Below are 142,727 nucleotides of genomic sequence, written 5' to 3'. Positions count from 1 at the left end.
TACTGTACGTACTTTGCATGATGGTGGCCCAGGGGGCGAAGCCCCCGGAAGCTCTTGGACTTGGGGTTTTGGTGTATTTAAAAGAGTAAAACCGGCACAATAAAAATTGTTTTGATGATATGTATATCAAAGACGTATTGGTTAGTTATATACCAAAATATGGCATTTTTAATATTAGTCATATCATAATTTGAAAATTTTAGGGGGGGCGTGCGCCCCCCACGCCCCCCCCCCTTAAATCCGCCAGTGGTTACATTATATCCACCGAGATTGGTTACATTATATCCACCGAGATTGGTTACATTATATCCACCGAGATTGCTCATACAGTAGCTGTGCATTATTTTTTCAACAGTTCAGTAAAATAAAGTAAATCAAGGTTGTCGCCTTTCTGGAGTTTTTGAAGTTTTCAGTGAAGAATAAGCATGATGGGGGGGGGGGGGGGGGGGGGATGCGGTGCAGGTCTTGGAGTAAAACCCCCTCAGAGTAAGCTACAATCTTCTTTGGAAATGGGTTTCAATATTAGGTAGGTTTTAGTGCAGTAAGTCATTTGTCCCTCGAGTGTATTCGTTAATAAACAAAATCATTCAGCGCATTGATTAGAAAAATATTTTGAAGTTATTTTGTCTCAAAAATATATTTTAAAATAACATTCTCTTGGGGAATCTGATGTTTAATACAGTAATGTGAAATAGTAGTTAATAATTATGATAAAGCATATTTAGCGTTTATTTCTTTTTTTTTTTTAAATGCGTGTAATAAAAAAAAAATCATTCAAGAGTTATCGCTCCTCTATAATTAGCCACGTGATCTTCTTGACTACCCCGGAAGTCGCGTCTGCCATAGCGACCATCAACAACCATATTATCGGGTTAGCAGTGAGGTATACTTCTCTAGTCTTTTAGTGGAGTTTCTCGTCACATGTAAGTGTGACAGTAGTGGCGAACTTTAAAAAATTGGAATAAACATAAAATCATGGCAACAGCGACATTAATGAGCAGGGAGATCCCTCCGGAGAGACCACAAGTGCAAATCGCCGAAACATCAGGAGGATCTCGTAATGCTGATATGGAAATAACATACACTGGTAACACAGGAAACGACATGGGAATCTCAACAATGGGGTTCAGGGCTGCGAAATACAACCCTCCAGAGTGGCATGAAAGCAATTATGCTAAGTATTACCAATCATTTGTCGACAGAGATAGTGCTGAGAGAATTCGCCACGAGTCCAAAAGAACAGCTAATGAAACAGAAGCCACTACAAACAAAACGCAAGCAGAGGTGACCAAGAAACTTGGCGAGAGAATTCAAGACATTAACTTTTGGAAATTTGAACTAGAAAGAGAAATTCAAGATGTAATCGCTGAAACAGATCTGCTCCTGGCACAGAAGAAAAGGTTAGAAAATGGACTCCGTGCAACAGAAATTCCCCTTCACATAGCTACAGATAACTTGAATTGCAGACAGAGAAGACAAGGTGTGGATTTGGTGCAGGATGATGTTGAACTTGGATTACTGAAGGTATTCTTTTTTCATTGATATCTATACAATGAAGAAATGAAATATATACTTTTTAAAAACTGCATAATGAAGATTAGCCTACCATATGATATGATCATATGTAGTAAATTGTGCCTAATAATGAATAGTTCACACATTTAAATCAAGTTTGAACAGATTTGTTCCTAACAAAGTTATAATATATCAGTACAAGGTTATGAATAATAGATAAGAATGAGAATGGCTATCTATAGGCCAAGTGGGCAGATATGGCTGTTTCATTGCATATAGTGCAAGTTGAGGTATTTTTGTACAATAACTAAAATACTAAATTATCATTTATAAATTCAATTGCAGGAAGTTGAAATAATCAACAATGTTCAAGACTTGCTCAAGAAAACAATTGAACAGTCCGATAAACAAATTAAGTAAGTATTCAATTCAAGGCATTAATAAAGTTCTCTTTTAAGGGTAATTTCAAATAAAAAAAATCTTCATTGTGTTTTATTTTCATTCAGATTAAATAGAGAAGCTAAACAGAACCTTGAAATGGACTGGAGTGATAAGAAGGAGGCCTTAGAGATTGACACCAAATCTGGAGCACTTAGAAACGAACACACAGACAAACAATTCTACTCAGGAGCAGCCAAGTTTGAGGAGATGTAAGAAAGCTTGTTTGAAAAAAAAAATGAGAATACTCTTTATATTGATTGGTCTCAATCAAATTTTCTTATCTTATTTTATCTAATGAATTTGTTGAACTTTACAGCCAATCTACACCTGAGTCCTGGGCCCAGTTTACACATGACAACATTGTCCGGGGAGAACATGAGAGAATGGCGTCCATTCAGCTGAGACAGTTGATTGATAATATCCTTGCCGATACATCTCGAGACATGAGGGAGCAGTGTGACACAGTGGATGTCTGCTTCCAGAAACGCTTGGAGGAAATGGAAGATTCTAAAGCTAAAATGGAGGAAAATCTCAGAAAGGTTTCAGAAATTTACAGTTATACAGCAAATCACACCCTTTTTAAAGCTTTAATTATCCACTCATTATTTTCTATCATTCAAACAGCTCCAAGCATTTTTTACGGTATGTGAAAGGGATGTTTATTTTAATACTCTTATTTTCTTTTGTGAAGATCTGTGATGAGATTGCCCAGATGGAGAACAACATTGATATGTTGAGGAAAGCTATCCGCGACAAGGAGAACCCAATGAAGGTGTCCCAGACCCGCCTCAACAACCGCACCAACAGACCCGGTGTGGAGCTCTGCAGAGACCCCGTGCAATACAAGTAAGCCTATTCTCTATGCTCACTTTTAGTTACATGTATATCAGCAGGGAATTTAAATCTATGGTTCTCTTAATCAAAAGATCTTAATACACTGAATTTGTTGTTAAAAATATTTCTCTTCCCCAAATAGTTTCATATAACATTTTAAAAATGCAAAATTATATCATTACCTTAGAAAGATATGAAAAATAATTGTTGTTTTTAACATTTTAGACTTGTGGGTGAAGTGAATGAAATTGCACAGTCCATTGATGCTCTAGCAGAACAACTAAACAATGCCGAGAACTCCAGAAAAGACCTTCAGGACAACAGAATGGCTCTAGAGAAGGAGATTGCCTGCAAGAAGAACAGTATATTTATTGATAGGGACAAGTGTGTCAGCGTCCGCACACGATACCCAACTTCACTCAAACTGCAGGGCTACCAGTAACCCTCCAGCTGCCCCCCTATAGACTCTAAATTACACTGCTTCTGTCTGTCTAGATCTTTTTGGATCAAAGCTTGCACTGCACCTTCATCAATGTAATGTTGTGAAACATTTTTATTCTTGAAACTTGCTGACATAATATCTTGAAAATCATGCCTCATCAAATGTGTTTGCAAAACCAACTAGATATATTTCAATTATACTTTACAAAGGGGTTAAATTTTTGCTTGGATTGTTTCCTTGCCCTTTGTTCATTAAATTATAAGTGTGATATTATTGGGAATAAACAGTATTTTGTAAATAAAAGTATATGTTGAGAGTACAAATTATGTGTATATTTTCTTTTTTGGAAGTTTGATGTCACAATTAATCCTAAGTAGAGAGCTCAAGTAATGTTTCACAGGCATAATCCCCGTCTATATCAAAAACATAACATCTTTGGAAAGTTGAAGCCACAAAAATTACCATTCGTAAAAATGTCTTTCTATTTTAGGAAAAGTTCATAAAGGTACATGTATAAAACTTGAGACTTCTCAAGCTTGCATATTTCATTAAGTGCATTAACAATTACTGGTACTAGTTTTAAAAAATGTGCTTGCTCAAAGTCCCAAGTTCAAGATCCTTTATTTACTTAAAAGGCCATTTAAAGCCCACAATATGATATCAACAAACTTTAATCTGCATCACCCAAGGTTTTTCATATTAATGTGGTTTAACTGAACCCGGGCTCTGGAGCAATAAAACTTAGACAAGCTCACTTTTGATCTAAGTCTCACTTTTAAATTTGCAATAGGAATACATACCAGTATATATAGAGGAAAAGTTAGACCGAGATCAACAGTGAGTTGGTCTGAGTTTTATGGCCCCGGAGCCTGGTCTTCCTTGAGAAGATTTTAAAACATTTTTCAAGTAAATTTCCAATAAATCTACACTTTTTCAGGAAGCTCTTACATAAGTTTTATATATTTTAGGGATGTCAACGAATATTCGAGTACTCGACTATCGTTCGATCTTATCGACTATCAACCAAAATTTCTTTAGTTGGTTATTCATTAAAAATGTGTTTCATCAAAGTAATTTTGAATTCAATGCAATAAACTTATATTTGCCCATTTTATTTATTTACAGATCAATATTTTCATATGTAAAATTAACGGTATGGTATAACTGTTCAAGGAAATTATTTGTACGTCGATGTATGTCGGGCAAACATGTCTTCAAAATCTACAGTTTTGGTATAGCTTAAAAAAAGGTAAACAGTGTTATCAAGGTTATGTGAAACAGAACTTGTATTCTGCAGTGTAACATCGAACATGATGTATCATATGCCGAATCAGTCAAACATATACAAAGTCTTTAAGTAAAACTTTCCAAAAGTAAAGTTCTCCACAAAAATGACAAAAAAGCACATTGGGAAAGAAAATCAAACATGTTTATTAATTATTAATAATTGTCTGCCTCTTACTGTTTTAAATGGGGAGGGCATTTGTTTAGTTTTATAGATTCAAACTAAGATCTGACGTGATAAAACTATTCAGAAAGAATATTAATTAAACGGCTATCAAAAAATTGTAAATACATGTAAATTGGGGTTAGTTATGAGAGTAATTAAACCATGTATTAATTTCATAGAATCATTGATTGTTTGCACAAAATTTCATTAAGATTTATCCCAAGCTCTCACTCTCTCTTTGATTTTATAAGAGACACGCTTTAATTGTTTACAAGTCAAAGATCATTGACGGACACATAGAAATTGGCTTCAATTATGGGATACATGTACTACTGTTATGTAAAGAAAGGACAAATATGAGCATTTGATATCCTGCATTTAGATAAAATGTGCAGCTAATATATTAATTTTGAAATTAAATACATTGGATACATATTGATGAACAGCTAGTTTCTATAACTGCACTACGTACATGTTTACAATTCAGATATTCGTTGTATAATGGTGATAGCGTAGGTTAAACTTAAATTATTCTTAAATATTGTAAACTAGTCTGTAAAAGACAAACAATGAAAATGATATGAAAAAATAATTAAAATTAAACGAATATTCGACTATCGTTCGACTAAAGCATCCGACTATTCGACTAAGCTGTCCGAGTAAAATTGACATCCCTAATATATTTTTATATATTTTAGCCCAGTGGTTCCCTTGGAGGCTAACATAATCAATGTTGCCCTCAACCCCAGTCAATATTTGTATATTGCATTCATAAACTTCACTCAAGGTCACTGATACCCTATTAAAACCGTTAACTTAAAATGTCTGGAGTTTATGATTGATAAGAAAATGAGGCTTAAGGCTTTATCAAAAGTACCAGTAAGTATTTGAAAGAATAAATAAAAGAAAATACAAAATACATGTAAATAATTTATAAATATTTACTGTATAAAAATAATATTTTTAAACATGTCTATAAAGTATAAAGGGATAACAAGTTAAGCTTTAATTTATCTTTAGTCAATCCGAGGACTGTACTGAGCCTTCCATGGTGTCCTTAACAACTACAGGGTAGGTTTTAGAGTCTGTTGTAAAACAAAAGGACCTCAGCAACTGCATATAATCACTGCAAACAAAAAAATAGAAAATACAGAACCAGTAATACATCAATAAAGAGAGAGAAGGGAATATGATAATCAATGGTGCCATTACCCTGGAGAGAGATCAGCAGTCTCCATTAGATCTGTGATATTAGATACGAGGATCCTCTGGAGTTTATTGACAAGTTGTTTATACTGAAGCTGAAACACCAGATGGAGATAGCACTCTAACTGTCTGTCAGAGTGGTACTGTACATGGTGATTCAGTATAGGTAGGGTGTACTTATCTGTAAATGATATACAATACAGTTTATATAGGAATTTTTCTCTTCCATCTTATTTTTGCTCTCCAAGCCAAAGGACAAATTTAAAACAAAATCAAAGTAGACAAATTATTTAATTCTTTAACACGATTGATAAAAGCCAATAATGTTACCTATACAGTCAGACCACACCATGGCTGACCTGCTGCCTGGGGGTGAGGGGCCTCTGTGGGGGTCAGGTTTGAGGAGATTCAGGTGACCGAGATCTGAAGAGAAAGTACAATTAAACATTGTAAGCCATTTATCTGTGTCTGCTTCTATTGTAGGAGCTGTCTAACAGATCTAAAATTGCTTGCAATCACAGGGTGATCATCTTACTGAGAACAAAAATTCAAGACTTGGTGAGGATTATAATTAATCTTTACTCTGTTAAATAAAGGTATGCCAAGAGTGTAAAGCAAGGTATGCTTATTCCTTTGGATAATGAAAATGCTAATGTTAATATCTACCTCCACATCTCCCTCCATTTTGTTTTTCACAGATTACTTATGATCAGAGAACATATCTTTTTATTTTTAATTCAAGGTAATGTCTGTAAGCTCAAGGTTAGAAAGTTTTGAATAGGACCTTCTTAAAAATTGCTACTGGGGGTATATCTTTTTGAACTTAATCACACTATCTCTGGTCTAAATTTAAAATGAGCCTAAAGATACTGAGTGAAAGATTAACACCCGATGTTGCAGTGACTTCAGCTGCAATCATAATTTCCATTAATATCTCCTACCTGTATTTTGTATGGACACTTCCTCCTGAAGTTGATAAAATCTGGTCAGAACTAATTCCAGCATCTTCTTTGTTCTTAGCACTTCAAATGCATGAGTTTCATCTGAGGTAGATACCAATATATTATTCATGTAATTAAAGCATAAAATGCACAAGAAGGGGGAGGGGTATTTTTCGTTGTTTTCGAGGTATGAAGAGACCCACGAATTCATGTCCACCACGAAATGTAAAATGTTACATACATAAGTACTCATTAATTCTTGATCCATGAAAACAAATCCCCACAAACCAAGAGATTTTCCTGAAACCACGAAAATTTGACCCCACAAAAATACATGTATGTGATTTTACAGTATTGAGAACCTCTTTTTAGAGTCAAATATCTTGAATCTCATTACTGAAAATTGACATCAATGCAACCAAAAGAAGAAAAAGGTGACAGACAAGACCAGAATTCTAACCAGGAGACCATTATCCACTAGTAAGGTGCTCTACCAACTGAGCTATAGTGTTGACTCAGGACCCATGGCATTGCAAGGATGCTTCCAGACAAGATCATGGCACCAAAGAATTTAGACCTTGGCACTTGAATCCCTAGTCAGGAGCTCTATTAAGCTACAGTCGTTTGGCCAGTTCTGGATTTTGGCCAGTTCCGAATAATTAGTAATTTAAAGACTGATAATTAATAAATTCAACGGTGTAAAAATAAATTGATTTCTATGGTAAGAAGGCTTATTAATGAGTGTTTGAATTATGTGAAGTTTTGATTTTTTGCCCTCAGTTTGGTTTCGTTATCGTACTTGAAACAGTCGACATACTTTTACAATGCAACAAATCTGAATCACCGCGACGCGTAAGTCTGCAGAAAAACCTCTGTAGATGCATAAATTTTTCATATAAAACAACGTTCTAGGTATCAAAAGTAAGTTTGATATGTACTCTAACATATACTAAAAACTTGTCAAAAATAAATGTTTAGAATACTGGAAGATATCGAAATATTTTCGTGCTCTTATTTTACCAGTTCCGAATACCCATTTTAAACACTATTATTAATTCACTCTTCGATGTTTTCTTCATTGTAAACGTGACTTATTCTACCCCCGCTTGAAAAACAGGAAGAAACGGTATATAGTAATGGGATGTTATTCCATCCATCCGTCTGTACGTCCGTCCGTCCGTCTAGCTGTACGTCCGTCCGTCTGATATGCTCTGGGGTATCCATTTCTTATCCGCAACCCCTCTTCTACCACTGAATGAAGGTTAATGAGGCTTCACAGAATTTAATGAGTCTTTCACAGAATCTTTGTTTAACAGTGCCAAAGTGCACCTATTTTATTTTTGGATCTGGTACATAATTTGGGCTCCCTGAGAAAAACATAGATACTGCCATTCTTTGTAATATTGAAAAGTATATCCATCTCTTGTCCGCAATTCCTCCTATACCACTGAATAAAATTTAATGATACTTTCACATATTCTTTATTGCATTGTGACAATTTGACCTATTATTTTACTTTTTGATCTGACATTTATTTCGGGTCTCCCAGAATAAAACATGGACTTTGTCTTAAATACTAGTAATCATAAAGGAGGCGTGGGGTATCATAAAATGAGCTCAATGCACAGAGTACCTCTAGTTTCTCTTCAACCTTTGGAAATACAAATAATTTGTTGGTAAGCAATTAATTTAACTTTTCTTAGGCATGCCAATGGATAACGTCTGGGACGTATATCTTTTAATTTAGGGTTGAATTGAATAAGAATCTCTAGGGTATCCGGAACCCGTCGGCTTATTCGTAACTGGTAAAATGGACACCTATGGTAACTTGCGAAATAAATTTTTTTGAGGGAAGGCTGAACTTTTATGAAACAATATTTAATTCCACAAGTCATCGAACTACCTTGACAAAACACTTAGATTTTGAAATAATTCCTAGTATATTTGTGGCACCGTCGAATCGGTTTCTTATTCGGAACTGGCTAAATAACTGTACCCAGCCAATGGCTAATGTACACAGGGAAATTTTTGCCCCAGCTATATTTTAGTCCCTTTCGCTCTAACTTCGGTTGGGTGAATTTAAAAGGCGCAAATTCAAAGAATACAGTATAAGTTCTTAAACAAAACTGTGACTGGGCAAATTTAAAACAGGGCAAAATTGTTTGCAAGTGTGAAAAGGTGAAAATAACCCTGTATAGTGTATACAGTATTAAACTTGCTTATCTGCCACTTTGATATTGTTGCATCCTTCAATGGGATTTGTTGGAAAAAATAAAGGAATTACATGTATTATGTTGCCCTACTGTTGTTTACAGTTTTTAGACCTACCGTCAGATAATTCTGTCATCAGACCTACCATTAGATAATTCTGTTGTCAGACCTACCATCAGATAGTTCTGTTGTCAGACCTACCATCAGATAATTCTGTTGTCAGACCTACCATTAGATATTTCTGTTGTCAGACCTACCATTAGATAATTCTGTTGTCAGACCTACCATTAGATAATTCTGTTGTCAGACCTACTATCAGATAATTCTGTTGTCAGACCTTCCATTAGATATTTCTGTTGTCAGACCTACCATTAGATAATTCTGCTGTCAGACCTACCATCAGATAATTCTGTTGTCAGACCTACCATTAGATAATTCTGTTGTCAGACCTACCATCAGATATTTCTGTTGTCTGAACTACCATTAGATAATTCTGTTGTCAGACCTACCATTAGATATTTCAGTTGTCAGACCCACCGTCAGATAATTCTGTCGTCAGATCTACCATTAGATATTTTTGTTGTCAGACCTACCATAGGATAATTCTGCTGTCAGGCCTGCCATTAGATAATTCAGTTGTCAGACCTACCATTAGATATTTCTGTTGTCAGACCTACCATTAGACATTTCTGTTGTCAGACCTACCATTAGACATTTCTGTTGTCAGACCTACCATCAGATTATTCTGTTGTCAAACTTACCATCAGATCTTTCTGTTGTCAGACCTACCATTAGATATTTCTGTTGTCAGAACTACCATCAGATAATTCTGTTGTCAGACCTACTATCAGATAATTCTGCTGTCAGACCTGCCATCAAATAATTCTGTTGTCAGACCTACCATCACATAATATTGTTATCAGACCTACCATCAGATAATTCTGTTGTCAGACCTACCATCAGATACTTCTGTTGTCAGCCCCTCCAGTGTCTCCCTAAGAGCCTCATACTCCCGCTCCACTCTCTCCACAGACAGAGTCACCTCATAACCAGGATCTAACTCAAACTGCAAGAAATGAGTATTTCCTATGATATGTTCACAAACCCACAATTTTCAAACGCAATATACAGTCAAACCTATCTCAAAATCAGTGGGACCAAGAAAAACATAGAGATATCCAAAGGTTTGAGATATTGGAGGGTTAAACATTCATAGAAAAGGTGCTAAGGGACTTCACTTTGATATATCCATGGTATTTGAGATATTGATATTTGAGATGCCAAAGTTCAGCTTTGAAGAGCTTTGTAACAAGAGTTAGTAATATTTCCTCTATGAGTGAAATCCCTTTTCCAATCTTTCTAATTTTTCTTGAAGCAAGGATTTATTTACACTTGTATACTTACCATTTGTTCTACTGAGTCAATAAAATCCTGCCTAGACTTCCTGGAATCCACCTTCTCAGTCATTCTTCTGACGGACAATTTCTGTCTGAGTTTGTGATTCACAGAGACTAACTTCCTCAGTTTCACTGGAATCTCAATATTACTTCTAAAAATTAACAAAGCATTTGTTAATGCATGCCATGCTCTCCATGTGATTGATTTCTGGTAATTTATTCATTTTTCACTTGTAACAAGGATGACATTTGTTTCTACTTACCCATTTTTTAACAAGAGAAATCTGTTCACTGTTTCAGGTTCTTTTTTATCTGTGTCTGTTGTCTGAGCCGAATCATTAACAACAGGTACTCTTTGTTCCTCTCCATGTACAAATGTTGACTCAGTATGACTAGAGTGACTAGATGAAGACTTGTTGTGACGTATAGGGTGTTTGTTGTGAGTGGGAGGTGACTCTGCTTTCTCTGTTTGTTCTTGGGATGTGTCCTCTGCTAATTTATCTCCCATCACAGAACAATTTTCATCCTGGTGATTCTTCAGTTCAGTTTTTGCCGTCTTCTGGTTTTGTGCACCGTGCCTCTCATTGACTGACTTTAGCTGGCCAGCAACAGGCCCTCTCTTTAAGGCCATTGTCCCACCTTTTGGGACAAACTTTTTACTTCTTGTCCCCCTGATCATGGCTTCCTGGTTTGAAGACTTTTTTGGAAATGAAAGACTTGGATTTGTTTGAAAAGGTGCCTTCACATGATTTTTATTAGATAACACAGGCCTTTTAATTCCTCCAGGTTTTCTGGTATCTGCAGTTTGTGTAAGTCCTTTCGTAGTTAATACTTTATGTGTCTTGATTTTATCATCATCTTTTTTCAAGGAATTTATCCTTTCATTAGATGAATCATCCTTAGTTTTATCCCTTTCATCTGCTGTTAATTCTATTTGAGATGATGCAGACAGTTTCCTGGAGTAACTTTTTGGGCAATCTTCAGCCTGTTAATATTTCATAAAAGGTTACATCATGTTTTTGTTGTCATCTAAAAACATCTGTTTTTAATGTAATATGTATTACATAGTAAGAGATGCCTTAATTCTTTCAAACTTTTCTCTGATCCTGGATACTCAGAAAACAGATTAAGTGCAAAGTTATGAACAAGGATGCCTCACTTAAGTTATGAAATTCATGGCTCTTGGGCCAGATGTTCTGTTGTTTGGTAAGGATTCTATTTGTTATATGTTGAAAAAGATTTCTTTTAAAAATTGTCTCTTCTCTTATGGAATTGGAATAAACACCAAGAACAAGGTTATAATAATCAATGGTGTTTCCTCTGAAATTGTGAATTTCATGGCCCCTGGGTCAGGGATTTTTTTATTAGGGATTCTGGTGTAAGGGTAGGGGTTCTCTTGATTGTATAGATTGTATGAGTCTTTTCACTGAATACCAGACCAGTCTACTTTGTTTATTTTACCGTATAAGTAGAAATTTTAGCAAGGATTTAATTTTGGCATTATTAGTGAGGGTAATGAGATCGCTAAAATTGAATATCACTAATTATTATATAGTCTATTTATAGTCCCTATATAATCTATACAAACGCAAACAGTTCATAACACTACATATTCACCGGATTTTAGGCCGTATTCACCGGAGGGTCAATGCGGGTGCAACGGCATTGTGACGTCACAATCAAAACATCGAAGAACGTTGTAAACAATGGTTGCAACGGCCACAGCGAGCTACGTATCTGAGCAGGAAAACAATTATTCAAACCTATTTCAGGATTATTTTTTAACATCTGGACGTCTTACACATAGCGAAACTCGGAAAGGAAAACACGGAGGTTACAAACAGTAATCTGGAGATTTTTTTTATTTTCAACAATGGAAGATCGCAAATGAAAATGGTGTCGTCATACAGCCTTCAATGACTTATCTATTCAAATCCCGACTATATAATAAAACAATTATGGACTCTTTTGGTGTTGAATATGGTTTGTTATTTACCAGAAAAATATCCATATTGAATATTTTATTGGTGAATAACAAACCATATTCAACACCAAAAGAGTCCATAATTGTATAATATTAATTGTGATATACTTTTAATAGCTTCTTTAGTGAGCATTTTAAAATCGCTAAAATTACATGTCGCTAAAAATAAAATACCAGTTTTTAAGGAAAAATCGCTAAATTTGCGTCTTGCTAAAATTTCCACTTTTATGGTATATTTCTTTCGTTCATTGTTGTATTGTATTATATTTGAGCCGTTCCAAGCAAAAACCCCCCTTATGTAATCTGACAGAATTTTACGTCGCAATAGAAAAAGCGACGTCATTGTTTCGCAACAAAAACTGCGATCAAAATATATCGCGCACTGACTGCGTTCTAACTAAATTCTTTGTTGTATGTCTCAGAATTGTCTCCGTTGTGTTTTCTGCGTATTTTTTTTTCCGTGACTACCGTATTGTCTTTTTCATAACATAATTATCTGAATCTGACTGTTGTCCAACTACATATACATTACACATTAAAAGGACCTAAAAGTGTTCTGACTAAATACATAAAATTTGTAAACACTTCGACAATTATTCTGTTCAATGTACAATATAAGTTTTCAGTTAAACTAAATAAAACATACAACTGTTGTTTAAAATTCAGATTTACAACGACTCTTTCTTATTCAACAACGACATGAAGTATTTACATGTAATGATGATATTGAGTGTAAAAATATTTTTTAAAAATGAGAAATTTAATTTTAATTGGAGGGAATGATTATGATGGAAGAGTAGTTTGAGATGTTTTTTAATCCGTAGTCCTGGCGAAAATCGATTGGACTAAATCACATGTCAAGAAAACTGCACAAACCAATGCCATACGCGTATCTAGATTCGGAGAAATTTTTTTTTTCATTTATTGTTGACCCAGAACCTCTTGGAAGAAAAGTGACACTGGTTCAGCTAACAAAGCTACATTAATTGAATATACGAATATCCGACATTCTCCTTTTTTTTGTTATGTGTTGAAAAGATCTATGACTAGTTAACACTAATGTAACACCCCCCCCCCCCCCCCCCCCCCCGAAAAAACATATAAGAATATATCTAATAAGGCATATAAAGAAATAAATACATGTGTATTAAAATAAATATTTTGGAAGTTCTGAAAAGTACCGTATTTGACGTGCACACGTACATTATTTATATAATTGCTTGTCAAGTTATTCTACCCCCCCCCCCCCAACCCCCTATTGTTAACAGTTTTAAATGTTAAAATCTAAATTCAGAAAAAAAAGCAGAGAGGGGGGCCCCATGCAAACCCCCGGATTTGTTTTTATGTGCATGATTGAAATCACAATATTTGTTCACCTGAGTGTAAATTGAGTGCAAATAAAATACATTTCCAAAATATTTTGATAAGTTTGGATTCTCCCGATCTACTTTTCGTCTAACGTAGCAAGAAATAAATGTTCATACTGTTCACCAAGAAGACCACAAACAGGTGAACATAACCTGATTTTTTCCGCATTGCTAGATCTTGGCAAATCTGAGAGCTAGGAGTAACTATCATATTATAAATACTTTTGATGAACGATTTGAAAAACTTTCTGACATGTTTTGTTTTGTCGAAAATATTATCGATAATATCTTGTATAAAAAAGGTTTCTCTTTTATACTTAACAGTGAATCTTAAGGTGATGACCCTATCTCAATGTTTAAATTTAAATAGCGGTAGATTGATTGTTTGTATGTTGTTAAACGTCCCTCTTGAGAATTTTTTCACTCATTTGGAGACGCCACCACTTGCCGGTGGAGAGCTACAAATTTCGTGCTATTCACGGTACTCAGGGCCTTTGAGCAGTGAGGGATCTTTTTCGTGCCAGCATTTACTGCGACACGGGACCGCAGTTTATACGGTCTCATCCGAAGGACCGGTCTCCATGTAAATTTCATTTAGAAGACTAACACAAAAATAACCTACTCAACTCTTCCCCCAATTTCAGAACACGTGGAATCCTTGTAAGTTGGTAAGGATGGTCACATGTTCGAATATTTGATAATGAAGTGAGAGAGAATGGCCAGCATTCCTCCCCCTTCTGTACACAATGGAACTTCTTTGTATGTACTTGTATGTACATGTATTTGGGGTAGACTGGGGTAGAACATGTTTTACTAATCTATGAGAACTTTATTCGAGAGACAGTCCAATGAGCAGATTTCGCACGTAAACTAAAACACGTTCTTCTTTCGTGATATTTTTATGTTTTTTTTCTATGAAGACAAGCAAATTCAAGGAATTGTGGTCCCCCGCTTTCGGTGTCTTTGTGGGTGAGATGTCATTTTTTATGACATATTGTGCGCAATATGAACATCCTATCATATGTCATTTATTTAGATATCATCACTGAACTCCAAGGTCAAGGTCAAGGGGTAAAAGTTTTTGGGTATTCAATGAAAGGTCTTCTCACAAGGATTACGTATGTAAAGTTTGAAAGCCCTAGCCCTTACCATTCAAAAGTTATGGCCAAGGTTAAAGTTTTTTTATACACTGTAAGTACGAAATATTTCCAAGGTCAAAAGGTCAAGGTTGTTGGTATCCAATGAAAGATCTTTTCACAAAGAATGTATATATGAAACATGGAAGTCATAGTATCTACCATTCAAAAGTTATGGCCCGAGAAAAAGTTTGGAATTTTTGTGTAAAAAGGGGTCAAACTCCAAGGTCAAGGTCAATATGTCAAAATTGGTGGTACTCAAAGAAAGGTCTTGCCACAAAGAATACATATGTGAAAAATGAAAGTCCTAGCATTGGCAGTTCAAAAGTTGTGACCAAGGTCAAAGTTCTTGAAAAAAAGTCTTACTCAAAGGTCAAGGTCAAAGGGTCAAAGTTCATGGTATCTAATGAAAGGTCTTCTTACAAGGAAAACATATGTGCAGTATGAAAGCCCTAGCCCTTACCGTTCAAAAGTTATGGTCAAGGTTAAAGTTTTTTTTAAGTACGGAAATCTCCATGGTCAAGGTCAAAAGGTCAAAGTTGTTGGTATCCAATGAAAGGTCTTGTCACAAACAATATATGTGTGATATATGGAAGTCCTAGTTTCTACCATTCAAAAGTTATGGCCAATGTAAAAGTTTTGAATTTTTGTGTAAAAGTGGGTCAAACTCCAAGGTCAAGGCCAAAAGGTCAAATTTGGTGGTACCCAAAGAAAGGTCTTGTCACAAGGAATACACTTGTGAAATATGAGCTCAGCTAAATCAAAAGTTATGGGCAAGGTTAAAGTTTTTGTGACGGACTGACAGACAGACTGACGGACAGACGAATGAGATTTAATGTCCCCTCGCTTTCGCTTTCGCGAAAGCGGGGGACAAAAATACACAGTGACTAATCACTTACACGTTTTTCTTTGTCTGTGAAGTATTTTTACGCTTTTGACTAAAACTGGTACATTTTAAAAGAACCATCATTATATATAAGTGTTGGCCTCCGAAACTTGCCTCATACACACGTAACAACCTGTTTTTTTAAACTGTGACATGTATGTTTTTTTTAAATTCAGATCGGATCGCATACTATACTTAAATATTGAGAAAGCATAAGTCTAACTTTCACTTTCATATGCGTAAAGCAAAAGAGGGAAGACTCTCATAATTTTGTTGTAAGTAATAGATGGGACTGTATGTTTGACAATCTCCTATATATTAATTACATGTGATTGTAAGTAGAAAATATACAATTTTTTTTCAAAAGCTGAATCATATGCCCATTTTCTAAGTTTTTCGGGTCACGTTTTTTTTAACCATTTCATAATTTGAAATCTGAAAAGTACACTTTAACTTTTCATAAATTACAGATTTATCATGTATATATGTAGTCTAAATTGCCTTTAAACTAGTACTTATATATTTATTCTTTTATCCCCCCCCTTCCGTCTAATATTTTTTTAACAAATGACGACATAATTATGCCAAAAAAATGCTTAGGTATTGAGCATTTTGAAAAAGGATAAATGGTACTCATCATTTACATTGATATACCATATTTTACAAAATCTTGTTGTTGTATTCATACATAAAAGCGCAAGCCCCAGCCCCTGAATTTTGTCTCTTGGTCAGTGTTTCAAAGGCAAAGTTTGGACAAGTAAAATCAATTATCCAAAATAAATTAATGGAAACAAAAATATTTTTTTTGTAGCTGGTTTCAAAAGATTTGTGCTGAACTTAGCAGTAAAATGGAAAGTGATTTTTTCTTTATAAAAGACCTATCAATTAGTTGTTTTCTCTAAATCAGCAAATTATAGGACTATAGTTGAACTCCACTGACATACTTTTAATTTTAATTTCAGAAAAGATAGCTGCAGTACTGTAGCTCTCCGAAAAAAATATATTGACAGACCGGAGAGCTACATTGCCACCCAATTAAAAAAACTGTATTTGAATTAATTCTTTCACATTCTTATTTAAACTGAAAAAAAGATAAATTTGAAAACAAAAAATCCTTAGTTTTATATCTAATTAGGTACTCTCGTAACTTACATCTGCACGAAGCTTGTTAGACCGAATTATCTTGCAAACAAAAATGGCAGTATATATACATGTACTAGTAGACGAAATTTTCGATGATCTCAATTTCAGGGCCAGGAGGGCTATTAAGAACAATTATAAGAAAAGTTTTGCTGTGGAAACAAAGAATATGTTAGGATCACACGCTTAGTAACATTTTGATGTGACAGTTTGAAAAACATAGAGAAATAAAGCGAGAAACAGCGCACTTTTTTGCGCAATAAATATACAGTTTTTTCAATGAGTGGCACTGTAGCTCTCCGGTCTCTTATAATATTTTTTTTCGAAGAGCTACAGATCTGCAGCTACAGATGAATGATCTGAACTTTTTCATAGAAAGAAAAAAAATGTTTACAACATAATAAGCACATATATTAGTCAGAACGGCAATACAATACCAAGTCATTGCGTATAAGTAATGAGTGTTTTCATAACGTCGCTACGAGAGAAAATTTATAAAATATGACGTCAGCTGTATGAATGATGCATACTTTGAATACCTGTAAATCCGTAACGGGACGAGATACACCTGTAATATTTACAGGTTATATTCACATAAGGTTCTGCATCATTTTACAAGAAAAAAGTCATTTTCGAAAATTTTTGACATAAGGGGGGTTTTTGCTTGGAACGGCTCATTTAATATATTCTCAGTTACATTGAATATGACTGTTAAGTCCTCCCATTTAAATTTAACCATGCTACTTGTTTAACATAAATTACTGTGTAGTTTGTCATAATAACCTGCCTTTTTCTGTAAATTTCTTGCTTTTTCAGCCTTTACAAGTATCTTTTCCATGGCATTAATTGCTTCTCTTTCATCCTGTGTTAAGGTTTCTGAAATAAGATAATTTATAAATCTAATACAAATGCAATAAATCTTAGCCGAGAAAGTGTAAAGCCCAAGTTCATCCGTTTTTTAAAAACATTTTTTTGGTCATAATGCCCTTACATGTTCACATTCAATGTATCCACTTCTCTTTATCTCAGATTTGAAATATTACCTGGTATTCATGATGCATAGGAAGTTTTGTTTCCCAAATCAATGTCACAATATGATTTGGAAAAAAATTATGTTTTAATTTTATTGTGGAGAAAAGTTCTTTCAAACCTTTAAGATATTCTCCAGGTTCCTCCTTGTTAAGCTGTATCTTATCTATCTTCTTGTCATCAGATGAATCTTTACTCTTGCTAGGCCTGGAAAATGAACTAGGATACTGTAGCACTAGTTTTCTTCTTAACATAACAAGAATGTTGAAAATAAATTGCCAGAAATAAAATAAATTACCATGGCTTGAAGAGTAATTGCAGCTGAGAACAATCAAACTCAGCTGCTTTTATCTTCCTCTCAACATCCCTATATAATTCACTCAGATATTGAAATGCACTGAAAAAAATAGAAATTGTGCATATTAGAAACATACTTCCTGTGAAAAGGATATTCAGTAGCATTTTATAATGTTCCAATATCATAGTGTAACCTCACAGGCAGTTTTTTCTGTAATAATTTTTCTTAGCCCAAAGTAAAATAATGACACAAGGTATCCGACTCTGAATTACACAGAGTACCCCCTCCCCAGAATTGCACTCTTGTACAATTTCAAGGGAAATCAATGGCAAACTTTTTAGAGACCGTTTTTCTATGACATATATTCTGCCTCGGAGTTATTCCCCTTAGCTGCCATCTTGTAGGGCAAAGTAGTGAATTTTCCTCTTTGAGCATCCAATTTTAAACATGAACGCAAGAAATATATGGAGGGAAATATTTACAATCTTAACATTATGAATTAATAGAGGCTTTAACAAATGTATATTAATAAGAAAAATAGTGTATATCATTCGACAACAATAAGCACAGTAAAGCAAAGAGCTGATTTGTTCTCACTGCGCCTTTGTTCCATGACGATTGAATGCTACGATTAAAATTTCCAAACATTCTACTTAAAATTTCTTTTCCAAAACACATTATTTTCGGTGTTAAAACTAGCCAACAGAACCCTAGCTGGAACAAGTTTAAAATCTTCATCCAGTTCTTGTTCAACTAAAACGCTTCTAAACTGCATTAAAATCCAAAAGAGCGAGAGCGTTGTCAACACACCTCCGATCGCGGCGGCCATACTCAAATACTTGAATACTTGTGATACACAGCCAAGTGTTGGTCAGATGATTAGATTCATCCAGGAAGTAGATCATCTGTCTGTAGTTTGGGTCCCAAGTTCGTCTTCTGATCTGGTATTGACAATATTGTTCTTACTTTAGATGATGTCATGACCATAAATTGGGAGTAATAACAGTTGAGTAATGACTTGGGGTTTCTAGATCAGTGCTGTGAAATAAGTACATGTATATGAATTAAGTAGTGAAAGACAAAGAAATGATGCTCAGAAAAGTTTATGAGTTGATTATTGTTGGATATATTGGGGAACGAGTTTACTGTTACATGTATTAAAGTTTGAGGTTTCGTTAAGCTGAGGTCATGTCTCACATTTCTTGGGCCTCGGTACGTTGAATTCATTACTGGTCCAATGCATGCCGTTCTCTTTTCCCATTATGTTCTTCGACTTTTAGTGCTCTGGCTAGACAACCCTTCGTCTCATTATGAAATGTATATCTTATTTCAGATTTATTAAACCCTTAAATTGCATTATTTAAATGAAACATAATTAGGTAGGAGGAAGGCTTTTTGTTTTTAAAAAGAACTGAGTTCTTGGTTATGATTTTCTGACACTGATGTACAATTTTAGAATTTAACTGATTTATCATTAAACAATAATACTGATGTAGCTAATTTCTCTTCACGGCTCCACCCTCACTAACAGTCACACGGTCTAACATATGATTCTTTATAGCAAGCGCAGCAAGCTCAATAAACTAACGTGTAAGAACAGAGGAAATTCGGAATATGAAATCTGTGTACATACGTCAGACAATTTTTTGTGTGAAACATTCCCAGAATTCATTTACTATCCAATGCCCTTTGAGCGAAAAAAAAAATAAATAAGAACCTAAAGCATAAAAGGCTTTTTTGTACAAATCTTTCAAAGAAACAGAAATTACTCTGCAATGTTTTTCGACCAAAATTGCACTAGGTCTATAGTATCAACCAGACGCTAGGCTGTTCATTCTCTATCCAGAGTTGTCGTTCTCGGTATGCTCCCACATACACCTCTGTCAAAGCTCGTTGTACAAGATTCTTGTACAAATTTTAAATGGTGGAAATTTGAAGTTTAAATAGTAATTTATTATTGTAATTGTCATTGAAGATGATTATTCATCATTTATTTAAAATCTTTAATCCCTCAAAACGACTTATTTTCAAAGTTTTAAGGAACTATTTTGAGGAGTAAAAATTAAAATCTTAATTAAAAAATACTTTTAAGGTGTAATAAATTAAAATATTAAATAATTTTTTCTGATAAGAAATATGATTAAAAACAATTATTAATAGCGAGCGCAGCGAGCGTCAATAGACTAATGTGTAAGAACAGAGGAAATTCGGATTGGAATCTGTACATACGTCAGGCAAATTTTTCTGTGAAACATTGCCAGAATTCCTTTACTACCCAATGTCCTTTGCGCGAATAAATAAAAAAATAAATAATAACGTAAAGCATAAAAGGCTTTCAGTTTGCAGAAATATTTCAAAGAAACTAAAAATAACTCTGCATTGTGCTTTTCGACCGAAATTGCACTAGGTCTATAGTTTCAAACAGATGCTCGACTGTCTCCGTAAGCTCAGACAAGCTCTGTGACGTCGTGTGACGTCACAACTAGTCGAAATGTCTCGTGCGGCTTGATGTTTGAACAATGTTTGAAGCTGATCAATTTTTCAAGTGTTTTTGATGGTACTGCGCTCGCACCAACGATCATACCATAAAACATTTACAACTTTTAATCTTTTACAATTTTTTCTAAGAATGTTGTAAAACAAGCGTTGACAGAGGTGTATGTGGGAGCGTAGCGGGAAAGACGACTCTGGGTAAAGAATGGTTCAGCTGTCTCCATAAGCTCCGACGTGCTCCATGACGTCGTGTGACGTCACAGCTAGTCGAGATGTTCCGTGCGGCTTCGTGTTTGATGTGGCTGATCAATTTTTTCAAGTGTTTTTGATGGTACAACTGCGCTCGCCCCATCGATCACACCGTAAAACATATTGGTTTCCATTTGAAAACTGAAATAAAACAAAATTTAAATTAGTTTGGCCAAAATAATTACCTTTCTGTTGTTGATAAACAATGTAAATCTATGGAAGTCGCCATTTTGAATGGAAATTGTTGAGTTAGCTCGTGCAACTATATTTCAAACACATTTTTTTTAATGCTATGTAGAATAATTGATGGCAAGATTCTCACTTGCTAAAATTTCCAATCAAGTAACAGTAGTTTAAGTTTTGTAAATAATTTACTTCTTTGAAATATGCATACTACCAAAAATATCCAAAGGCAATTTTGGAAAATCATGGAACAAGTTAATTTTATAATTTTAGAATTATCATCCGGGACATTCGCAAGAGGCGAGATATGGCCGCAGAAAACACTCCTCGGAAACTTGCTGATTTGCGAGTTGTGGATTTGCGCCAAGAATTAGAGAGGAGGGGATTGGATAAAACGGGAGTAAAAGCTGTCTTGACTGAAAGGCTGCAGAAGGTGTGGATTTGTGTTTCTCTTGCACGATAGCTTTTCTTGGAAACCTCATGCTGATCCGCCATATTGAATTTCCTGAAATTCCATGAAATAGTTTATTTATGTATTTAAGAAAGCATAAGCTTTATAACCTAGTATAGTTATATTTAATTACGAGTAAATTAAAAGAGCGTATTAATGTAATGTAAAATCATGCAGTGAACGATTTTTTTTTTGCCTCAGGGAATCTATTCATAGGTAGATTATAAAATTTTGTATCTTACTGATGGGTAACCCGAATTACCGAAATGCCCCTGATTTACCGAAATGCCCCTGGAAATTACCGAAATGCCCCCTAAAACTATCGAAATGCCCCTTGAATTATATTCTAATAGTCATTTTATGATAATTTATGAAAAATTTTATTAACAGAACTGTGTATTTTGAACACAAATGTAAAAAAAATGCGTTTAATTCGCTCAAATATTATGACCTCTAAGAGCGATAATTCTTGCAACATTGTCTTAGCGGGAAGCTATGTTACTGTCCGTTATTTTAAGATTTAATGATCCTTCTTCTTTTCTCTCTCTCTCTCTTTCTCTCTCTCTTCCACTCTCCTTCATTTTGTTATTACGTTTCCAGTGCTTTTGAAAAGTCGGACTCATTCTCTAAAATAGCAATCTCGGCAATTTTTTTTAATGGATAACGGTACACATTGGGATACTAAACCCCATGTTGTTCAGAGTTGTAAAATTTATATGAAATGCTTAAAATGCTATGAAATGCTTATAGCATAATAAACTTAAAAGTTTAAATTAATTAATTTAAATTATTCGGCATGTAAATCGACATCATCAAGAAAATAATTCTGCTAATATGAATACAAAATACTACTAGAGTTATCTCTCTTAGATATTAGATAAACGAACCTTTTTAAAAAAAAACACACACATTTGTAAATATTTTCCTTTAATTCAAATTTTTAAAATATATATAATACACTCACTACCTTTCATAAAAAACCAAAGTATTTAAGTTTTAAAGGGGCATTTCGGTAGTTTCAAGGGGCATTTCGGTAATTTCCAGGGGCATTTCGGTAATTCAGGGGCATTTCGGTAATTCGAGGTACCGTCTTACTGATGTATAAAAAGAAGTAAAGATATGCAGGCTCGGCAATGTTTACATGGCTTATTATGTGAAAATAGCACTGCACTTATCAATTTATGAAGCAGATGCTTCGGAACGTTGATTACTTCTTGTAAAATCCCTCTCATCTTGCAAAGAAAACATTGTTAAACACTTTTTGAATAATTTTGTTAATGTGCCCTGAACTAAGTGCAAATACTTTAAGCCTAAAGCCCTATTAGAAAATGACAAAATTCTGGCCGTTCAGACACTTCAAAATTCTAGAGGCATTACAAAAAATTTAAGTAATAAATTTATTCCAGAACTCTAGAATTGTCGTTTAATTCCCAATTCCATGGGCCTTGGGCCAATTCCCAAAATGGAGAATCTGGGAGGGATGATTTTTTATTTACAATCTTCATTGTCATTTAAATGGCCTAAATGAAGCATCACTTGAAGTGGATCACTTTGTTCCATTCATCTTTTTGCACATGTCAGCACTCAAGTATTATTTTTTCTTCTTGTGTAAATTTACTCTCTTTTTGCCACTTTCTTTTAATAAAAACTTTAAAATTTTAGGCTTTGGAAGAAGAGGGAGAGAATCCTGAGGAGTACAACTTTGAATCAACAAGCACACCTAAAAAAGGGCCCACTAATAAAGTTAATGACAGTAAGTTAACAAGCACACCTAAAAAAGGACACACTAACAAAGTTAACGACAGAAAGTTTGTTCAATTTTTGAATGCGGAAGAACTTCAGAAGTTAAACTGATCACAGTTTACAAAATACAAACATGGTGATTGGTCATTTCTGCAGCTAAACAATTTTCTGACGAAAAAAAAAGTGTGTCTTTATGATATGTAATTTGCAAATCTGTATTAAGAATGGAAACAAGGACTCTCTTGATTTACTAATTCATGGTAATAATAGTTATTAAAAAAGATAACAAGTTTAATGTTTATACCCCTTAGTGGCATTACAGTATTTTTAAGACCCAAATCAAGTTTTTACAATAATCAGATCAAAACCCATTTATTTCTAGCCAAATCAAATAGAAATTTCTCTGTTTTATTGTAGTCCAAAAAGAAATTTATGGCATTTGAGTTTTCATCATATGCTTTATTTTGCAGAGTCTGAGGAAAAAGATGATGTGAAAGAAAAGGTATGCCCATTTAAGTCTGCTGTCTTGATGAAATCTGTCAATGGAATGTTTTCATGCAGTAATACTAAATTAACTAAACACAGAAATATGTTATTTCAACACATATGTTCTGTCATAACTACAGAGTGTATTGTTAATTGACCTCAAGTCATCATCATGTAGCACCATTTGAATAAGTGTTGAGAACCCTCCCCCTCAGTACTCCTACTGTTGTCTTTTTATAGGAAGGGGAAGATGAAGAGTTGGATGATTCTTTGCTGACAGCCGAGGATGAAAAACAGGAGAATGGGGAAGATACGCCCATGGATGATAGCAAATTATTAGAGGTAAAAACTTTTTTCAATAGGCTAGGATTTTTAAAGTTATTGCACACTTCAGTCTTGTAGGATTAAAAAAAAATCATTGTTACATATCTATATAACAATTTACTTCTAAAGGATGCACCAGACACAACAGAAAAAATGGAAACTGATGGAAATCCCCCCACTGAAAAAGCTGAAGCTAAGCAGGTAATAGATTTGAGTATAAAAATTCTTAAACAGTCACTTAAATTTGTTTAAAATAAAAGAAACAAAGGACTAATTGATTGTTTATTGTTTAATAATGAAAGAAACAAAGGAAGAAAATCTTGATGGAACAGCCATGTTGAACACCATTAAATGTTGGATGCTATTGTTAGGGCTGAAACATTTGAAAGCAAATTATCTTGTTATTGTTAAGAAACATTATAAAATGCATCTATTACAAATAGCAAATGTGGAATAAAAGGTTCCCTCTATTTCCACTGTCAGGATCACTGATTTTATTTGACATAAAAATAAATGCTTTGATTTGTTGTAGGAACCTGTGGAACTTGATCAAACAATTGTGGAGGCCAAGCAGACAGCAATTTCTGTGACTGTTACAGTTAAAAATGAGGAGACATCTATTACAAATAGTAAAGGTAACATTACAGGTATAGTTTTATATTTATTTGCACAAATAACCAGCTGTAAAAATAGCTATTTTTTATGCTAAGAACTTAAAGGTTGTTTGTCACATGTTAAGTGTGAGCTGGGTCAACGTAAAGCAGATTTAAGCCATGAGATACGAAATGGAAGTTCATTTACCACTGAAGACTTTATAATCAATTAGAAGTGATAGAATGGATTTGCTGCTTAAAACCACAGGCCAGAGCTAGAGTCCCAAAGTGCTCATGGAAGGATTCTGAGACACATTTTAAGAAGAACTTGTCAGTTTGTGGAATTTGGCAGCTTTATAATCAACTTGCCAGAATACTCAGAATATTGACTTGAACTCTTAATGTTTGCCAAGAAGAGGACAACTTTTCTGAGAAGAACTTGTAACATGGAATATAACATTTACCTACATACATGTATATTAAGAAGATAAAGAAGATTCTGAAGATGAATTACCTGAACAGACCATTCTGTGAAGATTAGTGAAGAATTAAATGCACTGAAACAACTTCAAGTGAAAACAGAGAAAAATGAAATGGACAGAAGAATTGAGATACATTTGGACAGATCTGATGATGTCTCCAGTTCTTATTGCTGTTAAAATTCAGTACTGCAGTATTTCAACACAGTATTTCAAAGGAGAGGACCTTGTGTAGAAGTTCATTAAAATGTATTAAGTTTAAGATATGTTTGTAGCGATTAATCAATGGTCTTTATCCCTTGCCCACAAATCACATATTCCATTCTTTAACAGGACATTTAAATATGTTCCATTGTGATAAGTCATAAATTTTAATGAATTAAATTTCTGTAGCATCTGCTCAGTCTACACCGAAAGTTGAGGTGGAGGTTGTTAAGGAACCCCCAGTGGTAACTCCAAAGTCCACAGAAGTGACCAATGAATCTGCGAGCAGTGAAGCAACACCATCTGACAAAGAAGTCAAGCCAGAAACCTCAAATCAGACGGAGTCAAAAGATTCAACTCCAGTCACCTCCAGTGCTCCAGAGACTACCCTGGAGGAGAAAAAAACTGCTCCAGACACAACAAGTAAATCCAGCACAGAGGATCCCGAGCCACTGGATGTTCACGTAGATGACACACAAAACGACCTAGATTCCGATATTCTCGAAACTAAAGCATCAAAATCTGTAACAAAAGACAAACCAGCTCCAAGTAATGAGGCAATGGACACATCAGGGGGTGAAGGGGCACCTACGAGTTCTACCGTTGCAAGTTCCGAGGGTAAAATCGACAGTTCAGGTGCGGAAAATGCCAATGCTCCTAAAACTACAGAAGCAGATTCTACACTCTCCTCCACAACCACTACCGCAGGTCCTGGTGAAAAGACAGAAGACGCCAAGTCCAAAAGGTCGGTCGGGTTTGTATGGTACATTGTATATTGCTTTCCTTTACCTTGAAGGGAGATGGCATGTCTCATCAGGTTAGAGACGAACCTTTTCTGTTCCTACATCGTAGAATGATGGCTAGGATAGAAATAACAAGCTCATTTCCTATCTATAGTTCCCATATTGGCATCTTTAAAGAAAAAAAAGAAAACTTTTTTTTTACATCTATGATTAAATCATTTTACCTCTCTTTGTGTCATCTTCTACTGCACCCCTGATTTAAATATTAAATCCCAGAACACAGCCCAGATTCCCAGGCAGATCCCAGTAAGGATGAGATTGGCAGGTGGAGAAGGCTTTACCCACAGAAGTAATCGAAGAGTTGGATAGATATATAACTTCCATCATATTTCTAATCTTTGTTGTTTTGTTTCAGATCAGTTTAATTTTGGGCTTTGAATCTATCTATAACATTTACTTTTAACATTTTCAGCACTGACACCAAGGAGCAGAAAAAAGATGATAAAGGTAATCATTCTTTCACTTTTCTCCTCTTTCCAGAAGAAGATCAATTTGGATTGAGAAAGTCGATTTTTTATGATTTACATGTACAGAATATTTTTGTCATTAATTTGCAGGAAAAAGCACTTCAGGTCGGAATCTTTGGGTTAGTGGACTGTCTTCTTCAACTCGTGCTACTGATCTGAAATCCTTGTTCAGCAAATACGGAAAGGTTTGTGTTTTAAGGTTCATAAATCCTCTGCTCACTGATATAAAATTTTTCTTTAACTTTTATGATTTTGCAAAGTAAATGTATATGCTGAATAAAATACAAACATTTATAGCATGGCTTGCGGGGCAAAATTTGACAAAAAAAACACTTCAACTTGACAAATTTTTAAGGGAATGATAGACATTTGTGTCATTAAGAGTTATCCTCTTATCAGAGTATCAATGTACCTTAAAGCTTTATAAATAAAACTTCTTTTTAAGCGATGTTGAGATTAAATATGTTAATATTTCTTATTTTTACCTTCATTTGTGTAATTTTGAAGGAAAATCCAAGTTCTAATTGTTGGGTGAAGTATTTTTTTGTGAGTAGTATATTTCTATATGACAGGTGGTGGGAGCTAAGGTTGTGACCAATGCTCGGAGTCCGGGGTCTAGATGTTACGGATTTGTTACCATGTCCACTGCAGATGAGGCGTCTAAATGTATCCAACACCTGCATCGCACAGAACTTCATGGAAAAATGATCTCTGTGGAGAGGGTAAATCCAACTTGACTTTTAAAATGATACTGAATAACAACTAAGAAAATAGGTGGTATTGATTGATTCAAAATGATTGACTTGTGATATTTACATACACTTTACAGGCTAAAAATGAGCCTGGGGGACAGGCAAAAGGATTGGTCAGTACCCCTAGTAGCAGCCCTGCAGGGCGTGGAGCAAAAGCTGATGACAAAAAGGCCCCTCCAGCTAAACGAGACGACAGAAGTAAGAAATGTCTTCATTTATTATACACTGTGTAGCTGTTCTTATCTATATCTTCAGTTATGTAGTGTAGAATAATTTACTTGTTATTTGTAAAATTTTGTAATTTGAATATTTGTTTTGCACAGGCAAAAGAGATGAGAAGAAACCAGTGGAGAAAAAAGAGGACAAGAAAGATGCGAAGAAAGATGAAAAAACGCCCACAAAGAAAGATGATAAAAAGGACAGCAACAAGAAAGATTCCCACTCTGCCAGGAAAACCACACCCAAAAAGGCTGATGGTAGAGTAAACAGATTTATACCTGAAATTATAAAGATGCAAGGACATGTAAAATATGAACACTGCCTAAAAGAGTAAACCAGATCCGTAATTGATATTAAATTTTTCATTCAATTATCAGAAAAGCCCAGGACTGTAGTGATGGATAAAGAAAAAGGGGAACCTGTGGTTGTCATTAAGGAGGAGGAAGGAAAAGAGGCCAAGGAAGGGGCAGCCCCAGACAGGGCCAAATCAACCACCTCCACTCACTCCAAGAGTGACCACAAGAAGGATGAAAAGAAAGATCTATTGTCGTTTGATAAGATAAAGGTAAGCACATAATGAGGGAGTGTTGTACATTTGTTACTGGGACTCATTTTGTTTCAAATTGGTAAACTTTATCCGTGTGTTTTTCTAGGAGGAAAGAGAAAGGGAGAGACTACGTCAAAGAGAACGCAGAATTAGGGAGGAAGAGAGAAAGAGACGCTGGGAGATAGAGCAGGAGAAGAAACGACAGAGAGACGTCCACATGAAGCAGAGGGCAGAAGCAATAAGACTGGCAAGGGAGAGGGAAAAGCTCAGGTAAAATGTGTTTCTTTGGAAAATGAAATGTAAAATGTAAAATAAATGATATGCTCTATTTATTTAATGATATTGTCATAAACATACATTAAATGCACTGCATAAATATCGAAGTAATTTTGAGGAATTCGTGAATGCAGCATTTTTAAAATCATTATGCCATTCATGCAATTGAAAATGAATGTGTCTAAGGACAAAAATGTTTATAAATTTCTTTTTATTTAGACGAGACAGGGACCAGCTAGAGAAAGAGAAACTGGAGCTTCAGAGGCTTGAGAAACTGAGACTGGAACAGTTAGAAAGAGACAGACTGGAGAGAGAGCGAGAGGACAAGAGGAGGCTAGAACAGCTCAGGTAGGCTTCTTAAAGGGGCTGGGGGGGGATGTGGCCATTTTCAGCTACAGTTAATTCTCGATAAACCGCCACCTTTTGTAATTTAGAAATCATGGCGGTTTAACGAATTTGGCGATGAATTGAATTTTCCATCTTTTAGGAAATAAGACGTAGAGTTATCGTTCATAGAAATGCCATTTAGCGTATCTATTTTTATTATTACATTTACATGTATATATAAACATATTTCTAAATTTGAAAATACTTCAAGTAATTTTTTTATGTACAATTTCGCTAAAACAAAATATTCAGATATGAAATTAAGACAATTAAGTACATGCATATGTGTATGCATGTAAATCTGCACGTCTGATATTGAAAAAAAAAATGCTGGATCGATCGTCGTGATATATTGCCTATAGTACTGTACTTAAAATAAGTTCTTGAATAAATTCATTGTTTATGGAATCATTGTTAATGAAACGTTCACAATTTCTGACTTACAATTATTTTAAGCAAACTTTGCATTGTTTTTAAAAGCAGAGATCATCAAAATAATAGCGTTATCGGCGTACGTAAACTAGTACTTTACAACGACCGCTTTCCTGGCGAAGCCTTGACTAAATGATTTTATTAAACAGAAAACAAAATTATTCTAACAGTTCATTTTAAAATCATTGTTTACTTAATTGCTTGTACCTTGACTGGCTTTGCATGTTTTACAACAGGGATAGCGTCAACCAATTAGCCGCGCTTCACTGACCACACGCACCTGTGGCGGTATTATCGAGATAATTGACACTTAAAAATGGACGTTTGTTGTGAAAACATGGTGGCGGATGGCGGTATGCGAATTTGGCGTTATAAAGAGAATTTTATATAGCAGGAAAAACGTTCTTGGGAAATCATGGCGGTATTGCGAAAATGGCGATGAATCGAATGGCGATAATTCGAGAATTGACTGTATTTTGACCTCCTTTAGAAGAAGAGCTCCATATAAAGATATACAAAAATGATAAAATTTTAAAACTAAAATGTATAAAAATTTTCTATGCAAAATAATTGTTGACAGTTTAAGATATCATATTTAAAAAATTGAATAAAATTTGTTGACCCCCAGCCTCCTTAATACTGAGAAGAGATTTATACTGCAGCGGAGCTTTATATGTTTTAACAGATGCTTTTCAATCTATGTGTAGATAAACATCTTAAAAATGAGGAACATTATCTTCAAAAGTACCTCTGTATTATTGTGAATGTGTTTACAGACTGGAGGCAGAGCAAATGAGAAGAATGGCTATGAAGAGACCTTACGAGTCTCGAGGAGGTCGGGAAGAGTTTTGGTCAGAGGCCAAGAGACCCGCGGTCTCTGATGCACGATTTGCCTCCAACTCCACATTCTCCTCTGATAGGTAAAAATTCCATTGAGTCCCAAGCATGTATAGTTATCAGATACATGCATGATGCTTTAAAAAGAACTGATTTGAATTATAGTTGAATGTCATAATTGTGAGTTTTAAAGCTGAAGAGTCATACACATGTGTGTATTTTGATTACCTAACTCCATGTTGTTAATTGCATGCCTTTTTTGTGGTGATGGTGATTTGTCTCCCCTACTTATCAGATTATATGATGATAGCAGAGACAATAGAATGTCTGATAGAGGTGAAACCACTACCTTTGACAGGAAAGTGGAGCGCTATGACAGACGAGAGGATAGGGTGACGGATGTCCGGGATAACCGCAGCGATCGATCGTTTGGTGAACGGAGAGAACGGGACAACTTTAACAGAGACAGTCGCCAGGATAGAAGGAGCTCCGAGAGATTTGAACGGTACGTTTTATAGCTACATTTTCAGCGCACTTTAACTGAAAACTTCATTAATAGATAGTAGAGATTCAGATCATAAGAGAACACAGTGGTATCAATGTTTGGGATAAAAATCTCCTCCAGAACAGAAAGGCCTTATTAGTCATAAGAATATATAGCATCCTCAGGTTGCTAAGATTGTTCACAAACTATGACCACTGGGGAAGAAGTTGGGTCACCACGATGGAAAATCAAAGTTTTGCATATGTGTAAATGCATAGGAAAAAAATCTCAAGAATAAAGGCATGATTAATCATATACATACTGAAGCATCCTCAGCTAATATATATTATAAATGTGTTCAAATCATGACTTGGGGGATAGGATATGACCAATGTGTGATCATGTGTTTAACTAAAGTGAGTATTGAATGTGATTTTAAAATTTCACTTCATCAGGGAAAGAGACCGAAGCAATGTTCGAGGGGATAGAAGAGAGAGTTTTCAGCGAGAGAGATCAGACAGAAGAGATGACAGAGACACTGACAGACGAGGGGCCAGAACTCCTCCTAGAGATAGCAGATCAGAGTGGAAGTCAGAAAGAGGTAAAGAAAACAAAAAGAATACTCGTGAGGTTCATTGAGATATTTTCAAATCCTGTAAACTGAAGGAATGCCAAATGAAACTAATGCTTATGAATTGCATTCCTTTTTAGAGAGACAAGGGGGGAGTGACACCAGGATGGTGGTCCGTGGTTTGAGTTCTAGTCGGGACAGCTGGCAGGGTGGGAGCAGCAGCTCTGGGATACAGGACGACAGGAGCCGATCTCGGGTGGGGATCACCCATAACCCAGGACCAGGTTTGCTTGGTAACACTTTCTATTGATGCATTTCGGTGAGAATGAAAATGAAATACTTTCAAGTCAGGCTAAAACACATGTATAGCAGAGGTTTAAATCAGTAGTTTTTCAGCTAAAGAAAAATAAGAGAATGAGATTACATGCAGTTGTTAATAATTTTTAGGTAGTGCACCAGGTACACAGAGGAGTTGGGGGAGCAGCTCAGACAGGAGTAAGGTTGAGAGCAGCTGGTCTGCCTCCAGGCAGCAGATGGACAGCAGGAGCTCGGGATCCCAGCAGCAGGACCGCTGGACCGGGGGAAGCCTGGGTCTACAGGCCGATGCCAGACAGCAGACCTTTGGCACGCAGATGGCTGGAGGGATACTGGCTGCAGGAGTACCTAACATGTTACTGACCTCTGTACCGCAGGCCGCAGGAATGGTCCTGACCAATCCATCCCTTACAAGAGGACAAGCAGAACCCAGATTTGATGCCTATAAGAGCATGCAGACTCAGTTCAGGAGATACTAAGGATTTTATTTGTTGGACTTTCTGTGCATGTGGATTTTAAGATCTTATGTGCATGATAACTTGATAAAATTCTTTTATAGTTGTTCTTTTAATTCATTGTACATTGATCATGTAGAGTAAAAATTATTTTCATTAATATCATTCATTCATCAATTTCCCCCTTTCATAATGATGATTTGAATAAAGAAAGCATTTGACTACATTTTTTTGTACATGTCATGATCTGCCTGGTACCAAGAGAGAGACAGAGATTTCTTAGTAATGGGTTGATGATTAATAAAATCACGTGCTATTGTTTTGCATGTATTTACACATTTTGATTCCAAATTATTCATTGCAAAATCTTGCAGAAGATCTCAGAAATACAGGTACTGTACTTGTTTTTAAACAAAATGTCACTGAAGATTATTAAAATGATGTCAAAAATGGAAAGTTTTCATTGGAATTATTCCTTATCCTTGAATATTGATTCACTAGTGGAAGTGTGTTTGATCTGTTTAGTTTGAAATTTGGGTGAACATCTGAGATAAGTGCCATGTTGTTTAAACATGAATGTGAAAATGAAATCTCAATTATATTAAAGTTTTCTTCAGTATTTCATCTAACATTAAAAGTATACTTTGGCCAGATGATTAATTTTAGTACAATTTGCAGCTCAAAGTATATTTTTATCATTTAGGTTGGATATGCTCAGTATGCTGAAAGCTCAACTTTAGATTTAGTTTCTACTGTTACTTTGTGTACATTCATGTTCAAATGATTTGAACTTACATATTTTGGTTTCCAAAATTAAAAAAAAAACCTTAAAAATATAATTTTATGACATAACTTTCCTGGATTGTGATTTCAAGAAATATAAAGTCCCTTATATCATTTTAACATATCACAACACATTCTTTAAATGCCACACTGCCCTCAGGACTTGTGTAGCGTAGTGGTTAGCCCAGCCCATTGAAATTTGTACATGCCCTACTCAAAATTCATTCATATAGAAGATATGATTGTGCAACAAAAAAATAAGATTAAGCGTTTTAAATTGACCATGGCCTGCCTATCTGCCATTTTCATACGCGTTTTTGTTCACAACTTTTGACTCGCATGCTGGTCATTTGTTGGCCGGTATAGCTGAACTGAATTTCAGAAATAGGATCATGACAGCAGTCCACTGCACGTGGCATCAATAAACCTATCGTAATTTAGCAAAAAACTTTGAGAAAACAAATAGGTTTAATTTAACACTTTAATGATAACGATTGACAATCATTCAATTTTAGTACAATTTCGTAAGACGAAATATATTTTACATAGCAAGTTTACGCGAATAATGGGGTACGACAGAAGAAATGGAACGTAAACATTGTGAATCGAAAGAAAATTCACACATGCCCTTCGGGCATGTAATTTGAGAATTTTCACATGCTCACTGGCAAATTTACCAGGTCCCAGGCATGGGGCTCCCAAGTTATTTCGAAGACTGTTTTAAGGCTTCTAAGAAATGTCTGAGTCATGAAAGTTGTCTCCTTGATGATGGAAGTTAGAAGTCTAGGTCAGGGATATGACTACAAATGTAAAAAAAAAAAAAAAAGAAAGAAAATTCTCGAGAAAAGGAGAGGAGGGATGCATTTAAATCAATCCAAATTCATCTAATGGGCTTTGGGACTGGGGTCATAGTTAGGGGACAATTAATAAAGTACATGCTTTCATATACAGACATGCTACTCCTGGGAAATGTATTTTTATTCTGTTCATTTGTGGTATAAGTTTCAACTTAAAGAATCTGAATACATGTATCGTATCACAATTTATTTGTTGGTTTTTTTTATTGGGGGGGATAAATTTTGTGAATGGTAAAGCTTAGATTTTAAAATCCGAATAAAACTGGTACGAGTTAATTAAAAAAGTCATCCGATCCTCGAATTCAAAATGGCGGAGATTGATGGGAAAATGTTTTACTTGACTTGTTAGCTGCATTGCATAGAGCAGGCATCAAATTTGTTTATGCATTGACTGTTTAATACCTAGAATTTTAAACTGTTATCAAGGTATCAACCATTTTGTTTTCTGGGAGGGAAATTACGCTGTTTTTTAAAACCACTCGCCATCTTGCCTGGTAAGTAGTCTAATAGACGACAGTTTCACAAGTAGAAATAGAAGTTGTAAACAATAACCGACAATGTTCATTGGTTATTACTTAAATTACTGATATAGATTATTCAGATTGATTGATTTTTCGGGTAATCATATGTAACTTTAATTTAGCAGGAAAAATGGACAAAGCAGAAGACCTCCTACTTCTTGATGTGATTGAGGTGATGTTCTTACTCTACTTTTGATTTAATAATTGTAAAAGACGATTTAGTACAAGAATACTTTTAAATGGATATATCATTACTTGGAAAACAACAAGATCAATGTTTGTTAATCTCAGCGAGATGTCGTAGGGACTAAATATTTTGGTCTGGTGTCCATGGACATCTCAGCCTAGTGTCACACAAACTGATTGGGTTTCTTGCCCCTCTTTGTCCGCTTGTTTCAATCATTATGGGCTGAAATGAAATATCTGCCAGCTTCAACTTTTTTCCGTTGGACATCCTTTTAAGCAGTCTATCCCAAAAGCACCGGTCTGTCGGACAAAACAGGTGAAAATCTTATTGGTCCGATATAGTGACTACCGGTAGTAAAATCGGTCCGTTTGTCCGAGGTTTGTTTTGGTCGGGTTTTAAGTTATATAGTTCCTATTTCATCATATAGACGCTTTAACTAATAACAAAACACATTATTAAAAACGTTTCGTTGACTGTGATTGTTTTAAAACCTACTTCCGCCACAATGTCTCTTAAATATTTCGATGGGACACTGCCAGGAAAGAAAAAGAAACATTTCAGTTAATCTTTTAATGTGTTATCTGTTTATTGATTTATATGCTATGAAGTAACATCGTCATGATCAATATATGATAAAAGTTTTGGACCGGTGAAAATTCGTTTGGTCCTGTGAAATTGTGTTAACTGTCTGTCCGAATGTCCTGTGGCGATTTTTCTTTTTCGCGAAGACTGTTTAAGTTTCTATCACTATAAAACTTTTGTTTCTCAACTTTAACATATGTAAAAGGTTTAAATTCAACAAATTATAAAGTAACTGTTGTTGATTTTTCATAGAAATATCCCATTTGTTTAAACCTCTGATGCTAAAGAATTCCAGCTATAGTTTGCTCTGAATATTTCGTTCTACTAATATTTACTAAATAGAAATGAACCATAGTATTGTTTTGCAGTTGGATCTGTTAACAGATGGTTAATTGTGAAGTGCTTTGTTATTGCAATCAGTATGGCTCTTTATAATAAGCTTGAAGGGATTTTAAAGTATGTGTGTACATTGTCAGATGGATGATGAGGAGAGTTATCGTGATTTAATCGGAGTAGAAGACGGGATGGAGAGCGATCTGATAGAGACGGAGGACGGGACAGAGAGCGAGATGGTAGAGGAAGATAGTGACGGTAGGAGATTACTTGATGATAATGGCAGGATAAAATTAAAATTTACAGCAGAATAACTGTTTATAAAGAAAGAAAGGGTAAGATGGAAATCATAGAGCTTGTACCATAGGCAAGTTTACAGCATAGTAGGAATGAAGAGTCATAAATAATTGTTTTAGAAAAGAATGAAATTTTCTTCCTTCATTTCATTTTATACTTTGATTTTTTTGGGAAAAAAGTGAGTACATTTGAAATTAAACATCAAATTCTTCTGTGAGTTCTCATCTCTAGCCAAAAGGTAAAACAAACCAATTTTGTTCAAGAAATTTTACTCTTCTTATTTTGTTACTAAAAAGGTATATCTTTTGTTAAATGATAATAAATAATAGCATAAAAGATATACACATGAAGAATTTATGAAGATTGAGTGATCAGCTCTAGAAAACTAAAATGGACTGAACAAGAAAACACAATCATTGGACTTCCTGTGAGAAGATATAGTCTGAATTTTTCATGTGAAGACAAACAAGCCTGTGTAGTTGGATTGCTAGTTTTCGGGTAACCAGAGGAAAGCACTAAACAATGGAATGATTGGACGGTATTTTTATGACCATTTGTAAAGAAGTAAGAAATTTACCATATAATGATGGAAACAGAGAAAGAAACTGAACGTCAAATATGTCAAAGCTGTAAATCCCATTTGAACTTTATCACCCTGAGAGGCCTGATGATGTAATTTGACAATAAAAGAAGGGAGGAAAACCAGCAACATAGGGAACTCAATTTCTTCAGAAGAATACTAGGACCTATACATAGAGAAAATACAAACAATTCATGTCTCACTGCTGATAGAGGAATATTTCAGGTGTGATGTACCCACGGAAAACCACTGCCAAAACTGAATTATTGTGATCATTCGACATTGAATTATTAATTTTTGAAGATGGATTTTTCATAAAATAATTTCAAGGACAAGGACCTGTAAGATTTACAGTAAATTACAGAATAAAATGGATTGTATGACTTTGTTTCACGTTTTTCCATGAAGAAGGGTCCAGAAAGATGACTGAGCCATTAATATCAGTTAAAGTGTTTTAAAATTTGACAGTTTAAATGCTACCGAAAGAAGATAGGAGAAGTATTGAGTGTAATCCTTCTGAAGAACATTACAATAACACACATCAGACCTAAATACCAGTTTGCATGCAGTATTAATGATTTGTCAATTTGAGAAAGAAAATGTGGAAAGTGGTAAAAAAGATGAAGATGCCATAATAGGCAGACCAGTCCTCAAGCTTGAAATATTCAGTTGCGAACACAGACATCATGACATAATCATTTAACAAGGATTCTATGGAGGAAGTAAAAATACTCCCAGAAGAGAAAAGACGAGGGAGATTCACAGAATACATTATGATATAGGAACATTGATTACTCCAAGTATTGAATATATATACATTTGTGCATTTCTACTGTCCAATGATGATTTCAGCCTGGAACTTGAAAGATTTGATAAAAAAGAACTATTTTTTCAGTCTCCAATTTAGCATTCAATTATTCAACCTGAAATGACAAGTATCCATAGAATGAAGAAAAAAAACTTTCCAGAGGAAAACATGAAACCCAAGAATTGATCTGTTTAATTCAATTTGGAGCAATAAATTATCAATTCTAAACTTTTGTATATGTTTCTTACAGCTATTCTTTCTTCACATATCTGCCTTCTGCCTGTCCTTCTACTTAATTTTCTTCAGTACATAGTTTTATTGGCTTAAGCTCATGGAATGTCAATTTATTGGGTGAAATAAGTCAAATATTACATTAATGCATACTTCTGTTTTGGACAACAGTGACCCAGGAATCACGAGATGACATCAGTGAATCTTTGGATGTGTATGTGGATGATACGCAGAACGACCTAGATGCAGATATCAAGGACAGCAAGAAAACTGTTAGTAGTAGCAGTGATAGCAATAAGTCCAGCCACAAAGATGAGAAGTCCAAGCAGAAGTCCAGCGGTTCCAGTGGGCAAAAGTCCAGCAGCTCTAGTGCGCAAAAGTCCAGCAGTACAAGCAAGGACAAATCTGGAAGCTTCAGTAGACAAAATTCTGATGGACAAAAATCCAGGGAGAGAATAAGCAGCACCAACAGAATAAAATCCGAAATCACTAGTATTCACAAAGCTAGCAGCAGCAGACGAAAATGTGGAAGTGATGACCAAAAGGCTGAAGGTAGCAGTAAGCAGAGATCCAGAGTACTTGGGCAGAAAATAAATGGTAGCAAAATACAGAAGTCCAGTGGTAGTGGGCAGAAACCAAGCAGTAGTGGGCAGAAGTCAAGTAGTAGTAGGCAGAAGTCAAGCAGTAGTGAGCAGAAGTCAAACAGTAGTGGGCAGAAGTCAAGCAGTAGTGACAGTAGACAGAAATCTAGCAGTGGTAGCAGTATGCAAAAGTCTGGAAGTAGTAACAAATCAGGAACTGGCAGTACACAGAAAGGTAGCAGTAGTGGACAGGCATCTAGCAGTGTAAGCAGCAGGCAGAAATCTAGCAGTGGGCAGAAGTCTAGCAGTGGGCAGAAGTCTAACAGTGGGCAGAAATCTAACAGTGGGCAGAAGACTAGCAGTGGGCAGAAGTCTAACAGTGGGCAGAAGCAAAGTAGCAGTCATCAAAAGGAGGAGAAAGACGGGAAGACAGACAACCAAGTTTCCAGTAAAAGGTTGGGTTTGTCAAGATCAGTTTAGATTTCTCATTTTACTTAAACTTAATTGAAGTGTTCCAATAATTCAAAACGATGATCATGTTAAGAAAAATTTGCTATGTAGAATATAGGATTGTAGGTAAAGTTTACATTGTAATCTATATTCATTGTACATTTGTATTTAATCGACAAATGCAGAAAAATGGGAAGTCACATTTCAGTAGTGTTTGGTGAAGTGACATAAGAAAAATATTAATTTATTTAAAGCGTAAAGATGTGACATCTCTTTATTGAACCCTTTGTCTTTGATAATCGGAGTAGGTGTGAACTCTGGGCTAAGTATATACGGAATGTAAGATATATACTTGTAATAAATAATCACCATCTTGAAGAAAGAGCCTGACATTGGATAGACAACAAAGGTCAAAGTGAAAATTGTGTACAAGAAATCTTCAATAGCCTTTTAGTTTGCAATGACAAGTTACAAACTTTGGAGTGCCTTCAGATGACGTTGTTCAGTTCATTCTACACTTCACTCCAACAAGTTCTAGACTAGTAATATTCTCTGCAAGCACCGGTTGAACATCTACCTTAAAGCCGGATTGATTGGTGTAAAGAAACAGAAAATAGATATAAAGAAAAAGAGAAGTATACTGAAAAAATTGATGGACTTAACCAAAAAAAAAAAAAGGATGGACTGATTTGCAAGACATCAGATGTAAGAAATTTGGGCTTTTTCTAGAAAAAGGTTTTGGGTATTTAAAGAAATGTCCTGTATAGAAGGGGAAAGTGTGCTTTGTAGTTGGTAATTTGCTGTATGAGAAAAAGAGAAATCAACTAAACAAGAAGCAAAAATTCAAGAAATGCAGGCTTGTTGACGTATAGAAGGAAGATTGTCAAGACTATAAATGGCAGAAAAGGTTTTTACAGGGTGATGACTCGCATAAGGTAAAGGCAGGATTACTGGGCAGATTTGCCATTTCCTTATTCCAGTTAAATTCAAGTCAGAGTCAGATAATGATTCATGATAATGATTCATTTACAAGAAAATGCAGGTTTACTGGGTAATGATATCCTCTGCAGGAAAAAGCAGGATTACTGGGTAGAATTGTAACTTCCTTCTAGTTCAATTCAAAGGATGGAGTGAGATATTAGAAATTACATTACATCATACCTAAGGTTCTTTGCTTTCAGTCATCCAGAGTGTACTTATTTCAGCTTTTTAAGTTTGTTGTAGCAATGGGACAGAAAGACTTTCTAAGTCATGGGGGCTTCATTCATTTTCCCCATGGATAGAATACCAGTCAATTGTATGTAATTTCAAGCATTAGTAGTCACCATTTTAAGCTGGTTGGACTGAGACAATGCAGAGAAAGTAAGTTGAGCACAGACGCAAAACAACCTCATCACTTCCTAGAAAGGATTTGAAGCATTTTTCATTAGTTGCCAAACATCTATGACCACTGAATCATTGATGCCACATCTGTAGGAATTGCTACAAATGGAAAAATAGATGGAATGAAAAATCAGTCAAGTGCTGTATCTGGACTTTGATTCAATTTCAGGTCAGTTTAGTCTTATGATGTGTAGAAAACCCAGACAGCCATAAACAGCAAGGTACTTTAGTTGTAAACAGATTATTTAGATAATGATTATCATCCATTTACAATCATTATAATACAGAACCTAGCTTCACTCTTTACCAGAGAAGTTGATTATAGCCTGTAATGTGGAGATTACCTTCTTTGTCTATGCAGAAGGGACCAGTATTATTCACCTGCTTAAATTATGAAGTGTATGTCTTATAGCTTTGATGTAGAGATGATTATTTTTTCATCAGTGTATGGTATGAAGCAGTTCTTATCATCAACAATCCCAGAAAAATCATCCTTATTCACCAAACCTATTGTGTGGAGGTTATCCTTAATTAGTACCAAATGATGTAGAAAGGATCCTTATTCACCAACCTATGACAAAGAGATGATCCTCTTCAACCAAACAATGATGTGGAAGTAATCTTAAGTGACCAGGTTATAATGTAGACATGATTCTTCTCAGCCAGTTTATGATTTGGAAGAAATCTTTATCAACAAGACCATAATGTAGAGGTGATCTTTACTCAAAAAAAAAATTGTTTGATATAGAAATGATCCTTACTAGTCTTTTGTGTAGAGTTGATTGTAATCACCAGCCTGTAATGTAGGGATGATCCTAAATCACCGAGATGATTTGAAAGCAATCCTTCTCAACCAGCCTATAAGGAAGTGATCTTTATTAATATTCCATAATAAAGAGATGATCCTAACTCACAAACCTATCTTGTAGAGGTGATCCTCATAAACCAACCCCTATTGTAAAGGTGATCCTTATCATTCAGCCACTGATGTAGAAGTGATCCTTAGTCAACCACTTATGATGTAGAGATGACACTTATCATGACGTGTAAGTGATTCTTAATCAACAAGCTGTAATGTAGGATGATCCTTATCAACCAGTCTTTGATGTTGAGATGATCCTTAATCAACAACGTATAATATAGACTGAAGTGATCCTTATCAACCAGTCATTGATGATCAGAGGATCCTTAATTAAAAACCAATGATAAGAGATGATCCTCATTAACCAAATTATGGTGTAGAAGTGATTCTTAGTAACAATATATGATGTAGAGGTGATCCTTAATTAACAACCTATGATGTAGGATAATTCTTATCAACCAATCCATTGATATGAAAATGATCCTTATTAACCAGCTTTTGATGTGGAAGTGATCCTTAACAACTTATGATGTAGGATGATCCTTATCAACCAGCCTATGATGTTTAGATAATCCTGATCAACCAGCTTATGATGTTTAAATAATCCTTATCAACCAGCCTATGATGTTTAGATAATCCTGATCAACCAGCTTATGATGTTTAAATAATCCTTATCAACCAGCCTATGATGTTTAGATAATCCTGATCAACTAGCCTATGATATTTAAATAATCCTTATCAACCAGCCTATGATGTGGAGATGATCCTTAGCAACCAACCTATGTTGTGGAGATGAATCTTATCGGCCAGCCTATGCTGTGGAGATGATCCTGATCAACCAGCCTATGATGTTTAGATAATCCTGATCAACCAGCCTATGATGTTTAGATAATCTTGATCAACCAGCCTATGATATTTAGATAATCCTTATCAACCAGCCTATAATGTGGAGATGATCCTTCACCACTGCATGTCATGCAAATGATCCTTATCAATAAGCCTGTGAGGAACAGCTAAACCTATGATATAGGAGTTGTTTATTTTCATTATTCTCTATTATGAAAGTGATCCTCATTCACCAGCCTATGCCTGCAATGATACAAATTCACCATCTCAAGACATAGAGATAATTATTACCCTTCATTATGTTAATGCGAGATAATATTTTTTGGCCAATGTTTGCTTTTCCCACTTCTATCATTTTATGTAGAGGAGATCCAGTCCAACACAAACATTGTACCTTGGCTACTGATTTATTTAAATTTTATAATCTTTAATCTGTGTAGAGAAAACTTGATAAGTGTAATGAACATGTGGGAAATGGTGCAGTTTCAGATGAATTTGAAAAGGCATATCTCAACACAAAATTGCAAAGAAGTATGGCTAAGAATGAAAACATTTTCATAATAATGTATATTTAGCTGCTGTTAAAAAGGAAGATGGGAAAATCTCTGCATTGATATTTTAAGTTAACCATAGCTGCATTGGAGGAGGATACTCAAAGCTTTGAAATCATATGCTAAGAGATTATTGAGGGAATCCCTTGTAGGAGTATTTGTGACTTGCTGCTTCTGAAGTGATCTGAACTTATCACAGTTTCAAAAGGAGGATACAATAAGATGTTTGCTTGGTTGTTGATTGTACTTGTTATGTCTTTTTCAGTTTCCTGAGGCTATAAAATGTTAAGGGAATTTTTCTTTATTCCAGTAGATTTGCCAAGAATAATTGATTTTAATAAGTTCCCTAATGTGGTCAGTAAACGTCTTACACAAAGAATTTACTGAGATGGAAAGGATTAGGCCATTTAGCTAGCGTTTGGTAAAATTTGACACATTTGGATGATAAATCCTATATGTAGAGATGTAATACACAAAAGTATTCAAGCCGTCACGCCTATTTATTGTGGATTGATGTAGGTGACACTCTGCAGAGTCAGGCAGTGATTGAACAGGCCAGGCTTCTAATTACCTTCAGAAGTTAACCTTAAAGCTGATGAAAAAAATAGATTCTTTACAAAATCTGAAATGAAAGGAGAATGACTTTAGGTGAAAGATCCCTTTGGAAGCTCGCAACATATGGAAGAAACATGTAGCAAGATCTGTTTGTCAATAAACCACATTGTGCTGCAGGTGATGAAAATTTGATTCAGATTATAACTTGCCCTCTTGAAGTTGAGATATATTCCAACTGATCAATTAGATACTTATTTTATTGAATCTATCTTAAAGCAGGATATTAAATGAGTAATACCGGTATGTTTGTAGCCAGTTAAATAATCTGTTGTTACCCATATTTTTCAGTTCCACATCGAAGGATTCAAAAAAGGCTGTTCCGGGTAATGATTTTATTTTTATATTAGAAAATTTTTAAAATAGTTTATAATGAGCAGAAATTTTATCCTTTTAAAAAAAGATATCCTTAGATATTGACTCCACCCAGATAATTTATTATATTTTTCCTATAGCTCCTTCATGTAATCTATGGGTCAGTGGAATTGCTTCATCTACGAGGGCCAATGATCTAAAAGCGCTGTTCAGCAAACATGTTAAGGTAATGTTGTTTTCTTAAATTTTTAGATTAAAGACCTTTTTTTAAATCTTTATCTAAACGATAAGAGTTTTAAATATCTGTGATAGTAATACTAGTATGAGTATCCATTGCAGAAAGAAATCTGAAAATTTTTATCTGAGAAAGGTGGTAAAATGAAGATATTTTTATAGTCTGTTTTATTTTATATAATTATATAATGTCTAACAGAAAAATAAATATTTGTTTCAAGTAAGCAGACCTGGTATAAGAATAGCCTTAGGCCTACTATTTTTTTTTTTAATTTCAAAAAAAAAAATTAACAAATATTTCTGAAGCTAGAGAAAATATAAATCGATTTATAGTTCCCCCCTAAATCTGAATAATTTTTTATAAGATAAATTTATAATTATAAAATGCCTTGATAAAAAAACTTTTTATTATGGAACTATTTGGATACATTTGCTAAGAAAAAGTGGTTACTACAACACGGAACTGATTTATTGTGTTGCATTTCTTTGTGTGTGTTTTAAAAACTTAAACTTAATAATGTCTTATGTACAGATACTTCAAAAAATGTTGGTGAAGTTTTATTTTTCTAGTATCCAAAATGGACATGGGGGCTATCTCATCATACCCTATTATAAAGAGACCAGAATTTTTTAACAATATGGATAACATGAAGGACGTTGTTTAAAAGCTTCGTTATAAATTAGGTTGTGGCAGCTAAAATAATGACCAATGCCAAAAGTCCAGACAGCAGCTGTTTTGGTTACATTATTCTATCATCTATTGGGGACGCCAAGACCTGTATCCAGAGTCTGCACAAGACAGAACTGAATGGCAGCACGATCAGTGTAACGTTTGATAAGGTAGGAAAACAGTCTATACAATAGACAATTTAACAAATTATGACGTTCTGAAATATATTGTATCATATATACATGTATTAGCTCAGTTTCTATCATTTTCTGTACTCTTTCACATAAAACTTATGCTAAATGTGTTGTTATAACCACATATCCACATACTGTATATGAAACTTCCAAGAATGTTAAGGAATCACTGTTAGTTTGTTTGGTATGCCAGGGCATCAACAATAGTTTGAATCATGGGAATATTTGCTTCGCCTGTTATGCATAAGTTAACCCATGTTTCCAACTATTGTTGATGTCCCTGACATACCAAACAAACTGTTTACCGGTAGACAGTGATTCCTTATATTTACCAGTACATTTTATTGTGAAATAAAACTGAAATTTAGATAATCCCCGCCCACTGATGTCAAACATGAAGACAGATGCACAATATCTATATGCATATTAGGCCTCCTTAGGCCCTGACCTTTCACTTGACAAAATTTACATTCCAGTTGAATTATCAAGAAACCAGTTCACCCCACTCTTAAAGAGCTATCACAGAGAAAACAAATAGAGGTGGAAATATTGACAAATATTTGCAAAATTTGACACTGAGCAGCTACCGGTAGTTGAGCAGTTCAAGGAGTTTTATATTTAGCATCTTAGGGGTTTTTTCTTAGCCCTCTGATCTTAAACACATCATGTATGAATAAAGTTTAAGTATTAACTTAATTTTACTTCAGCCAAAGCCAGAATCAGCCCCAGCTGATAAAAGTGTAGAATCCAAGTCACCAAGCAAGAAAGAACCTGCTGACAAATGTAAGAGTTTCTACAGCTTTGTTAAGGGGGGTTTATACACAGAATTATTATTTACAGTGTGCATACCATATTGATAAAAACTCAGTATGTTGATTAGATATAAACATATTTTAATAAGGAAGAAATATTTTTTAGCCAAAGAAACTTCTGGTAAGTCTGTACCAAAGCCAACCAGCAGTAAGACTAAACTAAGCAAACCAGGTTCTGTAGCAAAGTCAAAGGTCAGTGATGTCAAAGGTCAGACCAAGCCAGCTAAGAAGGGCAGCAGTGAAGTAGACAAAAAGTCAAGTGAGACTGAGAAATCCAAAACAACAAACAAATCGAAGGACACCAAGAGTAAAGCATCGGAGGGGAAAAAGATGATTTCCACAGGTTTGTACAATGAATTAGCATTGTGCACATGTTTAAATAGAAAGATTTAATAATTAGATTAACAAAATTTCCTTTCTTATAAAACAGTGACCATAAAGATGTAAGCTAAGTGGTAAATTGTTTTTGTAGAGAAAAAATCAACTGGAGAAAAGAAAAATGATGTTAAACGTTCTAACATCATCTCTCTTAAAAGCAAAGGTAATGAAAAGAAATACAAGTCCTTAAAGGACAAAAGTCTGACCAATGATAAAGGCGAGAAGCCTCGGCGAATTATCCACCTGAACAGACCGGAGACGAACAGACGTGGGTGGCAGTCGGGCTGGATGAGGAATCACAGAATCGGCTACTTTAAATCCCGCAATGTCATGTCCTACTCCTCCGATCAGGTATATAGCTCTGAACTTTAAAAATATCGCTATATGGTTCATCAAAATTTAAACAGCAAAGGAAAATTGTATTTAATTAATTATTTCTATTGTAGCAACGCAGAATGTCACCTTTCCGTACCCATAATGTGGTGGACAAAAGTCGACGTCTGAAAGATCTTCACATCAAACAAAGAGAGGAGGCTTACAAATTAGAGCAAGAGCGGGAGCAGATCAGGTAAGATAACTCTTCAAATCGGTAATAAAGATCAGATACCCTCTAACAAGTAACAAGAAGGGAGCAGATCAGGTGAGATAACTCTTAAAATCAGTAACAAGGGTCACATAACAAAAGAGGGAGGGTATCAGATACCCCTCCTGTAATGTGAGGAGACTGTTTGAGTGAATGATTTTACTTTTTAAGTGAAGTGATTTAGTGTTGCTAGTGTTGAAGTTATATTATTGGGCCGATATCATGTTACAGACGAGCGACAGAGGAGATGGAGTGGAGGAAGCAGCAGGAACAGATTCGTCTGGAGCAGCTGGATCTGGAGCGACGCGAGCGAGAGTGGGAGGAACAGAGGCTGTTGGAACAGATCAGGTGAGAACAGGGGCTGCTGGAACAGATCAGGTGACAATGCTCTATTTGGAACAGGCTTTAAAGACCCCCTTTTTTTTAACCGTATGGTTACCTGAGGAGGGGGAGTGGTCGAAGTAACAATGGTGTTATTTACTTGGAGACCCCCATGTGATTACTCTCCGATTGGAACACGCTTTTAGGGGAAAGATCTGTATTCAATTGCACATGTATTGATTTTAAAATCACTAATTAAGATAAACTTGCAATACTGCTAATCAATAATTTCAGTATTATTTTTTGCAATACTTGATTTTGTGTACTCAGTGATAGTAAAGAATTTCATTTTATAATCATTTACAAGTTATTAATTTTTGCATATACCCTGTCCTACAAATTACCAAAGCACTTTTTCCTGATAAAATGTGATTAACAGTACACTGATGTGTTTTTAAAAGTGAGAGTTGTGTGAGTGTTACACTCTGTTACAGACTAGAGGAAGAGGAAAGACTGAGGTTTGAGGAAGAACAGAGGATTGCAGAGTTTGAGGAGGAACAGCGACGTCTGGCCGAGGAAGAAATCAGGATCAGGGAGGCCGAGAGGATGCAGTTTATGGAACCAGTGTAAGTTAAAGGCTTCTTAGATCTTAAACTCAATCATTGCCTTTGTTTATATTCTAGGCAGTCTGACACCCTGTCTATTCTAACATAAAAATTTACTCCAAATGCATGTCAAATTACGAAAGTTTCACTGGACAGTAGAACAGGCTGATAATGAAGTGTCAGGGACAGACAATATTGTTTCATTATAAGTGTAATTTGTTATATCCATCAATTGTACAGTATATTTTAAAGTCAAGGGGAATGAAATCACTTTGCTATAAGTGTCAATTCATTACAAGTGTGTTCATTATAAGTGTGTTTGACTGTTTTATCGAAATTACTAGGTATAATTTTAAAGAATTATTAAAAAAAAACAAAACATGATTTCTCTTTACTTTAAAGATTCAATGATCAAGACAGATTTGTGGAGAATAGATGGTCACCTCATGGTGGGGACAGATTCAGGGGCCCAGGGGATTCCCCTGATGACAGATCTAGAGGTCACCATGGAGATGACCTGAGGGGTTACAGGTCACACCATGATGAGAGAAGGCATCGAGACAGAAGAAGTGCTGAAAAGTATGAGGCAAAGAGGAAAGAAGAAAGGGAACGAGAAAAACAAAGGTGAAGATAAAGATATCATACTTGTATATTTTTATGTTTTCCATCCACGATAGGATCTAAATCTGTATTTATGGGAAAATGAGAATTATGTCTAAATGTACTGAATATTCTACTCATATGTAACTCTTCAGTATTCAATATCAATGAATCTGAGATGATTTTTATCTACTTTAAACAGGAAAGAAAAAGAGCGTCATGAAAGAGAACGAAGGGAGAGAGAGAAAAGAGAGAAAGAACGACAAGAACAGCTGGAAAGAGAAAGACAGGAGAGAGAACAGCGGGAGCGAGAACGTCGGGAACAGGAAGAGCGGGAGAGGGAGAGACTAGAGCAAGAGAGACGGGAGAGGGAGCGTCTGGAGCAGGAAAGACGAGAGAGGGAGAGACTAGAACAGGAAATGAAGGAACGAGAACGACGCGACAGAGAGAGGCTAGAGAAAGAACGACAGGAACGACTGAGACTGGAGAAGGAAAAGGAGGCCCAGGAGAAAGAGAAACTAGAGCTCGCAGAACGCGTCAAACAGCTGGAGAGAGAGAACGAAGAAATACGACATAAAGAAAACAAGATCAAGGAAGAACTGAGGTGAGTTACATATTGGTTTAAAAAGCTATGAAATTAACTCTCTCATACCACCAGTATGTTCAAACATTTTACAGGATTTCATTCTGCAGATTTTGGTGTAGATCAATAGAGTTGATAATCAGTAAATTTTTTTGATTTTTCGTGTTATTTTGTCAGACTTGAAAAGGAGGAACATGAGAGGATAAAGAGGGATTCATTAAAAAGATCTTATGAGCCTCGAGGTCACCGTGATGATTATCCAGCCCCCGTGAAGCGACAGCCTGATAATAGATACAGCTCCCAGTAAGTAACACAGGCGCGGCTATTAGTGTCCACAGCTAAATAATTATGTTGTCTTGTTTGTCTTGTAATCTGTCACAATTTTATTTAACACCATAATGAGTCTGTTTTCAAAGATAAATTTTATGTTTGCTATAATTTTGGGTCTGGGAGTTAGCAGTCAGTTGGTAAAGATTTTTCAAAGTTTGTGAATTCTTTAGTGTTGCATGATGAAATAGCATTATTTGCCATGTTATGACTTAGCTTACAATTTTTGGGTTAATAACATAAAACTATGAAAAAATGTGTCAATGCTTTCCAATTTTTTAGTGTGGGTAAAACTTACAACAACTACCAGGCTCCTGACCCCCAGAGACGAAGCTATGAGCACTCGGAGGACCACCGAGAGGTTTATCTGGAGCGCAGGGATGTCCCCTACAACAAAGACCAGGGGGACTATGATGAAAGGGAGAGGTACAATAAGTTTGTAGGAGAAAGGACCGTCACAGTGTACCGTAAATTTGACGATCAATACGACCACGGCAGAAATACTGACACTGCAGCGGCTGATGGATATGACCACACTAAACGTAACTATAATAGAGGCTCTACGGGAGGATATGACCGCACTAAAAATGACTACAACAGAAATAGTGGTACAGCAGCTTCTGGTGGGTACGACCGTACTAAGAATGACTATAACAGGGACTATGATAGACAGTACAATCTCCCTAATAACACTGATCGTAACAGAGACGCCAGAGCATCACAGTCCTCTAAAAGCCATGCCAGCTACGATCGACCAAGGAGTGACAGCAGAAATGAGGCTAGAGGTTCAAGTTATGGAAAAGGTCATGGGTCAAGTGGCAGTCACAGCTATGGAAAAGGGTTTGATTCTAGTGGCAGTCAGGGTTATGGGAAAGGTTATGATTCTGACCACAGTCACAACAGGAATAAAAGTGATGTGAAAAAGGAGTATAGTGATTACAAATCCTCAAATAAAAGACAAACATATAAAGCTCATGAGGACTCTGACAAAAACAAGGGCAGCACTGACAGAAAAACTGTTCCTAAAGGTCGGTCTACTGATGACTTGTGGAGGAATGCTGGGTACGGAAAGACAGAAGACCGAGATGGCAACAGTTATGGTGGATCATCGAGCAACAAAGGGGCAGCAGATAACTACCCAGGCAGCAATACACAGTCAACATGGTCCCAGAGGGGACGCAACTCCTCAACAGCACCAAACCCCAGAACAGGTAAAAGTCCATGTGTTGTAAAGAACAATTTTCAATGTATGTCAAGATTTTTCTAGGCCAGAAAATAATGATAAAATTTTGTACATTGAAATTTTTCTTTTCGTACATGTAGGTGGTGATTATCAACACAATCAAAATGCACCTGCCATAAAAACTGAGAAAGGCCCATCAGTGTGGGGGAGTGGAGCGGGCTACACAGGACAGAGCAGTTCACTGCCACAGACCAGAATGACTGCATCATTTGGCAGCAATGACCGGATGAACTCGGGTAATATCCAGGACTTGCCAGTACAACAACAGACGGTGATGTTCCAGGATAGCCGGCTGGGCAATCCTCCATCGAGTGTACCTTACCCAATGATGACGATACCCCACAGGAATTCTGGACCCAACATGATGCCACCCCCTAATGCTGCCATTATCCCCCAACCCCAGCCCTCACTGGGCATCATCCGCCCCCAGGATCAGAGCGTTCAGCCTGGATTTGTTAACGTGACTTATAAGTATTACACACCAGGCAGGCCATACTAAATAATGGTGTATTAAGGATACTGTGTTTTAGCAGATGTTGTGATTGTTTTGTCTTAATTTCTTGATTTTACGTTTTATGAAAAGAATGGAGTGATGGACAAGAATTTCTACTTAAAACTCCTGATACCTACGTATATATCATGATAAAATTAACAGCTAATTATAAAGAAGATTTAGCTGAACACAAATAAAAATCTAAAATTTAAGAATGTGTGTTTCTAAAATTTAAGAATGTGTGTTTCTAAGAAACAAGTGTGTGTACATTATTTATTTCCTGAAACTATTCGGCAACAATGCTGCAAAGAAACAAGTGCTACATGCATGTACATGTATTTATTTCCTAATCAGTATATTTATCACAATGGCAACAATGCATTGTCAAGAAATAAATATAATAGTTAAAGGTTTGACTTGAGAATATAGTCTGTATATAGGGCCGATAGAAAATGTAACTTCTTATTAATATGGCCACAGCTTTTCCCCAGGACACTGAATTAAATTGAATTTGCACTACCTGGAGATGCTTGTATGAAAATGGCTATTCATGATCCTGTTGTTCTATAGAAGGAAGAATTTAAAGTTTCTTATGCCTCCCTCTGAAAAATAGGGGCACTCGTCTGTTGACAAAGTTTTCCTCCCACTGCTTGACAGACATCAAACTTTAATTATGTCAGAAGGAGTAGAAGACTCCATTTTATTTCAAGGTCAATGAACAGAAGTGCTTTAGATATAGGAACATGTTGTACACTCAAAAACTTGAGCATCAAACTTGCTACACTTGTCCCCACTGAAAGGTAGATTATCCTTATTGATTTTCAATGTCACTCTAGCTGTCTAAGGATGTGAGAATATCGTATGCTCTTGTCTCATTTTAATGTATCTTGAAAGGAAAAAGAAGGAAAAAACAAGAGACTGGTAGTGTACATTTATTTTTGTTCAAATCGTAATAGGAAGGGATTAAAACTGATCTTTAAACTTGACATGTATAGAAATGATTTAATACACGAGTCTGCAGGCATGTATGCTGATGCAGAACTAGAAACTCCCATGTAATTCAGGTGAGTATTAAACCCATGGTCCTCTTTGGGATTTTTGTTTTTGATTGTATTACATAATTATAGTTGTAAAAATGATTTGTTATAATTGATTTAACCTCACATTCTACACTGAACAATGATTCTTGTATGTTCTGTCTTTGCCATCATAATTGGGACTGCACCAACAAATATTTGTATTAGTAAAAATTTAGTATTAGTAAAAATTTAGTATGTACATTTTATTTTAAAAATTACTTTTTAATACATGCACATACTATATTTACTTCCATCTACTCAATTTTTTGAATTTTTGATCGGGTTCGACATTCAATATTGAACACATATGATGATCACGTGACGAAAATATGGCTGTCAAAATAGATTTGACACAAAGTGAAAACTTTATGCTGTATCTTAAATCAATTTTAAAAGAATGTATATGAACATAAGACAATGGGAACTGTGGTTGATAGAGTCATTGACATTTTCCACCACCATAAAAGATTTTCTTCGATTCAGAAGTTATGTATTTTAGCGATAGTGATAGGAGGTGTGTCTCTTCAAACGGGTCTTTGGACGTGGTTGTTTACTTACATTATAACTTTATCCTCAACAGTTCTGATTTGTCAATATTTGGTAACCACGGATGCCAATTTCACATTTATAGAAGACTTGCTTATACTTCTGAAGTCTCACGAAAACGACTCATGGTTCACCAGCTTGGAGGAATTTGTTAGAGGAGAAAAACCCAGTGAGAAAACACTGCAGGACCAAAGTGACGGCCAAAGAAAAGTTGAAAATTCATCATGGGAGGATGAAATTCATTTATTGGCAACTCTTATATCGCAGGATTTCATTAGACCTTGGTACTTAACAGTGAGTAACAAACATGATCTATTGGAGGAGAAAGAAGAGGTTATCTTCAAAGCTTTCAAACATCTTTGTCTGAAGTTTACTAAATGTGATATCCATGAACTATGTAGAGAGTTATTACTTTGTTACAAAGAACACTTACGAAACTTTCAACAGGCAAAGTCTGTGTACAACACTCAACCAAGAAAAAGGAGTATTTCTAGTCTTAATTCTCCCTCTGCCAAGACAGTTTCATCTGTTGAAGAAGCATATGAAACGAAGTTTACTTATCACAGTGCAGTATGGGGAACAGAGAATGAAATTTCTTATTTAAAATCAATAATTGATTTACTTTTATCAGAGTTTTTGGTAAGACAATTGCAAGATAGCAGAACTCCTCAAGTGTTACTAGTAGAAATCTTAACATATAATGTTGCAAAACCTGCCTTTGATCTCCTGTCTAAGCCTGACTTTTTACATGAATGCATTGTTCGTATTTTATCTGACGAGGCTTTAATAGAAGTACCTCCAGATATCAACACAAGTCGTAGTAGCGATCTTGTGCTTTTTAAAGACGTTAGGGAGGAATCTGAAGAGGAAGATGAATTCAAGGACCCCCAACCTAGTTTTTCATCTAGCACAAGTATGTTTGAAGAATCTAGTCAAAAATCAGAACTCACAAGGCAGCAGGAGACCAGCGGGCTTCTACAGAATCCACAGTCTACAGTGAGTGTAGAGGCACAGGTAGCAAAAGAGGAGGAATCAGATATAAACACAAACCAAAGCATTCCTATCTCCCTACTGGGACCAGCTTTTTGTCGCGATACAGGTACTTGTCATTTACAGCAAAACTCAGTTATAACGAAGTCACTGGGACCTATGAAATCATTTCGCTATATTTGTAATTCATTATAACCGTCTAAGAAATTCATTAAATTTATATAGCTGGGACACAGTCACTTGTTTCGGGAATAAATTTTAACCCATAGTATAATAATAACACGTGTTATTATTATACTATGAGTCAAAAATTTACTACAGAAACAAGTGCCTGTGAGCTGGAAACCCAAGATGACTTCGCTTTATCCATAAATTTGCAATATCAGTGTTCATACTAAACGAGTTTTGCTGTATCCATTTCAATTATAACCTGGAAGATATTACATGTAAGACTGTTAAAAAATGTTTAAAAATCACAGAAATTAAACGCCTTGCATGTACATTCAAGTGTGGAGTTCATTTTATGATTGGTCACCCAAGTTAAAATTGTAAGCCATTTTACAATGAGGAACAAAAACATATGTCACTGCTTTTGCATATAACCAGTATGATTTCAAATGTTTCATGTGAACTTCATATTATAGCTGAAATTTCAGGTTAAAGGTTTTCAAGCACTCCTCTATTTAAAAAAAGGCAATGCTAATGATGTCCATTGAATGAAATTTCAATCTTTCAAACTTTTACAGAGGTCAGTCAAGAAAGCTCTGAAAATGACGAAGGCAGGGAAGCTTCTCAGGAGGGAAAAAAGTTTTATCTGGGGAGTTTTGATGACATTTCTACGTCAGGTGAAGATTCAACAAGGATATTTTTAAACCTACGAATAGTGGATACAGAAACAGCCTCAGAAAACAGGGGAGCTAATCAGTATACACTGTACACAATCCAGGTATGTGTGTGAAAACTTCAATTTACTCTTAAGTGTTTGCATAAAAATGCTGCATAGAAGACCTATGAACTTACTTTCTTTGTCAGTAATCAGTTAAATTTTTTAAAAATTCAGTATGATGCAATATATCTCGAAGGCGGACACACTGAAGTGCGAACAAACAGGGTCAAAAGAAGGTTTCGAGAATTTATCAACCTCCAGAACAGATTGGAAGATAATTCTACATATAAAAGAAATCTGAAAGGTATGTTCATCTGGTAAAGGAGGCATACATGTTCTTTTGTTTTTTCCCAAACCACAAAAGAAAGAGGGCGTACAAGGTGTGGATAATCCCCCGCTCTGAGACGATATGTTTCTCAATTTTCAAAATTCATGGAAAAGTTATATTTTTCTAAAATCATGTTCTCAGTAATGACTCTTCTTCAAAACATTTTATTATTTTGTTTTACTGAACGACTTATCATTTGACAATCTTTTTTTTCAAAAGTTGACAGTTAAGCATGTACATGTATAGTGGAAAATGGGTTTACTAGTGCCATAAAAAATTACTTATGAACATGAATGGGACAAGTCTCCATTTTTCGTTAATGCTTAAATGATAGAAATGTAAATATGAAATCTATTTCATTTGTCCAAAAAATGGAATCTGAACCCATTCTATTTGAAAATGGAACTTTTCTGGAAAAAATGTACGCTCCAACAAACCCGATCTTTTGAATCACACTGACAGACATCGATAACACATATATACTTCGTAGCGTAGTGGTCAACATGGTTGGTCTTGCGCCGAATCCTGCACTATGGAGAGAGTTCGAATCATACATGAAGCTTTTTCTTTTCACGTATCTTAAAAACATGAGTAAAAAAATAAATTATTGATAAAATATTAAAACAATGAAATACAGGATTAAATGTGTAAAAGATGATTTGAACTACCGTATATAATTTTGAAAAATATAGCTTTCAAATGTCTTTTTCTCAGAGCGGGCAATTGACATCGCCTTGTCCTATTGAAAATGTACGTCTTGTGAAGTCACAGTCCAGTAGGGCATCTTTTCAAATGAATTAATGCATGATTTATTTGAAACATTTTATCTAGATGTGAAAGGGTTAACAAAGTGGCTTTCATTGCCGTTTGGTAATATGGATAAAAACAACATTGAAAAACGCAAGAAAACGTTGGAAAATTTCATAAAGGTAAGGAACAGAATTATGCATCTTGATGCTTGATGTGTTTATTATTGCTATATGGAAATACTCTTCGCAGTTTTGCAATAAAAGTTGATCTTGATTTTATTATTAGCTCAATTTTGTACATTGTATGCATGCATGTATAATCTAAATTATATAGACATGTTGTATATAACTTTCAATATTTCATAATGAGAATTAGTTCAGGAAATAATTGTCCAGATACATTTTTGTTTTTATTTGATTAAATTTGGCTAAATTCTGAGGATGTGGCATTGAAGATTATTTTTATCCACAGTGATACTATGTAAACTTTTCATAGAATTCTATTAAATCTCTTATAAAGTTGAACTTCGGTATCTCAGACACTGATATCTCGAATACCATGGATATGTGGAAGTAATGTGTAAGTCCCCACAAATTATTCTTTAATTATTTCACCCTTGATATCTCAAATCCTAGGATATCTCGAAGTTTTTTCTTGGTCCCATAGAGTTCAAGATACTGCTAAGATGCTTAATGTCAACAAATATGCTTTGTAGGCTCTACTGGAGAAAGATCTTATCTGTAACAGCCCAGAAATGAAAGAATTTTTAGCATATGATGGTAACGCCCACATAGCATTTGTCAGGAAAGCACCAGATAGTGTTCAGCCATTGACAATGGTATATATGTTCCTGACATTTAAGAGGTCAAAGCATATGTAAATAAAATATCAAATTAACCAGATTTTCATTATAAATTACAGATGTTATTGCTAGAGGAATTTCATGAACTTATCCCTTCTGATTTACTTTACTTTAAACATATTTTATTGAGTATAATTCAATCAGGATTGGGCAACAGGCAATGCCTATGTAAACTCCTCTCTGATTTCAGATGGTGAGGACATTTTCTAGTGTTTTTGACAAGATTGGGGATAAGGTGGGAGAAATCTCCACCAACGTGACTGACTTACTGCCAGGTTTACCGCGGAGGAGCCAAGTCAGAGATCCTCAGAGCCTCGAGGAGGATGAGGATCAAATCCTGCTGGAGTTTGGAACCATTAAAGGGGATGTAAGTACTCACTCTGATACTGAGTTGGGAACCAATAAAGGGGATGTAAGTACTCACTCTGATACTGAGTTGGGAACCATTAAAGGGGATGTAAGTACTCACTCTGATACTGAGTTGGGAACCATTAAAGGGGATGTAAGTATTCTCTCTGATGAACCATTAAAGGGGATGTAAGTACTCACTCTGATACTGAGTTTGGAACCATTTAAGGGGAAGTAAGTACTCACTCTGATACTGAGTTGGGAACCATGAAAGGGGATGTAAGTACTCAGTCTGATACTGAGTTGGAAACCATTAAAGGGGATGTAAGTGCTCACTCTGATACTGAGTTGGGAACCATTAAAGGGGATGTAAGTGCTCACTCTGATACTGAGTTGGGAACCATTAAAGGGGAAGTAAGTACTAAATCTGATACTGAGTTGGGAACCATTAAAGGGGATGTAAGTACTCAGTCTGATACTGAGTTGGGAAGCATTAAAGGGGATGTAAGTGCTCACTCTGATACTGAGTTGGGAACCATTAAAGGGGAAGTAAGTACTAAATCTGATACTGAGTTGGGAACCATTAAAGGGGAAGTAAGTACTAAATCTGATACTGAGTTGGGAACCATTAAAGGGGATGTAAGTGCTCACTCTGATACTGAGTTGGGAACCATTAAAGGGGAAGTAAGTACTAAATCTGATACTGAGTTGGGAACCATTAAAGGGGATGTAAGTACTCAGTCTGATACTGAGTTGGGAACCATTAAAGGGGATGTAAGTACTCAGTCTGATACTGAGTTGGGAACCATTAAAGGGGATGTAAGTACTAAATCTGATACTGAGTTGGGAACCATTAAAGGGGATGTAAGTACTCAGTCTGATACTGAGTTGGGAACCATTAAAGGGGATGTGAGTACTGTATAGGGGGAAAATAACTCGCGGTGTTAATATTCGCTATATTCACGGTGTTAATAAGTCCGTGAATTCAAGAAACCGTGAATAAAATTTCAATAATCTACATGTTTTATTTGGAAAATTGAAAATAGACTAGTCTACGATAGGTTGACTACGACAGGTTGATATACATGTACATGCAGTACATGGTCGTTTCAGTAATTACGAGTAGTATTCGTCATTCAATTATTTAAATTATCACGCTTTACTTTAATTCAAATCGGCAGATAATAACTCGTGTTTGTTCAAAAGCTGTTTTAATAGCCAACGCTACATGTTTCATCAATCAACACACGTGGACCATGCGTTTTAATTACCCGTGCGTAACTAATTCTACCACGTGTATTTGTTACCTGCATTATCATGCATTTCAGTTTTTATCAACATTTTGGTTTTAAAAATCATTCAAATAAATATCGAACTTATTGAAGATGTGGAAGATATTATTTCGGCAAACTTAATAAACACAATTACTTCCGTCCAGTGGTTTTTCGCCGCATTGTATTGAAGATCTTGGGTGCACATGCACTCATCGTAATAGCATATAGGAAATTCATTTGACGTTTAGCGTGTAGGACTTTTAATAATTGCGCTTGCTTTAATTAATTATTAATTAAATCTATCAATTTTATATAAACCGACCCTGTTGTTCGTGAAATAAAAACAACGCTGAAGAATGTCGTTTACATGTAGCTATTCCGCGAATTCAAGAAACCGCGATCGTTTCAGATGAGAGAAAAACGTTAAAATTACAACTCGTGAAATTAATCCCCTATACAGTACTCACTCTGATACTGAGTTGGAAACCATTAAAGGGGATGTAAGTACTCAGTCTGATACTGAGTTGGGAACCATTAAAGGGGATGTAAGTACTCACTCTGATACTGAGTTGGGAACCATTAAGGGGGATGTAAGTACTCACTCTGATACTGAGTTGGAAACCATTAAAGGGGATGTAAGTACTCAGTCTGATACTGAGTTGGGAACCATTAAAGGGGATGTAAGTGCTCACTCTGATCAACCATTAAAGGGGATGTAAGTACTAAATCTGATACTGAGTTGGGAACTATTAAAGGGGATGTAAGTACTCACTCTGATACTGAGTTGGGAACCATTAAAAGGAATGTAAGTAATCAGAGTTGGGAACATTAAAGGGGAAGTAAGTACTCACTTTGATACTGAGTTGGGAACCATTAAAGGGGAAGTAAGTACTCACTCTGATACTGAGTTGGGAACCATTAAAGGGGATGTAAGTACTCACTCTGATAATGAGTTGGGAACCATTAAAAGGGGATGTAAGTGCTCACTCTGATGAACCATTAAAGGGGATGTAATTACTCACTCTGAAGAACCATTAAAGGGGAAGTAAGTACTAAATCTGATACTGAGTTGGGAACCATTAAAGGGGATGTAAGTACTCAGTCTGATACTGAGTTGGGAACCATTAAAGGGGATGTAAGTATTCACTTTGATACTGAGTTGGGAACCATTAAAGGGGATGTAAGTGCTCACTCTGATGAACCATTAAAATGGATGTAAGTACTTAATCTGATACTGGGTTGGGAACTATTAAAGGGGATGTAAGTACTCACTCTGATACTGAGTTGGGAACCATTAAAAGGGGATGTAAGTACTCACTCTGATACTGAGTTGGGAACCATTAAAGGGGATGTAAGTACTCACTCTGATACTGAGTTGGGAACCATTAAGGGGGATGTAAGTACTCACTCTGATGAACCATTAAAGGGGATGTAAGTGCTCACTCTTATAAACCATTAAAGGGGATGTAATTACTCACTCTGATGAACCATTAAAGGGGATGTAAGTACTCACTCTGATACTGAGTTGGGAACCATTAAAAGGGGATGTAAGTACTCACTCTGATACTGAGTTGGGAACCATTAAAGGGGATGTAAGTACTCACTCTGATACTGAGTTGGGAACCATTAAAGGGGATGTAAGTACTCACTCTGATGAACCATTAAAGGGGATGTAAGTGCTCACTCTTATAAACCATTAAAGGGGATGTAATTACTCACTCTGATGAACCATTAAAGGGGATGTAAGTACTCACTCTGATACTGTGTTGGGAACCATTAAAGGGGATGTAAGTACTCACTCTGATGAACCATTAAAGGGGATGTAAGTGCTCACTCTGATCAACCATTAAAGGGGATGTAAGTACTCAATCTGATACTAAGAACCATTAAAGGGGATGTAAGTATTCACTTTGATACTGAGTTGGGAACCATTAAAGGGGATGTAAGTGCTCACTCTGATGAACCATTAAAGGGGATGTAAGTACTAAATCTGATACTGGGTTGGGAACTATTAAAGGGGATGTAAGTACTCACTCTGATACTGAGTTGGGAACCATTAAAAGGGGATGTAAGTACTCACTCTGATACTGAGTTGGGAACCATTAAAGGGGATGTAAGTACTCACTCTGATACTGAGTTGGGAACCATTAAAGGGGATGTAAGTACTCACTCTGATGAACCATTAAAGGGGATGTAAGTGCTCACTCTTATAAACCATTAAAGGGGATGTAATTACTCACTCTGATGAACCATTAAAGGGGATGTAAGTACTCACTCTGATACTGAGTTGGGAACCATTAAAAGGGGATGTAAGTACTCACTCTGATACTGAGTTGGGAACCATTAAAGGGGATGTAAGTACTCACTCTGATACTGAGTTGGGAACCATTAAAGGGGATGTAAGTACTCACTCTGATGAACCATTAAAGGGGATGTAAGTGCTCACTCTTATAAACCATTAAAGGGGATGTAATTACTCACTCTGATGAACCATTAAAGGGGATGTAAGTACTCACTCTGATACTGAGTTGGGAACCATTAAAGGGGATGTAAGTACTCACTCTGATGAACCATTAAAGGGGATGTAAGTGCTCACTCTGATCAACCATTAAAGGGGATGTAAGTACTCAATCTGATACTAAGAACCATTAAAGGGGAAGTAAGTGCTCACTCTGATACTGAGAGAGATGTATACTCGCTTAATTGATTATATTGCTAAATAAAACTTCCAGAACTTTTCGTTCATACTGAAAAGGTAAATTGGTAAATCATGCCTTGCTGAAGTTTTATCTTTAAACTGCAGTAGGGGTATTAAATTGAATTTTTTTATTTCAATTTTTAAATATAATTTTTAACATCTTAAGTTACTGAAAAATAATAGGTGTATATTGGAAAAAATACATACATGTATACTATTCTATCTGTTATCTATTCATTTGATTGTATTACTTTTCTAGTTTGTTAAGATACAAACTAGATCATAATGAATGCATACATGTACATGGAGGCACAGAGTAAATTTTGTTTTGTTTATTTCAGGTGCTTGTGTTGGAGAACCAGTTATCTAGTCATGTAAGTACAGTTTGTGGGGGTGAGGCAGAAAGTTCAGATTCTGATGAGAAAGGCAAAAGTGAGCCCCAGAAATCAGAAGGTATATTATATATGTCCTTTTTTCGATATAGATCTATTATTTTTTCAGTAATTTAAGATTATCAAGTTAACATGGAAGGCTCCTTCATAATAAATAGGTCCATTGATATTCTTGTATGTAAGTCTGTCAGTGTTATTTAGGTGAGATAAATGAGGTCCATGATGCAGGGTTGGCAGAAGTTGTGTTTGACATAGTAGTACAAGCTTTACAGGGCCGAAACAGCTGGGTGTGTCGAGAAAGAGTCATCTCTCTTGCCAAGCACATGCTCGGAACAGCAGTTAGCAGGTAAACCCTTCTTTATCTCAGAAAAAAAATTTTGAGGATCAAATTATAAAAGCAATATATCACCATATCATTTATTTTAAAAAATACAATAATAGTAGAAGTGTTACAAGGTCAATATCATTAATGGAGAGTATGCAAAGTAATTTTCTTATGCTTTGAAATTTTGCAGGTGGCTCAAATGGCAGATAAGTGACCTTACAACTCCTCAGAGATGTGCATTTTATCTACATCTGTTTAGGGAATCGATTTGGCCAAATGGAAAGTATGATTCATCCAACCGTGAAGTCAAATCAGAAAGGCAGAGATCTGCAACCAAAGAGCAAGCCCGGAGAGTTTTGGCAGAATTTTTTCCAGGTATGACAAATTCTCTATCTAGACTGCAGAAGACAAACTCCTGAAACTCTGCTTAGGAAAAAAAATGAAGTGAATTGAATATTCAGTAAATTATATTGAATATTTTTTGTAAATATATTCTGAAAATTAAAATTTACACTGGATTCTGTAGCTGTAGCCTGTTCACACTATAAAGTAGAAGTGTAGCTAGAAGTCAACTTTTTCATAATGTGGTCAGTATATGTTGAGAATTTCCATTTCAATTTGTAGATGTTCTGGTTCAGCTCCTTGAGAAGGAAGACTATGACTGTGGGATAGAGGAAATCATGGATTCCATTCAGTACGAAAAACTTAACAAGTAAGACAATCTAGTATATTTTGTACCTTACTCGGTCTCCATGTATTTGAATTACTGGGTATTTAAGGAAGAACAGAGCAGTTAAAAATTATCTATGATCTTGACATGTTTCAGGAATTTCATTTACACTTTCCTGGATCTTGTTTTGGAGAAGTTGTTTAACGATATTCAACAGAAGAATGTACAGAAAGAGTCTTAGTGAGTGGAACAAACCCCTAGTGCAGGGAAACTATGCGAACAATCCCAATAAATGAAGGAGACTCTGGAAATAAACCCATTGTGGGAAAGCTATGGGAACGATCCATTGGAACAGACACAAAGCATAATAATGCTAGTACCATCACTCACATTTTAATATTGCCTATCCTGATCGTTATTTTTGTGACTGTATAATGTTGTTGTAACAGTAAGCTCCCTTGTTTTTTAATCTGAGATAACAATGTACTTAATCACCTGTCTGTGTTCTAAAACCGGTTTAAGTACTATTATTCGTTAGAAACATTCCTGTTTATAAAATGTGGTCCAAGCATATGTAAATCATATTTGGTATGGTTGTACTTTATAAAATATATTATTTTTAATACTAATCTGTATTTGATTGTTTTGTATATGTGAAAAATGACAAATGCAGTCAGTATGCAAAGCCAAGTTATATTCAAATGAGACCAACTCTGTAGAAGTAGTATTTTGAAATTCTCATGGGAATTTGTATTTTAACTAGTGTTGGCAAATCGGACGATTTTTAGTAACCGGTTACTCGCTTCATCTTCCGATCGAGTACCCAGTTACTCGGATGATTTTTGATAAAAGTATCAATATCTATTATTTATCTTATTCTATACTTATCGGTAGTAGTAATGCACAAATATACTGAATAGGGACATTATATTTACAATACACACATACGATATCGTCAAAGATTTACGATTTTAAAATAAAGAAAATTAATATTGAACTCGACACACAAAGACAAATAAATACGTCATCGTCATCGAAATATGTCGCAATCAAGGAGAATATTATTTACATACTCTATAATTAATAGTTAATATGTGGAGTGTCCAGTTAATCGTTGGTTTCCGAATAATTTAAGCTTAGGTGATTTAACAGATTTTGAATCAGCTGTTCTTTTGTTACAACTCCAAGCTTATTATGTCTGCGGCGGCATCTCGTTGAATTATCAAATGAGGTAATTGTAACTCAGGCCTTCAAAATATGTATACCCCAAGCAATCAAAGCTATCAATTATATAAACTGTGAAAACTAAACAAAACAATTTGATTCACTACAACCATGCACTAGATCAAGTCTAACAGGTTTGTTCCCGTTTTGCACACATTTGAATTACAGGTAATTAAAATATCTGTGAAAAACAGGAATTTGACCAGGTGAGATTGCTATAGTCTATACCATACTAAGCTTAGTAAGTATGTGAAAGGTGAACTTGTAGTGAAAAAATAAGAGAATAAATACAAAGTTAATGTATTTGATTATCTGGTGATCTTATTATAACATCTTCCTCATGTTCTTGGCTTGTGCATTATTTTCAAATTAATTTTTATTCACTATTTTCTTTATTACATGTTATATCTTTAATTCATTAGAATTTTATCAAGATTGAAAAGTACGTATTCTTTCTTTAAGACATTGGACTTAATAATAAATAATATTAAACAAATATTAAGTATTTATTCAATCAAATATTTTTCAAAAAATATATATAGAATTTTAATAAAATGCTCATTAAAATTGTATTAAACCTCTTAAGAATACATTAATCTAAATCAGGTATTCACAGGTAAATCCAGGTAAATCCAAACCAGAAATCAGACTATAATTGCTATCAAAACACACTTCACACCTGTTGTTCTATACTAATTACCAAATGTGTGCAAAACGGGAACACACCGTCTAACGGTACCTATTATAAAATTAATGTGTAAGTTAGTATACATTTATAAATTATAAAACATTCATTTTCTATGCCTTTACTATGTAGAATTTATTTTATCCGAGTAACCGAATAGCAGTTTTACTAACCGATACTCGCAACGTTCGACGGTTAACCGGTTAACCGGGTACTCGTTGCCAACACTAATTTTAACCTATTTTTAGTAACCATGACAACATCATTCATGAAGTCAAAAATACACAGTTCTAGTTATTATCTTGTTCGAGTTTACGTTTGTGCTGAGTTATATTGAAAGAGACCAAAAATGTAGGAGTAGTAGCATTTTGAAAGTATTTTACAAAATTCTATTTTTAGTTACCATGGCTTATTCTATGAAAGCCCATTGAGCTCATTTTTGAAGGATAAAAAATAAAATTTTCATGCTGTAACGCGACACTTTTGTGATTAAATGCGTAACTTTTGCTTTACAACTCGAAATTTTCGTGAATAAACGCGCAACTTTCGCAAGATAACTCGAAACCTTTGTTGAATAACCGAGACTTTTGCATAAGTTCCAATTTTCATACAATTTTATGATCTAATATACTTACAATTACAAATTCCCCCTTCTAAATCTTTTTTCTGTCACATTTTATGTTTCTCAATGCTGTTCACAAACAATTCAAAGTCTATTGACTTTTCCAAAAGTGAAAAAGATCATCCTTTGTCATGCCATATTTTTTTTTTACACTTTCTGTAGAATAAGACAATAGACAATATTTTATTTCCAATTAAGGGCCCCCAGAGAGGCATGAAAGGTACATAAGAAATCATTGGCGTCGGAAGCAAATTGAAGGGGGGGGGGCGAAGTGTAAGAATTTTTTTTTAGACCTTCAAAAATACCTGACAAGCCAAAAAAGGGAGGAATATGTCCATTGCCCAAACACGAAAATCCTTGCCCAAGCCCCCCCCCCCCTTGCCCTCCCCGGTTCCGACGCCTATGGAAATAAAATTGAAAACTCAGAAAATTCATTGAAATTGACAAAGTGAAGTAAAGTTGACAATGTTGTGTCCCATAGACTTAATGTAAAATTTGGTTGACAAATGTTCATTTGTCTCCAAAAGACTCACTGTAGAAATACAACATCGTACTTTGAGGTTGCACCATGTGGTCATACCATTGCTTATACGAAACATTGACGCACAAAATCTCAAAAAATCAGTCGTAAGAAGTGAAACAAGAAAATCTTTAAAGGAAAATTTATTTGATTAATTATTAAGGGATTTAAAATAAAATGCAAAAATCTGAAGACTTATCTATCCTATTCTCGCGTCATTTCTTCTGAGAAAGTTATTCATAAATTCATTGAAGTTCGAATTCCCGTCTGCCTTCATGTTTCGTATCTGTCGTTCAAGATCAAAGGTCTCTAAGTAACATTACTTTATATAACTTCGCAATATAACGCGAAAGTTTTGCGTTTATTCACGAAAGTTACGCGTTTTAACGCGAAAGTTACACGTTTATTCGCGAAAGTTTCGCGTTATATCGCGAATTTTTTTTTTTTTAACTCACGAAAATGAGCTGAATGCATGGGCTTTTGTAGTGTTGAATATACCCTAGGCCGTGGAAAATTGAGTCGGGTCGTGGAATTTTGATCATGAAACCGGTTCTAAATTCAACAGTATATAAACGCATACAAAATGTATTAAATTGATATTCACATCTGATTTATTCAATTAACACATAATTCAGTTTGATTCTATAGAATAACGTTTATATTAATATCAGTTACTTCCATTCATAAGCTGACTCGATATAGCTAGTATTAGTATCCCAATGAACTTGAAATAAAAGACTACACAGAGCTTGCCACCAATGTATCACAGGGACGTAGCAACCGAGGGGCTCAGGGGGGGCCTGCCCCCCCCCCCCCACTTTTTTTGCCAACAATACTTTTACTATTGAAAATGTTCATTGAAAGGCTACTTGGCCCCCCCCTCACTTTATATTAAAGTAAAGTAATATGAAGGAAATATAGTATTGTAAGCTTAAAAAATGGCTATTGAAAGGAACTGGTAGTGAGAAAAGTTTGTCCCCCCCCCCCGAAGGGGTTTTGGACTTTGAGCGATTTTTTTTCTCTTTTTCTTTTGTTTTTTTGCTTGACAACTTTTACAGGTAAGTAAAAAAAATTTCTGTGGCTGGCCCCCCACTTTCAAAATCGATGCTACGTGCCTGTATCATACATGTATTTGGAATTTTTACTGACTATATACTATAATTAAGGGCTCCTCTGCACTAACAACTAAATTGTGTGTAAAACGAGACTATTTCATCCTCTTCGTTTCCTTCGTCTATTGTTCTAAGTTATGTCCCGCGGTAGCTGCAGATCTGTAGCGTTATGGTTTTATATATTTGTCTTTGACCATAACGCTACAGATCCTGTAATGCAAAAAAGGTGCAATTTACGGCGCAATATTTTTTGTGCGCTTTTGGGGAGAATTTCTCCACTTTCAAGCATTGGTCAATCAATTACCTTTCACTCCCTAATTCTAGACACATTCTGTAGCCAATAAGTATATTTTATACACCTCCCACAGGCACGTAGCATCGTTTTTGAAAGTGGGGGGGCCAACCTTCGTTGACAAGCAAAAAAAAAAAAAGAAAAAAAAAAGGAAAAATTAAAATTTGCCCAAACTCCAAAATCCTATTTCGTGGGGGGGGGAGGGGGGGGGGAGGGTAGTGGCCAATTTTTTCAAGACCGATATCTTTATACAAACTTTTTGGGGTAAATTTCCCAATCCTGTGCTCAAATGTGGGGGGGCCACTCGTAAAAATTTTCTATAGTAAAGGTAATGTCTACAAGTGATAAACTCGCTTGATTAAAATTATTTGTTAGATTGCTGAAAATTCACTTCTAGCGACTTTATTGCCTGTAGAGACAACTACAAATGGTTGAAAGGTGGATAAAATATAAATATTGGCTACAGAATGTGTCTAGAATTAGGGAGTGAAAGGTAGTTGATTGACCAATGCTTGAAAGTAGAGAAATTCTCCCCAAAAGCGCGCAAAAAATATTGCGCCGTAAATTGCACCTTTTTTGCATTACAGGATCCGTAGCGTTATGGTCAAAGACAAATATATAAATCCATAACGCTACAGATCTGTTATGGTCAAAGACAAATGTATAAAACCATAACGCTACAGATCTGCAGCTAGTCCCGTGGCTATCGCCTGTACATGTATATGATGTTTACATTTCCCAGTTTATTTGAGGGCATGCTCCATGTACGACCAATTTTAAGCCGAGGTAGGTTACTTGCAGCAACCTTGTTTAAGGTCAGCATCATAAATTCTATGGTTGCAATGTTAAAACACAATTTGATCAAAGAAATGGGGGTATATAGTTTTTGTTCTGTCCGTCCGTCTGTCTGTGTGTCCGCAAAAACTTAAACCATACCCATAACTTTTGAGTGGATTATGGCTTTCATATTTCACAGGTGCATTCCTTGTGACAAGACTTTCCTTAGGGTAACACCAGATTTGACCTCCTAACCTTGGAGTTTGAACCAATTTTGTTAGGTCACCTGAGTAAACTCAGGTGACCTATTGCTATCCGTTTTTGTCCGTCGTCGTTCGTCGTGCGTTAACATTTAAACATTTTCAGCTTCTTCTCTGAAACCACTGAACCAATTTCAACCAATTTTGGCATATAGCATCTGTGGGTGAAAAAATTGTGAATTTCATTGTCCCTGCCCCCCTGGGGCCTAGGGTCTGGGGCCAAAACCACTAAAATTAGTGCAATCTTTAAAATCTTCTTCTTTACTCTTGGACATCAAGCAGTCAAACTGTTGGTAGGATTGTAATCAGAATTGAGTCTTCTACCAAAATTGTGAAATTCATGGCCCCAGGGTCAGGGATTCTGGTGTTAGGGTGGGGCTCTGTTGATTATATAGTGAAAATGCATTATTTCTTTGAAAATCTTCTTCTCTACTCCTAGGTATCAAATAAACTAAGTGCATAGTTATGATGAGCAAGAGTGCCTCTACCAAATTTACGAACTTTATGACCCCAGGGTCAGGGGTTTTGGTGTTAGGGCGGGGCTCTGTTGATTATAGTGAAAATACATTAAATCTTTGAAAATCTTCTTCTCTGCTTTTTTCTGTTTTAAATAAACCAACTAAGTAAAATGTTATCATGAGCAAGAGTGCCTCTTCCAAAATTTTGAATTTAATGGCTCCAGGGTCAGGGGTCAGGGTGGGGCTCTATTGATTATATAGTGAAAATACATTATTTCTTTGAAAATCTTCTTATCTGCTCCTAGGTATTAAATAAGCTAACTAAGTACATAGTTAGGATGAACAAGAATGCTTCTACCAAAATTGTGAATTTTATGGCGCAATGGTCAGGGGTTGTTACGGAGTGGCTCTATAATGATTATATAGTGAAAATACATTACATCTATAAAAATCTTTTTCTCTTCTCCTGGGTAATAAACAGATGTACTACCTATATTGTTATGATGTGCAAGGGCTCTTCTTCCAGAATTGTAAATTTCAAGGCCCCTGGGTCAGAGATACCGAAGGGGGGGGGCTCTACTTATATACTGAAAATGAACTGTTTGAAATCTGCTCCTTATTAATAATCAAACATTATTGATAAGCAAATGTGCCTTTTCAAAAATTATGCAATGTGTATACCTAGGGCCAGAGGTTCATGTGTGGTAGGGGCACTTATGATTATCGCTGAATATTATTGATTGCTTGAAATGCATTTTTTGTTCCCCTGCCCTGCTTATGGGTATTAAGTAAACAAACTAAACAATTGCTAAGTGTATAGTTATGATTAGCAATGATGCCTCTTTTAGAATTGTGAATGCCATAGCATCTAGCTTGAAACATGAACCAAATTCAATGTTTCATGATGCTCAGGTGACCTATAAGGCCCGTGGGCCTCTTGTATTAAAAAAAGATAAAACTTTAACCATGTTAACATTGCTCATAACTTTTGAACAGATGGTGCTAGGGCTACCAGACCTTTAAACGGTATAAATATTTTTTACCTTAGAGTCTGACTCAATTTCTAGAAAAAAAAATTTAAACTTTGGTCATAATTTTTGAACAGTATCTTTCGAATCGTTAGTACCAGGGCTTTCATTTTTCTCATATATAATTCTTGTGACAATTCCTTCAGTCTTCCGTTGGATACCAACGATTTTGACCTGAGAAACCTCAACCCTCGCTATAGGCTGCCATACGGTTGGCATCAGTATTTCACAACACATCTTGTTTTTAAAATTATGTCGTTTTCGACTGATACATTTTTTTATGTAATTTTAAATAAAATTATAAAATTTTTCGCAGTTTTTCCGAGTCAGGTGAAAAGTGGCACTATATATATATATATATATATATATATATATATATATATATATATATATATATATATATATATATATATATATATATATATATATATATATATATATATATATATATATATATATATATACGAGTCAATGTATTACCTGGAAGCAGAAAATGCCCCCCCCCCCCCCAAAAAGACCCCAGATGTGTTTGTGAAACACTGATGCCCCCGTAAGGCAACATAGCAAAGACTAAACTTTTCTTAAATGCAAATTTAATTGGCACCAAAAGTAGGATATTATAACTGGAAACACAATTCAAATATGAAAGTAGGCCAAGGTTAAAGTTTTTTCATAGGTACGGAAATCTTTAAGGTCAAGGTCATTGGTATCCAGTGAAAGGTCTTGCCACAAAAAATACATACGTTTAGTATGGAAGCGCTAGTCTTAACCGTTCAGAAGTTATGGCCAAGGTTACAAATGTTAAAAATTAGGTCAAACTCCAAGGTCAAAGGTCTTGCAATCAAATGAAAGGTCTTGTCACAAGGATTAAATATGTAAAGTATGAAAGCACTAGTCCTAAGGTTAAAGATTTTTAAATGTAGGTCAAACTTCAAGGGGCGTCTCCATATGAGTGAAAAATTCTCCAGAGGGACGTTAAACGATATACAATCAATCAAACTCCAAGGTCAAAGTCCTTGTTATCCAATGAAGCGTCTTTTCACAATGATGACATATGTGAAGTTTGAAATAAAGCCCTATTCCTAACCGTTCAAAAGTTATTGCCAAGGTTTTTTCACATGTATGGCGATCGTCAAGGTTAAAAGGTCAAGGTTTTTGGTATCCAATGAAAGGTCTTTCAACAGAGAATACAGATATGGCCAAAGTAAAAGTTTGAAATTCTTGCGTAAAAGTGGGTCAAACTCTAAGGTCAAGGTTAAATTTGGTGGTACCGAAAGAAAGGACTTGTCATAAGAATTACACATGAGAAATAAGAAAGTCATAGCTCCACTAAATCAAAAGTTATGGTCAAAGTTAAAGTTTTTGCGGACAAACAGACAGATAGACAGACAAACGGACGGACACGATAACAAGAGGCCCATGGGCCACATCGCTCACCTGAGAAGCTTTGACCATTCTGTTCTTTACCAGATTTCCCCCTTGTAATACATTATGTATACCCACCCTACCCCACTGATCATAATTAAGACATTTTGAAATCAACTACCCCAGGATCCTTCCATGCGCAAATAAGTTTCAGCTTTTCTGGCCCAGTGGTTCTTGAGAAGAAGATTTTCAAAGATTTTTCCTATATATTTTTATGTAAAACTTTGATCCCCCCATTGTGGCTCCACCCTTCCCCTGGGGGTCATGATATGAACAATTTAAAATCTACATTACCCAAGAATGCTTCCACCTAAGTTTCAACTTTTCTGGCCCGATGGTTCTTGAGAAGAAGATTTTCAAAGATTTTTCCAATATATTTCTATGTAAAACTTTGATTACCAATTGTGGCCCCACCCTTCTCCCGGGGGTCATGATTTCATTTAGAATCTACACTATACCAGGATGCTTCCACCTAAGTTTCAGCTTTTCTGGCCCAGTGGTTCTTGAGAAGAAGATTTTCAAAGATTTTTCCTATATATTTCTATGTAAAACTTTGATTCCCCATTGTGGCCTCGCTCTTTCCCCGGGGGTCATGATTTGAACAATTAAGAATCTACACTACCCAAGAATGCTTCCACATAAGTTTCAACTTTTCTGGCCCAGTGGTTCTTGAGAAGATTTTCAAAGATTTTTCCTATATATTTCTATGTAAAACTTTGATTCCCCATTGTGGCCCCACCCTTCCCCCGGGGGTCATGATTTGAACAATTTAGAATCTACACTATCCCAGGATGCTTCCACATAAGTTTCAGCGTTTCTGGCCCAGTAGTTCTTGAGAAGAAGATTTTCAAAGATTTTTCCTATATATTTCTATGTAAAACTTTGATTCCCCATTGTGGCCCCGCCCTTCCCCCGGGGGTCATGATTTGAACAATTTAATATCCACACTACCCTAGGATGCTTCCACATAAGTTTCAGCTTTTCTGGCCCAGTAGTTCTTGAGAAGAAGATTTTCAAAGATTTTTACTATATATTTCTATGTAAAACTTTGATTTCCCATTGTGGCCCCGCCCTTCCCCCGGGGGTCAATTTAATATCTACACTACCCTAGGATGCTTTCACCTAAGTTTCAGCATTTCTGGCCCAGTAGTTCTTGAGAAGAAGATTTTCGAAGATTTTTCCTATATATTTCTATGTAAAACTTTGATTTCCCATTGTGGCCCCGCCCTTCCCCCGGGGGTCATGATTTGAACAATTTAATATCTACACTACCCTAGGATGCTTTCACCAAAGTTTCAGCGTTTCTGGCCCAGTAGTTCTTGAGAAGAAGATTTTCAAAGATTTTTCCTATATATTTCTATGTAAAACTTTGATTTCCCATTGTGGCCCCGCCCTTCCCGCGGGGGTCATGATTTGAACAATTTAATATCTACACTACCCTAGAATGCTTTCACCTAAGTTTCAGCGTTTCTGGCCCAGTAGTTCTTGAGAAGAAGATTTTCAAAGATTTTTCCTATATATTTCTATGTAAAACTTTGATTTCCCATTGTGGCCCCGCCCTTCCCCCGGGGGTCATGATTTGTATAATTTAATATCTACACTACCCTAGGATGCTTTGACATAAGTTTCAGCTTTTCTGGCCTAGTGGTTCTTGAGAAGAAGATTTTTTAATGACCCCACCTTATTTTTGTCTTTTCTTGATTATCTCCCCTTGCGAGGGGATATGTCCCTTCATTTTAACAATTTCAATTCCCCTTCACTCAAGGATGCTTTGTACCAAGTTTGGTCAAAATTGGCCCAGTGGTTCTTGAGAAGAAGTCGAAAATGTGAAAAGTTTACAGACGGACAGACAGACAGACGGACGGACGACGGACAAAATGTGATCAGAAAAGCTCACTTGAGCCTTCGGCTCAGGTGAGCGAAAAACTGCATACCCCCGAAACTTCGTTTACGGGGGCATAAAAATCGGGTTTAAAGAAATGGAAGGTGTGATCGAGTGTGTCTATTTATGAGTCCACGGACTCAACATTTGTTTCATATTGGATGTACAATACTGACTATAGACAAACACGATCACCTGTCACACAGTATTTACATCTTCTACTTATTCCATTCTCAAGAACATGCTCTGGGTACGGTCAATTTTTAAAACGTGAGAAACTTCAGAGAGATTAAAAAGATTTCATCTAAGCATGTCGTAAATTCTATCAGTATGGTTGGTACAATAAATTTCGTATTTTGGCAGACTTGTTTAATTCATACCAAATACAATTGTTAGACCTTTAATTGATTTTCTCTTACTTTGAACTTTCACTAAGTGGGGATAACAATTTCGGTCTGTCTGTCCGTCTGTCTATTTTTGTCCACGCAATATCTCGAGAAACTTTGGAGTGGGGATTTAAGGGGCGGGGGGGGGGGGGCAATTTAGAAAGGCATGCGGGGTCATACATGTATAGAGTAAAAAATGTAGCATTCATTTTTTGCAAAGCCTAAAGCTTCTTGAGATTTCGCCCGGAAATGAAAGTTTTACACACACAGAGTGTATCAATTCAAGATCTTGACCTTTGTACCACAGGCACTTGTTTCGGTAATAAATTTCTAACTCATAGTATAATAATAATATACGGGCAAAGAGCAAAATTAAAAAATGAGTGAGTTAAAAAATTCAATTCCAGATTTAGAATATTGAATTGAATAATTAAAATTTGATTACATGTCATTTTTCATAAAAACAGTACGACATTTTTTCGATGTAATTTTAGATACAGATTTTTAGCCAATCAAAATCTTCGTGCGGGATTAGCACATACCGTTTCATGGTTTTGTTCGACTTTCCACTCGTAGGGAAGAGTTTTTGACGCTGTTTACGGAGTTTTAAAATGAAAATAAAGACATGCATGTCATATATGGTTGTATAGATAAATTATCGTAGACGACAATGGTAATAAAAAGTTTGCCATGCAGTGCACTTCATCTGAAAGTGTAAATGAGTGCGTTTCTGAAGAGGGGGTACTGAGTGTAATTCGGAGTTAGATACCTTGTGTTATGGGTTAAAAAAAGAACTTATTCCATTTTCAAAAAATTTTGGAAGAGAACACTATCTTCACATTGTCAATAACTGTGATCAGAGGAAAAATATAACTAAACTTCGCATTTCTGCACATCAATTAAATATTGAAAAGGGAAGATATGCAGGACTTCCCCCTGAATCTAGAAAGTGTTCCAGGGGCGGATCCAGCAATTTTTGAAAGGGGGGGTTCCAGGGTTGTGTCCTTCTAACACCCCCTCCCCTTACACACTCTCAAGCAAAGATTCACACACACATGTATGGAAAAATATAAGATTTTGGAAAATAATATCTTTGTTCTACGTCTTTTTTTCTTTGAATTAAAAGGTACCCCCAGTCCGTATAAAAAAATTAACACATTTAAAAAAACTACTGAAGCCTTAATATTGAATGGATTTACAACATTTCCGAAGAGTAGAATGAACCTTCTTAAAGAATTTGAAAATCCTTTTTGGGTTGGGTATAAAACAATGAATTAAATTTTAGTTCCTTCATAAGATTTAATTTAAAAAAAAAAGGCACCTTCTTGTACATGTATATAGCCAACACAGCCAAATTAAGATCGCGGGAATCTAATATCAAATTTAACCTCGCATGTTACATATCATATATAAGATATATAAAATTAATTAAGTAGAATATTTTCTACCATTCACTCATAAAAAGTAATAGTGAAGGTGAATGGAAATCTAAATGTGTGAGAATCTATCAATTCAATACATATCTAAGTTAGACGTACAAATATTTATTCTCGGGAAACGCTTTTAACCCCCTTCTTTCTCTCTCTTTCTCCACTTGGCAAAAAATAAAGGGGGGGTTCCAACCCCCGGAACCCCCCCTCTGGATCCGCCAATGTGTTCTCAATGTAATATACAGGAAGTTGAAGATGAACAACATTTTTTGCTCATTTGTCCAAAATACAGCAATGAAAGGTTACAATTAATGGAAACAATATCAAAAATCAACCCAAACTTCTCTTCTTTGACACCTGTTGAAAAACTTATATGGATATTTAAGGTGGTATATTTACGGTGGTATATTTAGGACACGCAATTTTTTTTTTTAAATATACCAGAAAAAAACGAGATATTATCTTGTGAAAACGAGATATTATCTTGTGAAAACGAGATATTATCTTGTGAAAACGACTTATTATATTATGTCGTTTTCACAAGATATTATATTGTTTTCACAAGATAATATCACGTTTTCACAAGATAATAAGTCGTTTTCACAAGATAATATCTCGTTTTCACAAGATAATATCTCGTTTTCACAAGATAATATCTCATTTTCACAAGATAATTTCTCGTTTTTACAAGATAATATCTCGATTTCACAAGATAATAAGTCGTTTTCACAAGATAATTAAGTCGTTTTCACAAGATAATTTTTTTCTGTTATTCAAAAAAAAAATAATTGCGTGTCCTAAATATACCACCGTATTTATATAACTGTTAAAAAAAGAATGTTTAAATTGTGCAATTGTGTATGTTGAAATGCCCCTCGGGGCCCTTGATTGGTAAATAAAATATCTTGTATCTTGTATAACCGAAACAAGTGCCTATGCTTAAATTTGCACCTCAAAATTCCCTAGGCCATAGAAAGTTTTGTATAACATCTCACTGCAACAGATATCGCGCGGAAACGAAAGTGTTAAAACAGACAGGATTCTTTTACCTTGACCTTTGACTTCATTATCAATAGGGTCCCCGTTAGGCCAAAAGGAATTTTAAATTTCATAATTGCAAATGCTGAGAGGATCGCATAGAAAAGAAAGTGTTACAGACAGACAGAAATACGACTAGACAGCAAGGCCGTAACTACCACTGAGGCAAGTGAGGCAAATGCCTCACTAAATTTTTAGAGTTTTTTGAAAAGTAAGAGTTTTACATTGTATTTATGTGTGTCTTCGTGCTAAATTAATATTTTCAACTTTTATTTCCATTTCTTTAAATCGTCCATCTCACCAGGTACCTCATTTTCATTTAGAACGCATGTAAAATTTAATTCAAACTGTTTATTTAGTAAATTGTTTGATTATTCAACACCCCTTCTAAGAATTTCTCATTCATATTGAAACACTTGCCGATGGAGGGCTGCAAGTTTTAAATCTGTACTGGGCTTTCAGGATCACTGAGGATGACTGAACAGCGAGAGGTCTTGTTAGGATTCGGTTTTTACGGTCTCATCCGAAGGACCTGTCTCTACCTCCCGCAGTGGGATTCGAACCCGTGATGTAAGGATCAATTCCTTAGTCTGCGACTTTAGAGCATACGCTCTAACCACTGCGTCATGCGGGTGAAAATTCAAAACGTTAAAACTTTTTAAGATTAAATCTTTTATTTTCTAAAACCCAGGTTTCGGGACCTCCCTAGCCTTGGAAACCTCAATCACTGGTCATGAGGTACTATCCTTGCCCCGTCTGACACTAGGAATGCCCAGCACCCTTGCCTCACTAAAAATTTGAGCCTAGTTACGGCCTTGGACAGACAGACCCAAATTAAAATCTCCCACTGTCGGTGAAAGCGGGAAAAAATTATGTTTGGAAAAAAGTGGGTATACCAAGTATACCTGTACTTGGATCTGTTAGATAAAAAAAATACTACAGCTATTGAATCTATTTCTAATACCATGAGGGAATATTAATTGTTCTGGCAACTCCGACGATAGTTTTGAAAATGGGATCTTTTATGCCCAAGTAATCAAAGATTGGAGGGGTTATAGCTTTTGCTCCGCCCATCTGTTTGTCTACAAAAACTTTAACCTTGACCATATATTTGAGTGGGTTGGGTAATGGCTTTGATATTTCAGAGGTGTATCCTTTCTTCGGGTACCACTGATTTGACCTTGAAGTTTAACTCACATTTACCAAAAATTTCCGAACTTTAACCTTGATCATAACTATTTAATAGTTGGTGCAAGGGCTTTCACACTTCTTGCACATGTGTATTCAACGAGACACGACCTTTCAATGGGTTTAAAAATACGTGGCCTTGGAGTCTCAGTGACCCACTTTAAACGAGGCCCATGGGCCACATCGCTCATCTGATTAAATGTCGTCATGATGTTTCATCAGATATTAAGATCTACGCTGCCCCCAGCTAAAAACTGTAACATCGAACACAACTTTTGAGCTGTTAGAACTATGACTTTCAAAGGTGTATTCTTTGTGACAAGAACTTTCTTTAGATAACAACAATTTTTTACCTTGGAGTTTTGTATTTAACAAACTTAAACCTTCGCCATCAGCTGCCATCCGTGTTTCACAATCACAAACACGTTTTTTAGTTAATTTTTCAAACGTACAGATTGCATTATACCAATGCTATTAAACTTTTCCCGATTCAGCCCTGAACCACTGCATATACAAGATAGATTTTTGTGCTCCCGGAATTGAAGACTCGGGGATATAGCTTTTGACATAAATAATATCCATCTGTCTGAATGGACACAAATTGTTTACCTTACGATTGGCTGCCCCAGCTACTGCTTTTCATATTTCATGCATGTATTCCTTTAAACCTTTCAATTGGGTATCAAAATATCTTACCTCTTTACCTTTGAATTTGACCTACTACTTTACCACTGTACAGTTGGTTCTACAGCTTTCATACATCACATTTGCATTCATTGTAACATTAGACTTTTCTTGAGACGTATTTTTTCACGTTTGACCTTGACCTAAGAGTTCAACCAAAAGTTTGGCAATTACTTTGTATACGTATGTATATAGCACAAGGGTTTTCATATTACACAGCAGTATTCCTAAAATACTTACACAACAGGTTCTTTTAGATATCAGAATTTGAACTCTTCACTTTGACCAACTTTGTCCTTCAGTTTGAACTTTTGGACAGTTTGTGCAACCGCTTTTACTTTTCATGTGCATTTCTTGTGACTAGACTATCCCCTGGGTACCATCTTTTTTTTTTTTTTACCCTGACTAACTTTTGAAAGGTTGGTGCTCCTTTTTTCAGAGAGATTTACAAAGGGGCGAGGGGGTCAGTGTTTCATGAACACATCTTGTTTTTATCATGATATATACACAAATGATATGTACAATACAAATCAATTGCACATATTTTTTTACTGGTATATCATTTATCATAAAATCATTACATATGTACACTGCTTCAAGGTATATTGCACATTTGATTTATGAATATAGTTTTGGATTCTTGTGATTTTTGGAAATTGGTCATTTCTGTATAAAATAAGCAAAAATGGCACTTCTCACAATGTGATTTTTAAAATTACCAGTAGATTGACACTGAAGTAGTTTCAGTTATCTGTCACACCAATAATCTTCCCATTCTTCTCATGAAAATCTATTCTTTTCAAATGATTGCAATATTAACTTTGCATTGTTTTTTCCCCCCATTCATTTAAAGAAATATATGTATATTTCTTAGTTAACTCATCTGCTTTTCAATGACATACATCTGCCACTGCTGCTGCTTATTCAAATTATACAGAATTTTAAGATGCTCATTCGAAGAGCTGTCATTCTGAAGTTTAGTTTCCAGCCACTTTACAAATTAAACATGCATATTGTGACAAAACACAGCAGTCTGAAAGTAATGAGCAAATTATGTCAATAATTTTATTGAAGGGTTTGCTAAATTATTAGATTTTCAAGAACTAAATAAGGAAAAAAAGAATTGGAGAAATCTTGCCCCCTTTTTTAACGGGCAAAGAAATTACATCAGTAGACTAGACTATAAAAATTTGTTCAAATTAAAATTTTAAAGCTAGAATGTTGTTTACATTTAAACAAATAAAATTTATAAACTTCGGAATCCCCTTATTTTTTTAATAGCTCCCCCACCCACTGAACCCCTCTGCATTCAGGAACAGCATATGGTGGGTCTGTCTCCCACTGCATTACTGCACAACCAGACCGCTACAGCACAATACTGCAACTGCACAGCACTACTGCAATACTGCTACTGCACAGCACAAGCAGTGACCTGCATACCAGCAGCTTACTTACTCCTACAGCACATGTGAAATAGAAGAAATAACATGTTAAAACCTTTACATCATACCTCAATATCCAAACTCACATCAATATTAAAACCATCAAAATAGACATTTATTTACATGACATGAAATGGAAAAGTTAAAATAGTAAATGATCCATAAAACATTTCATAGTCCAATGTTCAACACTAAATATAAATGATACCATTTTGCCACTTAATGAAATGATGAGTACATGTCTGATAAGTTTAGTGCAAATGATTTTGTGGCATGTATTAACCTTTTTTGCACAGGAGTTTGTCTAGAAAGAGAAACTGCACAAGTCTCAGTCGAGATGTAAAGTTTTCATGTTTTATAAGGTTGGTCCTCAGTCTTCCTCCCGCTGGCCTTCGTCGTTTCTGTCCGGAGAGCGGGATCCCGACTTGCTTCTTGATCGACTCCTGCTCGGGCTCTTGCTGTTACTCCTGCTCCTGGATCTTGATCTGCTGTATGATCTGCTTCTGGAACGTCTGTTCCTGCGCCTGGATCGGGAACTGGATCTCCGTCTGGATCTAGAACGAGATCTAGATCTTGACCTGTAAAACAAAGCAAGTAACATCAGTATGACTATGATCAGAAATGTTTATAGGGGGGGGGGGGGGGTATGCAACGAAATAGGACCATCTTGACCATCTAAGTTCTATCTTTCCCCGAATAGTATTTTTTCAAGATGAATCCAACATAATCGGCATACACAAATTCAAACATAAATTATGGTTGGTTAGTAGGAGAATGGTATCTCGACTCTCGTACCTGTATCTTGATCTGTAGCCACTACTGCGCCTTGGTGGTCCACGCCTGTACGGTTCACTTGGACGTCCATACCTCGCCATTTGTACCCTCAATTCCCGGCCGTCCATGATTGCGCCATCCATAGAGTCCAGTGCATCCTCGGCATCCCTTTTGTCATAGAACCTGACAAAGGCAAATCCCCTGCTCTCTCTTGTAAATCGGTCCCGCGGAATGTAAACATCACCTACATCTCCATACTTGTCAAATGCCCGTCGCAAGTCCTCTGGTGTTGTTCTGTATGTTAAATTGTCAACCTTCAATGAGGTCATGCCATCAATCTCTGGTGGGCCTCTTCCGTAGCTCATTTTTGAAACGATTTGTTAACGTAAAATGGCGACGTTCTTTCTCTCGGCGTGCTTGTGAACTACGCATGCGTGTTTAAATCTGTGTCAATATAATGCTTGAAAGAATTTTAGCTCACCTTCCAAGTTCACACAAGCACCTGCTAAGGACGCTCAGGTCCGAAAATTTTCCCGATTATGGAATTAAAAGCCGAGTAATGTTGCGATCGAAAAACCTAGAAATATCTTTGATGTAGAATAGTCAAGTTAGCGAAAATAGATTGTATGTTCGTTCACCCTAAAAAGTGTTCGCCCAAGACGCCATTCGCCCAAATTATTTCACATTGATATTTCAAAATTGAAATAAACATTTCATTTATTTTCAATCTTTTTATTAATTTTGGAGAAATAAGCATTAAAATTTTATTCAACATATGCAGTGATCGAATATGGAATAAAATAAATATTTTTACACCGGGATGGTATATATATTAATCGGTATGTCCTTTGTCCGTCTAGCTGTACATCCGTCCGTCCGTCCGTCTGTCATATATTTGACTAGAATATGCATTTCCTGAAGCATCGTCCCTTGGTGTCTTTCGTAGACTGGCAACCATTAACAGACCTTCATCTTATAATATATTTACAATATTTGCTCACCACCATGGTAAAATTGGTTTAATCTTTTTATTATGTACATTTTCTCTATTTTATGTGATATTATGCTTGTATCTGTGTTATGCCCCCAGTGGGACCTTGATTGGAAATAAATTCTATATAGGTTACGCTTTGGGGTACCAATCTCTTATCTGCAACTCTCATACCACTGTATGAAATTTGATGAAACTTTCTGTATTCACAGAATCTCTATTACATATTGCCATTGTCCATCTCCTATTTTACTTCTTGATCCGACACATATTTTGGGTTTATCACAGCAAAACATAGACACTGCCACTTTATACATATGGGAGGCGGGGGAATCATTTAGTGAGCTCATTGCTCACAGTACTTCTAGTTAGATTCAGATTCAGTATATATCCAAAAAGATTTGTCAAACAATTTTTTTCCTTATTTTAAATAATTTTTCCAATTACATTTTCGATGTAAAATTAGATCCCCAAACATGACCCCAACCTAACCTCAGGGGACATCCTGGGGCCGGGTGGGTGGGGTGGGGTAGACAGCGTTGACTATATAAATTGTTCGAATCATGTTTCCTGAGGGTAGGATATGGGATCAAATCAGAGAGTTTTGTTTTGAAATATATAAGAAACACCTACTCTTAAAAATTACTGGATCAGAAAGGAAAAGAAAATCGATGAAAGTTTCCTGAGCTATATATATAGTGCAGAGTGGGGTGAGACCACAGCAGAGAATCAGGGGGTTTCCTAGGGTGCAACATCAGTAGAGATTTTTTGTTAAAAATCCTCACTATCTCAAGAACAGCAATATCTGATTTAAACATTGCTTTGTACGGCGACCATCAGAACTTCGGAGCGTAATAAAGATCTGGTTTTAATTTATCAGATTGTCAAGAACAGCAATATGCGAATATATCACATACATGTATTTAAAATGAAGCATCCTCTAGTTGTGTAGATTCATTTTTAAATCATTGATCTTGTTTAGGGGGCAGGACCATAAAATACGATCAAAAAATTTAAAAGAAAAAATGGGGGGGGGTGATGCAGAACTTATTAAGTGACTCTGGTGAGCTTTGTGGCTCATGGGCCTCTGCTCTCTTTGCTTGTCACAAAGCCCTTAAATATTTTTCTGCACTCTAAATTTCTTTTTAAATCTACCCATATGATGCGATCTTAAGAAAACTGGTCGATTTGAAATATTCACAAGCACGTGATTCGGGACTTGTTGGCTCTTTATTTTATTATTTCCCGATCATGTGACATCGATGTAAACAAAAATGGCGGACGTTCGGCTGTACAATATTATTGTTTTAGGTGTTGCGTTTATGCTGTTATTTACCGCCTTCCAAACAGCTTCTATGGCAGAGGTAACTAAAATATTTTTTTTCTTGAGTTTCGTTTTTTATGTCACTTAATCGAGGTTTACTCTGCAATTGAAACACATTGAAAAGTCTCCGGAGGGTGTTCTGGTAGTCTCCTCATCACAGGGATTGAGGTTTCAAGAGAAAACTTTACTTTTCAACAATGACAATGTTGTCATGGGATGAAAAACTATGGCCACTAACAAAATGTTTTTTTTTCAATCGCGTTAAACTAGTGTCAGCATGACATAAAGTATATATCACAAATTTACACCCAGACCTACTATTTTCAACTTTTGAAATAAATTGCTGACCAGTATACCGTAAATCTGGAAATTTTTGCTGTAGATAAATTTTTAGCAAATTTGCGAGTTCATTGCATTCGCAAAAAATATTTTTTTTAAAAATAAATCACCAATAAGAAAATGTAAACAAAACAGTGGTCATTCGCAAAATTTTGAAACGTAAAAATTAATCAACGGCATTTTGACTCGAATTCGCAAAATAAAATCGACGTAAAAATTTCCAGATTTACGGTATATGGACAGAGTCAAGATGCATCAGTGTCTTAAGTAAAAGTTTTAAGAGCAAGTCCATTCCCAAGTAACTACTAGCCCTACCTGGATCAAACTAATGCATGGATAATGCATTTCGGGGTGGACATTACCAGACTTGCTTTGGAACAGGTTGCTGGATCTGACCTACATATTCCAGTTGAGTGACCATACAGGTTTAACTTTTTGGAGCAGTTCCATTCCCAAGTAACTATAAGCCCTAACTGGACTAAACTTGCATGGATGATGCATCTAGTAGGGATGGAGTACACTACCATACTTGCTTCGGATGCTGGATCTGACCTACATTTTCCAGATAAGTGACCAGATTAAAGTTTTTGGAGCAGGTCTTTTCCCAAGTAACTATAAGCCCTACCTGGATCAAACTTGCATGGGTAATGCACCTGGGGATGCATGGACACTACCAGACTTGCTTCAGATGATGAATCTGACCTACATTTTCATATGCGTAACCAGTGTAGTGTTTTTGAAGTAGCTCTTTAGTTTAATGGCCTGTTATGATTTAACTTGCATAGATAATACATTTAAGGATGGACAATAGAGACTTGCTTTGGATGCTGGATCTGACCTACATTTTCCAAATGAGTGACCAGGTAAAAGGTATATTGGTACAGGTCAATCCCCATTGAACTTTACGACCTTGTTAAAGAGAACTTGCATGAATATTGTTGTCAGGATGAATACTTACTATTAATTAAGAAAATATGATGTTAGATGTGCATTACTTAAACTGATAACATTTGTTGAGATGAGCTTCATACTCTTTGATTACTTATGTTTTAATCTTTGCCTCTGAGTCATGACATTTCTGTGCTCACATGCAATTTAAATCAGTCATAGAGGGCCCCTGGAAACCTTTCATATGAATTTTCATTTCCTGAGGTTTGTGTACATTCTATATTATTAAGTATACTAAACCGATAGCATTGGAACTAAATGTAAAAGTGTTGGCTTTTTTAAAGTTACAATTTTTACGTTTTTCTGTTATTATGATCATATTCTTTTTAAAGCAAAGTGTGCTGGCAAGTGAAAAGAAAAATACAAATGGAACTTTTACAGGAGATGGTTACACAAGGTCAGTGTTTAAGACTTTAAGTGACACATTATGTCATTGTTTCTATGATGGTGGAGAATTTTTTCTGAAGATCAACTCTCTTTTCCTCTGTTTTGCAGTTTGAGCATTATCTATGTAGTTTTCTCGGCAGCGAATTGGATTGCTCCGCCTATTGTAGCAGTTCTGGGTCCTAAGTTTACTATGTTTGTTGGCAGTATCCTCTATTTGTAAGTTTATTTGGAATTTATTCATTTACTATGCATTTTTCATGAAATAATATCTATTTTTGTAAATATTTTCCGTGTATTCAAAAACATTTTTTTAATAACAAACAAAGGGAATAATTTATGCTAAAAAGACACATGCAAAATAATTTGATAGATATTTCCTTATATTCTTATTCTGGAAACATTAGGAGTAAAATATAATTATGTATTATTTAAAATCTCTTTTTGACTTAATAGCAAAATGTGTACTGTTCAATTTGCACATGAATATGATATTACAAGAGTTACCCCCCATTTCCTCAAAAATAAATACATGTAGTCTACATGAAAATTATAAGCAGGAAATTTGAGTTATCTGTATTGATACGATTCTGGTAATCAGAAAGAAAAATCCAAGGCAAGAAATTCCTGTATTACTTTTCCTGACTTTGATTTTCTATTTGCAGCCTGTTTATCCTGTCGTTTCTGAAGCCCATGGTTTGGGCTTTGTATCTAGGATCAGTGCTTGTTGGTATAGGAGCTGCCAGTAAGTGAAAAATCCAGATGTACCGAATTTAACTCAAACTTTAACACTTTCTTAACATAAAAAGTTGAAAATAAGAATTTTTATGCCTCTGATTTGGAAAACATATTAATTCTGCATTGCATGAATATCATTTGAAAACGATGAAAATACAAAGATGTACTATTTTAAAATGTTTTGTGTTATAGTGATGGTTTGTAATTTCAGTTTTGTGGACAGCTCAAGGGAACTTTTTGACAATTAACTCTGACTCAGACACAGTGTCACGAAACAGCGGGATATTCTGGGCTCTCTTACAGTGCAGGTAATGGATAGGAAAAAATGATCTTTCAAAGAACATGGGTGAATAAGCCTGGAAAATTGCCTATGGTTTGATAAATTTCAATTATAACAAAATGTTATAAAATATCTACCCAGTACTTGATCTTAAAACACCAATGTTGTTTTCTCTTTCTACAGCTTGTTGTTTGGGAACATGTACAGTTATTTTGTACTGAAGGGCAGTACAAACATCACAGACTCAGAGAGGACCAAGCTTTTCATTGGTCTATCAGGGGCTGCTCTGCTGGGGGTCCTCTGTTTCCTTATTTTGAGGAAACCCATTTCCACAGATACTGAAAACCTAGTCAATTTGTCACCAAGGTAGGAACAATATCCCCAAATACCTGTAGTCAGGATCAATTGTAAAATTCTATGTTTACATTTGTCTCTTATACATACATGAATAGACCCTTTCAGATATTGGTCTTTATGGTTAATAGTGGTAAAAAAAATGGCAATGTCAGGCAATTATCTTTTTATCATGTGATAAAAACCTTAAAGGTTGTTTTATGTTGTATTGCAGTGACAGAGAAAAAAGAGAGAGTCCTCTACAGACAATAAGTAAATTTGATTTCTTAATTTTACAGAAATCCACATGTACCTTAAAGATCTGTATAAGTTATCTGCATAGAAGATTTACATACTACCTCTTTGCAATTTCATAGAAACTTTATATTTTTGTTATAATAATGTGTTTTTTTGTTGACATAAGTAAAATATACATGTACTACAGTTATATAAGCCCAATATGATATTAATTTCAGAAAGAGCTTTTCACTTACTTAGGACAAAGGAAATACTGCTGTTAAGTGTGGCCATTGCATACACAGGTACAATATACTATCATTTTTACAGTTACCATAACACATGTGAACTTTTCGCATTTTCAACCTTGGAAACACTGAGAAAATATCGGAAACTATCTGAGTAAAAATACAAAATCTGAAATTCTGGCCAGATAGTCATTACATTCCAACATTTTGACAGGCATTGAACTGACTTTCTTCAGTGGCGTGTTTGGAACCTGTGTATCTAACTGTGATTATATTCTGGCATTTTGGCAGGCATTGAATTGACTTTCTTCAGTGGGGTATATGGAACCTGTATATCTAACACCCAGCAATTTGGTCAGGATGCCAAGGGCCTCATAGGAATCTCTGGCATGTTCATAGGAGTAGGAGAAATACTCGGTAATATCTGATTAATAAACAGAACTAACTTTTTTTGTCACTTGAGTCACTATTGTGACCTGTTGCTGTCTGTTTTCACCAGCTGTTATCCATCATGTGATGGTCACTATTGAATATTTTTCAGCTTCTTTTCTAGAACAGTTCAACTCTTTGATGGTGGAGGTTGAAAAAATTTATTACCGGAGGACAAAGTATTATTGATACATCAAGATGTCTTATCACTGTAATTTTTTTGAAGAAAATATAAAACAAAATAAGTTTTGGTGAAATACCTTACTGAATATTCATTGAACTAGTCATTGAATAGAAGACAAGAGGAGCTAGTCCTATGACATTGCAGTTTGCTTTCTGCTAAGTCAACACTTCTAATTGAACTCAACCATTTCTTTCTTTTGGAAGCCCAGAAAATTATCTTTAAACATTCTAAATAAATCAGCCTACTATCTGAAGTGCAACACTCTACAATAAACTTTACTTTTGTGATCACATTTCCAATGCACTTTCTTACCTGAAGTTATAATAACTAGAATTTTTTTCTGTATTTTTCTAATCAGGTGGTGCAGCATTTGGATTAATGGGGAAGAGAACTAATAAATATGGCAGGGACCCGATTGTGTTGTTAGGTTTTCTGTCACACATGGCAGCTTTTTACCTCATCTTCATGAATCTTCCGAATGGTTCACCTAAGAATTCTGATGATTTATCAACATACATGACACCAAAGTAAGTTAAAGTTTAGGCAGCATTTTTCTAGCCTTGTCCACCCATCTATTTTATTATCATTAAATATTTACTGTACTACATAGGTACATGTATATACTCTTTGATTCTTGAAAAAATCATGTATGTTTTACAAATTATTTGAAATCAGTAATAAAGTGTTACATTTGAAGTACAAATGAATGGTTTTTGGACTGTACAAGTATCCTTTTGTTATATTATTTTTACAATAACACATGATAATTTCTGTTTTAGTCGATATGTAGCAATATTCTGTTCCTTTCTGCTTGGATTTGGTGATAGCAGTTTCAATACTCAGGTGAATATATAGTGCTGTTATGAATTCTAAATTTATGTGAATTTTCCATTGACCGTCTTTTGAATGCATTTTAGACATAATGTGCCAAATTTCCACCGTGGCTGCATATTTAATTTTTGATGTTATCAGTATGACTGGGTTATTATTTTATGAAGCTTTGTTTCTTTCCTCCACAGCTTTACTCAATCCTAGGATTCATGTTTCCAGAGGACAGTTCCCCAGCTTTTGCCTTATTTAAATTTGTGCAGGTAAGTTCTTATTGAAATTTTATTAGTACATTTTCATGGGCTGGCTGTACAAATGACTAAAACTTACCCTTAAGCTAAGTTTGACAATGTGGTCAATCTCAATTTAAAATGATAATTACTCTGCTGAAGATATTAGTTTAAATGAAATTGTTCGAGATTTCCATTTGTAAAATTTATTTTGGTGGTAAATTAGTATTGGTAACTCAGGTTATGAAACCTTGATAATTCAATTTCTTGAGGATGCTCTAAATTCTGCATACAACAGTAGGGCACATGCATTTGTTTACAGTATCTAGATATCATGCCTTTCTTCTTCAGTCTATAGCAGCGGCGGGGGCCTTTTACTACAGTGAGGTGCTATTACTCCACTACCAGCTGCTCATCCTGGCTCTGCTAGGTGTGTTGGGGACGCTGTCTTTCTGCGTGGTGGAATGGGGAGTCAGCAGGGCCTTCAGGATGGGTTATCAGACCATCTAAAACAGGTACTCATCTAAATACAGGTACTCATCTTAAAACAGGTACTCATCTTAAAATAGGTACTCTAGCCAGAAGCCTTTGGGTATCAAACATTATTTTTACACAATGAGACATGGTGACATTTAATATGTGACTTTGATACAAGCAAATATTCACTGTTAGCCTGTTAGTGGTACTGTAGCTAACAGTTTGTGTGTGTGTGTGTTCTTATATTATGAGACTAATAACAAATACTTCATACTCATACTGATTGATAACATCATAATGGAGAGATCAATAAATAGTTACAGAAGTTGTGGTTATATTTTTAGATGAGGTTTACCTGCGGAGAAGATTACCTGTGATATTATGTGGTCACATGACATGGTAACTTTAACCTGTGTCTCACAGTTCAGCTGAAAGAAACTGGTGCAATATACTAGATTACGCTACGGATGTGTTTATTTTTGTTTCTTAAATTTTGTATGAATGGTAGATTGTGAATGCCAAAATGTTGTTTTGACAGCTTCAGACTATTTATAATTGTTTGAAAATATTTCATTTTATGATTGAGAATTTTCTCTGAGAGAAATGAGGTTGTACTTATTTAGTGGCATCACTTGATTACAAAACATTTATGTTTGAATCATGGACATTAATAATTTTATAAGGGAAGTTAATTTGCATTTAAGAATTTTACATTACTATGCAGCTTTTAACATTTTTGATAAATATTTTGTTATCCATGTTAAATTCATGACAAATAAATAAATATTTTTGATTATCAAAATATAATTATGTTCTTTCATTTCATTATCCAGAGCCCAAGACTAACTTTATACCTCTTCAGCTTAATTTCACAAATGGTGAAAAATCAATGAGAATTGAGGATCTCAACTTATTACAAAGAGCTAGGTTCACTTTATGCATAAAAAGGCCCAGTAGATATACAATTTCATTGACTTAAACTTTAAGTTCCAATTTAAACATCAAGGTATAAAGTAGAGATTTGTTGCTTTCATTTTCTAATATTTACACTCAATTTAATTTTCTTTATGAAATTCATTAGAAATTCACAACGTTCAAATCTCTATAACACAGGCGAGACCTTGTCACCACGCATTTGAATACACAGTAGGGACTATATGCATTTTCAATACTTTATGAACACCAAAATGTACATTGTTTGACACAATTTAATAAAAAAATTAACCCCGTAAAATATAACAAATGTGCATTTAAAATCAATTTGTCACTTTTATTCCTCGCAATGTTCAATTGCGTTATTTAACTTTATGACATCACAAATGTCACAAAAAGCTCTTACGTCTATAAAGCACACCGGTTTTGAAGGGCGCTAAATTCACATTAAAGATTTTTGAAATAAACAATTATGAAGAGGAAAAATTAAAGAATGTAAATATAAGTATTGAATTCATATTTTGGGATGTCTTCGGTCCTATAACACACCTGGCTGTGCCGACAAATTATCATAACGCGCTAACATGCGGTATTCAATTTGTAGGCACTGCCAGGTGTGTTATAGGACTGAAGACATCCCAAAATATGAATTCAATACTTAATTTTAAAAATTCTCCTTTAATAGAGCCAAGGACTTGGAAAACAGGCTTTATGGAATTGCAATATTCTTGAATTTTAAAGAAAACAGGTCAGTATTTTCAGAAAGGAAATGATATGAGCGCACCCTCTCATCTAAAAAAATAAAACGGGTTTTGTAATCCTTAGAAATGGTTCTATCATTTAATACCGGTAGTTGCATATTTTATTTCAGAAGTTTTGCTTTATATAAAAAATCAAAAGGTATCTTAAGAAATTGGCTGTTTTTTAGCTCCACTGGTCAGAGAAGAGCTTATGCGATAGTAAGGTGTCTGTCGTCCATCCGTCTGTCTGTCTATAAACAATTTTTCAAAATGCTACTCCTCTTACAGTTTTCGTCTGATTTCAATATAACTTGGCACACAAGTAGACTACACTAAGATACATAATTTAATACATTGGTTTTTGATTTTGATGAATGGTGTTGCCATGGTTACTAAAAATTGAAATTTCTGTGAAATTCCTTTAAAATGCTACTCCTCCTACAGTTTTAGTCTGATTTCAGTATAACATGGCACACAAGTATACTGCGCTAAGATGCATAATTTTATTTATTGCCGCCTGTTGCAAAGTTTCAAATCCAAGTGCTACTTTTCATTTGTTATATGTACAGACCAGTAGAGCCATAGTCTCATCAGAGACTTCTGGTTGTAGAATTTTTCAGAATATGTGGATGACACATTTCATGAAGTCATAATGCATTGAGTATTCAGAAAATTACATAATTTTTATAGATCCACAATTACAAAAGGTCCAAATGATATTTAATGCCTTTTCAATTAAAACAGTAAAAACAGGGTTTTTTTTACAGAAATTCACAGGGCCAAAAAGGCCCTCAATGAACCTTGGTCTTTGATTTTTTTTAAAACCAAAATATTCAAAAATAAGACAGGCCAACACTACCTGAGATATTAATGTTATGTGGCCTTATGTACTGACTTTTGATTACCATGTAAGTATTGAACTTGTGTATTGTATTGTATTTCCCCGATCTTGACAAGGAGCACAAGGCAGATATGACCAGTCAGCAGGGGATGCTTATTCCTCAGAGGCACCTGATCCTAACTCTGATGTCTTTAGAGTTCCATGTTTACTGTGCTCCTGATTTGTATTGTTTAAATGGCCTTTTGCTCATGATTACTGTTTGAAGTTTGCATGCTTCACTACAATGTAAAGTTACTATGAACAAAGAAAAACAAGACAGATCAATTGATATTTTATTATCACATACACTTACAACAGGACAACATGGCACAATTAACAGTCAACAGATATGTTTAAGCTGTACAACTACTTTGTCAATAACTTAGAGTCGAAAAGCTTCAAGAAATGTTGTCCATGTGTCAATAATAACTAAGATCCTACCATAACCACAAATAATATATTGTTCTAACATGTCAGTAAGTAGTTTATGCATAAATTACAAGTTCTGGTCAGCTAAACATGCCTTCAAATTAAATCTAACATACATGTAAGAATGTAAGTAATTTTATTGTATGCCAGACCTGGCTCATACTGATGGTAAATAAAATACCAACTCTGCAGTTACTACCAAACACCAGAAAAGAGACAATTTTGCAAATATGTAAAACACTAAGTAAAAAAAAATCCCCAAATATAATGCCTAAAACATATCAATATATCTAAATGTATAACAATTACAAAAATAAATTCCTATGGGGGTGTAGCATGCATGAAGAGAGAGAGAGAAAATTGTATATCTCATTTAACCATTTTATGACGATGAGTAATATCTGTTTTATGATAAAGGTGATTTACCTAATAAAACACAAAAATATTCGAAGGAAAAGGCTTCAAGATTTAGGAAAATGTTTTTTATTTAGTTGGTCCCATAGACATTTGGAAAAATCATTAACATTTTTACAATCATGTGACTAAAACAATGCAAGAATAAGTATGTAGTTGTAAATACATATCATACGTAAACTAAAATTTGAAGAATTTCCCTGTACACACCGTTTCTGTGAAAGGAAATTCTTGTATTTTTTTTTTTTACCGTTTCTTTAAAATGATTTAAATCCTTAACATTTTATTTTAAGATAGAGAATTGAAACAGCTCCAAAACTGCACAACCTTAATATTTTTCAAGAAAATGTATTTCTTGTAATAATGCCATAAAATTAATATAATACTTACACAAAGGTTTCTGAACTAATGCTAAAAAAAATTAAAAATTTAATACTGATAGTGAATTCAACTGATTTTCTTTTATTCCATTCACACGTCCTTGTAATTCGAAGCAAATCTGTTATGGACTTGAATGAATATTAAAGAAAGCATGGACAGTCCCCCGCTCTGAGACAAAATGTTTCTCAATTTTCAAAATTCACAGAAAAGCTAAATTTTTCTAAAATCATGTTCTCAGCAATGTCAACTTCAAAACATTTTATCATTTTATTTTACAGAACGACTTATTATTTGATAATCTTTATTTCAAAGTTAACAGTTAAGCATATTTAGTGGAAAATGTGAAATCTATTTCATTCGTCCAAAAAATGGAATCTGAACCCATTCTACATGAAAATCGAATATTTCTGAAAAAATGTACGCTTCACCAAACCCGTTCATTTAAATCACACTGACAGACATCGATAATGCATATACTTCGTAGCGTAGTGGTTAAAGCGGTCGGTCTTGGACCAAACCCTGCGCTATGGAGAGAGTTCGAATCATAGGTGAAGCTTTTTCTTTTTTGTTTTCACATATCTTAAAACATTTGTAAAAAATAAATTATTAATAAAATATTAAAACAATGAAATGTTTAAATGTGTAAAAGATGATATAAGCAATATAATTTAGAAAAATATAACTTTTAGAATTGAGAAATGTCTTTTCTCAGATCGGGGGATTGTCCTCGCCTTGTACGCCTCCATTCTTAGCTAAGCCCCTAAAGTTTATGAAATTGTGATTTTTGCAAAATATTATAAAACTGAAAAAAAAAAAACATAAGCAAGTACATATTATAAACTAAAGATAGCAAACATTTTACAAGTGAAGGTGTCCAAGACAATTGGAATGACAATTCCTCCTTGAACAATGTTAGTGCTCTTATAACTAATGAACAACCCCCCTCAGTATTACATGGAGGTCAATTATCTCACTCAGGTGATGAACACATTTCAAACTGACATGATTATAAACCACAAAGAGATTAGTTCATGTGATCTGTCACAGCAAGTCTGTGTGAATATATTGTAATGCACTCTATAAGTTGAATGATTAGGTATGGTCAATTACTTTGGATATATAAACGAAAACTTACAAGTATTGGGACATCTACAGCATTAAATAAGTTTAACTGGAGAATTTACAAATGTACAAGAAGCCATTTTATGTCACTGTATCCAACCACCATAGAGAGCTCCAACCTCAAGGGAGAAAAATTGTCATTCAATCCACTCAAAGCACTTATTCTGAACTATGAACTTTCATGTATCAAAGATTGATGCCATATGATTATTGCACTCAATGTGAAATGGAACTATCCAGTTTTGCATCTGTCAGGAAAAGTGAAAACCTTCATCCACAGGGACATGTGCACTGACAAAAATGAGACATACCCTTTTATGGAGAGGCAGATGTATAGAACAAAGGAAAATTGGCCCCATTTTTTTTTTAAACTAAATTTAAGTTAGATTATAAATTTAAATTGTTTTTGAGAGTACTGTCCTTCACTTTTAATTCAGAATAATAGAATTGTTTGCCATTAAATAAATTTAAACTTCAGTTTTTTTCTGTAACTACAAGAATATAAATGTAAAAACTTGACCAATCAAGTCATAAGTCAATGATTTCAGTTTTTCACAGACTTCAAAGCAGTCAATTAATGCACATTCTCATAGAAAGACTATAAAAAACAAAAGATGCAAGAAAAAGGTTAAAATGAAATCCTGCTATGATGAAACAATGTGGTAATAGTTGTGAAATATCTACACAGACACAAATCCTACACATACTTTCACGATTTACAGAATCCACACACACACAGTTACTTCTATTATTATTTGGAGTTACACTAAAAATGGGGTTATGTTCATAGTAACAAAGTACAAAATTTTGGGTCTCCATTAAAAAGAGAAGAGATTCTTCAGCACTTTGTTCAGAATAGTCATTATGGCAAACAAGGGCTAAAAATAGTAAGTGTTACTCTGATGTATTTCAATAGCTACAGGTAAATGTATAAAATGATATGACCTCAATATCACAATAACAGAACTCAAAACCACTATATCAAATTATAGATTCTTGATATTGTAAACATTTGTACAGAACACAGGTACAATCACAAACCTTAGAACTACCAACTCTAATGCTACTACAGATTACATACTGTACACTGACCTATCTCGGTGGGTATCAAACATATCAACTTCTTGACAGAATAGATTGTAGTCATCATTGCACATAATTACAGAAATAAGACAGTAAAGGCTGTTAAAGATAAATGGTTAGTGATAGCTAGAGCTGCAGTGCTTCACAACATAATTAGGTTGAAGAATAACTCTACTCTTTTATAGAAAGTTGATGTAATTCTGTTAGATCTTTGGAGGAAGTTTGTTCCACACATAAGAAATTCTAGTTCCTTTGTCTGACTGCAGTGATGTAAATCAATGCTCTGTTTTAATATTCATACTGATCACACAGAGATTGTATAATGCTACCCGTCATTTCACAGTTCACTGAAATTCATCATCAGAACTCAGAAGAGTTGTCTTCTCATTAAATTTCCTTGTGGTTGAGCCCACATGAGGGCGCTGTGGTTGCTGACCTTGGGCAGTTTCTGGTTGTTGATGAGGCAGTGGCCTTGACAGCACGTCCCGCGTGACGTTACCGTTACGCGTTGGACGATTTTGGTACTGTTCATACGGCCAGCCGTCTGCCTGTTCCTCCTCGTGAGGGATCTTACTTCCTTGCTGTGTGTATTGTTGATAATTTGGGTGGAAGTTATGAATTGCATCCTGCATGATGTCCCTGGGGTTCATGGTTTCTTTGAGGCTGCTGGATATACTCTGGAGAGACACTGTCCTTCCTGTTGTATTGGCAGGCCCCGAGCTGTAGATCGAATGAGGGAAAGCCAGGCGAAGTGCCAGAGCAGCAAAGAACATTTCTATACAAATAAAGAAGTTCTGGTACCCAGCTGAGACAGTACCTAGTCCAACGCTCTTGGTTCCATTATCAGAGAAAATAGGACTTATAGCACCTGCCTTCTCAAGGATTGCCAGCACAATACCTGAAAATGACAAAATCATTTGTCAACACTTGTTCATATATAATGAGACACTTACTGTAGATTCTTAAATACATATGAGGAATAATTTTTTATCATATAATTTTGCAAGATGTGCAGCTTGCAAATAAGATCACTCACTTATGTTGCCTAAATACATTTAAAAACTCTTGATCAACCATCCATTTGTGAATATTTGAGAATTTCTTCACTTTCCAGCACTGGCCAAACATATACCTTTCCCAAGTATCCTAACCACAGTCTGTAACAAACCTGTATATTTTATTTACCTCCCAATCCTTTATAGTTATGCCTAGAAATTAATTCATAAACTCTTTTAGAAATGAGATACTTTAATGCCAGGGCACACCTATAGGTGCAACAAAAGCTCATGGATAAAAAACACTTAATTATTTCTCTGAATTATTGAATATTTTTATGGATTGTATGGAAATAATATTGAGATACATCATGTATCATGATGACGACACAGTATCATATGTATCAGTGTACCTGTACTAAACTAACCCCAGTGGAAGCATTTTAATTTTCAGTCTTGCGTACCTTGCCAGAATGACAGGAAAATGACAGATTTGACGGTGAGAAACTTCCAGACAGGATCGTAAGGACTCAGAAGTTCTCTTGTGGCGAAATAAAACAGGAACAGAGCGTACAGGGCGAGGCTGACTGATGTATTGTAGATAAGGGTGATGTACAGGAACCCAGAGGAGGGGCTGAAAGATTAATAATACTCAAACATTATACATATACTGATAAATTATCTATTTATCTGATCAATTTATTTATTGTTTGGTGAACTTATCGATGTATTATTCTACAATTAAACTTACGAGAAGTTCCCATCCTTATAGAGACCAAAAGCTTGTAAGATCAGGGTGATCACAGCCATAACTGGTTTAACAATACAGAACTGTAGAGTGGCCTACAAATACAACAAAATAATAATTAAGATACAGAACTGCAGCATGACCAAATAATAAATTGATACAGAACTCTACTGACTGGTTGATTACAGATTTGCTCCATCGTTTTGCTATATGTATCTAAGGACCTCTTACCTGTTTACAGAATCGGAGAAATCCAATGGTGTATTGTCGTCCAGCTAAACAACAGGTACACCAGATCCAACTGGACCTACATAGGTAATGAAAGCAGTACTTTGACAAGTCATGCATTTGAAATAAGCTGTCTATGAATAAAAAAACATCATTTAATTTTTTTGTTAATATCAAATAATATTAACCACCTCAAAAGTCCATAGTTATATCATCATATATTCAAGAAATGCATGAATTTACACAAAAAAAGATGATTGTACAAGTAGGATGGCAACACACATTCATCAATAAATTTTTACTGATGTATACCGGTAAATGTTTTTTCCTTGTATGTTAACTATTAAGACTACCGGTAAATCATTTTGCTTATTTGTCTATTTTTAAGGTGTTTTTTTGACATCGCAATCATTACATATCTGTGATAACACACTAACACATTCTTTTTGACATAAAAAAGGTAAATATAAACAAATTTAAATTCATTTGATATTGTCTGCATGTATTGAACATACTTGATTGGTTTTCCTCTGATTTCTGACATAATGGAACTCTCTCCTCCCAGATACTCATAGCACAGACTCAGAAAACTGTAGATCACAAATGCTGCAAAATCAAAAATACTAGGAAAATATAATACAGACTGTTATGGCACAGACTCAGAAAACTGTAGATCACAAATGCTACAAGATCAAAAATACTAGGAAAATATAATACAGACTGTAATCTATATCTTTGCTATCTGAATTTAAGAAACTAGCATCAAAATATATCACTTTTCCTTCACTACCTAAGATTATTCAAACATCCTTGAAACTTATATTTTACCCTTCATTACACATAAACAGCTCATCCTCTCATGAACTAGTCTGGATGAGCATGAATTTTACAAGATGCTGAAACAAACTGATTTTCAAGTGTTTTTTCCCTTAACAAGAAGAACCAAATTAGTACAAGCAAATGTACATTGATTATGTAATTTTACACTCTACCAAGACTTCAATGTCCATATTAGTAACACCTTTGTCAAAACTATTCTTGGCAATAGTGACATTCACAAGTCCTTTTTTTTTTTTTAAATCTTCTAATTACTGCAAGTGCTGAACTTGTCATAAAATTAGAGGCACATTTTATGCTTTCATAAAATGTTTTAAGGGGAAATATTGTGCAATCTTCTGTTGCCATGACTTCTAATATACCAACAAATCGTGTGATAGGTATTGATTTTCAATTTCCCTTTTGTGACTACCAAGATATAGTTCTAATGTTTCCCGTCAGTTTCATTTTTTATACTCACCCTCGTAGCAATCCCTAACGCTGTCAAAGTACACGTAGTAGTTGTCATTGTTGAAGAACATGAGACTGAGGAAGGAATCAAAGGAGTAGATCGGGACGATGAAGAGAATCCGCACAATCCAGCGCTGCTCATTGGGGCAGGTGTAGTACCGGAGGTGGAGATAGATCTGGAAAAACAAAAAAGATTTAGCTACAACTTTCTGTTTACCAATCAGAGTGTATCAATATGTGTATAAAACGTTAATAGTCATCAAACAAATTTATGTCTTCCTTATGAAAGTTATTATGAAAATAAACATATACCTATCATTGAAAGTAGGATTTTCACTAATTTTTATCTAAAAATACATTTCATTTTGTATAATGTTTAGATCTATAAATAGTTTTCTTCATTTATGCATTAAAAGTCTGTATAATATAAACACAGAAGCTTAAATCATGTCTCTTAACCGTTTATAATGAGGCACGAAATCAGGCCTCTCTAATTAGCATGTTGTCTTGTTATCCCTCTAAATACAGTTCTGTTAAACTGTCACTGCAGGCAGAATTGCAAATAATGTTATTATTGGTAGAATATGTCCATCAGACATTATGGACGCTTTCTCGCTAGAAATTTATGTATTCCATTAGTAAGGACCTATTACGATGATACATGTATCTTAACATTGTCATGCACAGCAATTCAAGACAATAATCATGTTAACATTTAAATAGCAAAAACAAATCAATATTGTGTCACCATCTTCTCTTTAATAAAAACACAATGCAAGATCAGAGGTAAAGAAGTAGAATTATATTAATTGATATTACTGTCTTATACCCCGTTTATTGGTAATGACAGTCATTTGTCAATTAACGACCTAAACATGCAAGGTCATAGACCGCAGTAAACAAAACCATAGATACAATCTATAATTTTCCCTCACTAAAACCATGGTTACTAATCACTGGAGCTTGAGAATATGGACCTGAGATTGTGGGCTATATGCAAAATACACCCTGGACCAACCATTTTCCACAGCATATTAACAATTTATATACATTATTGATACAAAAGTGAATAAAACTGTAATGTAAAAAATAATTTTTAATTTTTTTAAAAAAATGCATTCCATTATTGCTTTAGGCATTTTAAAAGTTTACATTACAGTTATAATAAGTACTTTTTTTATCAGCATGTATCAAAAATCACCTGGGATTACTAAAATTCTTTGAAACAATGTTATACCATTTCATGTTCCAAACTTTCCTTGTTATCATGCAGTGTTATTAGGTTGTAATTGTTTCTATGGTTATACAGTGAGTAGGATTTCTGTAGAGATTTCACTCACAGCAATCAATAGCGAAGTTCTCTTAAAGAAATCAATAACATCAGCAATAACTCTGTCACTGACCAGTCTGTCACTATGTTCCTTGCTTAATTAAGCAACAATGTTACTGTCACACTTTATCTTTGTGTACCTTCACAATGACATGTGTATACTATTCAAACACACTAAAATACAAGTGCAAATAATAAGATTTCAATTTTTCTTTGAAAAACAGTGCATGGATTTTTTCCTTTATAATATCAATTGTTTAACCATAATATAGGGTTTATTTGTGAAATTCATTTTAATCACTGCCAATACATTTATTGCTATTAATTGTTAATAAAATAACTTTTTTGCAGAAGTCTCTGATGTGGCTGAAACTCTACTGATGTGTATACTTGGTCGGTGTATCTTAATACATTTATGTTGTCTTGTGTATATAAAGTGTTCTAGATATTGACCAATACTCTAGTAGAGGCATTTTGAAAACTATTCAAGAAAGTTTTAATTTTTATAACCACGGCAACACTGTTTGTCAAAGTAAGAAACAATAAATTGAATTTTGTATTCTAGTACAGTGTAGTTCTGTAAAAAATTTGGTTAAAATTGGAACAAAAGTTTGGAGAAATAGTTAATACTATTTTTAAGAAATTTTAAGAGAAATTTCTTTTTCAGTAACCAAAGCAACATCATTTGTTGAAACACTCTGTACGGATTGATTACTGTAAATAACTCTTTATGTGGGAGAACTTTATTTTCGAATAATAACATGAGTCTGTCTGTTCACGAACATTACATTTTCAAATATATTTGTATTAGCAAGGAATAAATATATTGCAAAAACCAAAGCTCCCGAGAATGTTGTCTCCCTTATATATATTACCCAATGAACTATGGTGAGGATTATTTTACCTGAAAAACTGTGACAAAGTGTATTTCACTTGATGAACTGCTCAAAATGAGCGTTACTTTATAGCTGAAGAAATGTGATAAGGAGTACTATTATTATAACCCTACTGTTATTACTCTGTCAAATTAACTCTATATACAATGAAAACCGTTCCTTAAGAATGCATGCTTCCTCCATCTGAGGACTACTCTTTGTAAAACGTTAGATGAGGAGTATAATTTTGCCTGATTAAATGTGATAGGGAATATTATTTTTACCGATAAACTGTGATCAGTTGTATCATTTTGACCTGATGTGCCATAATGACCTGACAAACTGTGATAAGGTGAATTGTTTTACAAATGAATTGCCATGCAAGTATTTTTTTACCCAAAGAACTGTGATGAGAAATATAATCTTCTATTACCTGATGAACTGTGACAAGGAGTTGTGATACAGTGAATCATTTAACTCAAAAATTGTGATGAGGTTTTGAAAAGAGAAGTATTATCATGATTATCTAAACTGATGAATCATAATCAGAATATATTCATACCTGATGAACTGTAATAAGGAGTGCAAGGAATGCGAAAGCTCCACCGATGCCCTGAGCTGCAGCAGTTTGTAGGAAGATGAGGGGTATGTGGGGCTGTGTGCCGTTCTGTACATCACTGGAGCTGTTTGTGGTGGAGGGCAGGAGGGGTACCGTCGTACTGAGGACCGACTCGTTACTGGTGGTGCTACTAAATGTAGCTGAGGTGGAAGGAGGGGATGTAGTTGTATCACTCATCTACAATATATAGTGAAGATATTTGTTATTTCAACCTTTTCATTTTTATTTCAAAGTTGTCAAATATACCAAAAGTTTAAGTTCTTGGCCAGCCATTTCTGTAATCCAATTACAAAATTTACATTTACTGTGTTTTCCCACAAAGCAACTGTGAAATTGATATACGAATGCTATTGTGTATACTCATGCATAGAAAATCAAATATACACCTCATACATGCTACTATCCTAAAATTTCCCCAAAGGATGCTATTTTCCCAATATTCCCAAAAAGAGGGTGTGAGAGCCCTGAACTCACTTTCAAAAATATGCCTAGGTGACAAGTCTGGTTGATTTACACACCAATAACTCACACTAAACTTAAAAACATTCCTTAATTACAAACTTCCCTGACAAACTTCAAAACAAAATACATAATTATATTGATTTCCTGAAAATGTTTAAATCTTAAAACATAAATTTCATCTCTGAATAGTGAATACATGTGCTTGTTTCTGTGGGTAAAATTATGTGGTCCTTAAATTCATCAAATAAACAACAGATGTTTGTGAAACACTTATTCCCCCCCCCCACCCCCCCCCAAATAATTCGAGTTTTCCAGAGTCCAAGGGTACAGCTCTGTCTAAAATGGCTGGATCATATACAAAACAAAACTTGACCTAGATATTCTTATGATTAATTCTGTATATCAAATTTCATTTCAGTATGTGCAGAGGACCTGAGGTACCTCTGCAAAGAAAACAAACCGAAACTGCAAATACCCCGTTATTAGACTTTTTCCTTTATAGTCATCTTTACAAACCAATAGACTTGTTTTTATTTTTTTATCTTCTGACTGAAAAATTGAAACAAGCAAGTTAATCCGTCTGTATAGATGACTATAAAGAGTTGTGAGGTAATTTTAAATATACATGTTGGTTAAATTATGTGGCTAAAACTAGAGAGTGAAAGACTGTAAGATAGATGACTGACCAATGATTTAAAGTGGAGAATTTAACCACGACAGTGTGCAGAAAATCTTGTGCCATAAATTGCACACTTTTTGCATTACAAAATATGTAGTGTTTATGGTCAAGGACTAATATATCAAACCATATCCGCTACAGTTCTGAGATGGTTTATGATGTGTGTATAAATTCATGCTATAACGTACCAAATCACTCACAGAAACAGAACAGATCAAGAGATATAAACATACACATGGCAATGGTAAATATTACAACTATTACAAGTAATTGTTCATTAACACTCAATTCTTGACATTTAATTTCCAAGGCTTTTGTATGATTTGCATAAAATATTCCAAATACAGTGGACCTTCAGATATCCGGACGCCAGATATCCGGACGCTTCACCTTCCGGACGATTTTTCTCGGGAACGGATTTTTTTAACGTAATTTTGACTCATTTATCCGGAATTCCGCGTTCCGTATCCGGACGGCTCTTTTTTACTACAAAACGTATTTTTACGTTATAATTTGGTTCATTTATCCGGACGGTAAATTTTAATTTGTACTTCCACTCTTGTCAACATTCACGCCTGAACTGAGTGATAATTGTTATCACAACACTGGCCGGATTGATTGTTTTTACAAGACGATCACCTGTGACCTGTTATGAATGACTTACGATGATTAACGTTAGTCCACAGATTAAGCATGCTAAGTGGATATGGTCATAATACACGAGAGATCGATACACAAATGAAAATAAACAATTAACTGTGTCGATAACAGAAAACAATTTTCTATTCACTTATTTGTTATCTGCGAGATATTTATAATTTTAGTACAGAGCTGGTTTTAAATATTTTTTTATTTATAGACGGGACGAAACTCGTTGTCTACACATGTGCACACCCAAATCAGTATTGTGTAATTTTCATCTGTAGATTGGTGGCAGTTATCAACGAAAAAAAAAACCTAAAACATTCAATCAAATTTGAATAATTTTAGACAATCAATGATTTCGCCTGGGAAGATTACAGCATGAATTTTTAATATGTCAGATTTAGCGTGGATGAGTATTCAAATTAAAATTAGACTCGATACTGATAGCTCGCTTGGGTGTAATCAAACCTGCAAATGAGAGAATTCGCTTGGCTATGTTCATCAATTTATAGGAAGTAGAAAGTAAAAATAAGGTGGGTAATTAAAAATCTGCCCATATAAGCAGCGTTATATCCAATGTTTGTCATTCTGCTCTCCAGCTACAACCATGTCTACACCGCCGGCAAAGAGAGCACGAGTCGGCATTTCCGCCAGCTTAAAGAAAAAAATCTGCTAACGCAAAATAGATCTTCCATGTTCTTCATTGCAAGATTTAAGGCAGTTTGTTATTGACGAGGAGAAAATCACCATTTTAAAATAATAAATTATTATTTCTATATGATATTATTTATCTTTCTTCATATATAAGAGTTACAATACAAATACAGTATACCTGGAAGAGAAATTAATAGAATTCAGATATCCGGACGCTTCACTTATCCGGACAATTTGCTTGGGAACCAAAGCGTCCGGATAAATGAGGCTCCACTGTATAGCATGAATGAGTAAGAAAATACAATGTAATAGATGCATGACAGCTCATCAGGACAGATTTAATGCAATAAATCCCTCTCATAAATAAATATCCACGATCCGATTCGTTTTTATCATCATGTTATACAAACCTCTTCAAAATCCCAAACATGCGTTTATGGTTTCATTGTTAAAATAATTTTAGAGATATCACTGAACACAAACTGTCACTGTTACTGTCCTCTGACCAATATTTCTAATTTTACGGATGTGACGTTTCCAAATTATGACAAATGACGTATGATTTAGTTAAATCGTTCCTATTTTATTCGCTTTAATTCTTTTGTCAATTGCATCAAATGATCAGCATATAAAACGCTTTTACAGAGGTATTTTTTCTTTTAAAATAACAGAACACCAATTTTGTTGCTAAAAGAAGTATTAATTTGATTATTTAATTATTCTTATAACTTTTAAAATTTAAAATAGTCTCAAAATGAAACATATAGGGACAACGAACAGTATTCAAGCTCAAAAGTCCAGAAATCAATGCAAAACAAGAGCAGAGCAAACACGGACCTCCAAAATATCAGAGGTGGGATCAGGAGCCATGTAGGAGAGAGCATCCCCTGCATGCTGTTATATACACATAACGTTAACACATTTAGAAAGACACAATTTGCTGAACATATCGTATAAAAAATAAATTCCCTAAACTTTTTATAACTTAGAATTCAATTGATTAAGAATTATAAAGCTGTAGATAAAAATCGTATGTCTTCAGTCCCTTTTCCTGACCGGAAAGGGGGGGCAAATCTACTCTTTAATTGGCTCATTTTTCAATCGATGGTGCTCGTTAGCATGGTTAGAGAGATGAAAATATCTTTTTATGCATAACTTACCAATTATATAATACTAGGAATTTCTTCTGCATTGTGAAATGAATTTGTTCTAAATTTGTTTTCTTCAGAAGTTAGCTAGTTTACCTCGGAGAGACGAGGGGAGAAGGGGGTGGGTAAACATATCCCGTTGAAATACAAATGTTTGTTCCCTTCAAACAGCTAATCTTACATGAATCTTTGTAATGTGTGGATGTAATTTAAGCAGGATTTCAAATAAACACTGTACGCGAAGTCCTACGAGTACTTGATCTGAAACAATTCGAATAAGGAATGAATTAACCAATGAATCTTTAACGTTGAAAAGGTATGAAAGCACTTGGCGGGAAATAATTGCCAGCAAAACCAAAACAATGCAAAAATCCATAAGGTGAGTACTAGTTACTAATTCGGAATGTAAAGGTATTAACTAAATGTGGTCATGATTCTGTTTTTACCTGCATTTATTACGCTTTTCTATAATGTTACATTGTTGGAAGTTATTGTTTTCCCTGGTACAATTATTCGTTATGGACACAAACAATGAAAAAGGGACTGAAAGATTAAATTATATTTTAAAAAAGAACAGAATTAATCAATAATTAGACGGATTACTTTAATTAAATTGTTTTAATTAAATAATTGGATCGCAAGTGTCAGGACCGATCAATCACTTGCTAACTAGGAAGAGTTATCGTTCTTATGACGTGTTCGCGCACGCGGGATTGATCTTGGTAACCATTGTTTACAAGGTCCGCCATAGAGTCGCGTAGTTAGTCGTGTGTTTGGGTTACAGTGAATAACATACACAAAGAGAGAAGATGTCTGATTTTGGATCTGAAGAGGGTGAGGAGGATCAGGGCCCCTACCTTGGAGAATATGAAGGAGGAAGAAATGAAAATGAAGAAAGGCATGGGCATGGAAAAGCAACGTTACCAAATCAAGACACATACGAGGGAATGTATGACTGTGGAAAACGACATGGTCAAGGTGTTTATAGATTCAAAAATGGAGCAAGATACATTGGAGAATATTTAAAAAATAGAAAACATGGTCAAGGAACATTCATATATCCAGATGGTTCAAAATATGAAGGAAGCTGGGTCGATGATCAGAGGTGTGGATTTGGAAAATACTCCTACGTTAATGGTGATACATATGAGGGAGAATGGAAAGATCACCAGCGACACGGTCAAGGAACATACACATATGCTGCAACCGGCACAAAGTATGTAGGCAGGTGGCAAATTGGGAAAAGAGAAGGACATGGCGAACTGATTCATGCAAACCATAAATATGTTGGCGTGTTCAAAGAAGATAAACCAATGGGAAAAGGAAAATATGTCTTTGATATTGGATGTGAACAACATGGAGAATACATTCCTATTGAGCAGGAGAAGGAAGATAAGCTGGATGATGAAGAACCTTCAGCAAATATAATCCCAAAATGGAAGGCTGGACAAGTTACAGCTATTCACCTGAAAACGGAGGAGGACATGGAGGAAGAGGCCAAAGAGCAAGCAGAAGGTAAGTCATGGCATCTCAAGGTCAGGGTTGTAAATCAAATTACTGTAATAAAGATTGACTCTCAAAGCCATGCTAAATTTTTAAGTTCTGAGTGATGAAAATATGCTATTTCATCATGTCTATTGATCTATTTATAAAATTCAAGATTTTCAAAGCTATGCAATATTGTTGAAGATTGATGAATTCTGAATGATTAAAAGTTTAAAACAGACTATTTCATCATGATATATTTATATTTGACACAGAAGCTGCTGGTGAAAAAGAAAACCAAGAACAAACATCTGAACAGCCTGCAGAATCACAAGGGGAGACAACTGAAGAAAAGAAGGAAGAGAAACCAGAAGGTGGGGAGACAGAAGAAAAGAAAGAGGAAGAACCAGCTCAGGAAACTGCCCCAGAAGGAGGGGAGGAAACCACGGCTGGGGGAGAAGACGGGGGAAATCAAGAGACAGCTGATGCTCCAAAGGAAGAAACACCAGCGGAATAATTCATATCATTATTTTCATCTAGTTATTAAATAGTGACTATTTGTTCATTCTCTTTTGAAAGAAATACAGTTTGAGACTTTGAGTACAAGAGTGAACATTCTTGAATAATAAGGAATATCAGTATTATGATGGCAGGACATGTGTCTTCACTCCTTCATGTCAATTCAGATAAATGTGAAAAAAGAACTCTCTTTGTGAACCAGCTGTGTACAAATCACATCGTCAATAAATTATTTATCTTTTTTAATCTTTTATATGTTAATTGTCCAGCAGTTTTTTAACAACTATATTAATTGATTAAATACAACTAGTGTATTTGTACTGCATGGAAAATATTCCATGAAGTTCTCCATATTAATTTTGACCAGAGTCACGCTATTTTCTTGAATGTATTGCAGAACAATTCAATCACTCCCACTTTTGTTTTGCATGATTATAAAAAACAGTTGGCTTTTCAACAAAATTTATTCATGTAATGGTTTATGCAAACCTAAAAACTACAAAAGCAGGTTAAGTTTAACATACATTCATTGTTCCGTTGAAATTTTCACTCCAGGATATTTAACAAACAAATCTTATGCATGGGGACCAATTATAAAAGTATTTAACAAATTATGAAAATTTGTGTCCCCCATGGTGGAGTAAAATTGATCGGTACAAACTTGATGCAATGTGATAATGAGTGAAACTACTATACCAGTTTGACTTTTGTCATAATGATCCAGACCTTAGGACCATGAAGCATTTAAGCTTAAGTCATAATCTTTATGTTGTACAAGTCAGGCAGTACAAATTTAAAATATTTTTCGACATATTTTTACAAAGGTGTTGAAGTTGATTTAACACCACTAGTTATTGTTTTACAGACTAACAAAGTCTAAGTCTGTTTCATGCTCTTGTGGCCAGAGTTCTAATCCAAGGTTTAAATAGGCTGAGTTAGAGATAACGTAAAAAAAAAAATCTTGATACTCAGGTGATCATCAGGCCCATAAAGATAATTCATTATACCCCTGCAAACAAAGTTTTCACCTTTGTCAGTCTGTTTAGCTGTCTGTGCAAAAGTGTCCAGTGCGTATCTTTCTTACAAGGAACATTAGAATCAACTTCTTAACACAAAGATTGTTCATGACCTGAGGGTGATCTTGGCCCAAGGTAATTTTGGCAATATCAAGGTCACTGAAAGAAAGTACATAATTCATAACAAGGTGAGTTCCCATTTTACACAAAGATTGCTTATGGCTGAGTTTCATGACCTTGGCCCAAGGTCATATGCAAAAGTTCAAGGTCATTGACAGAAAAAGTGTCTGTAAAGACCTTTTATGGAGAATGATATTTGGATGTTGGAAGTATCTTCTTCACACAAAGATTACTAATGACCTGAGGTAGCTGCAGGAACTGTAGCCTTATGGTCTTATATATATTTAGTCTTTGACCATAACGCTACAGATCCCGTAATGCAAAAAATGGGCAATTTATGGTGCAAGATTTTTAGCGCACTGTTTGGGAGAATTTCCCCACTTTCCAACTTTGATAAATCATTTACCTTTACCCCCTAATTCCAGACACATTCTTAAACCAATTTATATATTTTATACTCCTCTCAACCCTTTACAGTTGCCTCTACATGCAATAAACTGGCTTGGTTTGAATTGTCTGAGAGATTGCAGAAAATTCTATTTCAAGCGAGTTTAGCACTTGTAGAGGCGACTATAAAGGGTTGAGAGGTGTATTGAATACTGTAAACGTATTACATTTGGCTGTGTATTCTTTTTAGCGGCTTTGGCGGAACGCAGCAACCGCTAAATCAAGCACAATGCTAAATGTCTCGCATATAAACACATACATAAGAATATGAAGAAATGCGCTAAATCAAATCTACGCTAACTTATTCAAAAGTCATTTTCCGCCAAATATCGTACACGCTAAATATAATACATTTACAGTATACTGATTTATTAAAAAAAGGTGTCTAGGATTATGGAGGGAAAGTTAGATGATTTACCATTGTTGGAAAGTGGACAAATTCTCCCAAACAGTGTGCAAAAAATCTTACACCGTAAATTGCACAATTTTTGCATTACGGGATATAAAACCATAACGCTACAGTTCTGCAGCTAGACCTGAGGGTGTGTTAAAAGATGTAATATTTAGGGGATAACTATGTTCATTTGAAATTAGGTGGCTAATGCTGGTTTAATAGTTGCAATGACCAAATATTCTTCATCACATTATAGTAAAAAGGAGCTGAAAGCTATATTCACAATGATAATTTATTTTTTCCCCGTAGGTCGTTTTTCACATCTCCAAAGCCCCAAAAGAATGAAGCCAAGCCTGCCAAAAGGTAGTCAAGTTTTTATTGGACAGATTAATTAACTTCTCAAAGTAATGAAAGATATTCAGATGGGAACATTATAAAATCTTTAAAGAATCGGAATTGCCTAGATGAATTTGCTATAAATCAAATTTACAAAAGTAACACATTTCTTTCTTTTAAAAATATATAAATTATACAGAAATTCTCTACAAGCAATATATCGAAACAGTTTGAATATATTTACATAATCTATTAATATTTCCCCATGAATTTTGTAGTGTTGTAGATAATGAAGTTAAGGAGGAGCGGTCTCCCCTGAAGCAGAACAATGGGTCTCCAGTGAAGGCTTCCCCCGTAAAGGACTCACCAGTCAAAGTGGCGAGGAAGGGGAGGAAATGTCGGATCATCGAGAGTGACGAGGAGGAGGAGGTAGACAGGGGCACCCAGCAGGAGAACCAGAACAGGGGTACCGAGCAGGAGAACCAGACAAAAAGTCCAGAACCAGCCAAGGTGGTACTAAGTCATAGATTTCAATAAAATGCTGGAGTTAAATATTTACTGAAAAGTGTTTCTGTAAATCTGCTTCATAAGAAAATGGTATCATTTTTATTTGTAAGATTTAATGTTTGCATTTCACCCACATGATTAAGTAGTATTGATAAGATCTTTTTTATGTCACTGATTTATTGAAAATAGAATGTGATCTGAAATACTTTATTCCTTATACAGGTCAATGGAATTGAAGAAAAGAAAGTCGCTGAGAATTCAGAATCCCCTGTGAAGTCTCCCTTTGGTCTCCCAGTCAGAAAAACAGGTATTTGTAATCTTAACAGATTTCTTACCTATGGAAACTTGTACTTGATAATTATGAAAAGCTTTAGATAATAGTATTTTTTTTACAGCAAGGAAAAGCATGACAACCCCAAATAACAAGAAGAAAAGCCTTGTGTTTAGTCCTGGTAGTGAATCTCCAGCCAAAAAACCCAAACTAGAGGTCAAGGAAGAGGAAACTGAGGACAAAGTACCAAAATCAGAGGACACGTCTGACAAAGAGAAGAAAGAAACAATGGAGGACAATGTCAAGGACAACAAAACAGAGGAGGAGGACAATGTGGAGGCAAAAGTCGAGGAAAAAGAGGACAGTAGGGAGGAAGAGGACATGGAAACAGAGGACACTAAGGTTTATTTAAACAATAAAATGCTTTCTTTGGTTGTTGAATGTTGCGCGGGTTATGTAAATTTTTTCTGCAATAGCTGCGACATTCATTCCCTTACTAACAACCAAAGAATGACATTTTATTGTTTATATTTATATCTGTTTAAATAATCATTTAAAGTAGGATTGAAAAGATTAATTATTGTATCAATGATACGTCCGTCTTTGTACGTTTCATTGATGGATCAGCCACTGATCAAGAAGTCAATACAGGTGATATGCCTAGTGTTGTTCATGCACTGATTAACAGCAATGGGTTTTCCAAAGAAATAAAGGAGAAAATATTCAGTGGATGTAAATATATGTATATATATATGTCAAGTAACCTTAAAATTAGTCAAGATCTCAAACTAGATTTGTAGGGCATTAAGTGACACAATTTATCATCTAAACAGAAAACCAATAAGGCATCCTCATCAAAACGAACAAAGAGATCTCCAAAGACCAAGAAAACGCCATCTAAGAAGGAGGACAAGACAAAGTCTAAAAAAAGCGAACCTTCACCCGAGGGCAAAGGTCAGAAAGTCAAAGTAACTCTGTAGTAAACTCAGTTTACCTTTATTACCTGGGATGAAGGTCAAAGTTATTTGGCAGTCGTAGCCACTGTTTATGTTTTTAAACCCCTTTCCCCTTATCTTTCTATCTCACAGTTTTATCTTGGTCCTTTCAAGTTTATGATAATAAGATTTGACTGTTTTTAGCTCTACTGGTCAGAGACTGGAAGAGCTTATGCGATAGTAATGCGTCCAGCGTCCATCTGTCTAGCTGTCTTTCTGTCTGTCTAGCTGGCCGTCTGTCTGTAAACAATTTTTCAAAATGCTACTCCTCCTACAGTTTTGGTCTGATTTCAATAAAACTTGGCACACAAGTAGACTACACTAAGATACATAATTCTTTATATCGGTTTTTGATTTCGATGCTTGTTGTTGCCATGGTTACTAAAAATAGAAATTTCTGTGAAATTCTTCCAAAAATGCTACTACTCCTACAGTTTTGGTCTGATTTCAATATAACTTGGCACACAAGTAGACTACACTAAGATACCTAATTCTGTTTATCGGTTTTTGATTTCGATGAACGGTGTTGCCGTGGTTACTAAAAATAGAAATTTCTGTGAAATTCTTTCAAAATGCTACATCTCTTACAGTTTTGGTCTGATTTCAAGATAACTTGGCACACAAGTAGACTACACCTGTACACTAAGGTACATAATTCTGTGTATCAGTTTTTGATTTCGATGAACGGTGTTGCTGTGGTTGCTGAAAATAGAAATTTCTGTGAAATTCTTTCAAAATGCTACTTCTGCTACAGCTTTGGTCTGATTTCAATATAAATTGGCACACAAGTAGACTACATTTAGATACATAATTCTTTATATTCGTTTTTGATTTCAATGAACGGAGTTGCCATGGTTACTGAAAATAGAAATTTCTGTGAAATTCTTCCAAAATGCTACGTCTCTTACAGTTTTGGTCGGATTTCAACATAACTTGGCACACAGTAGACTACACTAAGGTACATAATTCTGTATATCGGTTTTTGACTTCAATGAACGGTGTTGCCGTGGTTACTTAAAATAGAATTTCTGTTAAATACTCTCAAAATGCTACTCCAAATACAGTTTTAGTCTAAATATAATATAATGTGGCATGCAAGTAGATTACACTAAGAAGATAAAGAGACTTAATCAAGGATCATTATTAGGGCCCCGCTCGGCAGGCGCCCTATAGTGATCAGTCTGTCCGTCCGTCCAGCTGTCCGTCCGTCAGTCCTTCCGAGATCTCTTGTCCGAAGCATATCCTCTCTCCTTGGCCCAATCTTGGGTAACCGGTGTGCAGTGACCTTGAACCATGTTTACTTTAAACATATTTTATTGAGTAATTCAATAAGGATTGGGCAACAGGCACCCTCTCCTTGTATAATAGGTCAAGATACAGTAAATAATAATACCTGTACATGATAATCAAAAAAATTATAATGAAAAATAAAGATTCACAATCAGCATTATTAGGGCCCCGCAAGGATTTGCGGGTGCCCTATAATAATCACTGTCCGTCCGTCTGTCCGTCTGTCTGTCTGTCTGTCCGTCTGTCACTCTTCCGTCCACAAATTTTCTGTTTTTTTCTAATAACTTTTTTTATGGTTGCCCAATCAAGTTCAAATTTGGTATGGTAGTTCAGTAGGCAGAAATACATATTTTGATGCTAAGTTTGGTTCTCTATGTCTTCTGGTTTGGAGCTGGGGTGGTGGGTAGATTCCTTAACTATGCATAAGAATGAATGGGCAACTTTTTTTATGGTTGCCCAATCAAGTACAAATTTGGTATGGTAGTTCAGTTGGCAGAAACACATATTTTGATGCTAAGTTTGGTTCTCTATGTCCCCTGGTTTGGAGCTGGGATGGTGGGGTAGATTCCTTAACTTTATATACAAAAGCATTGGCAAAGAGAGATAACTGCTGAAGATGTTCCCATTGTAAACTGAATGCTGCTATGAGTCCCTTGGGATTAATTAGCTTTCCTCCTGAAGAAAATCCAGAGCATTATCTTTATCTGTCAAATTGAGTTGAATTACCACCTCTGTCTGCAACTCTGAAATGTGGATTTAAATAATAAATTTTTATAATTTATTTTAGTTTAATAGTTATGATTTCGTTGAATTCTATTAACAAGAAATAGATTAAAGAAGATTTTTTGATTTACTTTTTTCACTTTATGTTAATTCAAGAATATTATTAATTTTTTGGATAGTTGTATAAAAACCCCATTCTATCATTAATAATGAAAAAGTTCTTATTGTAACTTTGGAAGAAAATGATGAGAGAGGTACAATTAATCCCTTGGGATTATATATATATATATATAATTATCTAGCCTGCTGCAGAAAATTTAGTAGGCTTTTCTTTATCTGTCACTTTAAGATTAATGAAAACTTTTGTGTGCAACTGCTGTTTGTTTGAAGTTAAGGTCAAGCCTTCATGATATTGAAGGCTGGCATTTTATATAACACAAGCTTTATGATTGTTTAAATATACATTCAATGTTAAGTTGTTCTTTACTGCCTAATGTAAATACAAGGATATTATTTTCAGGTTTTTGAATATTCAGGAATTATCTTGAAATTTTAAGAATACAGTTGCTGTTGCTGTTGCTTATTCTTCGTACATTTTTTAATCATTCCGTAAGCTGCACCCTATTAATTCTACCCCATGGCGGGGCCCTTGCTGACTGGTCAGTTTTCTAGTTAATCAATGTTATGTTTCAAAAAAGATGACAACCCCCTTACTGTATACATTTTATTTACATACTGTTCCAGCTTAAAAATAATACAAATATTTGGGAAAAAAATTATGCATTTAATAGAATATTTAATATAACAGTGTCCCTAATTTAGTCTCTTAGAAGATTTAATAAATTCTTGTACATATGAAAATATTTTACAATTTGTTTGATAAGAGTATTGACATTTTCCTCTTAGCAGAGTGTCTAGTTCAAAAACAACATCAATATCATTTAATTTTTTTACCAATAAGTTTCTTTCAACATTATACGATGGGCAGTTGATAAAATAATGTTCTGTATCTTCAGTATGAAATCCACACTTTTGACATGATTGAATATCTGATAAAAAATGATTTTTTAAATGCGCATTAAGATTACTAGCACTGTTTCGCAGTTTACAATGCAAGATATTTTCTTTTCTATTTCCAAAGTTAAAGTACCTACAAGGTTTATTAGTTGCACCCCAGTTCTTAAGCTTTGCTTTAAAGATAGGTAATGAAGGAGAGTTTTTTACATCTTCACTAAGACTGTTCCAAAGTTTTATGGTTGAGGGAATAAAACTATTATAGTGCGACATTGTTTTACAAACTGGTATACATAAGTTATTACATCCAGACCTTAGGTTGTATGCATGTTGAACGGGAAAACAAGGTTGAATCAAATCATACAAATAATCAGGTGCAGAACCATTAATCATTTTATACATCAATTGAAGTTTGTGTTTTTCTCTTTTAAGATATAATGGTTCCCACCCTAGTTCACCATACAAACAAGTTCTGGATGAATTAACTCTAAGCCCAGTAATAACCATGTTTCTAGGTCAAAGGTCAAGGTCATAGCAGAATTGTATGAAAAAATCCTTGTCGGGAGCATATCTTCTCTCCCCTTGACCTAATCTGGCTCATACTTCACTCACAGAGTGCCCTAAGGTAACTGATGTGCAGTGACCTTGAACCATATTTCTAGGTCAAAGGTCAAGGTCATAGCAGAATCAGAGCATATCTTCTCTCCCCATCGCCCAATTTGGCTCATACTCCACCCACAGAGTGCCTTTGGGTAAAGGGTGTGCAGTGACCTTGAATAATATTTCTAGGTCAAAGGTTAAAGTTATAGTAGAATTATATAAAAAATCCTTGTTTGGAGCATATCTCTGCCCTTTGTCCAACTAGGTTCATACCTATTTCACAGAGTGCCTCTGGGTGAAGGGTGTGCAGTGACCTTGAACCATGTTAAAGGTCTAAGGATTAGGGCTGGGTATTGAAAGAAATTTTTCGATACGATACATATTGCAATACAGAGGTGCGATATGCGATACATATTGCCGATACAGACAAATGAGAATACACTATTTTTTTGGCATTTTTTTTAAAGAGGTGATAGTATTTTTTTATTACAGCATAAATTTACAATAATAAAACATTTTAAATCCTTGTTTTTTTTTTTATTCTCTGAATGGACAAGTATATGAAAGATTAATGTTATTTGCCCATATTTGTCTTCTGAAAAATCAAGGCATCGATCCACTTAGTCAGGTTTCAAACAAGCCCTTGCGCATGTAAATATGTAGCCACTGATGCTAAATACTCGTTCTGAAACCACAGACGACATCACAACATTGACCTGTTTGACTGTGTTGATACTTCACTTGACGTCGTATTCGTGGAAGTAATGGCAGATAAAATATTTTACCAAATTGCTTTGAGTTAAAATAAACTATGACTTAAAAATTCTGATTGATATCTTATTATCGGTTTACATTCCATGACTTTTTTTTTTCGACGCGCCATCTCACCTACCGGAATTGCCTCCAAGTTTCACAGTAGCAAACAGGTCAATGTTGCGATGCCGGCTGAGATGGGTAATAATATATAGGCTCGTTGTTCCACCAGAACTTGCGACTTCTTGTTGACAAATATAATTACATTTTGCCTTTTTGCTGCTAACTTTTACGTAGCGACCCTACACTTTTGACATGTTTACATGCGTTTAAACGATTTTAGATAAGTCGTTCGTAATATTAGTCACTTTGACGTTTTTCTTTCTCTTAATTAAACGTTGAAATAATCGAGCAATACGCAAGCATCTCTGTATCGGTTATCGTATTGCTAACAAATATCGATATATACCGATTACCGATATATTGATCCAGCCCTACTAAGGATATGGTCATAGCAGAATCATATCATTATTAAATGAAAAGTCCTTGTCTGGAGCATATCTTCTCTCCCCTTTGTCCAATGTGGCTCATACTTTGAGTGAAGGGTGTGCAGTGACCTTCAACCATGTTAAAGGTCTAAGGATAAGGTCGTCCTAGCAGAATCATATCATTATTATATGAAAAGTCCTAGTCTGGAGCATATCTTCTCTCCCCTTTGTCCAATGTGGCTCATACTTCATTCAGAGTGCCAGTGGTAAATTGATTTGCAGTGACCTTGAACAAAATTTCTAGGTCAAGGGTCAAGGTAAAAAAATAGCCTCTCTGTTTAAAATCTTTGCTAGTACATAATTTTTTTTCCCTTAAGTCCACTCAGCCTCAAACAAATTGACAAGGTATGTGATTTTCCTACCATATAATGATAGATGATATGCAACAATATTCATAAAGGATACATTTCTAAAAGTTTTTTAATTGTATTATTTTTCAGGGAGTAGTACCCCTTTAATATCAAACACTTCAAAATTACCCTTTTCAGCTACCTTACAATTTCATGTTCATTGCTAAAAGCGGGGCCCTTTGAGATGGCCACCATCTCAATGATATCTAGTTCTATTTATTGTTGTTGTAAAGTTTCAATTCCCAACTGCTTAAGTACTTTTCTCTTCCTTTGCTATAAGTACAAACCAGTAGAGCTCCAGTCTTGACAGAGACTTCTGGTTTGTAAATAACATACATAAACCAGTACAACACATATTTTTCACATTGTAGATACGAAGACAGAAGAAGATTCAGGAAATAAGAAGCCACAAAAAGCATTTCACAGTTTCTTTGGTATGATAAATACTTTCTTCATATGCTGAAATTTGTGTACAAAGAGTAATTTTAAGACTCAGTTAGACTTTATTAGATAGGGCTACAGGACATGAAACACATGAGAAAATGACTGCAGAATGCAAATTTTATGGTAATACAAAGATGAAAAGTAACAAACTAAACTATTTCAGTAGCTGATTAGTAACTGTATATGTTTTATTTGAGGAAGTTAATGTTTTAAAAATATGAATGTTTTCATATTGATTGTAAAATCTGCTTTAAATCTTAATGATCTTGAGGACTTCAGGTTAAGTCACAATAAGTTGGTCAAAATTAAAAAAAGATAGAAATACATGTAGAGGTACAGATACCCGTATATGGGAAAAACCCGATGGCGTATAATAAAATTAATTAATTGTTCTTGCTGAGGAAGAACGAGTGATGCTCAGACAGGGTAACGTAAATTAAAAATTGGAAGAAAAGAATTTGAATTAGAAAACAATATCATAATGTATTTAAGAATCCCCATTTATTGCAGATATAAATTTGAAGTCCTCAGGGCTAGGGTTTTGTCTAGGAATATATAGGTAAACCTTGAAAAATCTTACAGTAACAAAAGGGCTACTGAACGGGATGATAAATTGTAAGCTGGCACAGTGTAAAGGGGGAGGGGGTGTGTGAGAAGCAGTAGTGCTACATTTTATGACCTTTTGGGTCAAAAGGGGTGACAAGGAGGTCAAAGTTTAACATACAGGTATCAATAGGGGAAATGGTTCAAATCTCATGAACTGCTTGGCCATTATTTTCCACAATTTGCTGTTAAACCCAGTTATTTTATACATAAATAATTTTATTGACTTTGAAAACATTACAAAAATTAAAATAAACTTTGATTTTACATAATGACATATTACAAAATGAAAATAAAGGTAAAATGCAATCTTTTTCTTGAAGCAACAAAAACTGCACCTAAAACAGAAGATTCCACCAAAGAAGGAAAGAAAACTGATGACAAAAGGTAAATTTATAGTATTTCAGTTCTCTCTCTCTCTCTATTCCTAATATGTAAACAATGCTGTAGATTCCTTACTTTTTTGCAAGTGCTTAATGATGTAAAATGAATTGAACTCATCAAATTGTGACTTTATGAGTAAACTGTTGATAGTTATTTTACTTGTATAACAGGTAATATATAAATGAAAGCAAGTTATTTAATTTGGCAGGTGTTGTTTCTAACAAAATTACATGATTATAAAATACTCAGGTAGATATGGTAATCTACAGCAAAACTAACAATAAACAGTGACTTTCAGTGAAACAAACAATTTAAGGGATTAGCACATCAACCATCCTTGTAAATTAAATAGCCAGAAAAGGTAGAATAGTCGTTTAACAAGGAGGAGTTCTTCATTAGCTGCACCCACACATGATCGTCACTAACCAGATGTATTATTAATGTGTTACTTCCTGTTCCGTAACCTGCCCGATGATCCCCGTGCATCGGCACCATGGGCTGCCCATTAAACATGATCCAAGCATACGCATCATTGTCCAGCATCCCCAGAACATGTGCTATAAACAGATAAGTTCCATTGACTTTGCAAACAAAATGAGAGGAAAAGATGTCAAAGGATTCCCCCAAGTTTAAGAAAACCTGGTCGTAGGTGATGATGGTGTCCTCCCTCACCGGCCCCAGGGGAGAGGTCCGACTCGCAGAGAAGGCAACAGAAGGGGGCAGGACTGAAGGCTCACCTGAGTTACAATAAAAAATATGTTGTTTAAACCAAAACTTTACCTTTGTCATTATTTTTAATTTCACATTTTTTGAAACAGAAACTTTATAATTTGGAGATCTCACATAAAACTCCTCCTCTTTAGATTGCAACAACCTTTCATGTCAGGTCAAGCTCATAATCAGAGGTCAAATATCAAAAATTGTAACGTGTATTGCTAAGGACATCGTATTTACAAACAGGTGTCTCCACATACCTATACTGACATTTATGTACTGATCACAATGTCTCTACATACCTATACTGACCTTTCTGTACTGATCAGGGTATCCACACACCTATACAGACCTTTCTGTGCTGATTAGGGTCTCCACATACCTATACTGACCTTTGTGTACTGATCAGGGTCACCACATACCTATACAGACCTTTGTGTACTGATCAGGGTCTCCACATACCTATACTGACCTTTGTGTACTGATCAGGGTCTCCACATACTATACTGACCTTTGTGTACTGATCAGGGTCTCCACATACCTATACTGACCTTTGTGTACTGATCAGGGTCTCCACATACCTATACTGACCTTTGTGTACTGATCAGGGTATCCACACACCTATACAGACCTTTCTGTGCTGATTAGGGTCTCCACATACCTATACTGACCTTTCTGTACTGATCAGGGTCTCCACACACCTATACAGACCTTTCTGTACTGATCAGGGTCTCCACATACCTATACTGACCTTTGTGTACTGATCAGGGTCTCCACATACCTATACTGACCTTTGTGTACTGATCAGGGTCTCCACATACCTATACTGACCTTTGTGTACTGATCAGGGTCTCCACATACCTATACTGACCTTTCTGTACTGATCAGGGTATACACACACCTATACAGACCTTTCTGTGCTGATTAGGGTCTCCACATACCTATACTGACCTTTGTGTACTGATCAGGGTCTCCACATACCTATACAGACCTTTCTGTACTGATCAGGGTCTCCACATACCTATACTGACATTTCTGTACTGATCACGATGTCCCAACTCACTGACCTAATTTATATTTATAGTGCAATATTTATGTACTGATGTTGATCATCACAATCACACTACATATACCACTGATACTAACCTTTCTGCCCTTTGGGTCCAAGTCTTCCTTCTGGCCCTACTCTGCCTAACTCTCCCCTCTGTCCTTTCTCTCCTTTATCCCCCTTCTTCCCTCGTCTGCCTCTATCACCCATTTTACCTTGTGGTCCCATCAAGCCCTGCACACCTGTAAAGTAGGGGCATATTTTAAGAATTAAGTGACAGATATCTCAGAATTAATGTGGATTTCCATTTAAAATTTAAAACTAAAAAGTAAATAAAGTTTACAAATACCAGATCATGAGATGCTAGTGGTCTACATCTTATTTAGATCATTACCTTGGATCCCTGGCTGTCCAGAGTCTCCCCTTTCCCCCTTTGGGCCCCTCTCTCCTGGAAGACCATTGGCCCCGTTGTGCCCCGGTAAGCCTGGAGCCCCTGGCATACCTGGGGGGCCAGAGCAGTACTCCCCCTTCCTGATGATCATGTTTCCTGGCTTTGCCTTTAAGACTGGGAGACACAGGAGAAACAGAGAGGTCACCAGCTGCATTGTCAGCATTCCTATAGGAACAGTATCCCGGGGGATTACATTCAATAAACACAGGAAGAAAAGCTTGATTGCTTCATTTCAGGCAGTAATAGGTGGATCAAACAAAAATTAGATGTTTATATATATATATATATATATATTGCCTTGTTGTTGCTTTAGATCTTGTTTATATTATCACTCAATTTTAACTTACAAATATAATCATCTGATCTTATTCTTTGATCCTTCTGTGAATTTTTTTTTAAATTTCAATTACATCAAACTTTGAAGGGAAAAAATCAAAATAGTTTGTCTTTTAAAATACATGTATTTATTTTCATTTATTTTGATATGTAAGGGAGAGCGTGATGATCAAAATATGAAAAATGGAGCCCTGTTTTCTATCATTGTCATTGGATATTTAATTAAACTGTCAACATTTGTAGTAATATAAAATCAGAAAAAGCCCAAATCTGATCAAGCATAATGAAGGTAATTAAGAGTGAACTACAGTTGATTCTTGGACTAAATATTCATTAATTTATTTGTTAAATGTAGTAGTTATTAAATACAAAGTTTACCAGAAATTGAATCTAGAATATTAACCATAGTTAAACAAATATTTTACTGGCTGTTGCTTATAAAATCAGAATATTTTTTTAACGTGGTTGAAATTCAGCTTAGATATTTTATTTAAAAAAAAAAAAAATTCAAATGTCTTACCTTAAAGAGCATTTAATCAGATTCTTTTGTTTTCAGCATCCTCTTTAAAAAATCAATTAGCACCAAATAAATGTCAGTTGTGAGTGATAATGAAATTTATTGTTCCATTTTGACTTGACAGCTGTTACTGAGTGACGACTTGAGTCTGGCTTTATTTCTCTAATTCACCGTTTAGTGAGTGTAGACTGCCTTGTGTTGCAGACCTCCGTAATGGCCAGGTCTGCTGGGGATGTCATTTGAATCTCTGGGCCCCAGACCAGACTCACAAAAACGAGATAACTAGATCAGTTATTAGGACTTTGATGTTCAGAGCTTCCATCAAAATCTTACAATTCTATTTGTATCTTTTTGTGTTCTATTGATTTTGGTGAATTAATACTGTAATGATATTTAAAACTAAGAAATGATGATTGTTAATGATCATTTTGTTTTCTCAGAGAGAATTTCAAGTTTCCATTCCAATTATTCGTTGACTAATTGTATCTCATCTGAGAAATGCTTTGTTTAAAGACCAGAAATGAATATGTGATTTTGTCTTTTAGCAAGATTCCATCATATAAAAGATTTAATAGCATTACCGAAGCAGAATCTGCTTTGACCTTGACCAGATTCTTGAAGGTCAAGATTATATCAATTATAAAAAAAAATCCATCTACAGTAAAATATGTTTAAAGTGATCACAATGAAAATGAATTGACGCTTACAGCGAAATAATTTTCATTCCCCCTGGCTTTAGAATATATTGTGTAATCAACAGTTAAAGCGAATTACGCTTATAACAAAGCAAAGTCCTCAGTCCATGGCACTTTGTTATAAGCTTGTTTTCCTGTAGTCTAAATTTTCTGTTCCCAGTTTTAAAATTTGAACCAGTTTGTACAGTTATGTTTCTCTGGTTTACATTTTGAGGGGAAGGAATGCTTAAAGCAGTTTTCTAAGAAAAAAAATTTATATAACACTTTTTTATGGGGAATTCAGTTATTCCCCCCAGAATTTGTGACAACAGTTTCAACCAAACTTGCCACAAAGCATCCTTGGGTAAAGGGGATTCAAATTTGTTCAAATGAAGGGCCACACCCTCTTTCAAGGGGAGATAATTAAGAAATAGTGAAATTTTGGTGGCATGACTTAAAAATCTTCTTAGGCACCACTTGGCCCTGAAAGATAAAACTAACAAAGAAGCATCCTCAGGTATTGTATATTCAATTTTGTTCAAATCATGAACACCGGGGGTAGGATGGGGCCGCAATGAAAGATCAAAGATTTTCATAGAAATATACAGGAAAAATCTTTAAGTGTCTTCTTATCAAGAACAACGAAGCCGTGATTAATCATATTTATATGGAAGCATCCTCAGGTAGTATAGATTCAAATTTGTACAAATCATGACTCCGGTGGGACCACAGTGGATGATCAAAATTAAACAAAGGAATATATTGGAAAATTCTTTAAAATCTTCTTAAGTATAACAAGCCGTGATTGGTTATATTTGTAAATTACATTAAATGAAACATCCTCAGGTACTGCAGATTCAGGTTTTTTAAATCACAACCCCTGGAGGTAGGGTGAGATCAAAATGAAATTTTTAAACATTATTGGGGAAAAAGTCACAGTAAGTCCAAGAAATACATAAGCATTCTTCGTAAGTGTAGATTCAAGTTAATTCAAATCATACCTGCCTTTTTAGGGGTAGGTTGGGACCACTTATACATTAAAGCTTTTCAATGCTCAACATGGATTGATTTTTGTTTTTTCCCTCAGTACTCAGGTGAGCGATGTGGCCCATGGGCCTCTTGTTAACTTATATTTTGTTTTTCTTTCTGATTTACCAGGAAACCTGTTTTTAATTTTTTTTTCATTATTTTTTTCCACCACGACTTATGAAAGAGGATCATGTCAGACCCTGGCAGCACAAATCTTATTGTTAACTACCTCCCACAAATCCTGTCCGATGAGGACTTTAAGCAGATATTTGAAAAGATTGGGCCCCTCAAATCCTACAAAATCGTCCACGACAAGGCCACTAACTACAGCTACGATGTCGGTTTTGTGGATTACTTGAATGTGAGGATGCAGAGCGTGCCATTCATGAGATGAAAGGGAAGAAAATGGACCATAAAACCATCAAAGTAAGCCATGCCAGGAAGAATGACAGTGAGTGTGAGGGGGCCATTATCTACATAGCTAACATACCAAGGTCGTTTGGAGAGGAAGACTTGATGCAGCATTTCATGCAGTATGGTGAAATTATTAAAGTCCGTTTGCTGAGAGAGAAATCCACAAATGAGTCCAAGGGTGTTGGCTTCGTATATTACACCAAACGGTCAGAAGCTGCAGCGGCCCTGGAAGCAATGAATGGACAAACTTTGTTAAAAGGATATCCGCCATTATCTAACAAGTTCACAGACATGAATGCCAGGAAGGGTCATGCCCCTTATATGCCTTACCAAATACAAGTCCATCAGCCCAATCTGCGATACCCAACACCCGGCAGTAATCGGTATAGTGGGGGGACTCATGGTACTATGAGGAGCTCTAATACACGCTTGAGATTCAACCCAATGAGTGGGGGGTACTCCAGCGCTATGGCAGGTGGAGATATGGGGGGACATATTCTCTTTGTGTACAATATTGGTTATGATGCAGAAGAGAAAACTTTATGGCAGTTATTTGCTCCTTGTGGAACTGTGACAAAAGTCAATGTAGTCATGGATCACATCAGAAATCAGTGTAAAGGTTACGGCTTTGTCACCGTGAAGAATTTACACGAGGCAGAAGGGGCCATCTTGGCACTTAATGGAGCCCTGTTTAATAATAGATGTTTGTATCTTTCAAATCATGACAAATTAGTTTTTGAAAAGTTCTTTTTAGATAAAGTTGAGCGTAATAACATTTGGTTAAACAATAGAAGACAGGATTGTAGAGGTTAAGCTTTGGTGTTAATGACTTTTTTTGTTAACAATCATTTTAGTATGGTACAAGATATTAACAGGGAATCTGTGTCATATTGATGTGCATTTATTAAGATAAGATTTTTATTAAGATTTGAAACATGTCCAGACCTGTTTAAATAGGAAATCCAGATAAACATTCATACAATTTCAGGTTTTAGGTGTCATTGTTGGAGTCAATGTATGTGTAATTTCTTTCATAGCATCACATAGATATTGTTTGTTGAAGAACATTTGATTGTGATGTACATTGATAAAAATAACCCTTTGCCAAATACAGTGAAAACTGTTGTTGTGTAAATGTTGTGCATTTTACCATTGCTTTCTCTTTCTTACAAGAAATTGTATTTGTCAAAATGTACTTTACTTTAACTCCTTGCAAATATTGATCTTAAAATAGAATTATTAATCCCTGTGATTCTGACTAAGTAAAAGGGTATTTATGACTGAGTAAAAGGATCACTTGTATTAAATGGAACAAAAAAAGACCTGTAGAAATGTTTAGCTCACCTGAGCCAAAGGCTCAAGTGAGCTTTTTTGATCGAAATTTGTCTGCTGTCAGTCATCGTTGTCGTTGTAAACTTTTCACATTTTCATCTTCTTCTCAAGAACCAGTGGGTCAGTTTCTACTAAACTTGCCACAAAGTGGCCTTGTGTGTAGGGGATTCAAGTTTGTTCTAAAGAAGGGTCACACCCTCTTCAATGGGGAGATAATTATGAATTAGTGAAAAATAAATGGCATATTTTTAAAATCTTCTTCAATTGTACAGGAAAGATGAAACTTGTATAGAAGCATCCTCAGGTAGTGTAGATTCAAGTTTGTTCAAATTATGACCCCAGGGGGAAGGGTGGGGCCAAAATGGGGTATCAAAGATTAACATAGGAATACATATGAAAAATCTTTGAAAATCTTCTTCTCAAGAACCACTGGGCCAGGAAAGGTGAAACTCATGTGGAAGTGTCCTCATTTAGTGTAGATTCAAGTTTTTTTCAGATCATGAAATCTGGGGCTAGGATGTGGCCACAATGGGGTATCAAAGTTTTACATAGGAATAGTAATGGAAATTTTCTTTTAAAATCTTCTTCTCAAGAACCACTGGGCCAGGAAAGATGAAGCTCATGAAGAAGCATCCTCTTGTAGTGCAGATTCAAGTTTCTTCAAATAATGACCCCATGAGTAGGGTAGGGCCACAATGGGATATTAAATTTTAACATAGAAATTAGAAAATCTTTAAAAATCTTCCCAAGAACAGCAAAGCCATGATTGGTCATAGTTTTATGGAAGCATCCTCTGGTAGTGTAGATTCAAGTTTGTTCAAATCATGAACCCTACCCCTAGATGGGTAGGGCCACAATGGGTAATCAAGGTTTTACGTAGGAAAACATGGGAAAAATCGTTAAAATTCTCCACAAGAACAACAAAGCTGTGATTGATAATGAATATATAAGCATCAAAAAAGGTAATGTAGACTTAAATTTGTTCAAATCATGACCAATCAGAAGAGCAGAGGAGCCATTAAAAAGGATCCTAACAAAGGAAAATAAAGGCTATATCAATAAAAAATTTCATCTTATTAAACAGCAAAGCTGTTATTTGTCTTATTCATTCAAAGGAAGTGTAGATTTAAGTTTGTTCAAATACACCCCCCCCCACCCCCGAATCCACTTTTATATTTAAACTTTTCAAAACTGAACTGATATTTGCTATTACTTAGCCAGTTCCTCAGGTGATGTGGCCCCTGGGCCTCTTCTTTACATGGAAAAATGAACTTCTTTTAATCTCAAGTTCTGATTATTCACACAGTGTGAAGACTTTATCATCTGGTAAAAAGGAAGAAGATTCCGGATATAATCCAGCCAAAACAAATTATCATCCCATTGAGGATGCTGTATGGAAACGAGGTGAAAAGTAAGGCATAAAATTATATAACACGGAACGGATGTACAAGTATTTAATATATCTTAAATAAGTGACCAAAATAGCAGATGTGCATGTCAGTGTTTTTTAATAACCATGGGTCTGACTGCCTGAAACATGAAAAATGTTGCCATAGGTGAACAATTGAATTGTATGGATACTTGGATGGATATATTAAAATTTCCACTTTTTATATATTGATAAATCTGTCTGAAATAGACTGAATGTATTGGTAGCAAAGCATATCAAGCCACATATAGAACTCGTCAGTCTATAACTGGGATTAAAGTTATGCGGACAGAGTCCTATATGTCAAAGAAAAGCCTAGGCATCTTTTAAATATTGAACTTTTGCAAGGCACAAAACAGAGGCACTAAATGGTTTACCATATATGCAAAGAAATATTTTTTGAAAAGGCAATTATTTCCTTGGATGGATAGATCTTGCAGGGCTGACATGTTGCATGATTAGTAAATATTACACTGCAGCATGTATTTATAAGTTTTTAGATACATAAAAACAAGCAAACAAACAAAAGAGAACAATCTATATGTGTATTTATGTTCTTTAACTCATTTTTTCCCTTTATAGAGTTCCTTACCTGGCTCTGGCAAAGACATTTGAGGCAATAGAAAACATCTCAGGAAGGTAGGTCCTTAAAAATAGGTTTCTGGGACCAGGTGACCAGCTGTTATCTGACTTGATCTGTCCACATGGGAAATATTTAAAACACTAACTCAGAGCATTTACCACGAAAAATCCAGATTGTCAATATGGTGTATAAATTTTAAACAAGTAAAAAACAACGTGTTGAATTCTACTATTTTAAAATAGGGATGAAAGAGAATTGGAGTACTGTATCTACTGCATAGTTATAAATGAAACTTTATACGATTTCAGATTGAAGACAATAGAGATCTTGTGTAACTTTCTGCGTTCTGTGATTGTTCTGAGCTCTGATGACCTTGTCCAGTGTGTGTACCTGTGTCTGAACAAGCTAGCCCCGGCGTACGAAGGATTAGAGCTGGGACTAGGGGAAACTGTCCTGATGAAAGCCATCGCCCAGGCTACAGGTAAGTTGTTCAGTGTGTGTACCTGTGTCTGAACAAGATGTCAGTGTTTGTCCAATATTATTTTTTGTTCTGATACTTCTGAAAATTATAAAGTTTTACTGATAAATCACTGGAACTTTCCATGATGAGGGATACATGGGGAATTTAATTTTAATTTTTGGTTCTAACCCATCATATGATTGAATTAAAGATTTAGTATAAATTGTATGAAATATGTTGCCTATGTCACATTTACTTAATGATGTCACATTTACTTCATGAAAAAATGCATTTCTTAAATATCAATATATTTGACAATTGAGAGATTATGTTTCACATAACCAAGTATATTTGTAGAGTTGTTTCTTGATTTTTTTTACAGGTCGAGGCCTGGACAAGATAAAGGCTGATGCTCAGGAGAAGGGAGATCTAGGTTTGGTGGCCGAGGTAAGAGTCAGTCTGACAGATATTGTATATCTTAATCACTTTACAGGGCATTGTGTAACTGATATCTCTTTTGTCTACTGATATTTCTCTTGTAGACGAGTCGGAGTTCTCAGAGAACCATGTTTGCTCCACCAAAACTGACCGTACCAGCTGTGTTTAGTAAGCTCAAGGAGATAGCGGCCATGTCTGGCAATGCTGTAAGTACATAATTAGGTAGTGCTTGGATTTTTTACGGTATCAGCCTATAAAAAGAGTATCTTGAAGCTTGAACCTTTTTGAAATGAAAAATCTGGTCATTACTGGTAATGACACTATGGCCAAAAAAAATATTGACAAAAATGCAAACTAATTTACAAGCCAGATCCAGGAATTGGGAGATTTTTGGGTTGTTCAGTGAAGATCAGGTGAAATACATGATCCGCCATGTCATTAAAAAAATAATCAAGTATGGATCAAAACAAAAAAAAATCAAGTGAGTTAGCAATTATGCATTTATCATTAAATTTTACAGGCCATGACAAAGAAGATAGAGAAGATCAAGGGAATGTTTGTAGCCTGTCGGCAGTGTGAGGCTAGATATCTAATCCGGTCACTGGGGGGCAAGCTCAGAATAGGTCTAGCAGAACAGAGTGTCTTAACAGCTCTCGGAAATGCTGCATTTAGGACACCTCCTGGGCAAGGTTAGTAATGTTAAGTAATCTGTTGAATATTGAAAGCAAAAAAAAAAATGTGTAAGTAGCACAGAAACCCTGCATTTTGAATGTTTTCTTCAGTACAATAACAAGTGTATTAGATGAACACTTTTCTGTGTTTTGGATTGACAAACTTCTGTGGTCCTGATTTTCAGATTTCCCACCAGAAGTGTTAGATGCTGGTAAAGGCTTAGGTGCTGATGCTCTGAAGAAGAAAATGGAGGAATGTGCCCTTATAATCAAAACAACTTATTGGTAAAAGCATTTAGAATTCCTGTTTAGTTTTCTTCTGAATTGTTTACATAAAGTTTATTTCCTCATCAGTTTACTATCTTTTTCATACTTGCAGTGAATGTCCCAATTATGAAGCCATTATTCCAGCCATGATTAAGTATGGTATAGAGGATTTACCAAACCATTGTAAACTTACCCCAGGTAAGACTGAAGAGATGAGTAAAGAGTAAAATCATTCTATATCTATACAAAATCACCTGCTGATATAAGACACACTCTCTTCGAAGAAGGGAGGGCATTTTGCTTTGCTGCTGTAGGTCTGTTTGTTGGTCCAACAAGTTTTCATTCATTTTCTTTGCAGCAGTTGCGCATACTGAAATGAAATTTAGTATACAGATTTTTTATAAGAATGTCTACTAGGTGAAGTTCTGTTTTGGGTATGATCAAACAATTTTTGACAGATTTATGTCCCTTAGACTTAAAAGAATTCCAATTATTTGCAGTTTCCATTCATTTTCTTTGAATGTATGTCCAGGGGGAGGGAGGCATAAGTGTTTTACAATTATCTCTTGTTTTGTAGGAGTTCCGCTGAAGCCTATGTTAGCACACCCTACAAAAGGAGTCAGTGAAGTCTTCAAGAGATTTGATGAGGCAGACTTCACCTGTGAATACAAATATGATGGAGAAAGAGCACAGGTAGAGTGCTTACATTAAAGCTTATCATATTCCCCCTCCCATTTAATAAACAAGCATTTTGTTTTGTGAAGATGTAGGTTTAGGGGCTAAAAACAAGATGCTGTTTATTACTTATATTTTGGAATGGGAAAAATTATATTTTGGAGAAAATTATGGGATTATATTTTGAAATAAGAAGACTTTATAAAAGACATGAATACAGGTGGATAGCTACAATGTATTTCTTTGTCTTAATCCTTAAATCTCATTCATTTTACCATACTTGTAGATCCACATTCTGGAGAATGGAGAAGTTCACATATACAGCAGAAACTCAGAGGATAATACAAGTAAATACCCAGACATCATTGCACGGATACCAAAGGTCAAGAATGACTCAGTGGAGTCCTGTGTCCTTGACTCAGAGGCTGTGGCCTGGGATGCGGAGAAAAAACAGATCCAGCCATTCCAAGTTCTCAGTCACAGGAAAAGAAAGGTCATTCTTAACATACTCTTAAATCAGCAGAATGAAAAAAATTGTTATAGATATTATAGTGGGCCTTGGATGAATTTTTTTAAAATAATTTTGCTGGAAAAAATAGTAATTGTTTTGGTAGTTCTTAAATTCTGCTTGATTTTCAGGATGCTGACGCTTCTGAAATAAAGATTCAGGTGTGTGTGTACCCTTTGGATGAATTTTTTTGAAAATAATACACACCTCCTTCTCTGAGGAAAAGTTGCCAATTTTTGTGGAATTTCTGGACGAATCCATTAAAGGTGTGTGTATTATCATGATCATTAAGTGTTTTCAGCTTGATTTTCATTAATTGCATAATTGATGCTGATGCTTCTGAGATAAAGATTCAGGTATGTGTGTATGCCTTTGATCTGCTTTATCTGAATTTTTAGGCAATTTTAGTCTCTGGTGAAGGAGCCATTTCATTTAATAATTATATAATGGAAAATAAAACAACATTTATAAATGAATATTGAGCTTTATTTATTGAATAAACATTAAAATCTAAAAGATAAACATCACGTTCTCTGAGGTCGATTTTGAAAATAAACGGAGAGTTCATGTTTGCCAAATGGATATTCAATGATTTATCCTCATTGTGACAACACACGATAGCAACACCATCGCAGAATTTCTCATAAATGTAATTTAATTTGATACCAAGAATCCATTATATATATACATGGTTTGTGTATTATCATGAGTGTTTCTGAAATTAAAGAAATGTTTTCAGAAAGAAATTTCTTCTATTAATTGCATAATTATCATGGCTGATATCTTTAATAAATTGCATAGCATATAGTCATAATCGGTGGTACCAATATACTTAAACTAAAAAAATTCAGGAAACTGTGAAGGACTGATGGTGAAGACTTTAGATGTGGATGCTACCTATGAAATTGCCAAGAGATCTCACAACTGGCTCAAGGTATCACTTACCTACATATATACCTACATGTATTTGAAAATTGTATTTCTTGTGTGTTTATCTTGACTTGGGCTTTCAATTTCAAATCTCAAAGCTTTTGGGTGAGACCTTAAAAAACCAAAGGCCCAATGTTATGAGAGGCATTGGCAAAATTCTGCTGCCAGGCAAGAGGCAATCGTTAGTTATAAAATTTTCTTTACAGTGTGTGAAATTTTAAAGATTTTAACAAACACTTAAGGGGGCCGACTATAGTTTTATTGTGTGAAAACTACAATTCTTCATTTTTGTTATAACTTAATTTTCAGTGTACATGCAAAGTTTGTGAAATTTTGAAAATACAGATACATTTACTATAGGATTATATAGGAAAATGCCAATTTTTAGATTTTAAAGCAAATTATACAAATACTACAATAACACAAACTATAATATTTGATAAGTAATACTATATCATACAATATATGTAAGGAACACAAAATTCTACCGTCTTGTTACCAGAGGGGGCATCTCAAAATGCAAAAAAATAGCAAATTTTTCTATTTTTATATAGTATTACAAAATATGACGTGCACAATGGATTCACATGAAAACAAAATAAAAATATTGAAGATATTATCAAATTTTTATGTTTTAAATTTCAATAGTGTATGTTTATTACTTTTTCTTCACTTTCAAGTCCTACCTATCAATTTGTCAGTTATATCAAATTCTAATTCAATTTTTAGACCTATAATATCTTAATTTTGTTTAATTTTAATGATTAAGCGAAAAAAGTTGCATTAAAACAGTAAATACGCTTCTTTTTTTTTTTTGGTGAAACATTTTGATAATTTTCTTGGTTTTAATCTGTAACCATTTTATTATGAATTAGGATGTATTTAAATGAAACACCCTTTATCTGAATTAATGCATTGCATTGTATTTTCTACCTGTCTTTTTTTTCTCATTCAGCTGAAGAAGGACTACCTGGACGGTGTGGGGGACACCCTGGACCTGGTAGTGATGGGGGGATTCCTGGGGACAGGAAAGAGGACTGGCCGATATGGGGGATTCCTTCTAGGGTGTTACGACGAGGAAAATGAAGAGTTCCAGTCTATCTGTAAAGTATGTTGGTTACCTTGTATTGAGACAAATATCAAGCAACACAAACACATGTATTGGCAAAAATTGGTACTTTCTCTTTACTAAGTGTAAAATTCTCCACATTTCTACTTGCTTGTGAAGTTTATTTAAGTGTTGGTTAAAAGTTTCACAGAGTATATAATCAAAAGAATTCGCACACAAGCAGAAATTTACTTATAGAATGTTCCTTGTAGTATAAATTGGTATACCTTAAGTAAACCAAGCATGTAAGTATCAACAAAGTGAAAACCTCTTTCTCATGCATTATACAGTAAATATCATTTAGTGCGAACACGGATATTGCGAATTTTAATACGGATATAGCGAAGTTATATTGGATCCCCAAGTACAGTGGACCTTCAGATATCCGGACGCTTCAGACGATTTTATCGGAACGAAATTTTTAAATGCTGTGTTGTCTTGTTTATTGGTGATAGATATCGAAGTTATATTGGATCCCCAAGTATATATGAATTTAACGAATCCTTATATGGATATAGCGAATTACGGATATAGTGAAGTAATTTCATAGGTCCTTGTGACTTCGTTATAACCGAGTTTTACTGTATACAGTTTGGTTTCTTGACAGATTGGGACAGGGTTCACCGATACAGACTTGGAGAAGCATGCCTCATTCTTTAAGGAGCATGTGGTGGAGAAACCCAAACCGTATTACCGGTATGACTCTTCCGTAGAACCGGATCACTGGTTTGATGCGGTGCAGGTGTGGGAAGTCAAGTGTGCCGATCTCTCTATTTCACCCACTCATAAAGCAGCAGCAGGAATCGTAAGTTGTACTTCAGAGCAGTCAATTCTCTCTCTCTCTAAAAGCAGACACTGATTTTGTTTTTGTTTTTTTTTAAAAAGTTATGACATTGTTCGCTTCATTGTCTTTGTAAGAAAAACAAGGAATGATGAAAATGAAGAAATTTACTCATTAAAATTGGCACCAGTAATACTTACTCAAGGTAGTAAGAACTGGCTGTGAATAAGTTTTGTTTGACTTATAAGTTTGCTGTAACAGCTCAAATAAAAACAGGTCAAGCTTGGTACAAGTGTTAGAATATGTCCTTGTGACTTTTATGATAATATCAAAATTATTTTACTAAGCAAGGTATCTGGTATTAACAAAGAAACTGTCTCAGTAAGTGACTATGATTTTAGGTTGATCCAGAGAAGGGTATATCTCTCAGATTCCCCCGATTTCTGCGAATCAGGGATGACAAAAAACCAGAGGACGCCACCTCAGCTTCACAGGTCAGTATAAAATTAGGTCCTGTCACAGAGGACGCCACCTCAGCATCACAGGTCAGTATAAAATTAGGTCCTGTCACAGAGGACGCCACCTCAGCATCAGAGGTCAGTATAAAATTAGGTTCTCTTACAGAGCATGCCACCTCAGCTTCTTAGGACAGTATAAAATTAGGTCCTGTCACAGAGGATGCCACCTCAGAGTAACAGGTCAGTATAAAATTAGGTCCTGTCACAGAGGATGCCACCTCAGTGTAACAGGTCAGTATAAAATTAGGTTCTGCCACAGAGGATGCCACCTCAATGTATCAGGTCAGTATAAAATTAGGTCCTGTCACAGAGGATGCCACCTCAATGTATCAGGTCAGTATAAAATTAGGTCCTGTCACAGAGGATGCCACCTCAATGTATCAGGTCAGTATAAAATTAGGTCCTGTCACAGAGGATGCCACCTCAGTGTATCAGGTCAGTATAAAATCAGGTCCTGTCACATAGGATGCCACCTCAGTGTATCAGGTCAGTATAAAATTAGGTCCTGTCACAGAGGATGCCACCTCAGTGTCACATGTCAGTATAAAATCAGGTCCTGTCACATAGGATGCCACCTCAGCTTCACAGGTCAGTATAAAATTAGGTCCTGTCACATAGGATGCCACCTCAGTGTATCAGGTCGGTATAAAATCAGGTCCTGTCACATGGATGCCACCTCAGTTTCACAGGTCAGTATAACATTAGGTCATGTCACTGAGGACCCCACATCAATGTCACTGGTCAGTATAAAATTAGGTCCTGTGAAAGAGGATGGCACCTCAGCAATAAAAGGATAGTGTAAAATTAGGTCCAATCCCAGAGGACGGCACCTCAGCTTCGCAGGTCAGTATAAAATTAGGTCCTGTCACAGAGGATGCCACCTCAGCTTCACAGGTCAGTAAAATATTAGGTCCTGTCACAGAGGATGCCACCTCAGCTTCACAGGTCAGTATAAAATTAGGTCCTGTTACAGAGGATGCCACCTCAGCATGACAGGTCAGTATAAAATTAGGTCCTGTCACTGAAGACACCACCTCAGCTTCACAGGTCAGTATAAAATTAGGTCCTGTGAAAGAGGATGCCACCTCAGCTTCACTGGTCAGTATAAAATTAGGTCCTGTCACAGAAAAGGAACAGTCATAAAGAGTGAGGATGAAGTATGCTAAAAACTTCTTTAATAGAACCAAGCTACATGTTAATGCTTTTATAAGCTTCCTTAATATAATGGACATTTAGTTCTAGTTCAGAAAATCAATATTTCTGTTGCATGACTTCAAGGTCATAACAATGATTGTCAATGGAAGATTATTCACAGTGGAAAAGTTTAGTTTCTATTTTCCGTTTTACCCAATTTAGATCTAATGTCTTATACTGGTATTGTTTGAAATACTTTTGTAAATCTGTGTAATGGATTTGGTAGATAACAGGCTACTTTAATGCAGTTTAAAAGGACCTGCTAAGCACTTTGTGACAATATCAAAACTAAAATATAATTCAAACAGTATAAAAGAAAAATGTATTTTTTCCTCAGGTGGCAGAACTTTATAACAATCAGCAGCAGATTCAGAATCAACAAAAGGCTGAAAAAGAGGAAGTGGAGGACTTCTATTGAAGATACGTCAATATAAACAATATAAATTATAAAAGTAACTTATTATATATACCTATCTAAGAATGCAATAAATTTTTAATTGAGAGAAAAGATTTTCTAGTTCAAGAGTTGTCTCTCTTTGAGAACCTGTTCAATGTATGTATATACAATATACAATATGCGTAGATAACACATAGGTAAAGCATTATTAATGTCAATGCAGGTGTAAAATTATTAATTAAGGCTAGTAAGACAAAAAAGAGCTTTTTCTCTGTGCATGCTGTTCTGCATTGATTTATTAACTTGGTACTGCAAAAAAAATCTGGTAACAAAGAGAGTAATTAGAGGAGAGAATAATTATCACTATTAAACAACACAAATGGATTTGTCAAACAGTGGTATAACAGGTGACCTATCCTAGGTAGATAGTCAACTGATGCACGGTGTCAGCTGTTGACGACTTCCTGTTGTAATCTGTTACTGCGATTTTATCAATCAGTGGTTCGGGAGGACAGGATATTAAAGCAGAACATCTAAATCACCATCAACTTCTATAAGCCTCGCTGCCTGGATAAACAGGAAGTCGAGGAGAAAAACCAATTTGAAGCCAACATGACGAGATTTTTGGGGCATGTAGATATTGATGGGTCTTTCCGCTGTTTTCTGTCCAAGTCGGTCGGGAACCTGCCTGTCACTTTATTTTACGGGACCTTATGTTGCTGGGTTTTTTTTTTACGTTTTAATGGTGAATTGGCAGTGAAGGACAATTTTGGTGTCTTTCTAAGAAATGTTATCTCTAAAAGACGTGAAATCAAATCGCTGTAAGTGACTGCTCACTCGGCAGTCTTGGTCTTCATTGATTAAGCGTTAAAAGGACGATTCGTGCAATCCGGGAAAAATCTATTTCTGTGTCCGTATTTTTGTCTTATAAACATTTTATGGAATGGTATCCTATTGACGTCATTGTCCCTTTTATAGCGGACACTAGTTGGGAATGGCTCCGTTGATTATTGGTTAGATGCAGCAGTAGTTTACTGTTATTGACAAGATTAAAACTGTCACGTTAACAGCCTCAGTTCTTGTTTCAATTTGTCAAATCTCAGTAGGGCCTCAAGCACAAAGTATTGTCGAAAAAAGAAAAATACGGCATTTGTCGAAGAGAATTAATTTTGATAGGTTACTGAAAAGATTTCCTTGACAAGTATGTATATTGTGGAATAAGACTTGTATTAATCATTGGTTAAGGGCACGTAAAAAAAATCTGCCGAAGTACCAGCAAGTTAATATTTAATCATTTTCTCTACAAGTTCCGGGTATTGCCTTTGGATCAGACGATATCCGGTTGCGTGCTGAGAGAAAACAGAGGGAAGCTTATTTGCAGTTGGCGGAGAATGGAATGGTTTAATGAAACCACACGACACTAAAGCAATACACCTGCTAAACGACAAAATCACGTATAAAACGATACTTCCCCCGGCTAAGATCTGGAGGTTTCACTGTCAGCAAACCGATACCATAGACCTTAACTTAATGACGTCATCACTTCTTTAACTAGCTAATATTCATTTCTGGACAAATATCGTGACTTTGTTAATCCCTTTGTTTTCGTAATTGTAGTGGTCACGTGTATGACTGTCGTGTCCATGGGAAGAGAGGACGATTAATTTCGACCGCTAATGTTCATTCAAGTTTCATTCAAGTCCTTTACATTCGAACAAACAACCAAATATATTTTACCCAAAGCATTGTCGATAAACGTTGTATATGAATAAAAAATAGTACTATATCTCTATTTGTTTATCGCGTGAATATATCAACACGTCTAGACCAAGATTATTTCCTTAAAAGAGTTCTCTCATAATAATACTGTTATATCAATTTCTGTTCTCGATGTAATGAGATAATTTCTCATTAGCATAATTTTGTAAGTACGTAGACAGCCTCTCCAATGAATGAATATAATAAACATCTAGCTTAAATCCTGCGATACCAGGTCGGTGTTAGAAAATAAGACCCCATATGACTGGGTGTGAGGGCAACATATGACTTGTTGTACCTAAAGGTGAAAATGTTGCCCGAGACCGCAGACCAAGGGTAACATTTTCAGCTTCAGGTCCAACAAATTATATTATGCCCGAATTCTAGTCTAGAGCTATTTTGTTATACCCTTCACTTCAGATGAAACACTGAATTGAAAACATTTGAACAGATTTGTTGGAGCTGAAGGTGAAAATGCCTGCGGCCTCGGGCAACATTTTCACCTTCAGGTCCATCAAATCATATGTTGCCCTTGTACCCAGTCAATAACTATAATGATGTTTTATGTCCCGTCGTGAAGATTGTATCATAAGCATATAATGGTAGTATTGTCATGTCTATTTGTCCTCGCGTCCGTCATTCGTAGCGTATATTTTTACCAAAGTTGATACACTTATACACACTGATGAAAGTCTTTATGATCTGACCTTGTCCAAGCTTCCCTATGACTTTAAAAAAATATTCAAGATATTTTCATCAAACTTCAAACAGCGAGAGCTATTCAACCATATCACTATTTTCAGACGTAGATTCTTCATTGTGACCTAAGGTCACTTAGCTAATGTAGCTAAGGTTGACGAAAAATATATTCGAACCTCGCGTACATGTAATAAAACTGGTAAGACCAAATTAACCATTTCATTTTGACCTTAAATCCCAACACCTTGACGTCAGTTTTTATGCCCCCATAATCAAAGATTCGTTAGTACATGTATAGAGTTTTGTCCTGTCCGTCCGTCTGTTAGTCCTCAAAAACTTGTCCATAACTTTTGAATGGGATATGGTTTTCATCATTCACAGGTTTATTCCTTGTGACAAGACTTTTCTTTTGCTACCACCAAATTTGAGACCTCTTGACTTTGGAGTTGGACCTACTTTTACAAAAAAAAATCCGAACCATACCATACCTTTGGATTGCTGCTGGTAGGACTTTTAAACTTCACATGTGTATTCACTGTGACAAGATCTTTAATTGGGTATTTAAAAAAAAAAATTGACGTTTACCTTACAGTTTTGCTCACTTTAAAAAAAAAAACTAACCTTGACCATAACTTTTGAACTGCTATTCCTACGGCTATCATATTTCACAGGTATATTCATTGTGACAAGACCTTCCTTTGGATACCAACAATTTTGACCTTGACCTTAGAGTTTGACCCACTTAAAAAAAATTTAAACTAACCATAACTTTTGAACCGTTAATACCAGCTTTCATATGTCACAGGTATATACCTTGGGAGAAGACCTTCCATTGGGTACAAACTATTTAACCTTGACCTGGAGTTTAACTTGCATTTAAGGATATCCGATCCTCAGCCAGGAAGGATAACTCCAAAAATTAATATTTTATTTGAAATCCATCAAAATGAAGCTTGAAAATGAAATTTTTTCATGCAACAATTTTCATTTTATTTATCTTGATAAGATTCAAGGTTTTTGGAAGTTGGGTATTATAAAAAAATTGACGTTAAAAGGAAAAAAAATAATACAGTTTTAGAGAAAATTTTTTTTCTTGAATCCAGCCTTATATACACCAATGCTTATTAGCATGATATGAAATAAGAAGTGATTTGTGGTGTCTTGCAATGATAGCAAAAGCTTTTTACACTATGTATTATTGAATACATTATGGAAATGTATTACCAAATAAGTATGAAAATAATGACAATTTCTCTGAATGCCTGGATACCAACAATATATTTGTTGATCAATTTACTTTAAAAATTGCATTGTTGATATTCCAATCACTTAAAAAAATTAAACTGACCATATAATATGCTTTTTAACTTTAAAGAAATACTGTTAATACCATTTGCTTTCAGATGTAAAACATTTATGGTATGTCCATATTTGGTTGGCTGAACATAGCTGGTCAGATTTTCCAAACACTCCAAGTTTTTTTCATTTAGTTTGAAAGACCTTGTGAGAAATTTTAACATTTATGTCCGTTTTTCCTTTACAATAACATTAGTAATGTTTCACAAAAAATAAACACCTAAAATATTTAATGCATAGATGCATAATACGTGTTCATATACATTATAGATTAGGAGATTAAAATTGATTTTGCTCGAGAAGCAAACTGAACAAAAATTTATCTAATTCAAAATTTTAATACATCAGTACATAAAACGAAACAGACAAAATAAATGGTTGTTTGCATGAAAAATAAATAACGCACCATACCAGGCTCGAACCAAAAATTTTCCGCTTCGAGTGTACTAAACATATAGCCCAACTTACTGAGCTATCACCGCTATACAAATAAAGACGATTTTAAAAGGACAAAGGAACTTCAAAATATTTTCATTAAACTTCATGCATGTACTTGGTACTCTCCAGAAAAAAGTGTATTCGTTTCTTTGAATTAAAATACACACAATTTTAAAAATCATAGAGAAACAGTTCTTCAAAAATTCAAGAAATTTTAAAAATTAAAATTTAAAATGTCTATTTGGCCAATTTTCATAATTTTTTAGCAAACCAAAGCTTAATTTATATTTTCCTTTTGTTCAGGAATAAATTAAAAAAATGTTAAAATTTCATGTGACATGTCAATAAAATTTTCACTTTTCAATTACGCCCAGATTCCTGCCGAATGCCAATCAAAAGCGCCCTCGTTCTTTACTTAACTTTGTGGATTCAGAGATACTTTTATGAGTATTTTTGATTTCTTAACTGCTAATTTTATAAATCTGAGGATCGGACTACCTTAAGAAATGTCAACCCCTGCCATAGCTGCCCATACGGGGGCATCTGTATTTCACAAACATCTTGTTCTCATTATGGATTTACTGAACATGTGTCAAACCAAAAACAGAGAAGTAATGTAACCTACTTGTCTGCTTTTCATTTTATTTCTAATAATTTTCAAAATATATTATTAATTATTTTTGATACTAAAGAAATTTATTGAATCTTCAAAATTTTCTAAAAACAGTTCTTCAGAGTTTCAAGAAATTTTCAATTAAAAATTTAACTCTATTTGATAATTTTGCACGTCTTATATTTTTAATCAAACTTTATGTACGATATAAACTAATAAAAATATGTCAAGTGATGCCTAATTTTTTTAAAATTTTGATGCATTGTTTTTAATCAAATCTTTGTAGTTTTTAAGCTATAAATGTGTGTCTAAAAGCATGAAATTGTCAGTTGATTTTATGGCTAATAATTTTCAAAACATTTTAGTTAATTATTTTGGACAAATTTAGAAATAAGGTCTGGCCTCTTTTTGAATTTTTATGTATCCATTTTCAATTCGTTGTTGATAAATATTTTGGAAAATTTGAAGCCTATTTTTTTTTTAAATTTATCAGGAATACATCAACCAAAAATTTTGTCACGATCTCCTTTTGAAATTTTTTTTACTATACCTAAATATTTTGGATTTGTTATCAAACATTGTCTTAAGTAAGTATGGATGAAATTCTCTCCCAAGGTATTCGGTACTCAAGAGCTTGCTCTGAATATCGATCTTTTTTTTTTTTTAATGCGAGGCAGGTCACTGAGAGATAAGTTGATGTTACAGGGATTTCAACCTCCTCGTTTAAAGTCATTTATGACGTATTTTTGGATAAGTTCAAATAACTATGAATTTAAAATATCTATTTGTTTTACTAATTTATGTAAAGATATTACTTTTCTGTAAATTCGAATTATAAATCGGTCGCGTTTCAAAAATATTATTGTCTGACATAAATAACATATTATATCATGGACATCAACACTCAATCTCGTAGTTATATATTTTTAGCTAAAATACGACAAACATGTATATACTAACAAGTCGGAGTTTCATAATTTCTGCGCTATGATATTATATTATGATAGGCAAATACAACCTACTACTGGGTTAGACTACGGAATGTTCCGTTAACCTGATCACGCAGTTCCTAGGCTCGATCACGGCGGGCGTAAACAGTCATCAGGGGATGTTTACTCCTCTATAGGCACCTGATTCCACCTCTGGAATTTCAAGGGGTCCTGTTTTATGCCCTTTTTACATATTTGCATGTAATTTTTTTTAAAGATGTTTCTAGATTGATCACTTTTCGTTATTTTCAAATTGACCATTCTAACTGATAAACCAGACATTTTAAATTATTTTTATGTTCCCATGTATACGTGTCCTATGAACATATTTCTACTTTCCTAGTAGTTTGTGTCTTTTAATGATCGACTATTGACATATAAATACATGTATCTGTTTTACCAGTGGTAAGTGTGGGTGTAAAAGACAGGCGTTTAAATTGATAGCAAAAGCATTCCACAATGACCTATGTCGATTCAAACAAGTGTAACTTGCTATATTGACCTCTTATGGTTTTAATATTGCTTAGTCCTCTGCATTAAATTTTGAATTTTGGGTCGATCCCAGATAATAGCTAGTTCACAGCTTCGTCCGTTAATCTGCTCATTACTATACTGTACTGTGATAAGTAAGTAATAATTGGGTATCGTTATAAAAATTGGTCCAATCAGTACATTCCTGGACAAGTTCAATAAAGAGGCGGACGTGTTTCCTTGAAAAGTACTCAGTCAAGATTGTGTTCGATACCATTACTCTCGACCCCTTTAAGATTACATTATCATTATTATATATTTTAAAAAAACAGCTGAATTAATATATTACCAATAATTAATAATTAAATAATAAGTGACTGTCATATTTATAAAAGGTAGATGAGGACAGATTTTGCGGGCAGGCCCGGCCTGTGACTGTGACAGAAGGTCGAGCCCGAGGCCGTGCTCGCACCGATCCCTAGTTGAATAATGAAAAGCGATTATGTATATAGCCGGTAATTCCGTGTAGTTATGGCACAATCTAGGATTGAAAGTAATCAATTAACGTCTTTTTTATGTAAATGTTTTCTTGATTTGATTTTTCGTTATTACACATGGTCTTTTCATTCATGCTTTGCAACTTTTTGAGCAGAGACTTGTACATGTACAAGGGTCTCTGAAATTTAATAGTCATCATTGTCACACGTCATTCTGTAATCGATAATGATGTTTTACTATTATTATCTCTTGTATTAATATGAACAATACAATCCTAGGAGTGGAAGGATTAATCTATGACGGCAAAATTGTGAAAATTAAAACAGATAACGAAAACACAAGGTTTAAAAATACCAATTTTTATTACAAACTTAAAAATATGTAGCAATATAAACAATACAGTTCTCAAACACACAAGGCCATGGAAATGAACGATTATTGCACAACGTATGATCACATACACCTTAAACTGGCCCAGAGAGACAGGTGCTATTTTGGCATGGGGACCCACTGGTCAAAAGTTATCAACAGGACGGATTCCCAGCTAGGAACAGGAGGTAAACTTGGGAGTTATTGCTTTCAAATAAAAATGAATAAAAAAAGAAGCAGTTTTATAGCGCTTTTAGAAGGGAGAATAATGGCTAAATATGAACACATTTACACTGCTCACCACAGTCATTTGTCTCATTAAGGTTAAAATCTTATATGAACTCTTGATATTTTAATATAAAATTTTAATTGCTAAAATTCAAATTTAGAAAACTGTTTGACATTTAACTAAAAGCTGCAAATTCTTCTTAAGGAAGTTCTAAACACTAACAAGAATTGTTTTTATTTTTTACTTGGAGAAAACTTTGTCATATTGAGGTTTGCATATTGAAATTATTCAGTTCATTTTTCAATAAAGGGTACCTGTCTTTTTTTCCGCAGTAAAAATGTTCAGAGACAATTAATGGACTATTTGTAAAGAGAAAACATATGATTGGTAGTAATGAATTCAGATACATAATTCTAAGTCTAATATAATGTTAAGAATACTTTAATCATAGATAAATTCATATCACTCTAATGACATAAAACTACCCTACAAATAAAACTCTTTAGTGTGCAATGTATAGAGCTTCCTTAAAGATAAAATACAAAGAAACCAAGGTATGAGAGTGTTCATTGGAGCATAATCAAATTTTGTTAATTAAAACGTGACAGCAGTTATGATGACCAGTGGCTAATACACCTGTCCTAGAGGCCAACAACAGCAAATAATGAACATGGTGTGTATAAATAGGCTCTATCAAAATGATACTCGATACTCCATAGAAAACCTAATTCCCATCTGTATATATACATATAGACCATCATAAAAAGTGTACGAATATATATAATCTTTTGTACGAACGTCTTGAAAAAATTATAACTAATATAAAAATAATTTAACTGCTTAGCTATATAACATATGATATAATATGTGGAATATCTAGTTAAATAAAAAACAAATCTCCACTACTCATTTGTAGAATGTAAACGTACCACTCTACTTTGGGACTTTAATACGATAATTGATGCCCTCCAAAATATGTCAATATAAATATAAATATAAATACTAAGTGACATGGTCACTTATGGCAGCATGTACCAAACCCAGCAACAACCGTGAATATCGTGTTAGGGACATGCTGTCTTCCCCTTAGGGAGATTTCACAACAACAGATCCTAGAAAATGTAAAGAATCTCTGCTAAACCTCTACGATTAAACACGTCAAGTGTCGTCGTCTTTCATTCTAGCTATGTTACCCAAATCCTAATTGGCCAACAACATGTGAGGATACTGTGCCGTATATGAAATGTTATTCAAATTTATTCCATCCATGAACGACTTGTCCGAGTCGGGTGACACAGCCACGGAATTGGCGGGAGATGTCAGCGGAGACGAGGCTGACATGAAGTCGTTCAGATGACCAGGGACGTAGCCATGACTGGACATCGGTGACCGGACCATTCCGTTTTCACTGATTGGAGAGGACGGACTGCTGCCGTGCTGAGGTGAGTGCAGCAGATGTTGCGGCTGTATCTGCTGGAGTTGCTGATGATGGAGCTGTTGTTGAGAAAGAAAAACCCGGTTTTTCTGATCCATGTAGAATTCGAGGCGTGGATCTCTTGGAGACAAGGAACGTGGTCTCTGTGGAGAACAATAACCGTTTGGATTAGGAGGATGAAGTACCGAAGACCGCTGGCGGAAGAAGTTCCCAAGTTCTGTTGGTGAAAGACGCGTAGGTCTTTTGGCGTTAGTTTTCAGCTTTGTAGATCCAAACTTTGTCTGTGCAAATGAAGCTGCTGTAAATTGAGTAACGGGGTTATCTTTTGACACCAGTGTAGCTGGCGGTGCGGGTCTGGATAGAGTGGAGTTGAACAGTGAGCTGGATGGCGACGTAGAAGCGCTGGCTGACCATCCTTTTGATGACGTCGGCGATGACGGCGATAAGAGAACAGGTGACAGACAAATATTGTTCAGTGAAGCCGACAGGTTGTCGATAGGTTTGAAACATTGTGCATCAGGATTGAATGCACGGCCTGCGGCCTGGATTTCGCGATCAGCTGTTTCTGTACTCTCGTCTTTTCTATCACTAAACAGAATTTTTATTTGTCCTTTTTCTCCGATACGATATGATACTTCTGCAGGGTCAATCCAAACGGTAAGTTCCTCCGGAAGATAGGATTTGACTTCCTCCAAGGACAAACCGCACTCACTTGCGGCGTGGATAAACACGGGATCGACTTTCTCGCCGTTCATTCGAACACATCTAAAGCCAGATCCTTTAAATGGTTTGTCGGGATACCAGTGACCTTGAAACTTTCTCTTCAGTCCTCTCTCTAACTCCTCTGCAAGCATATCAACCCGTCGTCGTGGTAGTTTGTTATACAAGTACGATATGACAAAGTTAAGGGCAACTGAAACTTCCACGTGCATTGTGTCCTGTGTTTAATCGTGTTTGATTTGTAAATCTATACTCAGCTTTCGATCTTCAAAGAGTGTTTGTGGTGTCTTTCGCCCTGCGAATCTGAATAATGCTGAAAGTAAAATAAGTAATGCTATATTCATGGTAGTCTAACACGATTGTATGATGAATCAATAATTCACAATGTGTCTTACACGACACAGCTGTTATATCTATACAGATCTATATGTTCAAGTCGATACCTAGACTTTTCTACTTTTCTTTTTTCCCTTCTCCCCCCAGAAACAGAGGTAACCTTCATAGCGAACGTTACATGCACTATACAGAATTCCTATGTGTGATGTTTGGATAGATTGGTAAATAAAATAATACTAATACCAGAAGCCGCAGAATTGCTGTCATTTTGAAAGGGACCGGCATTTTGATTGGCCGTGAAGAAAGAGAAATTTCAAGCATCTTGTTGCATTGTTCGCTCAGTGCCTTGTTTACATTTGTATCAAATGTTCGGGATATTTGTTTCCCCCGCAGAGGAGAAAGCAGTTATATTTAAATGCTACTGAGGCAGATCATAAGAATGAGTATTATTTCTACGTAAATATCTCAATGCATTTTCGTGACAAAACAACACACTGTATCAAAAGGAATTCCTAGATTAGCGTTGTATTGACGTCACGGTGGGATAGGAAGCAGAAGATAGTAACATATTGATGAGTCCTACTAAAGTGTTTGTCCAAGTTCATCAAAAGTTACCGAGCACGTGACTCTACATGACGTTTGAGGGGGAAATGTCAAATTCGATATTTAAAAAAATGTTTTATAATTGTAACACCTAGCTGTCAAGTTTTTTTTTTCGCCTGAGTTACAATTGAATATGTATATCATATATTAAAAATGTTGTAGAAATAAACTTTCACTAACCTTGGCGTAAGCTCCGTTTTGAGATGCGAGATAAGTTATCGTAAAATTACCCCCTATTTATCGGGCACCAGGCAGCGCAGTCACTATATAAATGTAATGTATAAATTTATTGCGGAATAGAGACAGTGCAGTTAAGTGGGGTTTGGTTTTATTCTCCAAACCTTTCACATTTGTTCAATCCTCTAATGCGTGTTATCAGAAGTTATTGAATACCAAAACACATATTGCAAAGATAATGCTGGGGTAAAAATAGGCTTATGACGCAAAACAGTGTTTCACCTTCAAACTTGCAAGGGATGATGATCCAAACAGTAAACAAGCAAAGAATGTACAGAAATCCATAACAGTATGTGTTACTTACTCTGATCATTCCGAAGTCAACAAGTCAGACAAAATAAACTGTAAGAGCCCTGTAAAACTGACCACTGCCCGTGAACTGACAACATTTGATTACCTCTATCTTACCATATGGATATTTTTCAGGAAAATGTTACATGCGATATACTTCCAGGTGAATAAAAATTCTTTTAAATGGAAAAAACTTACCTTCTAGGAAATAAATTATCCAGATTGAATTACAAAAAGATATACGAGTTTATACATTTGTTTAGCGTTATCACAGTCCTATGTTGAGGGACGTATTCCCTCCCCGTATGTTTGTCTTGGTGAATGTCGTGGTTAGCTGTGCTATAAATACAGGCCTTATTAATATTCATGAGCTCGCAATAATACATAATTACAACACGCTACTTGATATACAAGCGATGATCAGGTATTTGAATGAGCATATGTTCCTGATCATTGATTTTATAAAATTATATGGTATTTATCGTAAATATAGTTTTTAAGCAAGTTCAATAACTTTATGGAAAACAAATACAAACATGTGAGATCAGCTATGGATGCGATATTAT

General features: G+C 35.1%; 12 protein-coding genes across 23 annotated transcripts; 7 read left to right on the top strand and 5 right to left on the bottom strand.

Moving 5' to 3' along the window:
* The first annotated feature begins 818 nt into the window (after window positions 1-818).
* LOC134248542 (tektin-4-like) lies at window positions 819-3,556 on the top strand. Its single transcript, XM_062730942.1, has 6 exons — window positions 819-1,524; window positions 1,861-1,931; window positions 2,022-2,165; window positions 2,273-2,495; window positions 2,648-2,802; window positions 3,016-3,556. The coding sequence occupies exons 1-6, from the start codon at window positions 976-978 to the stop codon at window positions 3,230-3,232; spliced, it is 1,359 nt and encodes a 452-aa protein (XP_062586926.1). The 5' UTR covers window positions 819-975; the 3' UTR covers window positions 3,233-3,556.
* A 2,100-nt stretch (window positions 3,557-5,656) lies between these two features.
* Window positions 5,657-21,260, bottom strand: LOC134248541 (uncharacterized). Of its 2 annotated transcripts, none has more exons than XM_062730940.1 (11): window positions 21,205-21,260; window positions 18,278-18,376; window positions 18,101-18,186; window positions 17,738-17,826; window positions 10,701-11,422; window positions 10,445-10,589; window positions 9,998-10,106; window positions 6,830-6,931; window positions 6,219-6,311; window positions 5,895-6,069; window positions 5,657-5,808 (listed from the first exon to the last, which is right to left on the bottom strand). In XM_062730940.1, the coding sequence occupies exons 1-11, from the start codon at window positions 21,246-21,248 to the stop codon at window positions 5,703-5,705; spliced, it is 1,770 nt and encodes a 589-aa protein (XP_062586924.1). In that variant the 5' UTR covers window positions 21,249-21,260; the 3' UTR covers window positions 5,657-5,702. The 2 variants fall into 2 exon arrangements, with proteins under 2 accessions (XP_062586924.1, XP_062586923.1); XM_062730939.1 differs by lacking the exon at window positions 21,205-21,260 and adding an exon at window positions 19,088-19,270.
* Window positions 21,261-21,469: 209 nt separating this feature from the next.
* On the top strand, window positions 21,470-32,253 carry LOC134248549 (scaffold attachment factor B2-like). 3 transcript variants are annotated; one of them, XM_062730962.1, is made up of 20 exons: window positions 21,470-21,635; window positions 23,316-23,406; window positions 23,867-23,898; window positions 24,123-24,224; window positions 24,336-24,407; window positions 24,739-24,853; window positions 25,672-26,227; window positions 26,698-26,732; window positions 26,843-26,937; window positions 27,325-27,474; window positions 27,582-27,702; window positions 27,828-27,980; window positions 28,101-28,288; window positions 28,377-28,540; window positions 28,766-28,894; window positions 30,142-30,285; window positions 30,561-30,707; window positions 31,142-31,287; window positions 31,398-31,550; window positions 31,705-32,253. In XM_062730962.1, the coding sequence occupies exons 1-20, from the start codon at window positions 21,510-21,512 to the stop codon at window positions 32,049-32,051; spliced, it is 3,066 nt and encodes a 1,021-aa protein (XP_062586946.1). In that variant the 5' UTR covers window positions 21,470-21,509; the 3' UTR covers window positions 32,052-32,253. The 3 variants fall into 3 exon arrangements, with proteins under 3 accessions (XP_062586946.1, XP_062586943.1, XP_062586942.1); XM_062730959.1 differs by having other exon boundaries at window positions 30,498-30,707; window positions 31,398-31,541; XM_062730958.1 differs by having other exon boundaries at window positions 30,498-30,707.
* Window positions 32,254-34,093: 1,840 nt separating this feature from the next.
* Window positions 34,094-50,064, top strand: LOC134248547 (SAFB-like transcription modulator). 3 transcript variants are annotated; one of them, XM_062730956.1, is made up of 19 exons: window positions 34,094-34,165; window positions 34,314-34,360; window positions 35,434-35,548; window positions 37,378-38,051; window positions 38,088-38,242; window positions 42,783-42,817; window positions 42,947-43,032; window positions 43,725-43,880; window positions 44,612-44,687; window positions 44,823-45,059; window positions 45,189-45,445; window positions 45,541-45,662; window positions 45,909-46,025; window positions 46,493-46,624; window positions 47,006-47,227; window positions 47,406-47,807; window positions 47,964-48,089; window positions 48,396-49,324; window positions 49,437-50,064. In XM_062730956.1, the coding sequence occupies exons 2-19, from the start codon at window positions 34,319-34,321 to the stop codon at window positions 49,853-49,855; spliced, it is 4,302 nt and encodes a 1,433-aa protein (XP_062586940.1). In that variant the 5' UTR covers window positions 34,094-34,165; window positions 34,314-34,318; the 3' UTR covers window positions 49,856-50,064. The 3 variants fall into 3 exon arrangements, with proteins under 3 accessions (XP_062586940.1, XP_062586938.1, XP_062586939.1); XM_062730954.1 differs by having other exon boundaries at window positions 37,378-38,242; XM_062730955.1 differs by lacking the exon at window positions 34,094-34,165 and having other exon boundaries at window positions 34,311-34,360; window positions 37,378-38,242.
* A 1,180-nt stretch (window positions 50,065-51,244) lies between these two features.
* On the top strand, window positions 51,245-61,626 carry LOC134248540 (sorting nexin-19-like). Its single transcript, XM_062730938.1, has 11 exons — window positions 51,245-52,573; window positions 53,211-53,410; window positions 53,525-53,654; window positions 54,510-54,607; window positions 55,144-55,266; window positions 55,481-55,657; window positions 59,952-60,063; window positions 60,204-60,348; window positions 60,518-60,702; window positions 60,952-61,039; window positions 61,154-61,626. The coding sequence occupies exons 1-11, from the start codon at window positions 51,346-51,348 to the stop codon at window positions 61,236-61,238; spliced, it is 2,571 nt and encodes an 856-aa protein (XP_062586922.1). The 5' UTR covers window positions 51,245-51,345; the 3' UTR covers window positions 61,239-61,626.
* Window positions 61,627-76,874: 15,248 nt separating this feature from the next.
* LOC134248539 (serine/arginine-rich splicing factor 2-like) lies at window positions 76,875-78,671 on the bottom strand. Of its 2 annotated transcripts, XR_009988070.1 has the most exons (3): window positions 78,246-78,671; window positions 77,734-78,028; window positions 76,875-77,465 (listed from the first exon to the last, which is right to left on the bottom strand). XR_009988070.1 is itself a non-coding variant. In XM_062730937.1 (2 exons), the coding sequence occupies exons 1-2, from the start codon at window positions 78,587-78,589 to the stop codon at window positions 77,821-77,823; spliced, it is 552 nt and encodes a 183-aa protein (XP_062586921.1). In that variant the 5' UTR covers window positions 78,590-78,671; the 3' UTR covers window positions 77,540-77,820. The 2 variants fall into 2 exon arrangements, 1 of the variants encoding a protein (XP_062586921.1); XM_062730937.1 differs by lacking the exon at window positions 76,875-77,465 and having other exon boundaries at window positions 77,540-78,028.
* A 1,771-nt stretch (window positions 78,672-80,442) lies between these two features.
* Window positions 80,443-86,951, top strand: LOC134248554 (UNC93-like protein MFSD11). Of its 2 annotated transcripts, none has more exons than XM_062730968.1 (14): window positions 80,443-80,579; window positions 82,159-82,223; window positions 82,322-82,429; window positions 82,876-82,955; window positions 83,160-83,256; window positions 83,412-83,594; window positions 83,797-83,834; window positions 84,038-84,103; window positions 84,338-84,463; window positions 85,018-85,186; window positions 85,439-85,502; window positions 85,679-85,750; window positions 86,069-86,232; window positions 86,544-86,951. In XM_062730968.1, the coding sequence occupies exons 1-13, from the start codon at window positions 80,490-80,492 to the stop codon at window positions 86,225-86,227; spliced, it is 1,317 nt and encodes a 438-aa protein (XP_062586952.1). In that variant the 5' UTR covers window positions 80,443-80,489; the 3' UTR covers window positions 86,228-86,232; window positions 86,544-86,951. The 2 variants fall into 2 exon arrangements, with proteins under 2 accessions (XP_062586952.1, XP_062586951.1); XM_062730967.1 differs by having other exon boundaries at window positions 86,539-86,950.
* Window positions 86,952-92,074: 5,123 nt separating this feature from the next.
* LOC134248552 (transmembrane protein 184B-like) lies at window positions 92,075-101,242 on the bottom strand. The gene is made up of 8 exons (XM_062730965.1): window positions 101,109-101,242; window positions 98,202-98,435; window positions 95,445-95,610; window positions 94,663-94,753; window positions 94,151-94,226; window positions 93,923-94,014; window positions 93,636-93,805; window positions 92,075-93,074 (listed from the first exon to the last, which is right to left on the bottom strand). Exons 2-8 carry the CDS (start codon window positions 98,433-98,435, stop codon window positions 92,521-92,523), a joined length of 1,383 nt encoding a protein of 460 aa, XP_062586949.1. The 5' UTR covers window positions 101,109-101,242; the 3' UTR covers window positions 92,075-92,520.
* A 919-nt stretch (window positions 101,243-102,161) lies between these two features.
* Window positions 102,162-131,240, top strand: LOC134248577 (DNA ligase 1-like). Its single transcript, XM_062730994.1, has 25 exons — window positions 102,162-102,225; window positions 106,137-106,190; window positions 106,442-106,673; window positions 106,893-106,977; window positions 107,066-107,343; window positions 107,775-107,895; window positions 113,586-113,648; window positions 114,585-114,648; window positions 122,467-122,571; window positions 123,172-123,228; window positions 123,481-123,653; window positions 124,015-124,079; window positions 124,175-124,276; window positions 124,591-124,759; window positions 124,927-125,026; window positions 125,121-125,206; window positions 125,586-125,701; window positions 125,970-126,176; window positions 126,323-126,376; window positions 126,418-126,457; window positions 127,043-127,125; window positions 128,077-128,229; window positions 128,837-129,034; window positions 129,412-129,504; window positions 131,060-131,240. The coding sequence occupies exons 1-25, from the start codon at window positions 102,209-102,211 to the stop codon at window positions 131,138-131,140; spliced, it is 2,796 nt and encodes a 931-aa protein (XP_062586978.1). The 5' UTR covers window positions 102,162-102,208; the 3' UTR covers window positions 131,141-131,240.
* LOC134248538 (radial spoke head 1 homolog) lies at window positions 102,556-104,096 on the top strand. Its single transcript, XM_062730936.1, has 2 exons — window positions 102,556-103,361; window positions 103,607-104,096. The coding sequence occupies exons 1-2, from the start codon at window positions 102,656-102,658 to the stop codon at window positions 103,846-103,848; spliced, it is 948 nt and encodes a 315-aa protein (XP_062586920.1). The 5' UTR covers window positions 102,556-102,655; the 3' UTR covers window positions 103,849-104,096.
* On the bottom strand, window positions 114,776-118,075 carry LOC134248558 (complement C1q tumor necrosis factor-related protein 7-like). Of its 2 annotated transcripts, XM_062730971.1 has the most exons (4): window positions 117,715-118,075; window positions 116,802-117,023; window positions 116,506-116,649; window positions 114,776-115,382 (listed from the first exon to the last, which is right to left on the bottom strand). In XM_062730971.1, the coding sequence occupies exons 2-4, from the start codon at window positions 117,019-117,021 to the stop codon at window positions 114,973-114,975; spliced, it is 774 nt and encodes a 257-aa protein (XP_062586955.1). In that variant the 5' UTR covers window positions 117,022-117,023; window positions 117,715-118,075; the 3' UTR covers window positions 114,776-114,972. The 2 variants fall into 2 exon arrangements, with proteins under 2 accessions (XP_062586955.1, XP_062586956.1); XM_062730972.1 differs by lacking the exon at window positions 117,715-118,075 and having other exon boundaries at window positions 116,802-117,072.
* A 7,044-nt stretch (window positions 131,241-138,284) lies between the features above and the next one.
* On the bottom strand, window positions 138,285-142,510 carry LOC134248537 (protein Tob1-like). 4 transcript variants are annotated; one of them, XM_062730931.1, is made up of 2 exons: window positions 142,360-142,510; window positions 138,285-141,007 (listed from the first exon to the last, which is right to left on the bottom strand). In XM_062730931.1, the coding sequence occupies exon 2, from the start codon at window positions 140,904-140,906 to the stop codon at window positions 139,740-139,742; it is 1,167 nt and encodes a 388-aa protein (XP_062586915.1). In that variant the 5' UTR covers window positions 140,907-141,007; window positions 142,360-142,510; the 3' UTR covers window positions 138,285-139,739. The 4 variants fall into 4 exon arrangements, with proteins under 4 accessions (XP_062586915.1, XP_062586916.1, XP_062586918.1 ...); XM_062730932.1 differs by lacking the exon at window positions 142,360-142,510 and adding an exon at window positions 141,814-141,969; XM_062730934.1 differs by lacking the exon at window positions 142,360-142,510 and adding an exon at window positions 141,274-141,420.
* Between the last annotated feature and the right edge of the window lie 217 nt (window positions 142,511-142,727).

The sequence above is a fragment of the Saccostrea cucullata genome, unplaced genomic scaffold (assembly GCF_032062105.1).
Source record: "Saccostrea cucullata isolate Sc308-1 unplaced genomic scaffold, CSIRO_AGI_Scuc_v1 ctg55, whole genome shotgun sequence".
NCBI classification, from domain to species: domain Eukaryota; kingdom Metazoa; phylum Mollusca; class Bivalvia; order Ostreida; family Ostreidae; genus Saccostrea; species Saccostrea cuccullata.
Note: the sequence above shows the minus strand (reverse complement) of the source record. Positions and strands in the feature narration are given on the sequence as shown.

Bases quoted from the DNA above. Each gene is read 5' to 3' on its own strand.
- LOC134248537 (XM_062730931.1), bottom strand. From the start codon at position 140,906: ATGCACGTGGAAGTTTCAGTTGCCCTTAACTTTGTCATATCGTACTTG.
- LOC134248577 (XM_062730994.1), top strand. The intron at 127,126-128,076 runs GTATCACTTACC...TTTCTCATTCAG, and splicing joins GATCTCACAACTGGCTCAAG to CTGAAGAAGGACTACCTGGA. The intron at 128,230-128,836 runs GTATGTTGGTTA...GTTTCTTGACAG, and splicing joins AGTTCCAGTCTATCTGTAAA to ATTGGGACAGGGTTCACCGA.
- LOC134248540 (XM_062730938.1), top strand. From the start codon at position 51,346: ATGGGAACTGTGGTTGATAGAGTCATTGACATTTTCCACCACCATAAA. The intron at 52,574-53,210 runs GTACTTGTCATT...AAACTTTTACAG, and splicing joins AGCTTTTTGTCGCGATACAG to AGGTCAGTCAAGAAAGCTCT. The intron at 60,064-60,203 runs GTATATTATATA...AGTGTTATTTAG, and splicing joins TGAGCCCCAGAAATCAGAAG to GTGAGATAAATGAGGTCCAT.
- LOC134248554 (XM_062730968.1), top strand. From the start codon at position 80,490: ATGGCGGACGTTCGGCTGTACAATATTATTGTTTTAGGTGTTGCGTTT. The intron at 82,430-82,875 runs GTAAGTTTATTT...TTCTATTTGCAG, and splicing joins GTTGGCAGTATCCTCTATTT to CCTGTTTATCCTGTCGTTTC. The intron at 83,257-83,411 runs GTAATGGATAGG...CTCTTTCTACAG, and splicing joins TGGGCTCTCTTACAGTGCAG to CTTGTTGTTTGGGAACATGT.
- LOC134248539 (XM_062730937.1), bottom strand. From the start codon at position 78,589: ATGAGCTACGGAAGAGGCCCACCAGAGATTGATGGCATGACCTCATTG. The intron at 78,029-78,245 runs GTACGAGAGTCG...TTTGTTTTACAG, and splicing joins GGCTACAGATCAAGATACAG to GTCAAGATCTAGATCTCGTT.
- LOC134248547 (XM_062730954.1), top strand. From the start codon at position 34,319: ATGGACAAAGCAGAAGACCTCCTACTTCTTGATGTGATTGAG. The intron at 46,026-46,492 runs GTGAGAACAGGG...ACTCTGTTACAG, and splicing joins AGGCTGTTGGAACAGATCAG to ACTAGAGGAAGAGGAAAGAC. The intron at 49,325-49,436 runs GTAAAAGTCCAT...TCGTACATGTAG, and splicing joins AGCACCAAACCCCAGAACAG to GTGGTGATTATCAACACAAT.
- LOC134248538 (XM_062730936.1), top strand. From the start codon at position 102,656: ATGTCTGATTTTGGATCTGAAGAGGGTGAGGAGGATCAGGGCCCCTAC. The intron at 103,362-103,606 runs GTAAGTCATGGC...TATTTGACACAG, and splicing joins GGCCAAAGAGCAAGCAGAAG to AAGCTGCTGGTGAAAAAGAA.
- LOC134248558 (XM_062730971.1), bottom strand. From the start codon at position 117,021: ATGCTGACAATGCAGCTGGTGACCTCTCTGTTTCTCCTGTGTCTCCCA. The intron at 116,650-116,801 runs GTAATGATCTAA...CCTACTTTACAG, and splicing joins TGGACAGCCAGGGATCCAAG to GTGTGCAGGGCTTGATGGGA. The intron at 115,383-116,505 runs GTTAGTATCAGT...ATTGTAACTCAG, and splicing joins TGGACCCAAAGGGCAGAAAG to GTGAGCCTTCAGTCCTGCCC.
- LOC134248542 (XM_062730942.1), top strand. From the start codon at position 976: ATGGCAACAGCGACATTAATGAGCAGGGAGATCCCTCCGGAGAGACCA. The intron at 1,525-1,860 runs GTATTCTTTTTT...ATTCAATTGCAG, and splicing joins TTGAACTTGGATTACTGAAG to GAAGTTGAAATAATCAACAA. The intron at 2,496-2,647 runs GTTTCAGAAATT...TCTTTTGTGAAG, and splicing joins TGGAGGAAAATCTCAGAAAG to ATCTGTGATGAGATTGCCCA.
- LOC134248541 (XM_062730939.1), bottom strand. From the start codon at position 19,182: ATGATCTACTTCCTGGATGAATCTAATCATCTGACCAACACTTGGCTG. The intron at 18,377-19,087 runs GTGTGTTGACAA...TATTTTTTTCAG, and splicing joins TATGGCCGCCGCGATCGGAG to TGCATTTCAATATCTGAGTG. The intron at 6,070-6,218 runs GTAACATTATTG...TATCATTTACAG, and splicing joins GGTGTGGTCTGACTGTATAG to ATAAGTACACCCTACCTATA.
- LOC134248552 (XM_062730965.1), bottom strand. From the start codon at position 98,435: ATGAGTGATACAACTACATCCCCTCCTTCCACCTCAGCTACATTTAGT. The intron at 94,015-94,150 runs GTAAGAGGTCCT...TTGTATTTGTAG, and splicing joins TTCTCCGATTCTGTAAACAG to GCCACTCTACAGTTCTGTAT. The intron at 93,075-93,635 runs GTACGCAAGACT...TGTCATTTTCAG, and splicing joins TTTCCTGTCATTCTGGCAAG to GTATTGTGCTGGCAATCCTT.
- LOC134248549 (XM_062730958.1), top strand. From the start codon at position 21,510: ATGGCCGCAGAAAACACTCCTCGGAAACTTGCTGATTTGCGAGTTGTG. The intron at 23,899-24,122 runs GTATGCCCATTT...GTCTTTTTATAG, and splicing joins AAGATGATGTGAAAGAAAAG to GAAGGGGAAGATGAAGAGTT. The intron at 24,408-24,738 runs GTAATAGATTTG...GATTTGTTGTAG, and splicing joins AAAAAGCTGAAGCTAAGCAG to GAACCTGTGGAACTTGATCA.